This window comes from Gorilla gorilla, chromosome 3, assembly GCF_029281585.2.
Source record: "Gorilla gorilla gorilla isolate KB3781 chromosome 3, NHGRI_mGorGor1-v2.1_pri, whole genome shotgun sequence".
NCBI classification, from domain to species: domain Eukaryota; kingdom Metazoa; phylum Chordata; class Mammalia; order Primates; family Hominidae; genus Gorilla; species Gorilla gorilla.
The window spans coordinates 204,655,647-204,799,825 of NC_073227.2; the positions used below are offsets into that span (position 1 = coordinate 204,655,647).

General features: G+C 41.7%; 2 protein-coding genes, 1 non-coding gene and 2 pseudogenes across 5 annotated transcripts; 2 read left to right on the top strand and 3 right to left on the bottom strand.

Annotated features, from left to right (window-relative positions):
* Window positions 1-8,257: 8,257 nt before the first annotated feature.
* On the bottom strand, window positions 8,258-27,601 carry RWDD4 (RWD domain containing 4). Of its 2 annotated transcripts, none has more exons than XM_055384867.2 (7): window positions 27,317-27,601; window positions 24,294-24,374; window positions 19,606-19,715; window positions 19,372-19,519; window positions 17,841-17,958; window positions 14,864-14,913; window positions 8,258-10,080 (listed from the first exon to the last, which is right to left on the bottom strand). In XM_055384867.2, exons 1-7 carry the CDS (start codon window positions 27,338-27,340, stop codon window positions 10,048-10,050), a joined length of 564 nt encoding a protein of 187 aa, XP_055240842.1. In that variant the 5' UTR covers window positions 27,341-27,601; the 3' UTR covers window positions 8,258-10,047. The 2 variants fall into 2 exon arrangements, with proteins under 2 accessions (XP_055240842.1, XP_063561732.1); XM_063705662.1 differs by having other exon boundaries at window positions 24,294-24,387; window positions 27,317-27,585.
* LOC115934428 (U6 spliceosomal RNA) lies at window positions 21,962-22,066 on the bottom strand. Its single transcript, XR_004070231.1, has one exon. It is a non-coding gene; the product is annotated as a U6 spliceosomal RNA (small nuclear RNA).
* Window positions 27,602-27,662: 61 nt separating the features above from the next.
* TRAPPC11 (trafficking protein particle complex subunit 11) lies at window positions 27,663-81,987 on the top strand. Of its 2 annotated transcripts, XM_031010346.3 has the most exons (30): window positions 27,663-27,835; window positions 32,223-32,447; window positions 34,602-34,771; window positions 35,409-35,479; window positions 36,350-36,464; window positions 43,042-43,141; window positions 43,492-43,565; window positions 45,799-45,895; window positions 47,694-47,827; window positions 48,461-48,608; window positions 51,068-51,161; window positions 52,313-52,392; window positions 52,483-52,561; window positions 52,643-52,697; window positions 53,034-53,179; window positions 53,423-53,484; window positions 53,604-53,736; window positions 54,953-55,083; window positions 59,672-59,827; window positions 61,339-61,526; window positions 61,970-62,118; window positions 62,298-62,419; window positions 62,985-63,104; window positions 65,895-65,960; window positions 66,071-66,227; window positions 70,099-70,210; window positions 73,362-73,453; window positions 75,199-75,332; window positions 76,806-76,973; window positions 80,999-81,987. In XM_031010346.3, exons 2-30 carry the CDS (start codon window positions 32,244-32,246, stop codon window positions 81,041-81,043), a joined length of 3,402 nt encoding a protein of 1,133 aa, XP_030866206.2. In that variant the 5' UTR covers window positions 27,663-27,835; window positions 32,223-32,243; the 3' UTR covers window positions 81,044-81,987. The 2 variants fall into 2 exon arrangements, with proteins under 2 accessions (XP_030866206.2, XP_055240840.2); XM_055384865.2 differs by lacking the exon at window positions 80,999-81,987 and having other exon boundaries at window positions 27,672-27,835; window positions 76,806-77,379.
* On the bottom strand, window positions 43,936-44,048 carry LOC115934384 (uncharacterized; annotated as a pseudogene).
* Window positions 74,313-74,411, top strand: LOC115934426 (uncharacterized; annotated as a pseudogene).
* Window positions 81,988-144,179: the final 62,192 nt, after the last annotated feature.

Here is a 144,179-nt window from a genome sequence, read left to right on the forward strand (position 1 = left end):
TGGTAGTGGGCACCTGTACTCCCAGCTATTCAGGAGGCTGAGGCACTAGAATTGCTTGAACCCCAGAGGCAGAGGTTGCAGTGAGCCGAGACTGTGCTACTGCTCTCCAGCCTGGGCGACAGAGCAAGACTCAGTCTAAAAAAAAAAAAAAAGAAAGAAAGAAACAGGAGGCTTACGTAAAATGCAGGATTTTGCTCTATATTATAGTTTGCTCCATTTTATAGGTAGAAAAAAATAAAAATTTAAAGCAGTTATTTGCTGACAGTGGAAAGTGGTCAGGTTTTTTTTGTGTGTTGTTTTGTTTTTTCAGTCTCAGACTGAACTCTCTAGGACACTTGCCCTGTTAAGTTAAGTGGGTTGGTGCCAGAGAGAAAACGCTCTGGACACTCCAACTAGTGGACTGCTAGAATTCACCAGACTGACTCCCTGCCACCTTTGGCCCAATCTAAGCACTGTTCTGGTTCCATTCAAGGTCATCTGATTTGATTCCACTGAAACCCTCACAACCATTGAAGTCGAGCAGCAACTTAAGATTTAGAAAAGTGGTTTTCAATTTTTTAAAATAGAACTCATAGTAGATTTTATGCCACAACCCAGTCCTTAAACACACACACGCCCATTCTAAAGCAAGCCAAAAATGTTTCACAAACAGTATCTACTCTCAGAACATGTATTGCATTCCGATCAATATATTCTATTCAACTCTGTTTTGTTCGTTAAAAAAGATGTTGCTAAAAATCTACTACATTGATTTTTTTTTCTTTTTTTGAGACGGAGTCTTACTCTGACGCCCAGGCTGGAGTGTAATAGCGCGATCTCAGCTCACTGCAACCTCCGTCTCCTGGGTTCAAGCGATTCTCCTGCCTCAGCCTCCCGAGTAGCTGTGATTACAGGCACCTGCCACCACGCCAGGCTAAGTTTTGTATTTTTAGTAGAGAAGGGGTTTCACCATGTTGGCCAGGCTGGTCTCGAACCTCTGACCTCAGGTGATCCACCTGCCTTGGCCTCCCAAAGTACTAGGATTACAGGTGTGAGCCACTGTGCCCAGCCCTAAATTGAATTTGTATCCACTACTGGGTTACAAACCAGCCTGCCTGAAAAACACAGGTTTAGAAAATGTATTTTTCTCTATTTTGATCATTTATGTATTAGAATAACAGCCAAGATTTTATAAACCGGAAAACATTTGATATTAATATTCAAGGACATCTGATTAGAACAAAGGTGACAAAGTATTTATTTTAAAAATAATCACCACCACTTATTGCCTACTCTTATAGTATTAGGCTCTTTACAAACATTTTCTCCAATCTCTTAAACAACCTTGTAATTTACGGTACTCTCATTCCCATCAAGGGATGAACCCCAACCTCACAGAGGATGGCCAGAAGTAACAAGACCCAAAGGAGACGACCGAGCAAGTAAGCCGATGGACTTGCCACAGTGCATGGTTGCTGGCAGTAGATAAGACTTGGTGGATCCGAGCAAGACAATTCATTACTCTCAGCACAGCACACGACAGCAGCTCAGCATGACAGAGCTTGGTCTCCTGACCCCAAGTCCCGTGGCACAGGCCAGGCTCTGCACCTTTGATAGCAAGTGGTAACAAGCCAGTCTCCTCCCTATGGGACAAACAATGGCCTGGCAGTCATGCTGTGGTTGCCTCTACGACTAGCTACACAAATGGCTACACCCTGGTCAGAGGGTGGTGGGCCTTGCAGGTTGGCATAGTCTGCAAAGACACGCAGGGTCCCGGGGCCCGTGGTGGACTGACTCTCTCAATAATTCTCCACTTTATAGTGGAAAGACATTATTTTCTTTTTTTTTGTTTTTGAGACTGAGGCTTGCTCTGTTCCCCAGCCTGGAGTGCAGTGGCGCGACCTCGACTCACTGCAACCTCCATCTCTCGGGTTCAAGCGATTCTCTTGCCTCAGCCTCCCAAGTAGCTGGGATTACAGGCATCTGCCACCACGCCCGGCTAGTTTTTGTATTTTTAGTAGATACGGGGTTTCACCATGTTGGCTAGGCTGGTCTCGAACTCCTGATCTCAGGTGATCTGCCCGCCTCGGCTTCCCAAAGTGCTGAGATTATACAGGTGTGACCCACCTTGCCCGGCCGAAAGACATCATTTTCTTACGTCTACACAAATAATGTGGCAGGGTATGCATTCTCGTACATCCCCCTTACTCTGATGCAAATGCTTTTCTTTGATCCCCTGTCTAATCCGGCTCCTTTGACCCAGGACATACCTGAAGATACTGATGAGTATGGGCAAGTAATGACACAAGACTTTATCCCTGTACATGGATCATTTCACACAGACAAGCATAGACGTGGACACAATTTCTAGAAGTGGAATTTCTGGACCAAAGGCCTTTGTGATTTTGATGGATATTGCTGAATTGTCCTTTGTCAAGGTTGCATTAGCTTACACTCAAAACAACTTGTGAGAGAGAACCGGTTTCCTCACACCTTTGATATGTCACCAGGCTATTCAGTCTTCGCCAGTGTCACAGGAGAAAAACAGAATCTCCCTGCAGTTTTAGTTTCTCTTGTGATGAGGGTGTGTCCTTTTGTTTAACATAAATTTACATTTCCTTTTCTGAAACTCTCACATCTATGAGTTCTTTATGTATAAGTATACTAAAAGTACTTTTTCTTAGTTTTATTTATGCAATTTTTTTCCACGCACAATTTTTTACATTTATGTCATCAAATGTAACATTTTCTTTATGGCTTCAGAGTCTTGTGTCATACTTTGGGAAGGTTGTCTCATCCTGAAACTATTTTTAAAATCTACATTTCTTTTCTTTTCTTTTTTTTTTTTTGAGACAGGGTGTTGCTCTGTTGTCCAGGCTGGAACGCACAGGCATGATCACAGATTCACTACAGCCTTGACCTTCCCAGCTCAGGCGATCCTCTCCCTCAGTAGCTGGGACTACAGGTGCATGCAACCACACCAGGCTAATTTTTAAAATTTTTCGTAGAGATGGGGGTCTCACTATGTTTCCCAGGCTGGTCTTAAACTACTAGGCTGAAGCGATCCTCCCATCCTGGCCTCTCGAAATGCTGGGATTACAAATCCATTTTATTTTAAAAGTTTTTTTCATCTCTCTGAATTTACTGCGATGTTAAGAGTGAGATAGGAGTACCTTTCCTTTTTCCCCCAGTGGCTCTTTGGTTCTCCAATACCATACATTGAAGAAACTGCATATTAAATTTTCTCATATATATATATTTAGGTCTATTTCTGGGCTCTTATTTTCTTTCATTGATCTGAGCAGGTATCAGCACAGTATCACTTTAATTCTTGCTGCTGGAAATGTTTGACTGAATTTTATTTTTATTTTTTTTTGAGATGGAGTCTTGCTCTGTCGCCAGGCTGGAGTGCAGTGGTGTGACCTCGGCTCACTGCAATCTCCACCTCCCAGGTTTAAGCAATTCCCCTACCTCAGTCTCCCAAGTAGCTAGGACTACAGGTGTGTACCACCACACTCAGCTAATTTTTGTATTTTAGTAGAGACGGGGTTTCATTATTGTTGGCCAGGCTGGTCTTGATTTCCAGACCTAGTGATCTGCCCGCCTCGGCCTCCCAGAGTGCCGGGATTACAGGCTGAGCCACTGCGCTGGGCCATGTTTGACTAATTGAAAGAACTAAACTCACATCATCACTGTTTTTGAAAAAAAATTTTTTTTTTTTTTGTCTATTCTGGTATGCTTAGTTTTCCTTAAGAACTCTGGAATCAGCTTTTCTTTCTTTTAAAAATCCAGTTGCAGTTTCACTGGGATTACCTTACTTATTTATAGGATTGCCTTATTTATAGGATCAGTTAAACAAAACTAGTATCATTATCAATTGATTTTTTTTCAATTGCTTAGGCTAAAATCCAATTTGGAGTTAGCTTCGATGCCTCTAGCTCTCCCACATCCTTCATCTGATTCACCAGCAAGCCCGTCAGCAGTTCCTTCACTATATATCCAGAAACTGACCGCTTCTCACCCACTCCCACCTCCCACCCTTGTCAAGGAATCGTCATTCTTCACCCACTTCCTCAACAGCTTCCTAACTGGCCTTCCTGCCTTCCCTCTTGCTTGCCTATTCTCAACACACAAGTCAGATCCCCTCACTCCTCCGCTCAATACATACGCTCTGAAGGCTTTCCGCCTCACTCAGTAAAAAGCAGACTTGGAGCAGAGGAAACAGCCAGAACAAAGGCCACAGGCAGGATCATGTTGGGGAAGATGAGGGGAGGGCCAGAGCTAGCAGGAGTCTATGGCCTTAGAGACTAGTTCACGCTAAAAGTGGCCGAAACTAGTTACCCCCGCGGGGTGGAGATTGTGAGAGAAGGGAAAAAGATCTTTTTTTTACAAAATTAAAAGCCTTGCAGAACTACTTGCCTTCTAAAACTATCTACATGTATGACTTTGATAAAAATAAAAAATAAGAAATTTTAAAACACTGACATACAAAAAGAAAAATATAGAAACCAACGGAAAAATGTAACAGATGGTATTTGTCAGCATGCAGTGGGAGTTCAGCTTTCCTTTAGCAGATGGACGGACATTCTTATAACCAAAAGTGCATGATTCCTCAGTTATCATGAGAATTTCAAACAAAAAAACTAACATCTATCAATTTAAAATTTGTGAGATGCCCCTGGGAGGTAAAGAATATTTTGTTAGTGTAATTTATCAAGTGAAATGGCAAAGTGACAATGGTAGGTTTAGCGATCTTCAGAAAAACAGAAGGGGGAGGAAAAGGTTTGATAGTTTTTTTGTTTTTGTTTTTTGAGACGGAGTCTGTCTCTGTCACCCAGGCTGGAGTGCAGAGGCACAAACTCGGCTCACTGCAACCTCTGCCTCCTGGGTTCAAGCGATTCTCCTGCCTCAGCATCCCGAGTAGCTGGGACTGCAGGCTACCCAGCTAATTTTTTATTTTTAGTAGCGATGGGGTTTCACCATGTTGGCCAGGCTGGTCTCGAACTCCTGACCTCAGCTGATCCTCCTGCCTTGGCCTTCCAAAGTGCTGGGATTACAGGCATGAGCCACCACGCCCAGCCAACAGTTTTGTGTTTTAAAAATAATCATACTGTTGGGTAGATATTTGAAAAAAGTGTGATTTTAGGAATACAAAGGATAGCGAAGAGAATATGAAAGCTCAAGTGTTGGCTTTCTGCGAAGAAGCCTCAGAGATGAAAATCTCCCGTAGGCTCCAGGGTCCAAATCTTCATATGTTCCTTCACAGATGAGACTGACTGTAAGCAATGCAGAACACCTACTGCCCTCTGTAAAAACAAACATATGGCATGCAGCGTCTTCTTGCCGTAGGAGCAGAATGAAGAGCCGGAGCAGTTAGGAGGAAAAGCTTCCTCCTTAGTCAATTCCACAGCCATGTTCAACACAAAGATTTTCCCCAATTGCTTTGTGTACTCTAAAAACTGCCCCAGTGTTAAACTTTTAAGGTTGATTTCTAATCACCCCATTATGAAGCAAAATATTTTAAATCTGCATCCCCCCTCCACTCCCCAACAGTTTCCTCCTTTTCTAAGCTGGATTCTCTTTCACTAACAACACAGCATAGACGTGGTTTGTTATTTAAAATATCAAGAATAGTTTCCCAACAGGCCAGACTTCGTGGCAGGCAGAGAAAAGGACCTATTATAGATCCAGAAGGCTGCAGCCAAACAGGCAAGATCACTTAAAACTTCCCAGGTGCCAGCAATAACAAACAGAAAACGGGCAGGGGTGGGGACGCTTCCTGCCTTACTGTATCACCACCATCAACCTATTACGACAATTTATTATGGAAACTAGATTTATACAGGAAGCTCAGCAAGCAAAAATGGTATTCCTCTAGAAATGGGAAAGTTAAAATAATTTTCTTATTTTTGGTTCTCATTAGTGAGAAATTAAGGCTATTAAAATTACTTATCTATTTATTCAGGCATTGCCTCTTAAAATGTTCTCAGCTCTTCATATAAGCAAAAATTATCATGCAAGAATTTTCATTATTACAAATTTACAAAGTCATTAAAGATCTCATTCTCAATGAAACACTTGCTCCTCTCCTCATACTGTGCAATGTAGCTTTACTTAATTGATCTTCAGGAATAATGCAAAAATCAATGATAAAAGTCCTTAGCCCTTTGAAAGGCACATTTTGTGCCTCTGAAAATTACCAATCTTCATATAAAAGTCGTTTCATCTTTTGCGTGCTCTGATCAGTGGCTTTCACACTTTTTTCATGACTCATTTTAATAAACTTTACATAGCGACTCAGTACCCATACATGCACACCCCAAACTAAAGTTTTCACAGGGAAAAAAAAACCTCTTACAACAGTGCATGCTGGTATTTTCTGTTCAATTCTATTGTCTCCTATTCCATTAAAAAATGTTAGTAAAGACCCCTAATTAATTTCCTCACTAAAGGAACACAAATTTGAAAATCACTCTGGGTTACATATTACTTATTTTTTTGTCACATTAACTGAAAATACTGAAATTTTGAATCTTAGATGGCCAGACAATCCCTCTCGTTCTGTTTTCACTCCGGAATATTCAAAGGTAAAAACACGCAAACACAAATCTCTATTGTTACTACATAGCATGACTTTTATATTTATTATTTATTTTTGAGACAGGGTCTTGCTCTGTTGCCCAGGCTGGAGTGCAATGGTGTGATCTCTGCTCACCACAACCTCCATCTCCCGGGTTCAAGCGATTCTCATGCCTCAACCTCCTGAGTAGCTGGGATTACAGGTGCCTGTCACCACGCACAGCTAGTTTTTTTGTATTTTTAGTAGAGATGGGGTTTTGCTATGTTGGCCAGGCTGGTCTTGAACTCCTGGCCTCAAGTGATCTGCCTGCCTTGGCCTCCCAAAATGCTGTGATTACAGGAGTGAGGCACCACACCCTGCCAAATTTATGATTAAAGCAATCACAGCCAGCCCTCTGGAAACACTGGCCGAATCCTCAAAACTGCTCTCTTCTGGGAATCTGGAGTCCTGGTTACTCGGGAGCCTAGGTCCTGGGGAGGCTGCAGTGAGTTATGATCGTGCCACTGCACTCCAGCCTGGGTGACAGAGCAAGACCCTATCTCTCTACAAAAAAAAAAAAAAAAAGAAAAGAAAAAAAAAGAAAAACCCTCCAAAAAAATTCCAAGATCCAGGGTTAGGCACATCTACAGTACCAAGCAGGGCTTGGTGAAAGCTTGAATCAAGCAACAAATAAAAAAAAGCTGCGGCCTGTGACGAAATGGTGTGGAATGATTCTAATGCTGCAATGAAAAAGAGAAAATCCAAAGTGCCGGCCAGTACCAGTTTCATTCCATAGGATATTTAAACATATCAGATTTGTCAAGGTTCACTGCAAGCGTATTTGTCATCTTTAAATTCAATTTCAATTTTTTCATTTCAAGAAGTTCTCTTTGGTTTTCAAATCTTCTGATAATTGTCTTGTTCCCTATTCAGTTTATTTATTTAAAACACACTTTGAGTCTGTATAGTATCACTATACCCTTGCGGCTCCTGTTCCCCTAGGATTTTTGGGCAGGCTCTCATGCCTTGCTTTTACGTACTGTGATTTTTGACTGTGAGGACACATTCCATAAACTCTTTATGGGGCACCTCACTGGTGGTCTGGGTTCAAGTTGAATTCTGAAAGAACAGAGATGTGTGTTCATTTCTAACAGTTACCTAGAGCCCCTACTGATTTGGTTCAACTAAAATATTGGCTTGAGGTTTTGTCTGTTTTAAAATCATACATGGGGGAGGAATTTGGGCTGAAATCCAAGTGTGAGGTAACTTGGGGGCACAAACTGTCAGGAGTGTGTGTGTATCCACACTTATATATGTGTATATATATGTATATACTTATATTTTACTCTTCCATCCAGAACCACGTTCCGAGACAGAAATTTCCTCAGGGCTCGCACTGGAGGATGCGCCTCAGTCTTACAGATGTGTCGGGGGTATGACTCCCTAACCTAGGCTGATCCTGGCCTTCATCTCTTGTCTTCTGGGCCCTTGAAGCTTAAAACTAAAGCTGTCCTTAACCTCTAGGTTCCAACTTTCACTGAATTTTTTAGCCTCTAGGCATTCCTTTTCTCCTGTGAGCTCATTTGAAAAACATTTTTTAATCCAACATTTTGAATAGTTTCTAGTAGGAGGGTACATCTTGCACCATAAGACCATGCAGATTTATAAAATCAACAATTCTCTCTGAAGTGATCTGAAATAAAATGTGTAGAAAAATCATTGTGTATAATTCAGACTTTATTGCTTATTAATTATGTCACTCCACAAAATTTTAAGTAAACAGACATTGAGAAAATATACTGGGAGTGTTAAACAGATGACGGCAATATTGACGAGGCTGTTCAAGTGTTTTACATAAGGTAATAAGAGGCACCACCATCACCAGAACCCCTAGAAATTTGTACATTTCATATAAAAAGAGTAAAAATAGTTCATTGGCATGTAACTAGCATCATTCTCTGTAATCTATGAGCCATAATAAGCCTGAACAATTTCAGTCTCTTCAGAGCAAAACAAAGTATTTTATTCCACTAGCAGATGTTTCTCCAAAAACAAAAAACAAACCAATACAACCACAAATACTACCCACACACAACCCTGAAACATAAGTTGCCATATTCCAGTGGTCCTGAATTTTAACATGTTTTGTTCTACATTAATTCAAGAAATAAAATGAGAAACAGCTTTGAAAATGAGATTAACTCCTTTGCTGTAATTATACTTACTCTATAATTCAAACTATTTAGCTGAAGTCAGTTAACGAGTAAAAACCGCGGATACAGCTCAAACTGCTCTTAACTTCTTTAAATGTTTACTGTTCTATCAAAACTCAGACCCAAGCTGCACAGGTGTAACTTGAGGCACTAACAATCTCCCTACCAGATGTAACAGTTTTATGTGTTCTTAAAGCTGGGCGCATATACAAAATCACTGTACATCACACATAAACATCAGAAACTTTCCTTGGCACAACTAGACCAATAGTTTCCTCTACTATTATTACTTTTAAATCAGGCATGTGTAACAGTTCAGCGTTTAAAAGACTCCCATGTATATGATTAAAAAGATGCTCAGGTTGAGAAATACATTTGAATACTTGAAAAGACACTCCAAAAAGAAACAAGACTTGAAATGTGGTTTTATGTTGAACCATTTAGGAGACCTCAGTTATCCAACAACTAAAAGCACACAACAGCAGATAAATAGGATTTTACTAAAATCAATGTCTCCAACAATACAAAAACTAAGTATTAAGGCATCTTTTACTCCCATCCTGGTATATGCAAGAGAAATGTTTTAAGGAAGGGCCAGCATTTCTTACTAAAATGCTTTCTAGTGTATTTGGCAGATTTGTTTTTATATTCTCCTATTCCACATATCACTCAAAGCACTCATGATCAAACATCTTGACCCAAATCAAGAGAAAAGTATAAATAGATATTAATTTATTAAAGGGAAGCAGTTCACCTTTCAAAAATTAAAAGAAACTACAAAAAGTATCATGTATAAAGTTCAAATACCAGCATTTAAATTTCTCTGAAGCAATTTACGGTTCAGTAATTAAGCAAAAGAAGAGATGAAGACTTAAGAAGCCTATTAAATATGGATTGCACTATGGAGTAACTGTTCACTACTCGGCTCCACTGGGATGATAGTTTGAAAAGGGCTTCATACTCCTTTAAGAAAATAGCACATCCACCAGGATAAGATCATTTAAATTAACACTGATTCTTATTCCCCATGCCTGTCCATTTATAAAGCTCAAGGGGCTTCATAAAGTATACTAAACAGTAACATTTTCACCTTTTATTAAGGCAAGTTTGTGAAAATAATTTAATACAACCAGATCTCTTCATGAACTTTCAACTTACAACCTTTTTAATGTAAGAAACATACAAAAAATTGTGTTTTATAAAAAGTCGCCTCAATACCAGAAAATAGTAATGAAAGATTTTGAACCCAGTTTTACTCTTTAAAGAATGCTCTTTCCTTGTCTCAAATTCCAAGTGCTACTCATCATCCTTAGAGCCAGTTTTGCTTAACTATAAAAAAAAGAGAAAAAATAGTCAACAAGTGGTATTTTCTGAGTTCACTATTTCCATGGAGTATCAAAATTAAACTAGAGGCAACAAGGCTTAAGTAACTTAAATCACCTACAGTTTTTACCACATGTAGCTTCAACTTCAAGCTCAGCTACTTCAAACGGGTTTCAAAATGTAACCTCGACAAAAATCTAAACTCAACAGAACAAGGTGGTGTGTGGGTGGGTGAGCGGGACACTCTTGATGCTTTCTAGGAAGTAAACTGGAACCAAGAATATACAAATAGAAGGTACCATCTATAAAATGAATGACACTCTTCAAAAGTTCTTGTTTTCCATCACACATTCTTTTTAAAATTTTTAAAAAATAATTTTAAATGTGGTCAAATAAAAAAATACGTAACCTAAGATTTACCATCTTAACCAGACAATAAATTCTTATAGTTTTGAAAATATGATAAAAGTCTTATTTTTGCATTGCAATTTTTTTCTAAGAAAAATCTTTGGCAGGGGTTGGCAAATTTGGGGTAAGGGGAGACAGATAAAATACAAAGATGATTCTGATCAGACTACTGCTCCAACTACCGAGAAAGGCCACCGCACCTGACAACTCCAAGAACACTAGAGAGTGTGGGAAGCCGTGAAAAGCAGAAACTACTAAAGGTGTTGGTTCTCAAATATTTCGGCCCGAGGACCTCTTCCCATTCTTAAAATTTTTAAGCTTTTTGTAGAGAAGGAGTCTTACCAGTTTCCCAGATGGTCTTGAACTCCTGGGCTCAAGCAATCCTCCTGCTTAGGACTCCCAAAGTGCTGGGATTACAGGCGTGAGCCACCACGCCCCACCCCAAATCTCTTTATTATCCACCTCAGTGGAAGACAGCTGGCTTCTCACAAATATGCTTCAACAGTAAATCAGGTATAATGGAAGACAGCTAACAACAGCACAGTATAAGTACTAAGAACAACCTGGGTTAATATGCACATCCTCAACCTACTGATTGAGAAAATTCTGGTAAACACAAGAAAATACAAGCACACATTCTCGTAGTGCTTTAAGAGTATTAGTGATGGCATCATCAAATGTCATGCAGCCTCTGGAAAACGCCAGAGAAGTTTCATAAGAAAATGGGTTGGCCGGGCGCAGTGGCTCATGCCTGTAATCCCAGTACTTTGGGAGGCTGAGGCAGGTGGATCACGAGGTCAGGATATTGAGACCATCCTGGCTAACACGGTGAAACCCCGTCTCTACTAAAAAATACAAAAAATTACCAGGGCGTGGTGGTGGGTGCCTGTAGTCCCAACTACTCGGGAGGCTGAGGCAGGAGAATGGCGTGAACCCGGGAGGCGGAGATTGCAGTGAGCCGAGGTCGTGTAACTGCACTCCAGCCTGGGCGACAGAGCGAGACTCCGTTCAAAAATAAATAAATAAATAAATAAAATAAAATAAAAATTAAAAAAAAAAAAAAGAAAAAAGAAAATGGGTTAAGGCCGGGCATGGTGGCTCACACCTGTAATCCCAGCACTTTGGGAGGCTGAGGTGGGTGGCTCACTTGAGGTCAGGAGTTTGAGACCAGCCTGGCCAATATGGTGAAACCCCATCTCTACTAAAAATAAAAAAATTAGCCAGGGGTGGTGGCGCATGCCCATAGTCCCAGGCTGAGGTAGAAGAATCGCTTGAACCTGGGAGGCAGAGGTTGCACTGAGCTGAAATTGTGCCACTGAACTCCAGCCTGGGTGACAGAGCAAGACTCTATCTCAAAAAAAAAAAAAAAAAAAAAAAAGCATTTAAGGGCACACATCATCTTACTATTATGATGCAAATAGTTTTGACCTTGTGTACCCCTTGAGAGAGTCTCAGGGACATCCCAGGGGTCCAAAGCCCACAGCTGGAAACTACTGGCTTAGCATAATAGATTCAGAGACCAAATTATGTCTAGGTGGTAACCTCCTTAAAAATATCTTCTTTCGGACTGGGCATGGTGGCTCAAGCCTGTAATTCCAGCACTTTGGGAGGCCAAGGCGGGTAGATCACCTGAGGTCAGGAGTTGGAGACCAGCCTGGCCAACATGGTGAAACCCCATCTCTACTAAAAAACACCAAAATTAGCCGGGTGTGGTGGCAAGTGCCTGTAATTCCAACTACTTGGGAGTCTGAGGCAGGAGAATCACTTGAACCCAGAAGGTGGAGGTTGCAGTGAGCCGAGATCGCACCACTGCACTCCAGCCTGGGCAACAAGTGCGAAACTCCGTCTCAAAAACAAACGAACAAACAAAAACCACAAAAAAAACTTCTTTCATCTCCCAAGATTACTGGATAATTTGAATTTTACTCTTTGTTACAAATTGGAATTTTATTTCTATTGTCAGGGACTCTTAACTTCTGGAGCTAGGGAAGGAGGAGCACTATCAACACCTTTAGATCAGATTCTTTTTCTTCTCACTTTTGGCTTAGAGCTGCACTAAGAGAGGCAACATTTTGACGAAGAAAATTGCTCATTCTGGAGCACAGCATATTTGGAGGAAAGAATGAATTTAGCTGGTTAGGCTATATGTTGGTATACGTAGGACAACATGAAGTATCCATCAAGCATCAGTGGAGAAAGTCCTGGGAAATGAGAGAATGCTGGAGAGGCCTCACTCATACAGTATCTTACACAGGGGAGGAAGAAATACTGTGTCTCTTCCAATTGTAAGTTAGGGCCCAACTCCCAGGAAATATTTTTGTACTAGTTACTAGGAGCACTAAGATTATTTCAAAGTTTCAATAGAAAATGCATTCAATGGAACAAACAGCTGGCTTTAAAATAAAGTTTAAGAAAATGGCCAGGGCTGGGCACTGTGGCTCACACCTGTAATACCAACACTTTGGGAGGCAGAGGTGAGGGGGATTGCTTGAGGCCAGGAGTTTGAGACCACCCTGGTCTACATGGCGAAAGCCCATCTCTATTAAAAATACAAAAATTAGCCAGGTGTGGCGGTGCATGCCTGTAGGGAGGCTGTGGCACAAGAATTGCTTGAACCCAGGAGCAGAGGGTGCAGGAAGCTGAGATCACGCCACTGCACTCCAGCCTGGGTGATGGAGCGAGACTCGGCTTCAAGAAAAAAAGAAAAGAAAAGAAAAGAAAATAGCCCTGAGCAGTGGCTCATGCCTGTAATCCCAGCACTTTGGGAGGCCAAGGTGGGAGGATCACTTGAGCCCAGGAGTTCGGGACCAGCAGCCTGGGCAACAAAGTGAGACCCTGTCTCTAGTAAAAATAAAAAAATTGGTTGGGTGTGGTGGTGCATGCCTGTGGCCCCTGCTACCTGGGATGCTGAGGTGAGAGGATCGCTTAATCCGGGGAGGTCAAGGCTGCAGTGAGCCATGTTCACGCCACTGCACTCCAGCTTGGGCAACAGAAACAGACCTTGTCTTCAAAAACAAAACAACAACAAAAAACCCAAAACAACAACCAAAAAGGTTTAAGAATACACTGCTTGTAAATTACCTGTATTTGTGGGTCCTCACTAAAATCCTAATCTTTAACTACCCTTACATCACATTAAACACTTCTCACAGGAGTTGTGGCACTAAATGGAATGCAAAATTTATTTCGTGAAGTCCTACAAAGAGAATTAATTTACTATGTTAAATATTAGTGTAACGTATTTGAAACTACAGCTAATACAAGAAAAATCTGAGACATGTAGGCAGAAAAATTCAAAATGAAAGCAAACAATTTTAAACAAAAACAGAACATTGTTCCTGGTATGATGAACAACCACGTTTAAGGTCTGTCCTTAAAAAAACCCACAAAAGCCGAGGCCAGGTGTGGTGGCTGCCGCCTGCAATCCCAGCCCTTTGTGAGGCCGAGGTAGGAGGATCACCTAAGCCCAGGAGGTCGAGAACAGCCTGGGCAACATATCTGTCTCTGCAAAAAAAAAAATAAATTAGCCAGGCATGGTGGCACATGCCTTTGATCCCAGCTAGTCAGGAGGCTGAGGATCACTTAAGCCTGGGAGGTCCAAGGCTGCAGTGGGCTGTGATTATGCCACCAGCTAGCCTGGGTGACAGGGCAACATCCTGTCTCAAAAACAAACAACAAAAACTTAAAAGTAATTTCTACTAAGAAAGTAAAACATTCTTTTCCATATCTGGTTTTCTTCAGTTTCCATATATTGTTGATAACTTGGAGTCATATTTAGGAATCTGCGTTATTTTTTCTTTTCTTTTCTTTTTTTGAGATGGAGTCTCACTCTGTCACCCAGGCTGGAGTACAGTGGCACGATCTCAGCTTACTGCAACCTCTGCCTCCTGTGTTCAAGTGAATTCTCGTGCCTCAGCCTCCTGAGTGGTTGGGACTACAGGCGTGCGCCACCATGCCCAGCTTATTTTTGTATATTTAGTAGAGACAGGGTTTCACCATGTTGGCCAAGCTAGTCTCGAACTCCTGACCTCAGGTGATCCAACCACCTTGACCTCCCAAAGTGCTGGGATTACAGGTGTGAGCCACTGTCCCCTAAGCATCTGCATTCTTAAGATGTGCTTACATAGTCATACTATATTGTAGTTTTAACTTCTGCAAATTTTCCATTACTTAAAAAAAAAAAAGATCTAAAATTGAGAGTGTAGGGAAGAGAAGAATGTACAAGGTATTTCAAAAATACTTACATGCTGAATGTAAAAAAGGAAACAGACATCGCAGTGAATTCCAAAGGTTTTGAAGGGGAAAACAAAAAATAAGAATTTCATTATTTGCTGGTAATAATTGTAACAAGTTTAAAGACTAGAATATAAATGTTATATACCTTCACAACATCAACCCAGTTCCAGCCTCGAGGAAGTTCTCCTTTGTGATCTAGAAGATAAAAAATAGTAACTTTATTTCTAAGACCAACCAGCTAGTTTTATAATAATTAAGATTTTACATACTATTGTACACAACAAATAGGTTAAAAATTGAAATGACATATGACTAAGTTGGAAAAAGAGTTTCTCATTATGAATCGATACTGTTCTTCTAGGAATACTTGCAAAATATTTTAGGTATACTCCTTTTTTACATTTATGATATTGCTATCCAAGACAAAACCTGATAACAAGGAAAAAATATACAGATGGGTTGGTAATGCCAGGAAAAGCAGTTAATCCATTTATTAGTTTCATGCATTTGCATGAAGCTACTGCTTTATATAAGAGGTCATTGCTTATTTAAGTAAGAACAATAAGTTTTATTGTTCTGTTTAATAAATTAGCATTTCGCACCCAGAAGCTAGGCTCAAGACAGGAGGACTCACAAATACATGTCTGGCCTGGCTTCAAGACTAAAAGAAGGGCTGGCTAACTTATGTATTAGTTGCTATGATCTGATAACATATTCATTATTTAATCTAACATTCTTTAAAAAGGGCTTTAATCTGTTGGGATTGCTTGGAAACTAGCTTATAATTCATAGTCTGCAAAGTGCTTTTATTATTTTAACAGAATATTCAAATTTAAAGAATAGCTTAACAAATATTATCTAAAAATTCTTCAATTTAAAATGGCTTGATTTCCTTTATGCTTGAAGTATGCCATGCATGTCTCCACTTTATGAAACCTTAAAAATTTAAACTCATAACAAGTACATTATATGAATTTTCCAGCTAGGGAAAAACAAATTAACCCATGATACTTACAGGAGAGAAGCAATATTACTGGAGCTCGATTTTAGATGCTATCGGTTCTTTTCTCTTTCATGCCAAGAAGAATCGTATCCCCCTGGTTACTGGTTACGGGGGGCACATCACCAATTTTGGTTAACTAAAAGCCACAGTGCCGTGGCTCTCCCATTAAAATTTTATTTAGAATGAAAGCTCCAAGTCACAAACTCCTATACTGTCATTATGAGAAGGTAATGGCTTTAGGTGGGCATCATCAAAGAGATGAAGGTAGGGAGATATTAATGAAATAGAGTGATCACAGGTCATTATGTATGAAAGCAATAGTACCTAACTGACATAGTGCTGCAATATTCAAAGAGAGATAAACCAAATTCTAGACAACAAACTGTAATGGCTAACAACTTACTGCTTCAGTTGTTTTTATAGTTTAATGCTGCTCTGACATTAGGTAGAATGAATTCTTAGATTTTTTTATTTCACAAACCATTACCATTTCAAAAATGTATTTTGGAAGCAAACACAGAGTTGCTATTTGCCACAGACAGACATTAAACAAAACATAAACCACAAAAAAACTGCCATTCCATTACAGAAGAAAGGACATTTAAAAGGCCCTCACCAGGCCGGACGCGGTGGCTCAAGCCTGTAATCCCAGCACTTTGGGAGGCCGAGGCTGGCAGATCACGAGGTCAAGAGATCGAGACCAGCCTGCCCAATATGGTGAAACCCTGTCTCTACAAAAAATAACAAAAATTAGCCAGGCGTGGTGACACGCGCCGGTAGTCTCAGCTACTCGGGAGGCTGAGGCAGGAGAATTGCCTGAACCCAGGAGGCGGAGGTTGCAGTGAGCCGAGATCGCGCCACTGCACTCCAGCCTGGGCAACAGAGCGAGACTCTGTCTCAAAAGAAAAAGAAAAAAGAAAAAAAAAAAAAAAGGCCCTCACCAAAATAAAAGGGTCGGTTCTTCTCAATAAAGAGAAACTTTTTAACCTCACATAGTAGCGCACGCATAGATACATACATAAGTGTAAATGCGCAAGTACACAAATAACGTCCTCATTTTCCCTAACTGTGAAAAAGTTTACAGACTGTTATCAATTAGCAAGTTTTCAGGTTAAATAAAGAAAAGCAATCAAATATTACTGTTGATATGAGCTGGAGTTTATTATCTTCTTCTAAAGAACTCTTGTTTAGAACATATAAGAATTCTATTCTTAAATATTATTGTTGTATAATTAACTACAGGCAAAAATGTTAAATTACTTATCACACTAAGACCTAATGGTATACCAGTATCCATTTCAAATGAAAACTGTATTTCAAAAAATTTTTAATAACACACAGCTACTAAAGAGGTAAACAAATCCCAAACATGTTAGAGCTCCAGGTAGAACATGTTTTTGTAGACTATTTAAATGCTCCTCAATCTCTAGACTCATTTATAGTTACTTTGCCACTCAGTTACCTTTTTTTTTCAAATGGTGACCTCTTGTGATGAAGTAGCAGTAAATATTTTCTTTTTTTTTTCTTTTTTTGAGACAGAGTTTTGCTGTTGTTGCCCAGGCTAAAGTGCAGTGGCACAGTCTCGGCTTGCTGCAACGGCTGCCTCCTGGGTTCAAGCAATTCTCCTGCCTCAGCCTCCCGAAATATTTTCAATATACATATGTGACCCAAAAGGTCAGTGACCCAAAAGTTCACTGGCCCAAATGTTCCAAGAAGAAAGAGTAGAGAATTAATCTAAATATATCCACCATATCGCACTAAGAAGCAATCCATTTATCTGGGTTATAAAAGAAAAAAAACGGCTGGGCGTGGTGGCTCACACCTGTAATCCCAGCACTTTGGGAGGCAGAGGCAGGTGGATCACCTGAGGTCAGGAGTTCGAGACCAGCCTGGCCAACATGGTGAAACCCCGTCTCTACTAAAAATACAAAAATTAGCCAGGTGTGGTGGCATGCGCCTATAATCCCAACTACTCGGGAGGCTGAGGCAGGAGAATCACATGAGCCTGGGAGGTGGAGGCTGCAGTGAGCTGAGATCATGCCACTGCACTCCAGCCTGGGCAACAAGAGTGAGACTCTGTCAAAAAAAAGAAAAGAAAAGAAAAGAAACACACACAAACCTGTTTTGTCTGCCAGCTTACGCTTCTGGGCTTTTGAAAGTTGTTCTTTTTTGTCTTTTTTCTTACTTGATGGGGCTGTATTAGGAGTTTCAATTGAGATGATATTGCTTATCGATGTCTAAAAACAAAGAAATAATTCTCAGCCTCATACCTTACAACTTGTGTTACACTAAATACAGCTATATCCTGAAGTGGGTTGATAATTTTTACACTTATGAAATAAAAGAATCCTATATTATTATGATTCATTTTTAAAATCAAGTGCCCTTAACACATTATTGGCTTCACTCTTTTAAAAGTTCAGATCAAAGGATGTAATATTAGTTCAATTGTTATAACCAAAATCCTGGGAAGGAAGATCTGATTATCAGCCTTATGTTGAAGATCTGAGGTTCCAAGGTAGGTTTACAATTCAGTTAACTTGCTATTATTTGAAAATTTAATTAAAACCTTTTTTTTTCTTTACAGAGCTTTTCTCAGTGTGAACACTTGACAATTTAAACACGTCTTTAGAAAAATCACGAGTGCCTACCTAGAACATCCTGGTTCCCGGAAGAAAAATTTTAAGACATTTGGGTTAATGCAGTCAGGGTATATGATAGCTACAATGTAAAATGCTTACTAGGTCTAAGCATTGCTGCAAATGTTTTCCATATACCACACATTTGATCCTCATCACAATCTTAGAAGGTAGATACTATATAACCCCCATTCTACAGATGAGGAACTGGGCACAGAAAGATTAAGAAACCTGCCGAAAGTCACAGAGTTGGTAAGTGGTGCAGTGATGTGAACCCAGGCAGTCTGGCCCAGAGTCCATGATCTTAGCTACCACCCTCCACTGCTCCTCCAGTTGCCTCTTGGGGTTCTGTGTCCTGTTGGGAATGTGAAAGCCAAAACCACTCGCACAGAAGACAGGCCTTGCTGCCAACAGCTTAGCACCTGGTTCACAAGACAACACTAAATTATACTGAACCCCTCAAAGTCTTTTAGTGCATGACATGGTGCAAAGGGGCCTCATACACAGATGCTTAACGTCATGAAAGAAATATTTCCTAAAACTATTCTAGAAATAATAATAAAACAATTTTTTCTATTCAATAAAGTTTCCACATGCTGCAACATCTACAAATTGAACTGTGGCAAGACTATTTACAATGAAACAAGCCTCATGGAGAAAGCAATTTCATACTTATTTTAGCACTGCATAAGAGATCCCTTAGCTGTCTAAGCTTTATGGGGAGATTAAACAAATATTAAAAATACTAGGTTCTACGATATCTCAGTTTTGGTGGGCATGAGATGTATTCTAGTCTTTGATAAAGGATAAAAATCTAGAGAATATATTATCATTTTCTAGGTTAAATAGAAGAAATCTGAAATCCATTGTTCTCATTTAACTCAGGTGTAACTCTCACTTTAACAAACATCTTCTTCCGATTCTGAATATATATTAACTAGTACAAATTTATTGCTAACAGCAAAACCAAAACAACAAAAGAATCCGGCAAAAAAATAATCACATACTCACTGCGGAATTAATGGGATTGTGATTCTCCATGAACTGCTCTTTATTGTCTTTGGCATATTCAAACAATGTATAGGTCATAGCGGTTCCAAGATTAGCTTCTACTGCTTCCTGTAGCTTGGCTAATATACTCTGCTTTACAGCTGATGATCTACAATGCACAACAAAAATACCTTGCTGAGAGAAAAGTATAACAGAGAGTGAAATGAAAAGCAGTAAAAACAAGACACTACTCACATGGTGTTGTTAAAAAAAGCGTTCATAGATAGAATTGGAGGTGTTTGGGGATATGTTTCTGTCCAGGAAATCTCTATTAAGAAGGCTTTGGGATCACCATTTTCACCTATCTGAAGAGAAGGGGAAATCTTAGGCTTGTAAAAGGTGATAAAAAGACAGAAAACTAAATTATAATCTTCAAAAGGGTGAATTCTTTCCAATACTCATGCTCAGATCAGAAATGTAATATTTTGAAAAGTCCAGTGACACAGGCTAGGACTGAGCAGGGGTGAAGGGAGTCTCAGGACAGTCTGACTTTAATTTAGTCCTAGTATGCCTTCATAGGTTCAGTTTATGCCCATGTCCTGTCCCTAACCAGCCTACCAGCTTTTCTAGTATCACGCCTACATCTTAGGTATTTTTTAGTGTTTTCTGAGGGTGAAAATAAGACATCAACTTATCCGTGGGATACAGAAAGAGAATGGACAAAAATAATTCACAAACTCGACACACCTCATCTTTAAGTTATCCAACTGCTAAATCCTAGGAGGCACAACCCCAAGAGTCAAGAAAATGAAATTTAAAACTGAGAGAAAGAAGGAAAAGGCAAAGGATAAAGGACAGGAATGCCTTCAGCTGCTAACAATTTCTGAATAAAGACGCCCTTGTTTCTTCCGCTCTGCTAACTTTTTATTTAAACATTTTTAATCTTAAAGAAAAACTGAAATAGTATAATGAACACTCTGACATTCATCTTATTCACCAAATACTTTCTGCCTCATTTACTTTATCTTTCCCCCTTTCCACCATAGAATCAACCCCTACTCTCCCAATGTGATTTTTCCCCCTTTGGTTTTTGCTTAAACATCTAACAGTAATGAAATTTCCTCAATACTTGAGTAAAGTATCTTAAGAAAAGGACAATCTTCTTCATAACCACAAGATCATTATTACACCCAAGAAATTCAACATTGGTACAAAAATGCTATCTAATACATAAACCATATTAAAAACTACCCAATCATATCTAAAGTGTCCTTTAATAGACATCACCTCAACCCACAAATCCATAATCCATTGAGGGATCATGGATTGCACGAGTTGTTATGCCTCTTTATTCTGCTTTAATTTAGAACAGTCCCCAGCCCTCTCCCCTGGCTTTTTTTTTTTTTTTTTTTTTTTTGAGACAGGGTCTCACTCCATTGCCCAGGCTGGGGTCCAGCAGATCACGGGGCGGTCACAGTGAGCTGAGATCATGCCATTGCACTCCAGCCTGGGCGACAGAGCAAGAGTCTGTGGCAAAAGTAAAAAAAATAAAATAAAAAAAGAAATCAGCTGGACACAGTGGCTCATGTCTGTACTCTCAGCATTTTGGGAGGCCAAAGCGGGTAGATTATGAGGTCAAGAAATCGAGACCATCCTGGCCAACATGGTGAAACCCCATCTCTGCTAAAAATACAAAAATTAGCTGGGCATGGTGGCATGCGCCTGTAGTCCCAGCTGCTCAGGAGGCTGAGGCAGGAGAATCACTTGAATCCGGTAGGCAGAGGTTGCAGTGAGCCGAGATAGCGCCACTACACTACAGCCTGGCAACAGAGCAAGACTCCATCTCAAAAAAAAAAAAAAAAAAAAAAGAAATCCTCCCACCTCAGCCACTCAAGTAGCTGGAGCTACAGGCGTGTGCCCCATGCCAGACTAATTTTAAAAAACTTTCTGTAGAGACAAGGTCTCCCTATGTTGCCCAGGCTGGTCTCGAACTCCTGAGCTCAAGTGATCTTCCTGCCTCAGCCTCCCAAAGTGCTGGGATTATAGATAGGCATGAGCCACTGTGCCTGGCTTCCCCTGCCTTTTAAGCCAAAAAGAATACAGGCTAGTTTTCTTGTATAATGTCCCCAGATCTGAACTGATTCAAATTAAACATTTTTGGTAAGAAAACTACAGAGGTGATGTGGCATCTTCCCATAGCATCATATAAGGAGGCACACAAGATCTTCCAGAATCATCACTGGTGACACTAAGATTGATCACATGGTTTAGGTGATCTTCTCCAGCTCTCTTCAACACAAATCTTTTCATTTTGTAATTAAGGAATAATCTCGCTGGGTGAGGTGGCTCATGTCTGTAATCCCAGCTCTTTGAGAAGCTGAGGTGGGAGGATGACTTGAGGCCAGGAGTTAGAGACCAGCCTGGGCAACGTAGCAAGACCCCATCTCTATTAAAAAAAAAAATCATCGTCTGTGGGGCAACACTACAAAACTGTATGAATACCTTGTTTCTCAACAACCTTTTACCCAAAGGTTTTAGCCTTCATTAACAGTCCTTAACTGTAACTGAATCAATTATCATACTGGTGGTTGCAAAATGGTGATCTTCTAGTAAAACTGTGGAATGATACATGAATCAACATCTCATCCTTGCACAGGGCTATGCTAATCTCCTCTGTATTGTTATTAAAATAAATGTAGGGATCTACTGATAGACCTGGATAAGGATTATCTGCATGATAGATGTCATTGGTTTATGTTTAAATATAGATGATAAAAAGTGATAAAAGTGATAAAAGTTACCTGCTTGATACAATCACTACGTCCTTACTCATGGCGCATTTAGGAATAAATTATCACATGCCTCACACTGTGCTGGGTACCGAAGATACAAAGATAGAGACAAGGCTATTCCTGTCTTCAAGACAGATATTTATATAACTTACAAAACTGCAATATGAATAATAGTTCAAAAGTAACAAAACAAAGTATGAAGAAATGGGGAATGGCTAATTCTGATTCAAAGTCAGAGCAGAGACAGGAGACATGGCCCAAATATTAATGTGCCACAGAGAAGGCCTGAGTTAGTAGGCCTTAAAGGAGAGGCAGGGGGATAATGGACCTGAGGTGAGGGAAAGATCAAACAATGTGCACAAAAGCATAGTACTAGAAAAAAATACACGGGGGAAAATGTCACAACCCATTATGTCTAAGGCATGTGAGTGGAGGGGAAAGTTTGGAGAGACAGAAACAAACAGAAGGATTTGGAGTGTCAAGTGAAAAAATTTTGTCCTCATTTTATAGGCAAGAGGAACCCAGGGAAAAACATTTTTAAAGAAGAGAATGGGATGACAACTTAAATGCTTCAGAGCGCCAACTAGTACTGTTGCAGGACTCATGGTGGAGTATAAGGGGGAAGCTAAAGAAAGTACTAAACCAGGGAAGTCAACTAGGAGGCTACCAGACTATTCTATGCAAGAACTGAGGGGTGTGACTTAGGACACAGGAAGAACTTTACCCCTGGCCCTTTGACTATCAACACACTGTCTCCTAATCTCATGTATCATTCCTCTTAAATCCATCCTATGGGTCACGTCAGTGTCCGTCTTATAGTACATATAAATGTCCTAGGGCATTCTGCACAACGTGCTCTAAATCACTGCCATTGTGAATGAGACATTTAGGAGAGTATAGGGAAATTCTTGACCTCCCATTTGCTAAGGAGAGTAGCAACTGGATTCAAACCGAAGGGCCTAGGGCTTAGCTCCACTGTTAACTTTGGATATTTCAGGTCCATGGTTATTACATACTTGGAGACGGTGTAAGGACTGTTAAGCTTGAAAGGGAATTGAGAACAGAAACTTATTTTCTGTGATGGTCATCCATCGATCATCCATAAGAATCATTTCTAATAGTTTAAACTGTGACAATGTTAATAATAACTGTAAATCTTTTACAAAAAAAATTCCCCATTCCGCTACTTATAATCGTTTGTGTGTTTTTTTTGTTTTTTTTTTTTTGAGTCCCACTCTGTCCCCCAGACTGGAGTGCAGTGGCACAATCTCTGCTCACTGGAACCTCCGCCTCCCGGGTTCAGGCAATTCTCCTGCCTCAGCCTCCCAGGTAGCTGGGATTACAGGCATGCACCATCATGCCTGGCTAATTTTTGCATTTTTAGTAGAGACATGGTTTCACCTTGTTGGCCAGGCTGGTCTAGAACTCCAGACCTCAGGTGATCCGCCTGCCTCGGCCTCTCAAAGTTCTGGGATTAAAGGTGTGGGCCACTGTGCCCCGCCTACTTATAATCATTTGAATAAAAGGTTTATATGACTTATTTACAAAATAAAATACTGTTACTATTTTTTTTTCTTTTTTTGAGACAGAGTCTCGCTCTGTCGCAGTGGCTTGATCTCGGCTCACTGCAAGCTCCGCCTCCCGGGTTCACGCCATTCTCCTGCCTAAGCCTCCTGAGTAGCTGGGACTACAGGCACCCGCCACCATGCCCGGCTAATTTTTTGTATTTTTAGTAGAGACGGTGGGGTTTCACCATGTTGGCCAGGATGGTCTTGATCTCCTGACCTCGTGATCCGCCCACCTTGGCCTCCCAAAGTGCTGGGATTACAGGTGTGAGCCACCGAGCCCAGCCCTACTGTTACTATTTTATGTTAAAGATAAGATTAAATAATTTTTAAGGTTTTTTCCATTTCTAGTATCTTATGATTCTGGTACAATAAAAACAAGTTTATCTTGGTTTTTTAAAAGTTTTTGAATTAAGTTTTCAAACGTTAAAAATGACTGATGTTAGGGTGATGTTTCCATTTAAATGCTACAGAAAATACAGACATAATAAATTTAAACAAGTTTAAAAAACAAAATAAGCATTTTTAGCCACTTTCAGTCTTTTCTAGCAAAGTTCTAAGTGCTCTTATTCATGCCATGTCTTACCCTATATTGAAAAGAAACTGGACTTAATTCCCGGAAACTTTCATCTCCTTCATAAATAGAGCGTAATGCTTCTAGTTCCATCTGAAATAAAGAACTGAATGAGTTTTGTTTAGTGGTATAAATGAATTAGAAATAGAGGGTCTTTACTTTCTCATTCAAGCCCACTCAACTATGTAAAAGCTTGACTAACTTATATAACCTTAGATACTTACCACATAGGTGCATGCAGCAACACATGACAATATTACTACCAATGATACTTACTTTCAAACTCTGTGTCAGGGACTGCTAAGCATTGTACAATGCATGATCGCACTGACTTCTCAAATCAACCCTGTCAAGAGGCTCCTATTATTTTCTCCTTCCTTTAAAGCCACTCCAGAGCAAGTGCTCTTAGAACTCTGCTAAAGAGGAACCTGGGTGCAAAGAGCATTAAACCTGAAGATAAGAACTATGAAAAACAATACTTTCCCATTATTTACATACATTTCTTTTATATGTAATCCTTCCCACAGTGATACAAAGCTCTAAAAAACACCTAAGGGCAAGAAAAAGAACTTAAGAAAAAGGCTGACAAGTATCTACCCAAGATGAGACAGGACTGTCAGAGAAAATGTAACTAGTAATCCTTGCTTGGACATAGTTCTTAGAACATTTTGGTATTACAACTGAGAAGTTCATCACTGTGATCACCGATGAATACCTGAGAAAAGAAGTAAAGCAAGACTACACTTGGGTACACGTTTTAAGTTTTTCAAAAAGATGCATGTCATGAATTCTACAAACTAAAGATGGTGAAAGTGGGCTTGATCTACAGTCAAAATTTTAGAATAGAAATTATTGGCTGGGCGCGGTGGCTCACATCTGTAATCCCAGCACTTTGGGAGGCCGAGGCGGGCGGATCACCTGAGGTCAGGAGTTCGAGGTCAGCCTGGCCAACACGGTGAAACCCCATCTCTACTAAAGACACAAAAATTAGCGGGGTGTGGTGATGGGCGCCTGTAGTCCCAGCTACTTAGGAGGCTGAGGCAAGAGAATCGCTTGAACCCAGGAGGCGGAGGTTGCAGTGAGCCGAGATCGGGCCACTGCAATCCAGCCTGTGCTACAGAGCAAGGCTCCGTCTCAAAAACAGCAACAACAACAGCAAAAAGACATTGTTGAAGAAATAGTGTGTGAACTGGGACATTAAGGAGTAGACCCTAAGACCTAGTAAGCATATGAAAAACAAGATATACCCTTCTTAGATAGGGAAACTTGATTGGCACAATGAAGAAAGGCATAAAACACTGACTATATAGATTTCAGCCAGGCTCCACAGGTTTCTCTTGCTACCTTTACAGAAAAAACAAAACAAAACAAAATACAGAAATTCAAGCTGGATTCAAGAATAACTAAGATTAGATTGGAACAAAAACCTTACTCAAGATATAGTACTACTCCTTCTGTCCCTAATCCTTTCCCATATTTTAATTAATGATTTGGACAGGTACAAAAATAGGAGGCAAGTTTATTAAATTTGTGGATGACAATTTGTTGGGACAGTGAATAATGCTGATGGCTGAATAAGAATCCAAAAAGTCTTTGAAAAGCAAGCTAATGATGAAATTTAGCAGGGTAAGTAGAACGTGTATTAATACTCAGACACCTAAATGTAGAAGTTGAAGATGAAAGACAAATTGCTTTGCATAAAGCACTTAAAAGATTTCAGTTGACAGTAAATTTAACTAGATAAAACAGCAAGATGCCACAATTTTGAAACAGGACATTTAAAAAATTAAATTAAATCACAAACACGTGATTCCAGGATAGTGAAGAGATTAACAAAGAATGGATATATGAAGACAAGCTAAAAGGAACCACTTCCTCAGAGAAGGTCTGAGAAACTGGGCAGGAAACTATCTTCAAAGATCAGAACATCGGTCATCTGAAAGAAGAATGAAATTTTCTTGTTAAACTGGAGATTCCTGGGCCCACCACAGAAATTCTGATTCAGTAGGTCTGGGGTGGAGTGCACGCATCTGTTTCCTAGCAACCATCTAAATGGTTCTAAGGTAGGGGACTATGGTCCAACTCTGAGAAACATTACACTGTATGTTCTTTGCTTTGCAGGGAGACGAAGCTATTAACGCACTCACTTAGAAATTCACCTGGCAAGAATATTTTAGAAGAGATTCAGATATCAACTAGCTAGCTTGTTGGACTTTGGGTCCTTTAAAGGTTAACTTCCAATCCAGAGATTCTATTACATTTATCATGTAAAAGTAGTAAGTTTCAAGCATTATACTTTAAATTAACAGTGAACTTATTTACCACCCAATAAGACCTGGTTTCTAGTCCCGATTCTACCACGTACTTACTGTGCAGCCCTGCGGCTATCATCGACCCACCTATAAAAGTTAGAAGGTTCCCCTACAGATGGCCCGTAGCACCCACCCCCCAACTCTAATATTATATGATTCAATGTCAAAATGGCATCTCACAAGGAAATATTTGAGCATAAACCATAAATTCAGGTGGTACATGAATGCTCAAAACAGACAGATGGGTAAAAGATTTCCCCAAACAATATGGACAGAAACTCAGATGCACCACCAGTGTCATTTTCTTCCATGAGAAATGTAACTAACTCAATCAGTCCTCTACTAGCCAAGAGATTTAAAGATGACCAGACTAAAATTTAAAGGTGATCAGCCTAACTCAGTAAACAGGCACTGAACACATGGGATTCAAGGAGAGCCAAGAGCACTGGATCGTGCACCAAGGACGCTCATCCCTGTTATTAAGTAACCAGGGGAGACTCCCGGGTTTGCAAAAATGAAAAATGAGGGGGGAAGAGAGGCAGAGGCGGACTCCTGCCCATTCACGCGCGCTTGGGTGGGACGCCGGTGAACTCGGGGCACCCCGGCCGGCTCCGAGGGCACAGGGCACGTGCCGGGCAGCCCGTCCGGGCACCAGGTCTCACGGGGGCCCGGGGCTGCGCGCCGCGCCCGCGCTGGGAGAGGGCCCTGAGTCGGGGGGCTCACCTCCTGGTCCTCGTTGGCACTCATCGCGCCGGTCGCGGGGCGCCTCCTGAGCGGACGGCGTTCGCAACAACGAAGAGAAAGCGAAGGCAGCGGCCCAGAGGCCGGGCGTCCCCCTTTCGCGCCTCGGCTGTGGGGGCGGCACAGTCTTGGCACTGGCAGACGCCAACTGCGCGCGCCCCGAGCCTCGGCAGCGCCCAGCCGCCGGCGGTGGGCTGTGGGCTACGAGCCGGAGCCGCGGCTGGTGGGGCCTGGGAAGTGCAGCGTCTTCCTGACGCTTGGCGGGGCGGCGTAAAGTTCCGGGACAGCGATTGGTGTAGAGCGCTGTCACTCAGGCCCAGATAGTGCTTCCTGTGCCGGGGGAGGTGGGTACAGGGAAGTCTCGCCTGTTGGAACTGGCTGTGGGGCTGCTGCGGTGGGGACGGGCCCCGGCGTTCTGTGACATCCCCCCGCCTCCCCTCGTCTTGTCCCGGCTGGCGGCGACCGGCCTCAGCTGCAGCGGGCCCGGGGCGTGGGGCCTGGGTGAGTCCGGGCCCGGAGACCCGCGGGGCCAGGCGGGACCGCCGAGGAAGAGAGCTAGCTCTTAACAATGCTGGTTTGGGGGCCTGCGTTTTGCAATCCCATCGACGGGTGCAATCCTGGCACTTCTCTTTTAGACCCGAGGAAAGACGCACCCGTTTCTAGGGCCTCCCAGGTTTAAGACGGGGGAATAAGAGGAGGAAGATATCTGCCTTTAGGGACTGCAAGGTTATTTCTCTGCCTTTCCTCACTGGAGCTACCAGAACAGATACTGGGACCATGGGGACGGTGTTTCTCCTAGGGTTGGATTGTTGCTTCTCATCTTTAACATCGAAACATCATTTTGTCCCCACACTGTCGTTCCTCTTTTGTTCGTTTTGTAGTTGAACATCTCTGAATCCCATTCTTAGCAGCCTTGTGTCCTACACCCTGAACTTCCAGTTAGTTAAAAGAAAAAAAAAGTAACCACATTAGGTTTTGGGGTTTTTTTAGTTGCCAATTTGATTGGGTCACCTTTCTTATCTTTCACGCTAGTTTCCAGTTTACTTCCCTTGCATTACTTGATCTCCCATCCATTATTCACCTTCTATAGCTGCGCCTCCTTTCGTGTATAGTTTCGTTGGTTGCTCCATTGGATATCTGAAAATTTCTCCTTCCAGCCTGTCATTGAAATCCATTCGATCTGCGCCTGTGCGTTATCGGTGTTCTCATTCAAATTCCTTTGCTGCAGAATAAGCACGACCATTTCAGGTGACATAGGAGAACGTGGCAAGACTTTCTGATACAGGTTTCATGCAGCAATTTTGGGACACATTTCCCATAATTTAGATCTCTGCTGTCCAGTTCTGTAGCCAGTAGCTACATCAGGCATTTGAAATAGGCTAGTCTGAATTGAGATGTGCTGTGAGTGTGAAATACACACCAGATTTTGAAGACTCAGTACAAAAAAAGGTAAAATATGTCAATAACTTTTATGTTAGTGTCAGTATGATAATATTTTGGACATACTGTACTGCGTTAAATTGAATATTAAAATGAATTCCATCCACGTTTTACTTTTTAATATGACTGCTAGAAATTTTTAATTTATTTATGTGATTCGTATTTCTATTGGATGACAGTCATTTTTAGTTCCTCTTATTTCAACTCCATATTTGAAGACCACAGCTATGTCTTTTGGGCCTCTGGAGTTGTAACAGGAAATGGCCTCTAGTCTAGACTCGTTCATATTAAGCAAAGGGGCCCGTATTGTATTTTGGTCACTTGTTTTTTGTTGTTGTTGTTGAGACGGAGTCTTGCTCTGTTGCCCAGGCTGGAGTGCAGTGGTGCGATCTCGGCTCACTGAAATCTCCGCCTCCCGGGTTCAAGCAATTCTCCTGCCTCAGCCTCCCGAGTAGCTGGGACTATAGGCATGCATCACCATGCCCGGCTAATTTTTGTATTTTTAGTAGAGACGGGGTTTTACCCTGTTGTACAGGCTGGTTTTGAACTGCTGACCTCGTGAATCGCCCGCCTTGGCCTCTCAAAGTGCTGGGATTACAGGCGTGAGCCGCCGTACCCAGCCTGGTCACCCCTTTTTAATTTTCATTCCTACATTACCCAGAACTAGACTGTTTCTCTGAACATGCAATCCTTTGCCCTCATAACTTAATCCTGTCATAAAAATATTTAAACAATTCTAAAACAATCTGTTGTAGACATTTCTGGCAAGCTTTGCAAATCATTTTTTGAATACCTGTTGTTCTTTCAGTATGTAAACATGAGAAGACTAATAGTCTTTCCTAAATTAACCTTTCAGTTGAAAATATTCCATGTTTTGGGGATTAGGTATTAGCCTAAGTGTGCCTCACTTTTCACAAAGATTGTGTTAGACTTCTCCATAATATACTGGTATACTAGTGTAGATTACCTTTTTTTTTTTTTTTTTTTGAGACGGAGTCTCGCTCTGTCGCCCAGGCTGGAGTGCAGTGGCGCGATCTCGGCTCACTGCAAGCTCCACCTCCCGGGTTCACGCCATTCTCCTGCCTCAGCCTCCCGAGTAGCTGGGACTACAGGCGCCCACCACCACACCCGGCTAATTTTTTGTGTTTTTAGTAGAGACGGGGTTTCACCATGTTAGCCAGGATGGTCTCGATCTCCTGACCTTGTGATCCGCCCTCCTCGGCCTCCCAAAGTGCTGGGATTACAGGAGTGAGCCACCGCGCCCGGCCAGATTACCTTTTAAAAGAGCCTCATGACACATTCTTTTTCAAATAAGATTATATTTAAAATGTAGTGATAATTTTGTTTGGAATAACTTTTTTTTTGTGGCACAATCTTGCTCTGTCACCCAGGCTGGAGTGCAGTGGCACAATCATAGCTCACTGTAACTTTAAACACCTAGACTCAAGTGATCCTCCCATCTCAGCCTCCCAAGTGGCTGGGACTACAAGTGAGCACCACCATGCCCGGCTATTTTCTTTTTTATTTCTTTTAGAGACAGGATCTCATTATGTTTCCCAGGCCAGTCTTGAACTCCTGGCCTCAACAATCCTCTGGCCTTGTCCTCCAAAAGTGCTGGGATTATAGGCATGAGCCACTTGTGCCTTACCTGAATTCTCTGTAATATGCTCGTATAGATTATCTTTTAAAAGAACCTCATTTGGGAGGCCAAGGCTGGCAATCGCCTGAGGTCACGAGATCAAGACCATCCTGGCCAACATGGTGAAACCCTGTCTACTAAAATACAAAAAATTAGCTGGGCATGGTGGTGCATGCCTGTAGTCCCAGCTACTAGGGAGGCTGAGGCAGGGGAATCACTTGAACCCGGGAGGTGGAGGTTGTAGTGAGCTGAGATTGGGCCAGTGCACTCCAGCCTGGTGACGGAGTGATACTCCGTCTCAAAAAAAAAAAAAAAAAAAAAAAAGAACCTCATGTTGTTACATCCTTTTGCAAGTAAGATTATATTAAAAATATAATGACAGTCTTGTCCGGGATAAACATAGTTTTATATACTTATAAAGTCAGGGCATACTTTAGATTTATTATGGACTGATTCTTAGCTAAAGAACGCAGTGGAAACATACTCCGAGAGGTTTCCATTCATTGTTAGTTTTTCCCTTACAGATTTTTCTTTAAAGAGTAAATTTTATATTGCAGGAAATGAGACAACATAGCTACTATTTAGATAATTACATAAATTAAAGGCTATTTTAATAATATCCTAGGTATTCAGAAATTCAATATTAGCAATTACAGAGAAATTAGAGGAAGTTTATTATATGTAAGTCAACTGTTTTTCTTTTATATTTTTCTTTCAATATATTTTTCTTTTATAGTTGAAATAGATCATGTAGATCTATTTTAATTTTATCACCTTCTTGCTTTCTTGGTCTACTAATTTCAAAGTTCTGTGTGCATTTTGAGACATTACTGAAAATGCTGATTTGTCTTAAAGTTGACTTCAACATTTTTAACATGAAAGATTTTTTCTTAAATGTCATACAGTTATTACATTTTAATAGCTCTAATTCAGGAATTACAGTTTTCCCTTTTTCTCTCTTCTGTTTGCTTGACAGTTTGCAGATACTCAAAGCCTTTGGCCTTTTTGTAATGATTATTTTATTTATTTTATTTTTTTTGAGACAGAGTCTCACTCTGTCACCCAGATTGGAGTGCAGTGCCGTGATCTTGGCTCACTGGAGCCTCTGCCTCCTGGGTTCAAGCGATTCTCCTGCCTCAGCCTCCAAGTAGTTGGGGTTACAGGCGTGTGCCACCATGTCCAGCTAATTTTTTGTTTTTTGTTTTTTGTTTTTTGTTTTTGAGACAGAGTCTCCCTCTGTCGTCCAGGCTAGAGTGCAGTGGCGCCATCTTGCCTCACTGCAACCTCCACCTCCCGGATTCACGCCATTCTCCTGCCTCAGCCTCCTGAGTAGCTGGGACTACAGGTGCCCACCACCACGCCCGGCTAATTTTTTGTATTTTTAGTAGAGACAGGGTTTCACCGTGTTAGCCAGGATGATCTCGATCTCCTGACCTCGTGATCCGCCTGCCTCGGCCTCCCAAAGTGCTGGGATTACAGGCGTGAGTCACCACGCCCAACCAATTTTTTGTATTTTTAGTAGAGACAAGGTTTCACTGTGTTGGCTAGGCTGGTCTTGAACTCCTGGCCTCCAGTGATCCACCTGCTTCAGCCTCCCAAAGTGTTGGGATTTTATGCATGAGCCACCATGCCTGGCCTTGTAATGATTATTTTTTTGTAATGATTTTTAAATAGAGATTCATATATTGGAAATGAATATGAGTTGGTTTTTTTTTTTTGAGACAGAGTTTTGCTGTTGTTGCCCAGGCTGGAGAAATGAATATGAGTTTTTAAAAATTAATTATGAATGTATTAACATTTGTATTTCAGGTTTTTTGTGACATCATAAACATGAGCCCCACACAGTGGGACTTCCCTGTGGAATTATGTTGCCGGCCTATGGCCTTTGTTACTCTAACGGGCCTGGATGTAGTTTATAATGCAGTCCATCGAGCTGTCTGGGACGCCTTCTGTGCCAATCGGAGAGCTGATCGAGTACCAATTTCTTTCAAGGTGCTCCCAGGTGACCATGAGTATCCCAAATGTAGACCCAAGGTAATGGCATTGTGATGGCATGTGTTCTTTCCCTCTCTCTCTCTATGTGTGTGTGTGTGTGTGTGGAGTTTATCAAGACAGTGGTCACAGTGGTGCATAAAGAAAGCCTTAGGCATTTTCATGTAATACACTGCATGTATATTTAATAATAGTTCTTTTTTTTTAAACTCCAGAGGAATAATTACTTTATAAAGCTTTCTATCCTATGAGCCCAGGTTTTCCCTTGTTTTTAGGAAAAAACCCAACATAGTCCCCTCTAAAAGGAAGGTCTTGCATTCCCCACCATCATTACTAATGTCGTTTTTGAATCCCATGGTCTGTGCAATGTGGCTCAATTTCACAGATTTTTTGAGCACTTGCTTTGTGATGGGTACCTGGAACCATGCAACAAGCTAGTGATACGAATTTAAGTGAGACAGGTTCCCTATTCTTGAGGAGTTATGCATAAACTAACACAGTTTATTCATTGCGGAATGAAGAAAGGTATTAAGTTCAAAACTGACTTTTAAGGTGAACAACATAGTAAAGATGACTTTACCTTAGATAATTATTATCATGATGATAGTATCACTAATAGCTAACATAGTTGTAAAAAAACAGTAAAACAGTTTACTGTTTTAAGCAGTTTATGTGTATTGATTTGTTATTTATCATAATCTTATGAGGTTGGTTTGAAAGTTAGGTGATAAAACCCTTTTAGTTCTGACCCCTATCCTTTTTTTTTCTTTTGCCCTAGAGCAGTGTCTCTGACATAGTAGTCTCTGGACCAAGTATGTCATCATAACCTGGGGTATTTATTAAAAATGTAGATTGCAGGCCTCCTCTTTGGTTTCTGGGAATATAGGACTTGGTCACCGGCTGATTATTTTTGTGTGTGTTTGAGAACCACACGGACAACATTTCATATACCCAGCCCTGGAAACTGAGCTCTCTGAAATTGTGCAAGTAATAGCATCCCAGCTCTGGCCCTCACACGATTATTTTTCTTTTCTTTTTTTTTTTTTGAGACGGAGTCTCGCTCTGTCCCCCAGGCTGGAGTGCAGTGGCGCGATATCGGCTCACTGCAAGCTCTGCCTCCTGGGTTCGTGCCATTCTCCTGCTTCAGCCTCCCGAGTAGCTGGGACTACAGGCGCCCGCCACCAGGTCCGGCTAATTTTCTGTATTTTTAGTAGAGACAGGGTTTCACCATGTTAGCCAGGATGGTCTCGATCTCCTGACCTCGTGATCTGCCCGCGTTGGCCTCCCAAAGTGCTGGGTTTACAGGTGTGAGCCACCGTGCCAGGCCTACATGATTATTTTTCTTTAGTGTCATTTTGTGTCAAGAAGGCAGGGAGCCCAGCACAAGCCCTCTTTTCTCCTCTTAATGCTCGAATTCAAGCTGCTTTTCATGTCTCTATTCCCAGCTTTTGGCTGAGTCCCCATGTTATTTTGTGTCAGACTTCCTTATTGACCTCATCTTTCCTTACTGGAGGTAGACATTGGATCAACATGAAGTGGAGTAGTCTGAGCCAGCACAGGTGATTTGGAAGGAGTGTGAGGTTTCAACTGCATCCTTCAGGGCTAACACTCAAATCTACAGCATCCTCTTCCCACTCTGTGGCACTCAGTGCTCAGACTCAAGTGGCTGCTGTGAAGCTTCTGTTTAAGAATTGTTCTCTGCTTTGTACTTCATCTACAAGTGAGGTGAAATGCCATCACAGCAATATGTCTTTGAAATAAACAAAGCCGTATTGGATTTTAGATAATATTTTATTTGAGCAGTTTTATAAGAACAGAAGCTGGAATGGTGAAGAATATAAGTAGAATTTGCCTGGAAATGGGCTACTTTTTTTTTTTTTTTTTTTTTTTTAGCAAAGTATTTGAGACCCTTGACATCATTAGACACGCATCATCGTTTTATGCATTCAGCTATGGGGCTGATAGAAACTCTTTGGCTTCAGTCATTCTTTAAATGGGAAGTATAGCTTCTCCAGGGTTGAGATTCCACCTTCAACACTTACTAGTTCTTACTGAATCTGTAAGCCTGAGTTTCCTAATCAAAAATGGGAGGTGTGTATATTGAATGAGATCAATGCACATAAAGTGCTTGGCACTCAGTAACAGGTGGTTTCTGCTCCTGTCAGGTAACTTTTCAATTTCTGCCAATGTTTGCAGAGAACTTCATATGAGTGGTACATTCCTAAAGGGATCTTAAAGACTGGCTGGATGAATAAGCATCTGAATCTGGTGCCAGCCCTGGTGGTTGTGTTCTATGAACTGGACTGGGATGAGCCTCAGTGGAAAGAAAAGCAGTCTGAGTGCGCCACCAGAGTGGAAATAGTCAGGTATGATCTTCTGTGTCAGGGCAGCTATGTCAGTTTGCACATGTGTGTTATTCACTAACATTCCTGGAAGGCAGTGGAGTACAGTTCAGACTGCAGTGGTCACTTCGCAGATTGACCTCCAATGAATCTTGTTCACTTCCGCACAGGTAGCATAATTATTGACTGTATATAATGCTGGGTACGTGAAGAAATTTAGAAGACTAATTGGTCTGAATTTCCAAATGTTTTTCTTGTATTTATTATCTTTTTTGGAGACATAGTAATTTACTGTTTAGTCTCTTAAAACGCTTTGCTTTATCACTGTTTAAGTTTCAAATAATTAATTCTTTTGGATGACTACTCTGCAGTGTATCACCATAAAGAAGTAAGTTGCATTATAACTTTTACATAAAAGTATACATTAATCTTTTGCTTTTAAGGAAGATTTTTAAGATTAGAAGATGTGAGATCATACTTTTAGAATTTAAATCATTGTGACATATAGGTGCTTTGTGTGCAGGAAAAGATTTCTTCTGATCTTGGTTTTTTTAGTTGAAATTTATCTTCGGTTGAATTACCAAGGTTGTATTTTATGTGAAGTCATGAATACATTTTTTAAGTTAAAATAATTAGTTTCATTCTTGCTTTTTCATTGCAGGCAAAGTTTACAAGGAAGAAACACAAAAGTTGCAGTGGTTCTGATTCAGAAGAAAACCCCTTTGCCCCCAGGTATCAAAAGTCTAATTAATGAATTAACTGTTTTATACCTCCAATTCTTATTGAAGGGAGATGGGGGTTTTTGGATGTTTAAATCTTTCATGCATTCCGTTATGGGGCTGACAGTATGTCAACTTTAAAAAGCACCAATGATACATGAACAAATGCTTATTGTAAAAAATTAAAGATAGTGAAGAATGCAAATCTCAAGTTCCCCTGTTCCCCTAGTTCCACTTGACTTCTTATGTAGGGGATATAGGAAGGCATGTTCAATTCACAAAACAATTCGCTTGAATTTTTTTACAAGAGTATAATTTTTTTTGACTTCCAAAGCTTTCCAAAAAAGAATGTAATTTACTTATCTAAGATCTATTTGAAATTGTATTCCTTATATGAAATTTTTTCATTAATTTTCTGTAGGGCAAAGAAAAAGGCTATAGGCTTTGTAGTTTTCTCTTGGAAAATGTCTTAGTTTCAGATTCTTATTTCCACTTTCCCAGACTTTTGTAGACCAAAATATATTTTTGTTTCTGTGTTGAAACTTACAGCATCCAAAATGGTTTTGGAGACTTCTTTGATGAATTATTGCTTCCAGTTTTAGTTATGTTTTTTGAAATAGTTATGTGGTATATCTGTTGGCATTACTTGGCCACCTATCCTGGCTCAGTAGAAAATTCCACAGTGTTTTCCTAAAAGGCATATACTGTGTAACCTCTGAGAACCACACAGAGCTCTCAAGGAGCCCATGAGTCCTGTTGGTGTGATGAAAAGCCGTTTGGGTTTTTATTCCTAATTCTATTTTTCAGACTTGGGGAAATATTTATTTGGGAAGCTACACTAGTTATTTTATTTCTCATTCATCTTGATGGGGATTATCAACAGGAGAAGATGTCATTGCTTCAGAAAGGGCTGCAGCTTTATGCAACGCATGTGAACTCTCAGGAAAGTCTTTGTTTGTACTGCCACACACTGACCACCTTGTGGGTTATATTATAAGGTAAGTAGAGGTCTTTTAAAGTTTTGTTTTTTTAGATTATTAAGAATTGAGAAATTGGTAGCTTAGACCCATTTTTTTTTTTAAAAATCATGTTCATGAAAAACATTCATATGATACAGAGGCTATGGGGTAAAAATAAGTCTTTTTTGTTAAATTCTTAACCCTCTCCAATTCCCTGAGGTAACCAGTATCAACAGTTGCTCAAGTTTCCTTCCAAAAAAATGTCTTTTTGTATAAGAACAAATATATGTATTTCTTTATAGTATCCATACCACACCCACAAACACAAAAACATAAATGTGCTCATATGATACACAGTGATCTTCCACTTAACATTACCTCATTAACATGCTTCCATATGTGCATCTAGGTCAACTTTATTTAAAGAAACAAAGTTTATATGTTTCTCCATTATAATTTCCAGTAATTACCCATGTCCTTGAGTGACATGTCTGTCCTTTTTTGTGAGAGTGTCTCCATTCCACTCTGGCCTGTTTTTGCTTCATTCTTGAGCTGTCGATGTATCTATGTCACTAATTTCTTAGGAAGGTGTGAGCCCTATCATATCTTAAATATCTTTATAAAGCCTTTGTGTATAAAGGGCAGATTACCTGGAGACACAACATTACCTCAAAAATCATGTGGTCATTATTCATTGTTTTGTAGCATTTATTGTCACACAGAAGTTTTGTAGTAGTACATTTTATGCTAGGATGTATTTAGATATGAATATTTTCATTGATTTTGACTGTAAAATGGTTTTCCTTTTCATTCAGCATAAGTGTCCTTTGTTAACTCATGAACAGTTTTATTTATTTTTGAGTATTGCTTGTCTTGCATTTGTTTCTTTCTCAGAAGCAAACCTCTGAAAATGATCCGCTGCAGGAGGTTACCTGGCCTTCTCACTGGTATATAAATGACCAGGCTTCTAAGAAAGAGAAGCATATATTTAGCAGAGAACATGCAGAGGAATAGGATCAAATGAAAAGATGAATTGCAAAGAAACTTAAATGCAATTAGCAAAATAAATCTTTACACTGGAAGCAGCAAACAGTAGAATTCACACCACAGAAAATCAAGTCAGTGGTGCCCAGGATAACATTGAGATAATTGCTTAGAATTCAGAGGAAAAGAATAAATGAGTTTTGTTCCTTAAATGCAGACATATGAGCAATAGGGAACAGAGAAGAGAGGGGCAGCTGGTAGCACACTCAGGCAGCTTTTCTTTCTACTGAGGCTCATCCCAGCATCACACCTGGCCTCAGCTCTCCAGGCCTGGACAGCTCCCCATTGACTCTGCACTTCAGTGCTTTCCTGTTCACAGTGCTGTTCCTTGTCAGATGCTTTCATAGTCATGCCCACCTGCCAGCTCTCCTTTTCTGGGCTCTCTCTTACTCAACATTTAAGGCTTCAACGAAGCCTTCGTTAGAAAGCCGTTGTCCTCTGTGCTATACCCTGCTGTAATGACTCTTCACCGAGCAGCATTACCTTCCAGAGACTATTTGGCAATGCCTGGAGACTTTTATGATTGCCACAACTGAGGGGGTTGCTGTATTGGCTTCCAGTGGGTAGAGGCCAGGGATGTTGCCACACACTCTACAGCGTACAGGACAGCCCTGCACAACAAGGAATTACCTGGCCGCAATGTCAGCAGTGCTGAGCTTGAGAACCCTACCTTAACCATCAATGATCCTGCCCACCACAGCTTTCAAATTTAGGCGGTCATGGATTCAAGAGAAACAGAGGATGGGCCTCTGCCCTTAACCACTTGTAGTTTTGTTGTGGATGATGAAACGTTTCAATAAGGAGTACACTGTCAAAATAACTGATGTAAAAACAAGTGCCCTGGGTCCATAGCCTCCAGCATGTGGATACAAGATGGGGAATGCATAAGACAGTCCACTGGAGATGAGGAGACTCATAGACCCTTTCTTCAGATTTGTATTTTATCTTCAGAGAGAGAGAGAGTAAAGCTGAATATCAGGACATCTTCATCTCATTGATCTGGGAGGGAAGTAGCGGAGCTACTGATGGCACACTTACTCCTGTGCTTTCAGAGCCTTTCGAGGTATTACCTATACATGCTACAATGATTTCATTAGTGTTTTTTTAAGTGTCAAAATGTTAGAATCTTGATAAAACTTCTGTAATGCATTGGGAGTGATTGTGAAAATCTTTTGTATTGGAGAAGTTTGCTGATCATTTCAAGGCAAAATACAGGAGTTGTCCAAGTTAATGATTCGAGTAAGCATTTTTCTTTTATTAAAAAGTAAGTGTTCCCAATGTTCAGACCTTTCCTCTTAGGACAATAGGCTGTCTGTGTCATGCTTACTAGCAGCTGTTTAAAAACCACGCACATACTTTGCCTTTCAAAACAAAGGTGACAGTTTAATAATGAGTAAGAAAGCAAATGCTTCTCAAAGGAAAGTTGTGCTATAGAGAGAATATGCCAAAAATGGCTCTGGAAAATATTGGAAGCAGTTTTCTTTTCTTTTCTTTTTTAAGATGGAATCTCATTCTGTCACCCAGACTGGAGTGCAGTGGCACAATCTCGGCTCACTGCAACCTCTGCCTCCCAAGTTCAATCGATTCTCCTGCCTCACCCTCCTGAATAGCTGGGACTACAGGCATGCACCACCACACCCGGCTAATTTGTTTGTTTTTTGGTTTTTGGTTTTTTTTGAGACAAAGTCTCACTCTGTCACCCAGGCTGGAGTGCAGTGGCGTGGTCTTGGCTCACTGCAAACTCTGCCCCCCAGATTCAAGTGATTCTCCGGCCTCAGCCTCCCAAGTAGCTGAGATTACAGGCGATCTTGGCCAGGCTGGTCTTGAACTCCTGACCTCATGATCCACCCGTCTCAGCCTCCCAAAGTGCTGGGATTATAGGCGTGAGCCACCATGCCCGGCCTAATATTTGTATTTTTAGTAGAGTCGGGGTTTTACCACATTGGACAGGCTGGTCTCGAACTCCTGACCTTAGGTGATCCACCCACCTTGGCCTCCCATAGTCCTGGGATTACAGGCATGAGCCACTGTTCCCAGCCCTGGAAGTGGTTTTCTAATTAGTTTAAAATTATTTGAAGCAAAGAATTTCAATGGGCCTGAACTCCGTTGTTAAAAATACAAAGCGATGTATGCAGATGTACAGATTCGTGCAGTTAGATTTTTGTCTCTGATCTTCGTCTTTCCATACATTAAAAATTGGAACTGCTGTAAGCATTTGGCTGGGCGGGACAGTATTGAAGCAGTGTTTCACTCTCCCTTTTGTCCCCTTTTCCTGAAAAGGCTGGAGGAGAAAGGAAGAAAGGATGTAAGGACCCCACCCCTCATCCCCCGCAGCCCCAGCTGCTGCTCCTGCTTCTGCTCTTGTGCCTTTTATTTGCAGCCTTTAGCACAGGATCTACCTTCAATATAACTTCCTTTTAAGTGTACAGTAGTCCTCCTTTTATCCTCCAAAGTTGTGTGAATATTTTTGCCTCTTAGGTACTTTACGAAATTCAGGAACACCTCTTTTAGACATAAATCTGCATCTGTAACTTAGAAGCTGGAATGTCCTTCACCTGAAAACCGGTAGCTCTCTTTCCTGGAATCAGTGCTAGTTTTTCAAAGTTCAGTTGCAGTGGCTAAAATATATGTTTGTATGCTCTGAAAAATGTGCTTACTTGATATGCTAGTGCAGTGGTGGCAGAAAATGGACTCCAGGTGATCTTTATTTGAATATTGCTAAGAGTAAATATACATGTTTTCTAAGAAAAAGTTAGAATAGGGAGCAGCTTGTAATTAAAAATTTAACCTAAATTATCTGGTAGGATAAATTCTATTTCGAGACAGGTCAAACAATAAAATACAGATAATTGTGTGTGTATTTGTATATGTGTATGTACGTGTGCATCTTGTCTAGTTCAAAACAAGTTGATCAGGTTCCTACCTTCATAAAGAAGCTGATTTAATTGTGGAGACCAAAAGCATCCATGTTAAATTCCACAGAGCACTGCAAGTGTAAATTCTGTAATATAGTTTGTAAGTCTTACAGGATTTCAGAGAAGAAATAAATAGATGTGACCTGGGAAGGTTTAAGGAAGAGGAAGGCCTGCAACTGTGCTTGAAGGTGTGGATTAGTGGGAGGAAGTGGTGGTTATTTTGGACAGAGGAATGTCATAAAAAAGCATGGACATCTGAAGTTCAGCTAGTTTAAATCACTAAATGGGAAGACTGAATCAGTTGGATTTTTTTATTGTAGACCAAGAAAACTCCAGGTCTCTTTCCTTAAAAGAGCATTCTTAATGTTTGCTGTTGCCTTAAAAGTGTAATGTTTGAGTGTCTGGTAAGAGAATTGGTCTTTTCACTAACCGCCTTACGTCTTGACTAGATTTGTCGTTTATTTATTTATGTTTGTGAAACTGGTTATAAGGTTTTCTCCAAGTAAGCCTCAAATAATAAAGAAGTGTATGAATTAAAAAGTGGAAGCCTTACAACACTTATGCTCTATCCCGTGATGTCTCTGTAGCCTGTTAACGGTTAAAGCGAGGGAAAGATTTGACTCTGTATCCCTCGGTTTAGAGGAAATAATAGCACTTACCAAGCCTGCTTACTCTCAGTCTTCTGTATTGACTGTTTAACAGGTGTTTTATCTCTAAGTACACATTCAGCTTGAAAACTAAAACCACACTTATCTTTGATATTTACTGAGACAATCTAGATTAATAATACTGATTCTCTATTGAGAAGGATTTTTTGTTTTTGTTTTTTGAATCATTCAGAATAGCCTGTAGACATGTTTCTGGCTACCATAACATTAGACATTCTAGTCAGTGCCTTGTTGCTACCCGTTTGCAATTTTTTTTTTTTTTTTTTTTTTTGAGATGGAGTCTTGCTCTGTTGCCCAGGCTGGAGTACAGTGGCATCATCTCCGTTCATTGCAAGCTCCGCCTCCTGGGTTCATGCCGTACTCCTGCCTCAGCCTCCTGAGTAGCTGGGACTACAGGCGCCCACCACCACACCTGGCCAATTTTTTGTATTTTTAGTAGAGACAGGGTTTCACCGTGTTAGCCAGGCTGGTCTTGATCTCCTGACCTCGTGATCCGCCTCTGCCTCCGAAAGTGCTGGGATTACAAGCGTGAGCACTGCGCCCAGCCCCCATTTGCAAAATTTAAAGGATAGCTTAGGTTAATACATTCCTTCACACATTATTTGGTTCAAGGTTAGATTCTAATTTTGTCGTATTTTAACATTTTTAAAACTACAGTTTTGAAAATAGAAAAATCTTAAAAGGCCGGACATGAGGGTTTATGCCTGTAATCCCAATACTTTGGGAGATCGAGGCATTTGGATCGTTTTAAGTCCAGGAATTTGAGACCAGCCTGGGCAACATGGTGAAACCCCGTCTCTACAAAAAATATAAAAATTAGCTGGGCGTGGTCATGTATGCGTGTAGTTCCAGCCACTCTGGAGGCTGAGGTGGGTAGATCACTTGATACCAGGAGGCTGAGGCTGCAGTGAGACTTGATTGCACCACTGCACTCCAGCCTGGGCAACAGAGCGAGACCCTGTCTCAAAAATAAAATGAAATGAAATGAAATAATGAAATGAAATGAAATATCTTAACCTAGAAAATCAAATATAAAATATAATAGCTGATATTTAAGTTCGTCTTTTATCTGGCTATGAGTTCTGCTTTCTTTCACGCCCTAGGCAGATAACTCCTGGTAACTTCTTTTCACCAAAGAAAGCTTGAGTTGTGTATCCATCTCTGGTCAGATTTTCTTGTTCCTATGTAAGTTATAGAATGATGGAGGATTTAAATCACACAAATGTTTTCACCTTATTTGCCAGTTCTCATTTTTGGTTCTTTCCCCATTAGTTTTCTTATTCTTTTAAATCCTAAATACTAAAATCACCAAAAAAGTGAAATCTAATTGATTAATAATTTTTTTCAGACTTTTTATAAAAATATAAAATAGTAGGGGCGAATGTGCTTTTAGAGATTCCAATCAAATTTTAGGCCGGGAGCGGTGGCTCACACCTGTGATCCTAATCCCAGCACTTTGGGAGGCCAAGGTGGGCGGATCACTTGAGGTCAGGAGATCAACACCAGCCCTGCTGGCCAACATGGTAAAACCTCACCTAAACTAAATATACAAAAATTAGCTAGGCATGGTGGCACATGCCTATAGTCCCAGCTACCCGAGAGGCTGAGACACAGGAATCGCTTGAACCAGAGAAGTGGAAGTTGCAGTGAACCAAGATTGCGTCACTGCACTCCAGCCTGGGTAGTGACAGAGCCAGACCCTGTCTCAAAAAAAAAAAAAAAGATTACCAAATTTTTATGAATCAGAGAAAGGTATTTTTATTTGTTGTATCCTGTATTATAAATAATTTTAAATGGCTTTTGGATGGTCTTGTTTTTAGACTTTTTGATCTGAAAATTCAGGTTATCTTTTGCTTCACTTTGTCTTATTCATAATGTAAAACAGATATTTCTGTCACCATTTTACTTTCAGGTCTCACAAATATTCCTGAAAAGTTTGGTTTAAAATAATTTAATATGTAAATGCTTGTTTGTTTTTGTTTTTTACAGATTGGAAAATGCCTTTTATGAACATGCACAGACTTATTACTACACTGAGATCAGAAGAGTGAAATCTCATAAAGAATTTTTGAATAAAACAACACACCAGGTACGTGATTTTTTGCAATAATAGAAGCATTCTGGAGCGGATTATTATTATTTTTGAGGTGATTATTACATGTTCTTAATACTTTAATGTTTTAAATGGTTTCAGCATTTCTAAAGTTTTTTTCAACGCTTTTAAAAATTAATTTGTTTTTAAATTAAACTCTTTGCTTTTAAAGTTCTTAAAGGTAGATTTTTATAGCCTTCTTAATTGTGCCTTTACTTGTGGGAATAATTCTTGGATTTCAGTTTTGAATATTTTTCTTCATTCTTTTATGTCTCCTCATAATAAACATTATAATTTTCACATTTTAAATAGAATATGTATAATAGAATTTTTTTGTCTCTTTTTAGCTTTTATTTGTTAGGCATCAGTTCAAAATAGCTTTCTTCAGTGAGTTGAAACAAGATACACAAAATGCGCTGAAGTAAGTTGTTAAGCTTTCAAACTAAATGTTTCCTATTTTTATGTTAACAATAACATGTAATGGAAATTTCTGAATCTCAGCCAAAGTATAATTAAGTTTAAAGTGTTCATATTGCTTAGATTTAGGAATTAGTGTAGAGATGAATGGAATATAATATTTTAGGATTTTTAAAAATTTTCATTTTATTATTGGAAGTAAATTTCATTGTGTCATAAAGCTTTCTGGTTTGATTAATTAAATTTTATGAGCCACAGAAATGTAATATTAAAATTTTCCCCATCTTCTTGACTTTTTTTTATGTGTATACTCTGTAAAATTCTTGCAAGAGACTGATTTAAACATTATCTAAATCGGACTTTGTTTTTCCAAAATAAATTTTTAAATGTGCCTCTTCACAAATTTGCATGTCATCCTTGTGCAGGAGCCACGCTAATCTTCTCTGTATTGCTCCAATTTTAGCATATGTGCTGCTGAAGTGAGCACCAGACTATTGATTTTTATAGGTTTATACACTAGTACATTTATTAAATTCAATTTTTTAAATTCAGTTTTAATGATATCAGTCAGTTGCATCACTTTCCATTTGAAGTCTCTGCTTGGAGCCTTGAAGATTAGTTGCAGATGTGTTGGCAGTGGTTAAATATTTTAGTCCTTTGCTTTTACCAAGCAGAATTTAATGAAACTTGACCTCTTTGTAGCTTTAACTCAGTTTTTGAAGACAAAGGTATTAAAAACAGCTATTTATCCCAAAATTGAGGAGGGCAAAGAAAAATAGAAATAAATAAAAATAATTTTATTATTCACAGGAATATTGCAGAAACATCTTATTTTTGTTGTTGTTTTGAGATGTTTAAGTACCAAAGCACCAAGTTGTGTTTCCTGAATCTCAACAACTTCATATAACTGGCTTTAATGTAGTTCTTTTTTTTTTTTTTTTTTTTTTTGAGACAGAGTTTTGCTCTTGTTGCCCAGGCTGGAGTGCAGTGGCTCGATCTCGGCTCACTGCAACCTCTGCCTACTGGATTCAAGTGATTCTGCTGTCTCAGCCTCCCGAGTAGCTGGGACTACAGGTGCCTGCCACCACGCCCAGCTAATTTTTATATTTTTAGTAGAGACAGGGTTTCACCATGTTGGCCATGCTGGTCTCGAACTCCTAACCTCAGGTGATCTGCCCACCTTGGCCTCCCAAAATGGTGGGATTACAGGTGTGAGCCACTGCGCCTGGCCTGTAGTTCATTTTTATCGATGGTATTAGTTTAAATCCTTCAATTTCAGTTCTGTTCAAAAATAATTCTGGAAAGAAATACATTTACCTGGAGAAGTTATGAACAACCTTTTTCTATGAAAAGCCTGTTTTGAGATTTCCTCATTACCTTCCATGTGCAAGGTAGGCCCTGTTCCCAGCAGGCCCTCCTTTCTCACCATGCTTCTCCTTCAGCGTGAGCTGCCCGAAGGACATTTTTCCCTGCTCTGTAGACTTTACCTGAGGCCAGTAATATTCACTTAACCTGTAGAGGTACTTGGGGTTAAAAAGCTGTTGACCTGTGCTGCTTTTTTTTTGAGATGGCATCTCCCTCTGTTACCTGGGCTGGACTGTGGTGGCACGATCTCAGCTCACTGCAGTCTCTGCCTTCTGGGTTCAAGGGATTCTCCTGCCTCAACTTCCTGAGTAGCTGGGATTACAGGATTGTGCTACCACACCCGGCTAACTTTTGTATTTTTAGTAGAGACGGGGTTTCACCCTGTTGGCCAGGCTGATCTGAAACTCCTGACCTCAAGTGATCCGCCCACCTCAGCCTCTCAAAGTGCTGGGATTACAGGTGTGAGCCACCGTGCATGGCTGACCTGTGCTGTCTTGATACCACCTTTGCTAATAAAATTTCTATTTGAGAGCTTGTAATGGTACTTTAAAATACTTATGTTTTTTAACAGAATGCTGATTTTTCTGAACAGTTGTCCAGTTTCGTTTTTTAAGTTATTTGTTTGTTACTGACAGATGTTAATGACAGAAAGAACAACGCACATGTCATGGTTCTGTTCTTTATGAAATCATTGATTCACATATATTTAATAACTAATGGCTCATTTATCAGGAAATCAGAGATTGACATTATTGAGCTGTTGAGCACTAAGAAATGTTGAGTAAATATTCTTTGTTATTTCTAGTGATTTGGTACTTAGAAATCGTTTATTAAACTAATTTATATCATTATTAACCACCCTCCTCATTTAGGAATTATAGGACCGCCTATAATCTTGTACACGAATTGAGAGCCCATGAAACTAATATTCTGGAAATTAAGACTATGGCAGGATTTATAAACTACAAGGTAATAATTCTGCTTCCAAATACAGGGAATTTGTGTTTCAATATTAAATTATCTTTTTAAAATTTGAACATCAAAATTAATTTCTTGCTCTGAAAAGTTAGTATTTGATTAATTATGATCTCCCCTTTTATATCCTTTTTCTCAGAAGGGCATCGATTCTTAGCAGGCTATTTATAGTAGTTGTATTTTGAATTGATAAGTTCTAGAGGTTTTAAAAGTTTGGAGGGTTTTTTGGTTTTTGTTTCGTTTTTCAGTGGGAGCAAGGAGGAGTTGAGAAGAAAGCTGCCTGTATTACTGAGTTTTAAAGGATAAAATTGTTAGAACTATGTGACTTCTTCTTGGTTTAATGGCATAGAAAAGAAGTGTCTATTTACCTTAGAGGAAACTTTTTTTTTTTTTTTGAGACGGCGTTTCACTCTGTTGCCAGGCTGGAGTGCAGTGGCGGGATCTCGGCTCACTGGAACCTCTGCCTCCCGGGTTCAAGTGATTCTTCTGCCTCAAGCCTTCTGAGTAGCTGGGACTACAGGCATGCGCCACCACACCCAGCTAATTTTTGTGTTTTTAGTAGAGACAGGGCTTCACCATGTTGGCCAGGATGGTTTCGATCTCTTGACCTCGTGATCCAGCTGTCTTGGGCTCCCAAAGTGCTGGAATTACAGGTGTGAGCCACCGCGCCCAGCCAGAGGAAACTTTTATACCTACTGTTTGAGCATTTTATTTTGAAATTGTCTATCACAGGAATAGGGGCCCTCAGAAGTCAAGCAACGGCTGTTTGGTTTGCTTTTAGTTTTTTCACATTCATCTTAAAGATGCCTGACACTGTGTTGGTGATGTATGGCCAAATAGATACTTTAATTCGCTGTTTTTTTCTAATAGGAAAAGATTAGAAACAACCCAATTATAAGTGATTGGTGATATAAATTATAACTGTAAACAAAGGAATATTAAAAGCTGTTGAGAATGAGGCCGCTCTATGTAGTGATATGGAATGATACCCAAAATATATTGCAAGATGAATAAAGTCACAGATTAACATGTTTAGTGTGATGTTGTTATTTGTATAAAAACAATAGTTTTCTAGAAAGGCACACACATACTTATCTGTGTGTAGAATATGTCAGGAAGCATATGGCAGAAACTGATTGCCTCTAGAAAGGGAAATTCGATGGCTGAGGGACAGGAATGGATGAGAGACTGACTTTTCATGTGTTCCTTTGTACTTAAAAAATAAAAGTGAAAATTGTAACAAGCATATGGAAATAAATTTAGGCTTTGTTTCTTCCTTTTTTCCTTTTGCCCCAAATACATACATATTAGTACTATTTTGAAATAGCATGCCAGCCACAAAATTTTCAAGAATTTCTGTAATACTTGTTTGATATGGAGGTTACTTTGCTTTAATTATGCTACAGAAAATCTTTAGCTTTATGGCAAGTCTAAAACTGAAAATTGGTCTATCTTATCTCAATTACCTGTTGGACATAGTTTATTTTAGTCCGTGTTCTTCATTGGGGATAATTTTTAAATTCTGTTCCATATTTTTTAAAAGCTTTTCTAAAGTGTAGAATAAATTATATACAAATACTGAGTTATTTTATTTCATTTCTAAAAGGGATATATAACCTTTGGTTTTAGCATAACCATTCTGATGAGGAAAATTAATTGTATTGCAAAGAGCTTCAGAGAAGGAAATTTCATTGTCTTTTTCTAATGTTATTCTCAAAATAGCTTTTAAATGAATATGTCTTTTGACTTTCTTTTTTTTCCTTTATTTTGGAATCAATTTTACATTTTGCAGATCTGTAGGCTGTGTTTTCAACACAACACCCCACTGGATGCAATTGCTCAGTTCCGAAAACACATCGACTTGTGTAAGAAAAAGATTGGAAGTGCAGAGCTGTCTTTTGAGCATGATGCATGGATGTCTAAACAGTATGTTTTACATTGTCCTTTTAGAATTTTTTAAAAATAATACATAGTATTTGGAGAAACAGCATGGACTTTGGTTCTAAAACTGAACCAGGTTTTTTGTCACTAAGTAGGTTTTTGATGATGTAGCATAAGTATGTTTCTGGTAATATTGTACATTGATATTGTATACAGTTCCTTAATGGGAATTATTTAATTCATGGTACCATCTTTTTCATTCAGCATATATTTATTGAGTCTCTACCATATGTCTAGGTCCTGGGGATATAGCAGTAAACAAAATTCCTGCTGTCATGGAGCTCACTGTTTGAGAATGAAGTTTAAAAATTGCTAAAATGAAATTGTTCCCAGAAACTTGGGTGTATTTATTTGAGTGGTAGGAACTATGTTGAGATCTAGTTTGATGGTATATTTATAAATACTTGTTAGAAGAGATGACTTAAATATAGAACCTATCTGTAACCTACAGTTAGTGTGTATTAATATTTACAAAGAAATTACAACAAATATTAACTGTTCATCAATAGCACCATTTTAATACAGTCTGCTGAGGTTAAGGTTCCCAGGATGAATTACCAGAAATAAGCTTCTTTTTCTTTTCATTCCTCTTTATTTCTTGATTTTCTTTTCTTTAAGATTCCAGGCCTTTGGAGATTTATTTGATGAAGCTATTAAGTTAGGGTTAACAGCTATTCAAACTCAGAATCCCGGTTTCTATTACCAGCAGGCAGCATACTATGCCCAGGAGCGGAAACAGCTTGCAAAAACCCTCTGTAACCACGAAGTAAGTTACTCACTCCGTATTATCTAGCACATAGAAAAGTTATTCTTCTTTTGAAAGAAGCTAGAACTGATTGGTGTTGATAATTTTTTCCAAGTCTTTGAATTTAATTAGTTTTTATTTTTTATAGCTTTAGGAATTACATTGATCTTTGGTTTTAGCCTGAGTACTCTGTTTTCACCTGTGAATTGAGCAGAAGTTTTTCTTTGAAGAACTAATTTTTGGCAGTAAGTTAGTGACTATTTAGACAAGAGAAAATTACTTTATAGTAAAAGCCACATTTTCATCCTCGTCACACTATAAATCCATTGTTTTGTTTCTATGATCACTGCTGTAAGAGTTTGGAAATCTGTTTTGACCCACTGGAGAGGATGCCTTTTGACTTCTTTCTCTTTCTGGGGTTTTCCTGTATGGAGACTCTTTTTTTTTTTGGAGATGGAGTCTGTCTCTTGTTGCCCAGGCTAGAGTGCAGTGGTGCAGTCTCGGCTCACTGCATCCTCCATCTCTTCATCTCTTGGGTTCAAGTGATGCTCCTGCCACAGTCTCCTGAGTAGCTGGGATTACAGGCGCCCGCCACCACGCCTGGCTAATTTTTGTACTTTTAGTAGAGATGGGGTTTCGCCATGTTGGCCAGGCTGGTCTCAAACTCCTGATCTCAGGTGATCTGCCCGCCTTGGCCCTTCCAAAGTGCTGGAATTACAGGCGTGAGCCACCGCGCCTGGCCTCCTGTGTAGAGACTCTTAAGAGTCTGTTTGAGGAGTAGTGTTCATTGCATAGTTTCTTGATGTTTCAGTTTGCCTTTTTCTTGGAAGATTACATTTAGATATCAGTTTTCTTATAAACACCTTTAAAATAAGAACGTGGTATATATATATAAATATATTTATATTGTTACATCAGTTTATTTTCACTTAAAACCTGCAGTTCTCTTCTCTGAAGATGAGTGAATATTATCAGTAGTACTATTTTTAAAACTGTTCCAAAAACAAATAGGTTGTATATTAGTACTTAACACGAATGGATTTTTTTCTCTAAAATGATGATTTAGCTGTTTTTGCCATGCTATTTGTATGATTTGTAATTTTATTGTGTGTATTGTATTTCTAAAGTTTGGCATATTGTAATTTTGAACACAGTATTTTAAAAAGTGACTAAAACTAGGTTTTATAAGAATGTAAGGAACTGGGCATTAATAAATATCATTGGTTAAAATGTAAAATAATGGGCTGGGTGCGGTGGCTCACGCCTGTAATCCCAGCACTTTGGGAGGCTGAGGTGGGCAGATCACAAGGTCAGGAGATCGAGACCAGCCTGGCTAACAACGATGAAACCCCGTCTCTACTAAAAATACAAAAAATTAGCCGGGTGTGGTGGCGGGGGCCTATAGTCCCAGCTACTGGGGAGGCTGAGGCAGGAGAATGGCGTGAACCTGGGAGGCGGGGCTTGCAGCGAGCCGCGATCGCGCCAGTGCACTCCAGCCTGGGCGACAACTCTGTCTCAAAAAAAAAAAAAAAAAGCAAAATAAAATTTCCATCAAATAATAATTTGAGAAGCTTTAAAACTGTGCATATATTTTGACCTAGAATTTAATTTTTGGAGATACTAAGGCAGCTAATAAATTCTGAAATAAGTACCAAAATTTATTTATAAAGTTGTTCTCCCAGATTTATTAATTAATTGTAAAATAGAAATAATATGAATAGCTATAGGGAATTTGTTAAAATATGCACTAGTAAGCAGCCATGAAAAATAATGTTTTAGAAGAACATTTAATGCTGGATTAAATATACAGAATATATTTAAATGAAAGAAGCAGGTTGAAAATTAATCGTTAACAAATTTGTGCATGTGAAATCTGGAAGAATGATAACATACATTCTTAACAGTGGGAGTTGGTAGTAGGTTTATAAGTAATTTAGATTTTCATCCTTTTGGATGTTTTCTGCATTTTTCATGTATTACGTTTTGGTTTCAGAGGGAAAAGTTAAAAAGAAGAAAAAGCACTGTAAATCTGTCAGTTCTGGTGCCAAAAATATTCCCCCACAATAGCAAGATTTAATACAGAAGTGATAAAGAAGGAAAATAGTGTCTTCTTTGTAGAACTCCTTGTAACATTGTTTTCATTTACACAAAGAGCATGTATGCATGCGGAATAAATATAGAGCATAATTTGTAATATATTTTTACTGGTTTATTAGAGCAAAGATTAAAAAAGTGAAGAAATTACTGTGAAATCATTCATCAGAATCAGATTGATTTTTATGAGACTACCTAAATATTATGAAACATTTTTAGCTTAATTTTTGTTAAAATTTATGTTAAAATATTCACAAATTTAATAATTGAATATATGTTTGGTGGTTGTATTTATGAAAACTTTTTTGTTCAGTCAAAGATTGGGCAAGAGTTGATTTGTGATGAGTTCCATAAACTATTATTTAGGTTTGTGTTTTAATTTACAGGCTTCTGTAATGTATCCCAATCCTGATCCCTTAGAAACACAAACAGGCGTTCTTGACTTTTATGGACAAAGATCATGGCGACAAGGAATACTAAGTAAATAATTTTTCCCTCTGTCCTTTCCCCTCAACCTCAAAAGGCAACAATAGCTATAATAGATTTTCCATTGGCTGCACATGCGTAAGAAATTATGTTGAAGTAAAAATGTGTGCTTTTTAAACATTGTTTTTGTTTTTAGAATGCTTTGTATGTATCACTGCATCTTAGAGTGACTCATAATTAAAGTTGCTGATGTGATTAAAACATGTATCTGGGTGTGGTGGCACATGCCTGTAGTCCCAGCTACTTGGGAGACTGAGGTGGAAGGATCACACCTGTGAACAGCCACTGCACTCCAGCCTGGGCAGCATAGTGAGACCTCATCTCAAAAAAAAAAAAAAATACAACATTTGGACATCTGTTGTTTTAAATGACACATGCCACTGTTGTCTTATTTAAATATTTTAATTCTGGTTAACTTTTAACAATTGATTTGACATTTTAAAACAGCATTAACTCATATTACCTTAAAAACAATTTCTCTGCATATTTTTTAATACTTTATACGTAATTTGATTCAAGCAATTGAACTATAACTGTTAAATTACTGGCTAGGCGAGGTGGCTCATGCCTGTAATCCCAGCGCTTTGGGAGGCCAAGGTGGGAGGATTGCTTGAGGCCAGGAATTTGAGACCAGCCTGGGCAACATAGTGAGAACCCATCTCTACAAAAAAATACAAAAATTAGCCACACATAGTGGCATGTGCCTGTAGTCCCAGCTACTTGGGAGGCTGAGATGGGAGGATTGCTTGAGCCTAGGAGGTTGATGCTGCAGTGAGCTGTGATTGTACCGCTGCACTCCAGCCTGGGCAACACAGTGAGATCCCGTCTCAAAAAAAGAAAAAAAGGAAATGATTTAATCTCCAGCGAGTGTATCCTCTATAGAGGAAGATATTGACATTGCTTTTCAGATCGTTGACTCCAGTAGGTAGAAGAACATTGAGCTCAATAATGTTCCCATCAGAACAGAACACGGAAGTTTCCATGTTAATAAAGCTGCCTCTTAGCACCTTTACGATTCTAGAATGTTGAAGAGTCTGAAATGATTATATTAAATAAAGGTTTCAAGGAGCGTACACATACAACATTCGTGTGAAGATTTATATTAAATGAGCTGTCTAAAATGAGTTGTGTCTCATCTTACGCAGGTTTTGATCTTTCTGATCCTGAAAAAGAAAAGGTGGGAATTCTTGCCATTCAGCTGAAGGAGAGAAATGTTGTTCACTCTGTAAGTTTTGTGTCCAATATAAACTATTTTTTACACTATTTAAGAAAAATATTTGTATTGAAATGTTTCACACTCTACTTTTTCTAATAGGAGATAATCATAACTCTTCTAAGCAATGCTGTTGCACAGTTCAAGAAGTATAAGTGCCCGCGAATGAAAAGTCACCTAAGTATGTATCCACAAACGTCACCATTGCATGCAACTTTGAATGACTTTAAGTTACATACATAAATCTTTTTTTCCTTTATAGTGGTTCAGATGGGAGAGGAATATTATTACGCAAAGGATTATACCAAAGCTTTGAAGTGAGTCCTGTTCACTATTTACTTTTACAAGTATTTGGATTATCTGAAGTGAAACTGAAATAGAAATCAGTGTTGAAGGAGTTCATATTTTCATATTTATTTCTATTGTTGTTAAACTCCATTTCTGTAATGTTTTTTTCAAGTGCTATTGATGGCACAATCTTTTTCAGCGTTTTAAGAAATCTCACGTTTAGCTAAATATGAGAATACCTGTTCAACCATCTCAGTAAGATTTTTCTATACTTACATAAAATGTGGAAAGTATTTTTTTCTCCATGAACTCTTCGAACCCTTTCTTGTGAAGCCGGTTCAGTATTACATTTTGTCTTCTTTGAGGTTGCTGGATTATGTGATGTGTGATTATCGGAGTGAAGGCTGGTGGACTCTGCTCACTTCTATATTAACTACAGCTCTGAAGTGCTCCTACCTCATGGCCCAATTAAAGGATTACATTACTTACTCCCTAGAACTCCTTGGCAGAGGTAACCTGATGTTTTTTGAGTAAAATTCTTGATACATAAAATTATTTAGCATCTTTAAGCTTTTTAAAATTTAAAGAATAATTTAGTCCCAGATAATTAGTATACTTTTACTATGTGCAAATCACTGTGCTTAGTCATCTTAAAGAGGTATTTATTATTATATCAAGTTTTTAAAACAATAAATGGGGGTAGTAGACTTAATTATAAGTACTTAAAATGTTTTTCCTTCTTTCTTCATACTAGCTTCAACTCTGAAAGATGACCAGAAGTCTCGGATAGAAAAGAACCTCATAAATGTTTTAATGGTAGGTTGGAATTGTTTATATAGAGTGTGTTATTAGGAATATGTGTACTTATATCAACTAATCCAAGTAGTGGTTTTTATTCAACTAGTTGAATGGATGTTAACTCTGTGTTGATGCAGAATGAAAGTCCTGATCCAGAACCCGACTGTGATATCTTAGCTGTGAAAACTGCTCAGAAGCTGTGGGCAGACCGAATTTCTCTGGCTGGCAGCAATATTTTCACAATAGGAGTACAGGACTTTGTGCCATTTGGTAGGTAGCTAACATCTACAGTACTATTTCAGAGAAATTGTCTTATTTCTACAAAATGAATAGGTGCAGAATAATAAATATAAAAGTCAAGAAAGAATTTTCAAAGTATAATCATGTTATAGATAAACTGATTTTTTTTTGTGTCCCCTCAGTGACTTATAAAGGTAGTTAGGATCTTAAATACTTGACTTATGTTTTAAAATACACTTTGCTCATTTGTAGTTCAGGTGTTATTAGAAACACTTGACAGTTACTTAAAAGGTTGTGCTTTACTGTCTAGGTAGGTATTTTGAAATAATAATAAAATGGTTCATTTTCATTTAAAATCTTGTCATCTACATTTCAGGAGCAGCTGTGTTTTTAAAATTAAAGATGGTTTTGAAGCTGTAATTTATTTAAATTTTATTTTATATTATTTATTTGTTCATTTATTTTATTTTTCTTTTTCGAGACAGGGTCTCACTCTGCCACCCAGGCTGGAGTGCAGTGGCATGATCTCAGCTCACTGCAACCTCTTCCTCCCAGGTTCAAGCGATTCTCCTCCCTCAGCCTCCTGACTAGCTGAGATTACTTACAGGCGTGCACTACCATGCCCAGCTAATTTTTGTATTTTTAGCAGAGGTGGGGTGTCACCATGTTGGCCAGGCTGGTCTTGAACTTCTGACCTTAGGTGATGCACCCGCCTGAGCCTCCCAAAGTGCTGGGATTACAGGCACGAGCTACCATGCCTGGCCTATTTATTATTCTTTTTGAGATAGAGCCTTGCTCTGTCACCTAGGCTGGAGGGCAATGGTGCGACCTCCGTTTACCACAACCTCCACCTCCTCCTGGGTTCAAGTGATTCTTGTGCCTCAGCCTCCCTAGTAGCTGGGATTATAGGTGCACACCACCATGCCCGCTAATTTTTGTATTTTTAGTATAGATAAGGTTTCACCGTGTTGGCCAGGCTGGTCTCAAACTCCTGACCTCAAGTGATCCGCCTGTCTTGGCCTCCCCAAGTGTTGGGATTACAGGCATGAGCCACTGTGCTCAGCCTAAATTTTATTTTTATAATAAAAAGTTAGCTCATTTGTCTCTTGAAGTGCCTTAAGTGCAGAAGTCAGTAAGAATGGTCAGTGCAGATGTGCCTTTCTGAAGGATCAATTTGGTTAACAGGATGTGTGTGGGTCATGGGTATCTGGTTGTGCATAACACAGCCCTTTTGTTTTATTTCTAGTGCAGTGCAAAGCCAAGTTTCATGCCCCAAGTTTTCATGTTGATGTTCCTGTTCAGTTTGATATTTATCTGAAGGCTGATTGTCCACATCCCATTAGGTTTTCCAAGCTCTGTGTCAGCTTTAATAATCAGGTAATGATGCCATTTCATGTGTTTTTACCACGTTTATCTTATTGTAGCTTATGTTAAACTAGATAAAACAAGCTTAGTGAATTTTATGTCGTAATGGTTTCATAGTAACAAATGAACTTTGGTAAGGTCTATTCAAAAATATATCTCTAGGGCCGGGCACGGTGGCTCACGCCTGTAATCTCAGCACTTTGGGAGGCCAAGGCAGGCAGATCACAAGGTCAAGAGATCGAGACCAGCCTGGCCAACATGGTGAAACCCCGTCTCTACTAAAAATACAAAAAAAATTTGCTGGGTGTGGTGGCACGTGCCTGTAGTCCCAGCTACTTGGGAGGCTGAGGCAGGAGAATCACTTGAACTCGGGAGGTGGAGGTTGCAGTGAGCTGAGATCATGCCACTGCACTCCAGCCTGGTGACAGAGCAAGATCTGTGTCAAAATATATATATATATATGTATTTCTAAACTTCTAGCAATTCAAGTTTACACTTTGCTTACTCGAATTTTTGTTTTCACTCCATGTTTATAAAGTCTTAAGAATTCTCTGTGTGTGTGTATATATATATGTACACATACAGTACATATATACTTTTTTTTTTTGTCTTTTTTGAGACAGGGTCTCGCTCTGTTGCCCAGGCTAGAGTGCGTTGGTGCAATCATAGCTCACTGTAGCCTCAACCTTTTGGACTCCCACCTCAGCCCCCTAAGTAGCTGGAACTACAGGCACCTGCCACCATGTCTGGCTAATTTTTGTATTTTTTGTAGAGACAGGGTTTTGCCATGTTGCCCAAGCTGGTCTTGAACTCCTGGGCTCCAGTGATCCACCAACCTCAGCCTCCCAAAGTGCTAGGATTACAGGTGTGAGGCATCACATCTGGCCTTAAATTTTTTTTATAATGTATACTTGAATTCCAAATAAGGTATATTCAGAATGAATAGAATTAAAAAAATCATTTGGTTTATATTCTGCTTCAACATTATTAGTTAATGTTATTAGTTTATGATTATGGAACTAATTTATGTTTGACATTTAAAAAATTGAAATGGAATAGATGGATATAATGTGAAAAGTAAATGTGTGTCTTCTTTCTTCTCCATTCTCCCACACACCCTCTACGTTAACTTCTTGAATAACCTAGACATTTTCTGCACATGAATATATAAGCAACTTTTTTTCTTGCAGAATTGGGATCATATCATATTTCCTGCGTTTGAATATATTTGAAGCATGATATAGTATATAGTCAAGTACTTCATTACAACTCTATTATAAACTCACTTAGTAGATAATCATCTTTTGATTACCCAGAAAGTATAGTGAGTCTTTCACCAACAAGCATTTATTGAGAGTTACGATATTCTTAACATGCTGAATCTGAGTATAGCATATGTCGACCTCATTAAAATGTAGGCATTCTGGGGACAAGGGCCAGGACAGAATCAAAGATTGCCCAAGTAGGTAATGAAGACTAAATTACGTAGTGTAGGCTAGAAAGAAGGACAGCTGTAGTAGGCATGCCAGAGAAAAGGGAGGGAGTTCCAAGAATGAAGATGAAATTACAATAGGTCGAAAAGATGGAGGGGGAGAACATGTTTGGCAATGAGAAAACACTGCATGGAAACAGAAGCGCACAATCTGTGTTTCTGGGAAAGTCACACCTCACTAGAACAGAGGGTTTATAGTGCTGGGTGGTGGGAAATAAGGCCAGGTGGCTTAAAGGAACCTTGAAGAGTTAAGCGGGGATAGGCTAGTAAACAGATGTCTTTGAAGATTTATTTGTTCTTTTATCTGTGTTCTATTTATTGGATGGTGATAAAGAAACGTTATCTGTTTTATTAGGATTTGATTCATAAGAAATGAGAAATATCTCTGTAATAGAAATGATTAGATGAAGCTAGGTCACCTGAAGATCAGTATGTTTTATTCAACTTCAGACCCTTGCCCAGGGATTTCCTCTAATCCGTTTGAGAATTTTATTTTAGTGTGTGTGTGCGTGTGTGTGTGTGTGTGTTTGTGTGTGTTTTGAGACAAGGCTGCACTCTATCTCCCAGGCTGGAGTGCAGTGGCACCATCTTGACTTACTGCAGCCTTAGTCTCCCAGGCTCAAGTGATCCTCCCACCTCAGCCTCCTCTGAGTAGCTGGGAGTATAGGCACATGCCACCATGCCCAGCTAATTTTTGTATTTTTTTATAGAGATGGGGTGTTGCTGTTTTGCTTAGGCTGGTCTTGAACTGCTGGGCTTAAGGAGCCCACCCACCTCAGCCTCCCAAAGTGCTGGGATTACAGGTGTGAGCCATCATGCCTGGCCCAGTTTGAGAATTTTAAAGCAAGAGCATGCAATTTATTCTTCAAGTTTTAAGAAACTTTATTCTAGTAGCAAAATAGAAATAATATCATGGAAGCCAATTAGAGGCTCTTTATATTAATCCATGTACAAAAGTACAAGTATCGGAATTGAATTGCTGGTGTTGGGAATGGAGATTCAGGGATACAAGAGGCATTTAAAAATAGATAAATCTGGATTGCCAAGTGCATATAGCGGCTGAAAAGTGGGGATAGAATGATGAAGGACAGGAGGTTTTGTACATGCCCTTTCCTCTGCTTGAATTGGTTTGCCCTCCTCTCCGACTACTTCATTCCTTCTTGCCTTTTCTCACTTAAAAGCATCACTTCTTCAGGGAAGCCTCCCCTGACTTACATGACTGAATCACTTAGCCAGGCTCTCATAGCCTTGGTAGTACTAATCACACTGTGGTTTCACCGTTGTCTGTGTGTGATTATTTGGTAAATTACCTGTTTTTCCTTACTGGAATCTAAGCTCCACAAGGGCAGAAGGGCAGGGGTTTTTTTGGTTTGTTTGTTTTGTTCATTATGAAATTAGAGGGTCAACACAAGGACTCTTTTTTTTTTTTTTTTAAAGAGATACTTTGTTGCCCAGGCTGGAGTGCAGTGATGTGATCATAGCTCATCTCAGCCTCAAACTCCTGGGCTCAAGTGAAGTATGGGGACTCTTATTTTACTTTTCCCTTAATAGCCTACTATTTCATTTCTTTTCTTTCGTTTTTTTTAAACAAAAAATATAAGCTACTATAATTAAAAACTAATAAAAATGCTAAAATGGAATATAAAGCAATTAGTTTTAAAATTTAGATTATATTCTGAATATATCTTATTTGAAATTTAAGATACAGGCGGGGCGCAGTGGCTCACGCCTGTAATCCCAGCACTTTGGGAGGCCAAGGTGGGCGGATCACTGGAGGTCAGGAGTTCAAGACCAGCCTGGCCAACATGGTGAAACCCCATCTCTACTAAAAACCCAAAAATTAGCTGAGCGTGGTGGCGGGTGCCTGTAGTCTCAGCTACTTGGGAGGCTGAGGCATGAGAATTGCTTGAACCTGAGAGGCGGAGGTTGTAGTGAGCTGAAATCGTGCCATTGCATTTCTAGTGGGCGATGGAGTGAGACTCCGTCTTAAAAGAAAAGAAATTCACAATATAAACCATAAGAAAAAAAAAGTAGAGTAGTTTTTATAAGCATGGAATAGAAATGAAAATTGGTGGGAAAGTATAATACTTGAACTGTGTAAGAATTTCTATGAAGGTAATTTATATGCTGGAATAGAAGATGGCTCTTGGAAAGGTCTTGATATTTATTGAACAGATGAGAATAGTGATTCCATAGATAGAAACATGAAAGCTGTCTTCCTTTACTCATCTATGAGGATTGTTCTCTTCTGGGAAGGCAGATGCACATTCACTTTGGGACGTGCTGAGTTTCAGTGGTAGTGGACTTGTCCTCTAGGCAGTTGTGGATATAAGCTTGTAATTAAGGAAATAAGACAGAATAGGACAACTGTATGTGAGAGATACTAGCAACAATGGTGTGATGAACGTGGAAACAAATACATTTCCAATGAGGTGAACATAGAGAGAAATGAAGACTTGAAAGAAAGCAAAGGAATGGGGCTGGGCTTGGTGGCTCACACCTGTAATCCCAACACTTTTGAAGGCTGAGGCAGGAGGATCACTTGAGCCCAGGAAGTTTGAAACCAGCCTGGGCAACGTAGTGAGACCCCATCTCTACAAAAAATAGAAAAATTAGTCTAGTGTGATGGTACATGCCTATGGTCCCAGCTACTATGGAGGCTGAGGTGGGACTATCCCTTGGGTCCAAAAGGTTGAGGCTGCAGTGAGCCGAGATCATGCCACTGCACTCCAGGTAGGAAAAACAGGAAGTAACCAAGCAGGATGAGAAACAGGAAAGATTATAGCATCACAGAAACCAAGTAAAAAAAGGCTCTTCAAGAAAAGGAGGTGATAAACAGTAGTGTCCAGTGCAACAAAGAACAAACTGTTTCTCTGGGAGAGGGATAGCTAAATATTTTCAGAAAACAGTTTGTGTGTAGTGAACTGTTGTATTATGGCAGCAGTAAGTGGATAAGTGCCTCTATTTGGCGTAAAAATACTTCCTTTTATTAGTAACCCTTCATAATGCTTCAGTGTTTGTGGAGTTATACTAAAGGAGCTCCAAAGCACTTGGCATTTAGGGTTAGCAGACATCTGACATTTGATGACCCCTGTTCACCTTTTTCAGGAATACAACCAGTTCTGTGTAATAGAAGAAGCATCCAAAGCAAATGAAGTTTTAGAAAATCTGACTCAAGGAAAGATGTGCCTAGTTCCTGGTAAAACAAGAAAACTGTTATTTAAGTTTGTTGCAAAAACTGAAGATGTGGGAAAGAAAATTGAGGTTAGTTATGAAATTTGTTTTAAAATATTTTTAATAATAAAAGTAGTATGTTTATATCAATATTTTAAATAATACAAAAGTTGATTAAGTAAAAAATGAAAATCTGCTACTTGGACTTCCTAAAGGAAACCATTCATAATAGTTTGGGAAGTTTCCTTCAGACATTTTTCTGTGAACATACTTGTAGTTTAAAATTTTTTGCTATTAAAAAATTGAGAATATACTGTACATAATAAACTGTAGCTGGCTTTTGTCATTTAATAGTGTATATTAGATATTATTTCTTGTTAGTATATAAACCAATCTTGTTTTTTAATGACCACATAATCAGTTAAGGAGTTTTAAATAATGTATATTATGTAATATAGCAAATATATTTTTTATGTTATTCAGACTGAATATCTTTTGATGTTTAAGCATTACTGAGTACATATTTTTAAAGAAAAATGAACATATATATTTGTAAAGATTGATATAGTATAGATAATTTAAATGCCTTTTAAAAATATAGGAGCTAAGTAATATCTTTATTGAGCATAAACTCTGGAGCCAAACTGTATGGGTTTAAATTACAGCTCTCTAGCTTATTAGCTTGTGGCCCTGGGCAGTTACTTAGCTTCTTTGTGTCTTCTCAGTGTATTCATCTGTAAAATGGGGATCATAAGAGTACTAATCTCTTAGGATTTCATGAGGATTAAATCAGCTAGTTAATGTAACTTGCTTGGAATAGTGATTAGCACACAGTAAGCACTCATTAAGTGCTTGTTTTTCATGACTTGAATGGGAATGGTTAGCTAATCTAAACTTGGGACCATTGCTAAGATAAATGGCATATAAAGTTATACAACCAGTGTTCCCATAACAGTTTCTGTGAACATGTTGATTTTATTATTCACCAGTATCCAGAATTGTTTGCTTATTCATTAAAAAAAAAAAAACTTTCATGATTTTGACTAAATGCCCTAATTGCATATTTTATTTTTTCATGGTACCTAAGGGAACCTACCAGACATAAATTATAATTAGTAATTCTATTTTGAGTCCTTTTGTTAATGGTTTTAGTTGAATAGAACATGTATTCAATTAATAAAGCATTTTATTGCTAATACTATAAATATTTTTGAGAAAAATATTTGTAGAATCGGAAATGAGGTTATAATGTATCCATAGCCATCACAATACTTATTTCATTCAGCAACCACTAATTGAACCTTCGTTACATCAGGGACTATGCCAGATGTTAAAATCATAACACTGCTGTGCAATCAGCCTGTCAACAGAAAGTCAGGTTATTGTCTCTGTTTTAAAGGTGAAGAAGTTGGAACCCAGAGCGCAGTTAGTCTCTGTCCCAGCCTGAGTAAGACCTCTAATAGCAGGTGTTCTCACTTCTGTCACACTGGGGGTCTCTAGATGAACTCCATGGTCTAGCAGTCAACGATGTAATTTTGGTGAGAGGAGATGGTGACAAGCACATATGAGATGACATTTCCAACATCCTTTTTTTTTTTTAGATTACTTCAGTAGATCTTGCTCTGGGCAATGAGACGGGAAGATGTGTGGTTTTAAATTGGCAGGGAGGAGGAGGAGATGCTGCTTCCTCCCAAGAAGCCTTACAGGCAGCTCGGTCTTTCAAAAGGCGACCTAAGCTACCTGACAATGAAGTTCACTGGGACAGCATTATAATTCAGGCAAGCACAATGTAAGTCTGCTTTGCTAAGCTGATATTAAAGGTCATCCTCTTATTTCTTTTGCTATTTTTTTTGGAGACAGAGTCTCTCTCTTGCCCAGGCTGGAATGCAGTGGTGTGATCACGACTCACTGTAGCCTTGACCACCTGAACTCAAACGATCCTCCCACCTCAGGCGCTACCCTTGCCTTCCCCAGTAGTTGGGACTACAGCCAGGTGCCACCATACCTGACTAATTTTTGTATTTTTTCTAGAGATCAGGGTCTTACTATGCTGCCCAGCATTGTTTCAAACTCCTGGGCTCAAGCGATCCTCCTGCCTCAGTCTCCCAAAATGCTGGGATTACAAGCCTGAGCCTCTGCACCCAGCCTCTTATTTCTTTTAAATACTTTATTTAAATAATTTATTTACTTTTTTTTTTTGATCAGTTACTTAGCTAAGGTTTCTTTTCAAAGGATCATATCCAGAGTTCCAAACATTTCTGTACATCTGCTACACGAACCCCCTGCACTGACTAATGAAATGTATTGTTTGGTCGTGACTGTTCAGTCCCATGAAAAGACCCAAATCAGAGATGTGAAGCTCACCGCTGGCTTAAAACCAGGTAAGCATTCCTTTTTGTAAGTTTGATCAGTATTAATCCAACATTAAATAAGCATCAGTGATGTCAGCTCTAGGACTTTTGTTTACAAGAAGGTATGGCATAGTGCTCTTCACACAGTATTGATTATTGGGATAATGTTTGAATTCTTTGTTTTGAAGAACCAATATTAACTCTTTTAGGACAGGATGCCAATTTAACTCAGAAGACTCACGTGACTCTTCATGGAACAGAACTGTGTGATGAATCCTACCCGGCTTTACTCACTGACATTCCTATTGGAGACTTACATCCAGGGGAACAGGTAAACTTGGTCAACTGGGATTGAAGAGGAAATCAATTAGTTTGTAGTTTTAAATATATAGTGAGTTTTTAACAGTTCAGAGCGTTTTAACGCATATTCTAGGACTGAAAAAGTGATTTAACTAATGAACATTTCATACACATTTTACATACTTAAATGTGTAAAATGTCTTAAGCAGTTTTTCTACAGGGGAATTTAGAAAACATGCTTAACATGAATTAGTGGGCTAATAAAATACCTGTTGTTTGTAACTTAGTGCAGTTAACTTCTCAGTCAACTTCTGCTTCCAAACTAGATAGAAAAATATTTTGGAAGTTAAAGAACAATAATTTCTAAAAGATGCAGTAGTAATGATCCCACCCTCATACTGTGGCCATAGTGTAATCAGAGTACTCTTCTACAGTGGGAGCGTTGATGAGTTACATTGTAACATTCTGTAAAAGTGATAAAGAATTTAGCCAGTTGGTATAAATAAACTCTAGAAGGTGGGAACATTATCCTAGAATATATATCAAGAAGAAATGTCTGTAATACTAATTAAATTACAACATTTATTTTGTTACAGCTGGAAAAAATGTTGTATGTTCGCTGTGGAACAGTGGGTTCCAGAATGTTTCTTGTATATGTTTCTTACCTGATAAATACAACCGTTGAAGAAAAAGAAATTGTTTGCAAGTGTCACAAGGTATTTTTTTTATAGCTACTTTATAAAGCATCATATGTGGAGTATTCCCATTTTGTGTTATTTTAGTTTACCTATAAAATAAGCATAAAATAAGCAGTTTAGGTGCTTATAGTCTGTTATAAATTTTAATTAAACTTTTTAAAAAATCACTTATATTGAGATTTGTTTAGGCTGGCATTCACTGCTCAAACATTAAACAGAACATTAGCTTATATGGCTTTTCTTTTTTTTTTCTTTTTTTTTTTTTTTGAGGCGGAGTTTTGCCCTTGTTGCCCAGGCTGGAGTGCAGTGGCACGATCTTGGCTCACTGCGACCTCCACCTCCCGGGTTCAAGCGATTCTCCTGCCTCAGCCTCCTGAGTAGCTGGGATTACAGGCATGCACCACCATACCCAGCTAATTTTTTGTATTTTTAGTAGATACGGGGTTTCTCCATGTTGGTCAGGCTGGTCTTGAACTCCCAACCTCAGGTGATCTGCCCACCTTGGCCTCCCAAAGTGCTGGGATTACAGGCGTGATCCACTGGACCCAGCCTATATGGCTTTTCGTATAGAGGATCAATAGGTTTGAGATCTCAAGCAAATCACACATGAGATAAAATCTGTAAGTTGACTTATATATAGAAGGTTCTGGAGAAAAGGAGGTCGCCCTTTGAAAGGCATTTTTCTGTTATTAAAAAATATTGGTAAAAATTGTTTTCGGTAAGTGCACCTAAAAGTGAAAATAGGAACAATCACAGTTACAGTTCACAACTCGAAGGCAACTGCTAACTCTTTGTGTTTCTTATTGGTCTCTTTTCTATTTCTACAGATTTTTAACAGGCCATGTTTCTAAATAGATTCAACTGTGCTGTATATAATGTTTATGTTCTCTTTTGTTAGTAGAACATTATGATATTTGGTATCTTCTTGGTCCTGACAGTAATGTTGTCTTAGTTTTCTCTTAGGAATTGGGTCCTCAGCCCAGCAGAGGAGAAGGCCTATAGCAATTTGGGGATTTGTAGTTTTGTTACTGCACAGAGTCTGGGCTGTGGGCTATTTACTAGTCATTGGGAAAGAAAACCATCTCAAAATTGTTAGTATTTCCCAAGCGGGAGAGAAAAAGGCATGTAATGTATTGTCGAAAATTTCTCATAGCCTGGTATAATATATAGAGTCCTATATGGTAGCTTAGGAGATAAGGGTGCCAATCTCAGCACATTATATGTATTATCTCATTTGATTTTTCTAACAAGCCTGTGAGGATTATGAAGCTGGGACTTAAAGAGACTGCATGAGTTGAGCATCCCAAATCTGAAAATTCAAAATCCAAAACGTTCCAAAATCTTTTGGAAACTTTTTGAGTGCCAGCATGACACTCAAAGGAAATGCTCCCAGGAGCATTTTGGACTTGGAATGCTCAACAAGTAAGTATAATCCAAATACTCCAAAATCCAAAAAATCTGAGACACTTCTGGCCCCAAGCATTTCAGATAACCTGTATAACTTTCCCAGGGTCACGTCATTAGGTTCAGGGTCACAGAGCTAGTAAGTATGTATTGAGCCGGGATTAGAACTCAGCTCTGTCTGGCATTACAGCCTGAGCTTCTAACCAGTATGATCTTTTTTAAAGGTTTCTTACCAAGAGGTTGTGTTATTTGTTTTGAAAGATGAAATAACCCCATGGTTTTTTTTTTTCTTCTTTCTTTTATTTTTTTATTTTGACATGGGGTCTCACTGTGTTGCCCAGCTTGGAGTGTAGTGGCACGATCTTGGTTCACTGCAGCCTCCACCTCCTGGGTTCAAGCAATCCACCCATCTCAGCCTCCCAGGTAACTGGGACTACAGGTGTGCACCACCACACTCAGCAGATTTTTTATATTTTTGGTAGAGACAGGGTTGTGCCATGTTGCTCAGGCTGGTCTTGAACTCCTGAGCTCAAGCAATTTGTCCACCTCAGCCTCCCAAAGCTGGGATTACAGGTGTGAGCCACCATGCCCACCCCCCCATTGTTTTTCTAACAGACTCTTTTAGAAAGGAGATGTAGCATGTTGGTTAATAGTGTAGGCTCCATGACCTCATCTTAAAGTGGCAATCATAATAGCACTTGTTTCCTTGTGTGATTATGAACATTACATAATACATGTATATGGATGATAGCAGTGTCTGTCACATTACATTATTATTATCTTTCTTATTAGTCATTTTGAGTTGAGGTGTAGTAAGAACTTAGACAAAAGGAAGACCCTAGCTTTGTGGAATGTCTGATTCCTCCTCTGCAAAATGGTGATGATGCCTGCCCTGCCCACTTCATTAGATCCAGAGATAAATAATGTATAAGAAAACACTTTAGCCAGGTGCTGTGGTTCACTCCTGTAGTACCAGCACTTTGGGGTTCTGAGGCAAGAGGATCACTTGAGGCTAGGAGTTCAAGACTAGCCTGAGCAACATAGCAAGACCCCATCTCTAAAACAGTAAAATACGGTAGCCGGGCATGGTAGTGTGCGCCTGTAGTCCCAGCTGCTCAGGAGGATCACTTGAGCCCAGGTGTTCCAGGCTGCAGTGATCTGTGATGGTGCCACTATCCTCCATCCTGGTTGCTAGAGTGAGACCCTGTCTCCCAAAGAAAAAAAAAAAAAATTAGTACTCAGTTCTCTCGACACAGATTTTTACAAATGTTATCTAAAAGGCCTTTACTTCTTAGTATGTATAATTTGGGATTATTTATTGATCAGTGATAGATTGTGTTTTTTAAAACTTTTTATAAAAAGATTTAGAAAATCCATGAATGTGCCCTTTACATTTTCTTGCAGGATGAAACTGTAACAATTGAAACAGTCTTTCCATTTGATGTTGCGGTTAAATTTGTTTCTACCAAGGTATGTTTCTTTGAGGCATACTAGAAATCATTTAGGTTATAAAAATGGACTGAAATGATAAAATGGATTAAGGTAATTCCCAACAGACCTTTTATCTTCATTTGTGACAGTTTGAGCACCTGGATAGGGTTTATGCTGACATCCCCTTTCTGTTGATGACGGACCTCTTAAGTGCCTCACCCTGGGCCCTCACTATTGTTTCCAGTGAGCTCCAGCTTGCTCCATCCATGACCACAGTGGACCAGCTCGAGTCTCAAGTGGACAATGGTGAGTCTGGTTCATTCCCACTTAAAGAGCAGGAGAATTGTGCGCGTGCATGTGTGTGTGTATAAGCTGGCAATGGAAGAGTTAATTAGTTAATTAGCTTTTTGCTAAGTGAGGGAACTTGAGACCTGCACTCGTGAAAGCAAATGCATATGGAATTAAGGTGGAATTAGTGTCATTTATAATACCATTTGCTTGAGTATACCTGATTTTAAAAGGTTAGACTTTTTTCCTACTCTAAGGAAGTTATACTTTGAAAATGTACTTCACAAAAAGAATTCTTTTTTCATTTTTGAACTTTTTAAAGATTTTTTTCTCATTAACTCTTAATGTTTACTGTTTTTCATAACTTGAAATGAGAAAAGGTATTTATTAAAGAAACTTTGGAAAATATAGAAAAATAGAAGTTACATTTTCTGAGTCACCCTACTAAAACAATTTGTAAGACTGATTCAAATCCAGGACAACACCTTTCTGGTTTTAAAAAGTACTAATATCTTTTGCTTTCAGAATGTCTTCATGAGTTTTTTTTCATCTCTCCTTGAAACTCGGTTTTCTCTTGTGTGTTTGGAAATCATTGTCTCTGTCCTACTTTCTTTTTCTGTCTCCTTCCCTTTTTCCTTATTGTCCTTATTGTGCTAATTGGGAATAATGAGCTTTAGGGTCAGACTGAACTAGATTCAGTTCTCAGCCCTACAACTTGTTCTTTCGTGAACCTGGATGGTTCCTTTCATCACTTCTTAGAGTCAAAGAGGATGATGTATGTGAAATAATTAATATATATGAGAACATATGAAATAGCTCAGTGCTCATTTTCTAACAGCTCAATAAAAGCTTGTTATTTGTCCATTCTTGCTGATTCCTTTTCTTTCAGTGTTGGTCATTTCCAGTATCCTGACGTTGGTTCTCTTGTTCTTTCTCTACAAGTCTTCAGCTGCCACACGACCTTAGGCTGCCTGCATTCCTTCGTCCAGTTGGAGGGGTTGTCTGGTTGGAAGGGTTGTTGTACGTACACTTGATCCAAGCTGGAAACTGCAGAGAAAAACTACACTCCTTCACACGCACATCCATCCTTCACACCCACATCCAAACATTTTTTTAATCCAGCTTTTCATCTCCATCCTCAGTGCCATCCTTACCATTTCTCTCACCTGGTCTATAGAAGTAGGTCCTTAACTGTTTTCTTCCTTGGCAGTCATTCTCTTCCCTATCCTGCCTTTCATATTGCCACTAGACTTTGTGACACACTGGACCTCACCTGGTCAGGCTCTGGCTGACCTTCCCAGCTGCCTCTATCTACCTCAGGCTGTCTACTGCCCTTTGCTCTCTCCCAGGTTTCAACCAAGACAAACTTGGGGCATTCATCCAACATTGCCCCCAGCTACTTTTGAACATATCTTTGGAACTTTTGTGTAAAACCTTCATCTTTTTTAACCTGTTGAACTCTGGCTTGCTCTTCAGGGCTCTTATAAACTTGAACTTCTTGTTCCTCCCAAGCAGGACTAAGTACTCTTCCTTCTTTATTCCCATGGTGTTTTGTACACACCTACATTGTAACACTTACCATATTATATTGCAATTTCATATTTGTAAATATGGCTCCCTTACTAGACTGTGTGTTCCCTTAGAACCTGAGTTGTGTCTTATTCATCTTCATATCGCTAGCATCATAGTACTTAGCTAATAAGTGTTTACTAAATTAAGGAATAATCTGTGGCTTGAACTTCTAGTATATTAGTTTCTTACTGCTGCTGTAACAAACGACCACAAAGTTAGTGGCTTAAAATGACACAGATTCAGCTGTATTAAAGTTCTACAGGTTAGAAGTCTAAAAAACAAGGTGTCAGCCTGGTTGCGTTCCTTCTGGAGGCTCTCAGGGAAAATCTGTTTCTTTGCCTTCTCCAGCTTCTAGAGGTCACCTGCACTCCTCTGCATGTGGCTCCTTCCTCTGTCTTCAAAACCAGCAGGTAGCACTTCTTTGTCACAAATTGACCCTAATGTTAATTGTTTTTTTTTTTTTTTTTGAGACAGAGTCTATGTCACCCAGGCTGGAGTGCAGTGGCACGATCTCGGCTTACTGCAAGCTCTGCCTCCCGGGTTCATGCCATTCTCCTGCCTCAGCCTCTCCGAGTAGCTGGGACTACAGGCACCCACCACCACGCCCAGCTAATTTTTGTATTTTTAGTAGAGACAGGGTTTCACCGTGGTCTCGATCTCCTGACCTCGTGATCTGCTCATCTCAGCCTCCCAAAGTGCTGGGATTACAAGCGTGAGCCACCACGCCCGGCCAATGTTAATTATTAATAAACATTGTGACCATTTTATTTAACTTCTTACAATTAAGGAGAACTTTGGTAGAGTTTAATATGAATGGCCCAGGTTTTTTAAAAGACGATCTCTAGAGGCTCAAACTGATGTGTATTTTATTTACTGGGCTACAGTATCATTTCCAAGTCTTTAACATTACATAAAAATGCTTAATTAAAGCAAAGGTTGATCCAGCTTTTTTCCCTTTCACTGCTGTTATCTGTCCACAATCAGACCTCCATTAATCTGTCACAACCATCTTCATTAGAAAACCATAAAAATAGCCTAATGTTTAGAAACTTTGTTGTTATTCCTTCGGAGTTGCACTCACAGATTGCTAAAATTGCCGTTAAATATGTACTGTTGCCTGCTTGCATTTGAAGCTGAGGCATTGCAGGCTCTGGAGAGCTGAAAGGTGGAGAAGACTTGGTTTGAATGGGCGCTTATCTTGTCATCAGGGAATCTGCTATAAAATTGGCAGGAGGAAAGCATTCTTGCACAGAGGTGAATGGCCATGTGAGGCAATAGGGAGGCGGTATGAGTGCTATTAGTAATACAGGCTGAGTATCTCTTACCTGAAGTGTTTGGTACTAGAAGTGTTTCAGATTTCGGGTTTTTCAGATTTTGGAATATTTGCATTATACTTAGTGGGTGAGCATCCCTCATCTAAAAATCTGAAATCTGAAATGCTTTAAAGAACATTTCCTCTTTTAAAAAAAATTTTATTTTCATTTTGGAGCCAAGGTCTCACTCTGTCACCCAGGCTGGAGTGCAGTGGCAGGATCGTGGCTCACTATAGCCTCGGACTCCTGGGCTCAAGCTATTCTCCCACCTCAGCCTCCCAAGTAGCTAGGACCACAGGTGCATGCCACCACACCTGGCTAATTTTTAAATTATTTATAGGGATGAGATCTCCCTGTGTTGCCCAGGCTGGTCTCAAACTCCTGGAGCTCAAGCAGTCCTCCCACCTTGGCCTCCGTAAGTGAGATTACAGGTGTGAGCCACCACACCTGGATGCACTTCCTTTTAGAATAACCTTTGCATGTCATGTTGGCACTCAAAACATTTCAGATTTTGAAGCATTTTGGTTTCAGATTTTTAGATTAGGGATGGTCAACCTGTATATGTTTACTCAGAGAAAGCCACAATTTTCTGGAATGATATTTTGAGTACTTTAAGAGTAACTGAAATTTTCTATTTTCTTTTTCTCTACCCCAAAGTGTTTACTCTGGAGGCATGAAATAATTTGGAAAAAGAAAAACAATCACCATAAGATATTGATTCTGTCTCTAAGCTTTACGCATTCATTAGTTTCCATAGGACTTTCTTGCAGATATACAGATGCCTCATTGGATTTTACTGTGATGGAATATTGATACATTAGCAAAAACAGTGGACTTTGTGACCTTGAAAAAGTCATTTAACATCTCTGAACCCTACTTTCTAAGTCTCTACAAGTAATATATAGTGGGTGAAGTGTTCTTTCTTTGTTCTGTTACTTGGATGTGAAACTCTCCTTTCGTAGATGAAACCATTGCATAAGGAGTATAAAGACTTTTCCCTGTAGTTATCTTACAGACTGGAGAAAGTGCTAGTGAATGCTTTTGTCTTCAGTGCCCATCTCTTGGAAATGTTGAAGGTGGAGTAGCAACCGGGCATTATATTATCTCTTGGAAAAGGTAAGAATTATGTCAATCCTGTCTTTTCTTCAATGTCTCTGTTATTCTGATACCTTTATTATTCATCTTTGTCACTTAATATTTGACAGTTTCTGTCATTCTGAAGAGCAGAAGTCACGTGGATATGAACACAAACCTGAAAAAGATAATTAAAGCTGAATTTGTGCTTGTCGTAATTTGTGACTTATATGCTATTAAAATTTTAGCCAAACTAAATCTGTACACAAAGGGTGTATGTATAAGAATGTTCATGGCTGGGCGCAGTGGCTCCCACCTGTAATCCCAGCACTTTCGTAGACCTAGGTGGGAGGATCGCTGGAGCTCAGGAGTTTGAGACCAGCCTGGGCAACATGGCGAAACCCTGTCTCTAGAAAAAATACAAAAATTAGCTGGGCTTGTTGATGCACATTTGCAGTCCCAGCTACTCAGGAGGCTGAGGTGGGAGGATGACTTGAGCTCAAAAAGTGGAGGTTTCAGTGAGCTGAGATTGTGCCACTGCACTCTAGCCTGGGCAACAGAGCGAGACCCTGTTTAAAAAAAAAAAAAAAGTTCATAGCAGCATTAATTGCAATAGGAAAAAAATGGGGGAAAAAAACGTAAATGCCCATCAATAGAAAAGAGAATAAATTGTGGCACGTTCATACAGTGGAATACTATATTTCAGTGAAATGAATGAACCAGAGCTACACCATCAACATCTTAAGGTAAAGTGAACAAAGCAAGCTACTGATGAGAATATGAATAAATTGCATTTATATGCCATTGAAAAACATGCTATGTATTTCTTAGGACTACATACATAATTTGGAAAAGTATAAAATACATAGGAATGATCAATACCCAATTCAGGATAGTGGTTACCTTTGGGATGGGGGGATACAAGCAGGAAGGGCTCTGCAGGAAGATTCAATTGTATCGTTGTAATTTCTTTCTTAGACTGGGAAGTAGATACATGATATTCATGTGTTATCCTGTTGGTGAGGCTTAGTTATTTTCAGAAATTTTAAAACAGGGAATAAAATGTATTACTTAAAAATGAGAAAGGAATCAGAAGATACTAGTTTTAAGGGAATGTTTATACAACTCAGAGTAATGAGTAGGAAGATCTGAATGTTATGGCTGTCATGAAAAAGTTATAAATTATCAAAATTGACTAAAGGAAAAATTTTTTAACCTAAAAAAACCAGTAACTGGAGGAAATTCATGAAATTGCCTTCAAAGAATATGTGTTTAGTATATGTAATTACATGGTATGACTTATTGTTTTCATGTTATAAATTATATGCAAAGCATAGAACAAGAAGGAAAATTCCCTGGGTTTGTTCATGAAGAGCACCCATACCTAAACCTGACAAAGGCAGAAAATAAAAAAGACAACTGTAGGCCAGCAGTTCTCCAACTTTTTGGTCTCAAGACTCCTTTACACTTTGAAAAATCAGTGAGAACCCTAAACAGCTTATTTATGTGAGTTATATGCATAAATATTTACCATGTTGGAAACTAAACCAGAAACTTTTTAAGAATGGAGAAATATGTAATTTTACTAAGAAGTAAATAAACTTGTCTTTCTTTTCCCCATTCCTGAATTTACCATATTGATGTTTAGTTTTATTTTTTTGTTTGTAGGTGTCAAAATAGCATTTTAAAGGCACTGCTGAATTATTCCATCATACTACAGTATGAATTTGTGCTTGTCATAATTTGTGACTTATATGCTATTGAAATTTTAGCCAAACTAAATCTGTACACAAAGGGTGTATGTATAAGAATGTTCATAGGCTGGGCGCAGTGGCTCACACCTGTAATCCCAGCACTTTCGTAGACCTAGGTGGGAGGATCGCTGGAGCTCAGGAGGTATATTCATTTCTTATTGATGAGGCCTTAGATGCTTTGCCTGTTGCTTTTGCTCTGTGATAGTTTGCACATCATGTCAGCTGCTCCACCCTTAGGCTCAAAAGGGATTTCGCTGGCACCACCCCTATAGTTCCCACTTTAGCTGTACCACAGGGAAAATATTTAACAGTTTCATAATGTTACTTCAGCTCCATAAATATTGGGACACCACTATGTTTGTTGATAGTAAAATACTTTTAGTTCTTCAGTTTCTACTATATACGTGTAGTGAGTTACAATAGTGCTCTTCAAAGTGGTCTGGGGCCCACCTGTAAACCATCCTCAGTGAGTTAAGGAATTTATGTCATGATGTAAATCACTGCACTGTTCCTGAATTGAGAAAGTCTTGCTACCAAAACACTGTATTAAATCGTGTGCATCATGATTGACAGTCTGACACACCTCCTGACTTATCCCCCACTGGTAACACGCAGCAGCCCTGGGTTATAACAGTTTGTTAATTGGAAATATTCAGAAGTGTGATTTTAAAAGCTCTTAACTTCACAAAATATTTCCATTAATAATGTTTTGGGAGGCCTGGTGCGGTGGCTCACACCTGTAATCCCAGCACTTTGGGAGGCTGAGGCAGGTGGATCACCTGAGGTCAGGAGTTTGAGACCAGCTTGGCCAACATGGCAAAACCTCGTTTCTGCTAAAAATACAAAAATTAGCTGGGCGTGGCTTCACGCGCCTATAATCCCAGCTACTCAGGAGGCTGAGGCAGGAGAATCACTTGAACCCAGGAGGCAGAGGTTGCAGTGAGCCAAGATTGCACCATTGCAGTCCAGCCTGGGTGAGAGAGTGAGACTGTCTCAAAAAAAAAAAAAAATTGGCCAGGCGCATGCCTGTAATCCCAGCACTTTGAGAGGCCGAGGTGGGCGGATCACGAGGTCAGGAGATCAAGACCATCTTGGCTAACACGGTGAAACCCCGTCTCTACTAAAAATACAAAAAATTAGCCAGGCGTGGTGGCGGGCGCCTGTAGTTCCAGCTACTCGGGAGGCTGAGGCAGGAGAATGGTGTGAACCTGGGAGGCGGAGCTTGCAGCGAGCCGAGATGGCGCCACTGCACTACAGCCTGGGCAACAGAGCGAGACTCTGTCTCAAAAAAATAATAAAATAATAATAATAATATTTTGGGAAATGGATAAGTAACATATTTCCTTTGAAACTAGTTGGTGAATACATGTTTCCTGTTTTTGATGAACTTCTTTCATAGTTTAAAAAGATGTTTAAAAAGATGACCTCTTCTGCCACAGGACCTCAGCAATGGAGAATATCCCCGTCATCACAACTGTCATCACTCTGCCGCACGTGATTGTGGAGAATATTCCTCTCCATGTGAATGCAGGTAGTGGAATTCAAATTTTACTTGATAAGAAGGACCCAATAATAATAGTTATTTTAACCTCTAAGAGTTTAGTTATTTTAACATTCTATTTAGAAAGTTTTTCAGCATTTGTAAAAGTAGCTTATGGCCAGTCTTGCTTCCTCTCTACTTCTACACACTCCTACCCCTGTCATTTTGGAACAAATCCCTAAATATAAAGCCATAAATACTTTCATATGCCTGTTTTAAAAATAATGGCTATTTTAAAAAATGTAATTACAGTACCATTATCACCTCTTTAAAAATTAGCAGTAATGTCTTAATGTCATCAAATTCCAATGTTCAAATTTTCCTAGTTAACTCTGGATGTTTTTTCAGTTTATTTTGAGGACTATACACTGCAACTGATGGATAAGTCTTATACTATCCTGTAACCTATAGGTAGGCAGGTAGGCTGACTAATTCTCCCTCCCCCATACCATCTCTCCTCTCCCCACCCACCATTAACCCCTGCATCACCTCTTCCAATACCACTTTCTCTACCACTTTGTCCATCTCCTCCCTCCCCGCATCTCTTCCTTGCTGAAGAAACTAAGTCATTTGTCCTATAGAGTTTCCCACAACCTGGATTTTGGAGATTACATGGTGCTGTTTTTAAATGTTTCTCTGTCCCTATAAATTGGCAGCCTGTCTGTAGGCTTGATCAGATTCAGGGTCAAGTTTTTGGCAAGAATACTTCATAGTGTATGTGCTCCCACCAGGAGGCAGGTAACATCTGTGCATCATTCTTTCTTTACTGGAATACTTTATCAAGAGAAACTTCCCTTTATCAACTATTTGGTTATCCTAATGTCTATAATTTGAAAAAACTGTTTATAGTGCTCACTTCAACAGCATATATGTAAATGGGAACGGTGCAGAGATGAGCACGGCCCTATGCAAGGATGACACCCAAATTCATGAAGCCTTCCATGTTTTTGTATCCTAGAAAAAATAAAATGGCAGAACTGCCAGAACACACACACACACACACACACACACACACACACACACACACACACACCCCAAACAACAGTGTATCCACAAATGAATGAATGAAAGTTTTACTTATAACTTCACTGAAACACAGCTTTTGCTTGTTCTAGTTTAGGAACCATGAGTGATATTTTGGGAAACCTTTTATGGATTTAAGAAATGATCCCTGACCGGGCGCGGTGGCTCACGCCTGTAATCCCAGCACTTTGGGAGGCCAAGGTGGGTGGATCACGAGGTCAGGAGATCGAGACCATCCTGGCTAACACGGTGAAACCCTGTCTCTATTAAAAATGCAAAAAATTAACCAGACATGGTGGCGGGCACCTGTAGTCCCAGCTACTCAGGAGGCTGAGGCAGGAGAATGGCATGAACCCGGGAGGCGGAGCTTGCAGTGAGCCGAGATAGCACCACTGCACTCCAGCCTGGGTGAAAGAGCGAGACTCCGCCTCAAAAAAAAAAAAAGAAATGATCCTTAAAGTATAATTCAGTTCCTGATAGCCAAGACCCTGTCTAGGCCAGTCATTTTTAGAAGGACACTCATTTCCTTAGCCTGTTTTATCATAGTCTTATTGCTGTTGTCCAATCAAAGAATTTTCTTATCTGGCAAGAGTACAGTAATGTCATTAATTTAAATGATACTATGTCCATAGAATGAGATTCATTTACAAAACGAAGCCATAAGTGGGGAGCTATTTTTTAAACCAAGAGAAATGTGTCATCTTTCTCTGTAGATCTGCCATCATTTGGGCGTGTCAGAGAGTCGTTGCCTGTCAAGTATCACCTACAGAATAAGACTGACTTAGTTCAAGATGTAGAAATTTCTGTGGAGCCCAGTGATGCCTTCATGTTCTCAGGTCTCAAACAGGTACAGGCCATATCTTGTGATGCTTATGTTGACACAAAAGTGTGCCAGGAAACGGAGAACTGTACCTTTAGTTTTTATGAATGAACTGAGTAAAGCTGACTGTGGTCCCTGTTGTTTTGGTAATAGTGAATTTTTAAGCACCTTAAGTACAGCTGCCTATAAAGGTGGGTTACCCTTGTCACATCATTGAGACCAGACACGTGGGTTCTTCTTATAAAACAGAAGTCCACAAATCCTTGGACTATATTATAATATGTTATAATTCCCAAAAAACTTAAAAATGTCCCCTTATTATTGATGAGTGTGTGTGTTTATGTGTGTGTGTATGTGTGTGTGTGTGTGTGTGTGTGAGGCCTGGAGACTTCACTGTCCTAATATTAACAGCCCATTTTTCTATCAGTGAAGTTTCATAGAAATTTTGGTTTTGCGTAGAATATACTTAACCTTTCTTGTGTTTAGATACAATTTTGTTTCTATACTTTAAATTATCTAGATTTTTTTATTTGTTCAGTCAAATCAGGTTGGAAAAGTTCGTCAAGTTTTTAAATGAGCAAACAAAATACCCAGGCAAAACCATGCTTCAGTGAGAGTCCTGTCCTCCACTGTCAGAGGGATGACAGAGATGCCCCTCCAAAGTCAGGAAATACTTTTTAATTAACAAGGGCATAATTAGAGAACAAATGTGTCTTAACACCTGGAAGTGTCTATCCTGACTAATCAACTGCTCTGCATATTCTGAGTGCTGTGTTTGTTGTTAAATGCAAAATAGAATTTTATATGAAATATGCTGTATGTTCAGGTACTGTTTTATATTTATAATATACAGTATTAAATATACCAACTCTAATATTTACAAATGAGTGAGCTTTTTTCTTGAGTGTCTTGATTTTTTCCAGGTGTTGACTTATATAAATCGTAGGAAATATAAAGATGCTAAAATCTTACCAGTTAGTATACTTTTTAAAAGTATTGTCAAAGATTTTCAAAACATCTTTTTTTTCCTCCTGCAGTTACTTAACACAAAGGTAAAATCCTTAAAACAAAACAAACCACTAAATAAATTAGAAAGAACTAATTTGGTATTGACATAATGTCTACAAGTAGATACTCTTTTTACAAATTATCCCTTTACATATTGTGAACATAAAAGCTACCTGGGCTAAGACAGAGAAAATATTCACCTGGCTTGAGTTCTCATTCTTTAGGAGGTATAAGTTACCCATTGTAGGTCTTGGTAGAAACCGAGAAATCTTGCATATATTTTTTACACATTTCCTGTCTGCTGTGTCCTAAACTCATACTAATTCAGCCCTACACTTTGGAATCTGTTTGGAAGATGGACTAGGAGAGAGTGAATATTTCAGTAGAAGGATTTGGTTATCCAATCTTTTGTAAATAATTGAGGGTAACAACATATAGATATTGCACATATGTGTATTTGATTATCTTTCTCTGTGACTTTTTATGATGCAGATTCGATTACGTATCCTCCCCGGCACGGAGCAGGAAATGCTATATAATTTCTATCCTCTGATGGCTGGATACCAGCAGCTGCCATCTCTCAACATCAACTTGCTTAGATTTCCTAACTTCACAAATCAGCTGCTCAGGCGTTTTATACCTACCAGTATTTTTGTTAAGGTAAAGCTTAGCAATTTTCTGCTTTTTAAATTCAAAGTCTTAAAAACAAACAGACTTCTTTTTCATGTAAACTTCACTGAACAGTATTTTGAGACCAACAGTGATAGTTTTGCCTTTTATTATATGTATTTGGCAGTATTGCTGTTCATTTCTATAGTTACTTTTTATAGAATCTAATTTCAAAGATTGTATTTCCTTAGGTAAATAATGATTTATCTTTATAATATCCTTAAGCATATTTTCTCTTTGGTTTAGTAAAGTATGCTTTAAAATTGTAATTTGTTTGTAACTAGTATTTCATCAAAATGAATTAACTTTAAATATCCTTAAACTTTTCTGATTCCCTGTAACTGTGTAATATTAGATTTAGCTCTCTTCTGAAAATGATCATCTCATAGAAACTATACTCTGATTTAATGTTTTTTTTTTAATTACACAATTTCCAGGTCCCTACAATAAAAGAATACATACGATGGGCAGTGTGTAAGAGTGAATTGGAGGGATGAGTGGTTAATTTAGCTCAGCAGCCCACCTCTGATTGTCACTCCCTGATACCTAAATAAGAGCCATCTCTCCACATGCTTCTGGTGTCCCTCTAACATACATATACATTAACATAACATACATACACATTAATATATGTCACTGCTGTGCGCCCTCTTTTAAATTTCTACCCTCATTTGGAATGACAGTTTATATTGCTCACTACTTCCTTTTTTGTGTCTGTCTTATTCAAGTTTGGGGGAACAGTTCCTTGTTTATATAATCCAGGATTTGGTAAGTTATCTGTTAATAATATTCTCTGTACTCTGCCAGCTTTTATATTTCCAGACTTTTATACAGAGTTTTTTCTATCTGCATAAAAATAATTAACCCTCCCAAGCTCCTATTCTACACCATACTTTTAAATTGTAAAAGAGGCCTGGCGCAGTGGCTCACACCCGTAATCCCAGCACTTTGGGAGGCCGAGATGGGCAGATCATGAGGTCAGGAGATCGAGACCATCCTGGCTAACATGGTGAAACCCCATCTCTACTAAAAATACAGAAAATTAGCCGGGCGTGGTGGCAGGCACCTGTAGTTCCAGCTACTTGGGAGGCTGAGGCAGGAGAATTGCTTGAACCCAGGAGGCAGAGCTTGCAGTGAGTGGAGATTGTGCCACTGCACTCCAGCCTGGGCAACGGAGCGAGACACTGTCTCAAAATAAATAAATAAATTGTAAAAGAAAAATCTCATAATTTTGGATATCCTTGTGTTTAAACAGTGGCTTTTTAAACATTTTCGCCAGATCCCTTCAGTCTAAGGACACTTCCATTGGCCCCACACTCTCCTGGTGAAGTCACTCTGCAGGGGACGAGTCTCATGACTGTGTGGGGGAACAGAGGGGAACAGGTGGCCTCCATAATGTCCCTTTAGCTGTTAGACTTTTTGAAGTTTGCTATTTTTAAACTTAGAAGTACTGTTTGAATCATTTAGATGTATGTAGACTTGATCATATTCTAGCTGCACAGAAATAGCTTGTTTGAAATACTAGAGTAACTAATACTGAAAAGGAGAGATTTTTGGTTCCATCAATTATTCTCTTTCATTCCTTTCTCTGGTGCTCAGGAGACCCAAACCTAATCCCAGCTAATGCTAGTTCAGTCTTTTGATTTTCTCTCAAGGTAAACCTCTTCTGGGTAGTGTTTAAATTCACAAGGAAAGGTTCCAGAAAATACACATTTTTTTTTTTTTGGAGACAGAGTCTTGCTCTGTTGCCCAGGCTGGAGTGCAGTGGCGCGATGTCTGCTCACTGCAAGCTCTGCCTCCCAGGTTCACGCCATTCTCCTGCCTCAGCCTCCCGAGTAGCTGGGACTACAGGCGCCTGCCACCACGCCCGGCTAATTTTTTGTATTTTTAGTAGAGACAGGGTTTCACCATGTTAGCCAGGATGGTCTCGATCTCCTGACCTCGTGATCCTCCCGCCTCGGCCTCCCAAAGTGCTAGGATTACAGGTGTGAGCCACCGCGCCCGGCCTAACATTTTTAACATGACTAGCATGCCCTGTTTAACTGCAGGGATCCTTTTCTGAGTACAGGTACCACTTTCTAGCAACTTGACTGCTGCCAAAAGTGTTCACCGGACTCCGCAGAGCCAGCTTTTTAATCAGTAGGGAAAATTTATAATTAAAAAATTTTGGCCGGGCGAGGTGGCTCATGCCTGTAATCCCAGCACTTTGGGAGGCCAAGGCGGGTGGATCACCTGCGGTCAGGAGTTCGAGACCAGCCTAGTTAACATGGTGAAACCCCATCTCTAGTAAAAATACAAAAATTAGCCGGGTGTGGTGGTGGGCGCCTGCAATCCCAGCTACTTGGGAGGCCGAGGCAGGAGAATTGCTTGAACCTGGAAGACAGAGGTTGCAGTGAGGTGAGACCACGCCATTGCACTCCAGCCTGGGCAACAGAGTGAGATGCTGTCTCAAAAAAAAAAAATTGTCATTCCACAGTGTATGTATAGTGTACATATTTCAAAACATCATGTTGTATACCGTAAATGTCTACAATTTTTTTTTTTACTTGTCACACTAAGGACAGTGGCTGAGGATTACCCTTTCCCACTTATTGGACAATGACTGACTAAAATTTTAGGTCCTAGTGCACCTGTATTAAACTTTAGAGCTGTGCTGTCCGGTATAGCCACTAGCCACATGTGGCTATTGAGATTTCAGTTTAAATTAAATTTGCTTAGTTACACTGCCACACTTCAAGTGCTCAATCGCTAAATGTGACTAGCGACTGCCATACCAGACAGTGACGTCCTAGGCAAGGATGAATCCATACTTTTCTTCCTTTGAATAAAAGGCTTTGGTTTTCTAATTGTATGATGCACTCATTTTTTGCTCCTGCTTGTAAAAGCTACATTTGGCAGGGATTTCACTAGCTTGAGCCATGATTTGGTTTCTAAAATTGAGCAGCTCCCATCAGTACTAAAAAAACAGTCAAGAATCAAGGATCGGGAACCTATTTCACTCACTCCATTCCTGCCGTGACTGTCTGGAAGCTATACTTAGCTATGTTTCTGTATGTATGTACACACACACCGCTATATACATCTGAACAACCGCAGCAGCAGCAAACTGAAAGCAGTAGTGCTGTCTTCACTGCCTCGGGAATGCCTCAGAATCTTTCTGCTTAAAGCATAGCAAATCACTTTTGATTGTGAACACTCTTCTGTTTCATTTCCTGATCATCTTTCTCCTGCTTTCCCCACAAAGGTCTGCTATTGTATATCTGTATAATAAAATTGTTTGTAAGAATTGTATTCTTTTAGCTACTAGCTATCCCTCTGGGATGTTGTTAACCTGCCAGAAATTTTACAACTAAAAACAGTTATGATACCTTTTATTCATTCTTAGTCTTGACTTTTCTGACGTGATGTTTTAAATTCTTTCAATCAGTGATCTTAGAGATAGGGCAGTTTTTGTTTTTATCTGCCACTTTTATCCTTGCAGCATGCATTGGAGTTCACTGCAGACACTTTTTCTCAAACAGGAGATTGGGCAACCTTGAGTCCCCAAAAGGAACTTACCTGTCAGCTCAGGCTCTGGGCCTGCTTAAAGCTTGAGACACAGGAGGGCCCTGAGCAAGAGAGAGAGAATAAAACTATCAGTTAAGCAGGAATGATAAACAAGGTTCCGTTCCACATGTGGGAGATGGCCTGGCAGTAGCTGCTGGAACGCAGGGTTGAGAGAGAAGTACTGACAGAAGAGGATTCTTCGGGTGGAAGTGCAGAGTCAGCTGGTGATGGCTACAGGAGAGGGCGGCTCCCAGCCTGTGCCGTGGCCATCCCCCGGTGCAAGTGAAGAAAGAAAGAGGTGGGGTGAAAGGAGGAGAATCACCATATCACCATTTTTTATTTTGATGCTTACACTCATTTATTCTGTTTTTGTAAAACAGTTTCAAGAATTTAAAAATCCTTCCAGTTAATAGAGCTTTTGTTATTATATTATAATTTTGTAAACCCACTTTGTTTTTCCCACTTTAAAGCCACAGGGTCGACTCATGGATGATACCTCTATTGCTGCTGCATGATGTTCAAGACCGGCCCTTGGCTGTTGTTACAGAGACGTTGGGCAGAGCTATGCAGGTGTTTCATTGTGAACTCTAGCTTTGATCATGGTAAAAAGTTAATCTTTTCTATTTTTTAATGGATGTTATACCAACTATTCAGAGGAACTCATACTTCAAAAATATTAGGAAAATCTGTCTTATAGTTTCTCTAATAAATATCTGAAATCTCAGTACGACATGAAAGGATGTCAGACCATTGTTACTGTTGAAAGTCATTTGATGAATGGTAAATTCTGTGAAAAGTAAGTGATTTGCATGTATAATATCAGGAAAATTAAGCATCCCAAGTATGACCGGACAAAGAGAGCAGATGCACCAGTGCCTGTGCCATGAAGTTCCGAATCCCCATGTGTCTCTTTCAGAGCTGGCCAGACCGGAAATAAATCATTCTCATAAATTCAGTGTGTACTCAGAATACATACACAACAACATAGGGAGTTGTATGACTGATACGGAAAACTTCCAGAAAGTTTTAATCAAAGCAGTTTAATTAAGGTATCAAAAATATCTTTGCTTACTATCAAAAAGTGTCAAATAGGTTCAGCTTGCTGCCAAAATATGGATCATTTATGAAGCAGGTTCATATTTTAGAGGTGTTAATAAAATCCTCATCGGAAAAGATCCAAAGTGCAAGGATTTGATTATAAACATAATTTCCTAGACTGAAAGTTTTTGGAAAAGATGCAGGGTCTGAGTCAGGCCTTTTGGTTATATTGTGCAGTTTCAAAAGAACTATGTAAAACTCTTGAAAACTCATGTAAATAAAAATCATAGGGTGAAAATTGTATTTGTTAAAATACCTTAATAATTTAAAACGACCTGATTTCCTGGAAAATTTTATTATTCAAAAGGTGGAGGCATTGTAAAAAGGAAATAGTGATGTAAATAAACATGTTCTCTTTCAAGTATGCTTGTCTGTCTATATCTTTTATGTTGAGCTTGTTTGATTTCAGCTTCATGAAACAGCTTTTACTAAGAACACTGTTGCATGAGATGCAGTGGCAAGCACAGGATTGAAAATTGGGCTGTGTTCTAGAACTGGCTCTGGTAACATTAGGTGAGACTTGGACAGTGCTATCTTGGGAGGACATGAGCTCCCTGTTGTAACATGGCTTTTCAGGTAGAGGCCATGGAGCATGACTCTAGAGTCCAGCTGTCTAGGATCAAATCCCTCCTCTGCTGCCTTTGTCTGGGTGACGTTGTTCAAGTTCCTTACCCCCTGTGTATCTCAGCGTTCTTGTATATAAGATGTAAATAACACCCATCTTATAGGCTTGTTAATGAAGGATGATATAGATTCACACATGAGAAGAGCTTGGAACAGTGCCAGACCCAAAGTTACATACGAGGGTGCTCAGCCAGTGTCATCTATATTTTTATGGGAAGGCTGAAGAGGGTATTCACTTTTCTACTGGACAGGTCCATGTTATCAGAATTTGTTGATACATTTTACATAATTTACTACATATATGAGTATACACATGTATGTAAATACGTGAAACTATAAACAAGTTTCATAGAAGAATGCATTCTGTGTACTCTTACATATTTTGTATCCTACTCTGTTTTGTTAAAAAACATCCCTGGTTATAAACCTGATGAATTGATTTCATGACCCACTAATAGGATGTAAAGTGCGGTTTGAAAAATACTGGACCAAGATCTTGAAGGTGCTGTTGAATTCTAAGATGGTCTGATGCAGTGCTTACATAATAAAGATCCCATGTGTTAACACTGCCATTGTGAAACGAAGTACATATTTGAACAGTGGGCCACTGACATGCACTTTAAAATGATCAACATGGATGGCAGTGGGATTTGTGTACCTGTGCGCGCTTCTGTACGGATATCAAACAGGTCTTTTTCTTCTTGATCTTTCTTAGAGTTGGCAATAGAGTAAGCCTTTCTCAACCAGGAATTCTCCCATATCACAAATTCTACTGTGAGTATATTCTATCTACCTATTTTGAAACTGAAAATTTTGATTCAACAATATATGAAGTCATCATCTACCCTGGGTTAAACTCAGAACTGTTCCAGTGTTGCAGGAGCTCTTCATTCACTGAGGCTCCGAGTGTCGGGGAGGACCTCACCCTCTTTCTCCCTGCCCCTGCCAGCAGCCACGACCATCTGTCCCTCATGAGAACGTCTGCCTTCTGTCTTTGTACGTTTGGTTCTCAACATTGCTGTCTGCCAGTGTTCGCACCATCCAGGGATACAGTTTTTTAAATAAAGTGTTATAAATTGTGGGGGAGGTGTGTATGAAAGTTTAACTCGTATACATGATGCGATAAGCACCGGTGGATGATCCAAATATTACCAAAAGGAGCATGCAGATGGTAATGTCTTTGGGAAGGACAAAGTTATTAATTTGCTTAATTTTATATTTTTGTGATCCTTCAACTTGCAAATTTGATCCCTTCAACTCAGTTTTCCTCATAATGTCTTTAGTTCTTTATCTTTGAATTCTTATGAGAATGAAGAGGTTTTACAGAGCATGGCTCTTCACGTTTTTCAGAATGTCTTCACATTACTTGGAGATTCATTATTTTTGCTCGAATTCAGTCATTTCTTTCATGGACCATGTTATATTTCCACCCAGAATATACAAAAGCCCCCCAGTTGATACTCTGAAATAATAGCTGTGAAGAATTCCAAGCTGTAATTTCCATGTTGGTGTTTTAATGAGAAAGGGAGTGCTTTTAAGGAAAGGACAGCAAGCAGACAAGCGAAGTTCACCTTTTAATGGGGAGGGTCCATGCCGTCCCAGCAAATACCCTTCTGAAGCCTCCTCACCTGGCCTTAAAATTCAGAAAAGGCACCCAAAGTGTCCCAACTCAGTTTAAAAGTTAGACATGGGTTGCATTATTTAATGGTAGAGTGGATAAATAGCAGTGACAGTGACTTTCAAAGCAGTTACGTGCATGCAGCATTAGTAATTAGAGATGGCCCAACAAATGTGTGATAACCAAGTAGAAATGTATACATTATCTCATCTCCTCAGTTTTTCATGCCATATGGATTCACCCCACAGGACTACATCTTCTCTAGCTAAAGCATTATGAGTGAATGCTAACTCAAAGCATTCAGTTATATAAGGAAACAAATTTTTACGTTATTTTATTGTCCCAGTATTCTTACATACCCTGTTTTACACTTACAGATTTGTTCTGAAACATTTCTAATGAGTGACACTGCTGCTGTTCTTTTTTTTTTTTTTTTTTTTTTTTTGAGACAGAGTCTCACTCTGCTCATTCTGTTGCCCAGGCTGGAGCGCAGTGGCATGATCTCAGGTCACTGCAACATCCACCTCCCAGTTTCAAGCAATTCTCCTGCCTCGGCCTCCCTAGTAGCTGGGATTAGAGGTGTCCACCACCATACCCAGCTAATTTTTGTATTTTTAGTAGAGATGGCGTTTTGCCATGTTGGCCAGGCTGGTCTCAAACTCCCGACCTCAGGTGATCCACCCACCTCAGCCTCCCAAAGTGCTAGGATTATAGGCGTGAGCCACCGTGCCCGGCCATACTCATGCCATTCTTTGGTGACCATAACCATACCATTTATTTTAGCAAGCGATGCCATTCTCAGACACACCTACTGAAGAGCTCCATAAAATTCACTAAATGAGTATAAAATTCCATGTTTTTCATGAAAAAAATGCATAGTTCAATTATATTCAAGTTTTCCTTAAAGATCAAATTGGTGAAAAAACATTCCTTTCCACTCGATTTACTTATGTCTGCAAAAAGAGAAGATGATCACAAGGCCTTATTGTTTCTGCTTTCTGAAGCATGTTGTACTAGAGGGGGAAGTAGAACCAAGGTCGAAACTGCCACGCATGTCCACTCAGGGTGCACTGCCTGAGTTAGCCCTGCTCTGCAAGGAGCTGTGTCAAAAAGGAAAAAACTCAAACTGCCAAGTACCCTTGCATTTCAAGGTCTGTGTACCATCCAAGTTATACTCCAAGCAACTTTTTTTCTTTTTTTACTATGCTCACTCCAGTTTTTTTTTTATTATTTCTATTTTCTCTCCATTGAAAGAACACAAAACTCATAGTAACCTTGAAATTGGTTTTTGATTTACAGAATACACCCTTATCCAAAATGTATCAACATGAGGCAGAACGCGGTGGCTCACGCCTGTAATCCCAGCACTTTGGGAGGCTGAGGTGGGCGGGTCATTTGAGCCCAGGAGTTCAAGACAAGCCTGGACAACATGGCAAAACCCCGTCTCTACTAAAAATACAAAAAATTAGCCAGACGTGGTGGCTCGTGCCTGTAGTCCTGTAGTCTCAGCTACTTGGGGAGCTTAGGTGGGAGGATCGCTCGAACCTGGGAAGTCAAGGCTGTAGTGAGCCATGATCACACCACCACACTCCAGCCCGGGTGACACAGCGAGATCCTGTCTCAGGAAAAACAGATAGTATCATCATGCATGGTAAATGGAAACTTACAAATATTACCTTGTTAGGTTGGTCAGGATTTCTAAACTATCTTTCCCAAATGATCATTGCTAACATTTATTGAGTAATGTGATGTGCCACATGGGTATGTTTTTATCTCATATAATACTCATAAAAGCTCAATGTGGTTTTAGGTACTCTTATTATTCCCATTTTAAAGATGTGAAAGCTGAGGTGCAGAAAGGTTAAGTAACTTGCCCAGTGTTCTGGTTATCCATTGCTACAAAACAAATCTGCCCAATGTTTAATAGCTTAAAACAACCGTCATTATCTTTATGGTTTCAGTGGGGCAGGAATTTGGGAACAACTCAGATGGACAGTTCTGGCTTGGGGTCACTCATGCAGTTGTAGTCAAACAGTAGCTGGAGTTAGAATAGGACCAACTGTGAGAACCAGGGGAAGCGAGGCAGCTTGGAGCTAGCCAGGCACCTCTATTTAGTTAGGGTTGCTCCATGTGTTCACTGGGATTCCTCACAGCATGGCCAGCTCAAGGTGGCTGGACTGCTTACCTGGCAGCTCAAACCTCCAGTGAGAATGGAACCAGCAAGGGAAGCTGCATCACCTTTTTTGACCTTGCCTTCGATATCACATAATGTCACTGCTAGGGTCACAGTCCACCCAGATTCAAGGGGAGGGCACACAAACTATAAATGTCACCTCTTGAGGGGGAAATGGCCTCATCCAGAAGGTACAGGACAGGAGCTATTATTGCCTCCATCTTTGGAAAACAAAATCTGCTGTACCCAGTGACATGGCAAGTGGGAGTAGAGCTGGGACTGTCATCCAGGTACTGTCCTGCAGAGGCCGCAACACTACACAGCCACCATTCTAATGCTGCCAGGGCTTAGTCCTAAATAAATTTGTCTTGAGCTAAATTATGTATGCCTGAAGTACTAGGCATTTTTATGAATTAAGATCTTTCCATGCCTGGGTCTCCGTGGCTCAAGCCTGTAATCCCAAAATTTTGGGAGTCTGAGAGGTGAGGATCGCTTGAGGCTAGGAGTTTGAGACCAGCCTGGGCTAGCAAGCCCCCGTCTCCACACAAAACAGAAAAATTAGCCAGGAGTGGTGGTGCCCCCCTGCTACTCTGGAGGCTGAGGCAGGAGGATCACTTGAACCCAGGACGTGGGGCCGCAGTGAGTCATGATTGCACCATTGCACTCCAGCCTGGGCGACAGAGAGCCTGTCTCTAAAAAAAAAAAAAAAAAAAAATTCTTTCATTCTGTGACAGTAAATCGATTGCCCTCAATTACACAAATTTATTCCAAGTATTTACTGTGGGCCTACTGTGGGCCAGTTTGTGGGCTGGTTGCTGTGGCCATAAAGGAATCCCTATTCCTGAAGACCAGTGGTCCAGCAGGAGACACTGCCATGGCAGCAGGTTCTGACACAGTGTGGTCAGTGCCATGGAAATGGGTACAAGGCTAGTGAGTGATGGGATGTCTGGGATTTCCTTTAACATACCTGAAAAGAAACAAAATACCCAGATTGGAGAGAAATGGATGAAACAAGATTTGAACAATGTTGATAACATTAAAGATGGGTGGGCCTGGGGGCTTTGCCATTCACTCTCCTTTTGGGTATGTCTGGAAATTTCCATAATAAAAAAAAACAAAGGATACAAGGTAGACAGGAGCCCCAGGGAAGGATTAACTTTATTATAGAGTATGAGGAGGAAACTGCGGGGAGGTAGGGCTTCCTCAAGGAGGGACATTGACATTGGAGTTGTTTTTGTTTTTGTGTTCATAATAAAATGATTCTGTGCTTTTGTTGTGTGGGAATGCATTTCCATCATCCATGAACAGATAATGTTATGTGAACTGGATTTTGGAGGACATAGAAACGTTTGTAAAATAAACAGATCAAGGAAGAGCTTTCCAGGTGATGAAAGGGACTGTTGGCATGCACCCCTGCGGCGCCCTGGCATGCCAGTGCTTTGAACATAGACAGACTTGTCCACTGTTGAGTAAACCTAACCTTTATTTTTTTCTTCCTTAGATATTCAGTGATAAGAGAATGGTGAGCGGGGGATGAAACTCACTTAAAAATGCAAGCGCGCTTGCTGCTGTCTTCCTGCACCTCTGCAGAGCAGGGCTTCTCTCCCGGAGCTTTTGGAGGAAGCTGGTCTTCTTTTTGGTAATGCTCATCAGCTTGAAGAACTGTAGTCTGAAAAATATTCGATCTTGGAGAATAATTCAAAATCACTATCTCAACAAAGGACTGAATTCCAAATGCCAAATTTAACAGGAACAGTTCATAAACCCTTTATTCAAGATGAAATAGGCCAGGCGCAGTGGCTCAGGCCTGTAATCCCAGCACTTTGGGAGGCCGAGGTGGGCGGATCACGAGGTCAGGAAATCGAGACCATCCTGGCTAACACGGTGAAACCCCGTCTCTACTAAAAATACAACAAATTAGCCGCGTGTGGTGGCGGGTGCCTGTAGTCCCAGCTACTGGGGAGGCTGAAGCAGGAGCATGGCCTGAACCCGGGAGGCGGAGCTTGCAGTGAGCCAAGATCATGCCACTGCACTCCAGCCTGGGAGACAGAGTGAGACTCCATCTCAAAAAAAAAAAAAAAAAAAAAAAGATGAAATACGGAATTATTCAGTCATAGGATGGGAGGGGCTCCGTGATAGCTTTTTAAAATCAAACAGCTGATTTTTTTTTTAATCAAAGGTATTAGTGACACCTGTTGGTCAGACTACATTTACGATATTCTCTCCACTTCTGATTGCCATCCTTTATTTCATTTTACTTTTTTATTGTGACCATTTCCGAACAGACACAAAAGTAGAGACTGTTACACACTTCCATGCTTATATTCAGCTTCAGCCATTAATGCCTTGCCCTCTACCATCCATCCTCCCTACCTCATTTCACCAGAAAGAAAAGGACTTTTAAAATCACACAACCACAATGCATTATTACATCTAATCAATTATTCCTTTACATTGTCTAGTATAACATATTCAATTTTCCCTAAGTCTTTTTACAGTTGGCTTGTTTGAATATGGATCCAAACAAGGTCCATCATTATATTGTTTCATTTCATGTAGAACAGTCCCGTCCCCCTTTATATCCCCTATTGACTTGATGAAGAAATGGGTCAGTTGTTTTGTAAAATATCCCACATTCGGGGTTTAGTTAATTGCAACCCCAGGGTGTTTATGTAACTTGTTCCTCTATCTACTGTTTTTCCAATGGACTGGGAGTTAGAGTTACAAGCTAGCCTGAGCTCAAATTCTTTCTCCTTCTCATCCTCCCTCCAGTTCTTCTCTCCTCTACTTCCTTCCTTTCACCCTCCTTCTCTCTCCCTCACTCCTTCCTTCCATCTTTCCTTTTTTTTTTTTTCAGAATAAGGCTATTTCATAGGTGATATTTCCCATCACCACACTTCATGTCTCGTCTCGCTTTTCGTGGTAAGACTGATCAATGGGTTTAGAGGATGGCAGCCTAATTCCTTTATCATAAGGTTCAGCTAAACAGCCATCGATGCAATTGTCTGAATTGAATGACGCTCATTGCATTGACGCATTGATCGCTGTTTAGCTGAACTGTATATTTAACTTAAATGTTTTAAAATTAGAAGTTTTTCAATTGGAAGTTGCAAAATGTAATTAAAGAATGCTATTCTGCATTCATTGACTGGAATTCTTAGAGTTTTTTTTCCGTCATCCACTAGGTCTATTTAATTACCCTACAATATAGTTCCTACAGCAAAGAGAACTTTTTTTCTTAATTCAGCTCATCAGACAAGGAAGCAAAGATAATTTTTAATAACCTAATTCCTTCTCTTTATTTGTAATTTTCTTCCTTTTTTTTTTTTTTTTTTTTTGAGAGGAGCCTAACTCTGTCACCCGGATGGGAGTGCAGTGGCATGATTTTGGCTCGCTGCAATCCCCGCCTCCCGGGTTCAAGTGATTCTCCTGACTCAGCCTCCCAAGAGTAGCTGGGATTACAGGCGCGCACCACCAAGCCCCGCTAATCTTTCTATTTTTAGTAGAGACAGGGTTTCACCAGGTTGGCCAGGCTGGTCTCGAACTCCTGGGCTCTAGTGATCTGCCCGCCTCAGCCTCCGAAAGTGCTGAGATTCAGGAGTGAGCCCCAGCGGCCGGCCTCTGTATTTTTAATTTTCAGTGTAATGAGTTGGTGGCCCTCCTATCTCTAATGTTATCCCAGAGCTTCGGTGTTTGTGCTTCGTGCCCTCTCCGTTTCTCCCCTGTTCTTATGGAATAATGATGTAAATTAGGAGCCTGGGGTCAGGAGTCTAAGGTTAGGGTGAGGGCTTTCCCGTGGTGTTGGCAGCAGCTGGCGCCTGCGCCCTCCGTGCAGGAGAGCAGCTCCCTCCAGCGGCTTCCCTCGCGCTTTGTGCCTTGCCCACCGCTCAGACGCTCTGCTCTGAAAAGTAAAGTTCACAAGGTATCTTCAGCTGCAAGGATAAAATCAAGAAGGCAACTTCAAACACAACCTTTATCAACTTAAAATCAATATTAATGTACGGATGGTCCCAATGGTCACCTTGGGAAATCAGTGAAAGGGCCTGACATGGAGAAGAGATTAAATTATGTTTAATAAATGTTCATTTTATGTTCATTCTTTGAAAACAGGCACTTATTGAGTGACAGATTTTTTACCACACACAAACACTAACAGATACGCGTAACTGCGCCCTGCAACATTTTATTTTCCGGCTGCTTTCCCCTCCGCTGTCAGGTGGCAGTGTCCACGGTGCTTAGGGGAACAGGTGGGGTTCCGGTGCTGCTTCCCTTCCGTGCACAGAAAATCCACCCAGGCTGGCGCGGCGGCTCACGCCTGTAATCCCAGCACTTTGGGTGACTGAGGGGGGGCGGTTCACTTGAGGTCATGAGTTCGAGACCAGACTGGCCAACACGGTGAAACCGTCTCTACTAAAAATAAAAACCGTCTCTACTAAAAAAATTAGCCAGGCTAGGTGGCGCGCCTGTAATCCCAGCACTCTGAGAGGACAAGGCGGGTGGGTCACCTGAGGTCAGGAGTTCCAGACCAGCCTGGCCAACAAGGTGAAACCGCATCTCTACTAAAAATACAAAAATTAGGCCGGGCGCGGTGGCTCACGCCTGTAATCCGAGCACTTTGGGAGGCCGAGGTGGACGGATCACGAGGTCATAAGATCAAACCATCCTGGCTAACACGGTGAAACCCCGTCTCTACTAAAAATACAAAAAAATTAGCCGGGCGTGGTGCGGGCGCCTGTAGTCCCAGCTACTCGGGAGGCTGAGGCAGGAGAATGGCGTGAACCCGGGAGGCGGAGCTTGCAGTGAGCCGAGATCGCGCCACTGCACTCCAGCCTGGGGGACAGAGCCAGACTCCGTCTCTAAAAAAAAAAAAAAAATTAAATTAGCCTGGCGTGGTGGCAGACATCTGTAATCCCAGCTACTGGGGAGGCTGAGGTGCGAGAATCACTTGAACCCGGGAGGCGGAGGTTGCAGTGAGCCGAGATCGCGCCACTGCACTTCAACCTGGGCGACAGAGGGAGACCTCATCTCAAAAAAAAAAAAAACAAAAAAGGAAACAAACAAACAAAAAACCTACACCAGCCCAGCCTCTCTAGCGAGGCTCGCCCGCCCGCCCGGCCCCCGCACCCGGTCTCGGCTTCTCTGGCCAGGCCGCGGGGCCGTTCGGCGCGGGGCGGGGCGTCGGGGAGTTTCCGCAGCGGTTAGACCGGCCAGGGGACCTCGGGACAATGAGCCTTTCTGTTTTAAAGCCGGAACCCAGTCGGGCCGCGCCGCGAAGAGGCTCCCCTGAGGCTGGCAGGAGAGACCTGCAGAAACTCGTGCGCGGCGAGCGAGGCGGGCGCCCTGGGGCTGGGGCGCGCGGCCGGCGGGGGCCGCCAGGGAGCGGCCGTGGCGGGAGCAGGACTCCGGTGCGCCCCGCCGCCGCCAGCACCCGCCTTGGGAAGCCCGTCCGACGCGTACGCTGCAGGGGCCTTCTATAGGGGCTGTCGCCACCTGCACCCGCGCCGCTGCGGTTCGCAGGAAACTCCTGTGGCTTTTCGGAAGCACAATGCAGAACGTCCGGTGAGGGTTTGCAAAGCCGCCCTGGGAGATGCAGCAGTGTGAAACTTACGGTTGCACCTGGCCTCTGCTGCACCTGGCCTCTGCTGCACCTGGCCTCTGCCATGCCTGGCTTCTGCCGCATCTGGCCTCTGCCGCTCCTGGCCTCTCTGCTGCATCTGGCCTGTCTGCTGCACCTGGCCTCTCTGCTGTATCTGGCCTCTGCCGCACCTGGCCTCTCTGCCGCATCTGGCCTCTCTGCTGCATCTGGCCTCTCTGCTGCATCTGGCCTGTCTGCTGCATCTGGCACCTGTTGCACCTGGCCTCTTGGCTGCAACTGGCCTCTCAGCTGCACCGCTTTGTTGCCTCTGCAAACTCGGGTGCCCTGGAGCTTCCTACCCAGAAGTGAGTGCCGTGCACACTGCAGGTGTGAGATGCCCCTCCTTCTGTCTGTTCTGTTTGGTTTGGCAGATGACAGCACTCTCAGTGGGGCCTGAAACCTTGACAGTCATGGCTTTCTTTGTAAGGACTCTCTTCCTTCATTAAATCGCTTGTATTTGGATTACAGAGATCTGTCATAAAGAGATTCAGTACTTAATAATAACGTGGGGAAAGGATCACCAGGTACTGTTAAGAAAAAAGCAAGGACAGAACAGTGAATATGGTAATGATCTTGTTTTGTAATACAAAACAAAACAGACACTATGCAAATACAAACCCAAAGGAAAATGATCATACATAAAAATACTGTTTTTGGGCCAGGGGCTGTGGCCCATGCCTGTAATCCCAGCACTTTGGGAGGCCAAGGCAGGAGGATCACTTGAGTCCAGGAGTTCAAGATCAGCCTCGGCAACAAAGCGTGACTTCGTCTCTACAAAAATGAAAAAGAAATTAGCCAGGCGCTGGTGTGGGCCTGTAGTCTCGGCTACTTGAAAGGCTGAGGTATGAGGGGATTGCTGGAACCCAGGAGGTCAAGGCTGCACTGAGCTATAATTGTGCCACTGCACTCTAGGCTGGGCGACAGAGCTGGGCCCCATCTCTCTCTCTCTCTAGAAAGATAGTTTTTGGATTGTTGGATTGTACAGGTGATAATAATTTTCTTTATTTTACTTATCTGTTCCGAATGGTTTTCCACAGTAAACATGTTTTTTTTTTTTCTAAGAAGAAGGGATAATAAATGTTTATTTTTTGAAAGGAACATAGATCAGCTGGGCATAGTGGCTCACGCCTGTAATCCCAGCACTTTGGGAGGCCAAGATGGGCAGATCACGAGGTCAGAAGACCAGCCTGGCCAATGTGGTGAAACCCCGTCACTACTAAAAAGAAAAAAAATTAGCTAGGCACGGTGGCACACACCTGTTGTCCCAGTTACTCGGGAGGCTGAGGCAGGAGAATTTCTTGAACCGGGAGGCGGAGGTTGCAGTGAGCCGAGATGGTGCCACTGCACTCCAGCCTGGGCGACAGAATGAGACTCCATCTCAAAAAAATAAATCAATAAAAGGAACATAGATCACAACCCCAGAGGGAAGAGACCCAGCAGACGGGTCCTATGCAGAAACTTGCTCCCCAGTGACCCACAAGTCACCCAGGAGGTAAAGTATATGCAAGCCACATCAGTGTTCCAGGATGAGGGTTGCCATTAACAAGTTTGTTTCCAGCCCTGAAATCTGTTCCCATTTGAACAAATACTACTCTTAGGAATAGTACAGGGCTCCCCCACCAAGATGGTTTAAGCAAAGGTCATAGGCCCTGCCTGTGTAAAAATGTAACCCTGAAGTTCTTTTCGGGTGAAAGCATTGTTAGGTGTCTCAGACAAGGAGTGTTCTATTCAACACTGAAGCCCATGTTTGCTTGTGAGCTGTTACTGCAGACTTGCCTGAGATGCATCCAGCCCAGAAGGGCAGGCACAGTGGGCAGCTTGTGTATGGAGGGAGATCAACCAGGAGAAGACACAAAGATACATTTTTGAGACTTTATTATTTCCCATCTAAAAGTCCAACCCTATTCTAGTGGCCAGTATTGACTGCAGAGAAGGCAGGGTGCCCAGGAAGGGGACTGTATGGTAAACACAGCATTATCACTGCCACGGGAGCCTGGCAGGGCTCAGCTGAAACTCCACCTCCCTCCACAGCCTTCAGGGGTCCTTCTTGTCCTATGGACTCTTCTGGCATTTCCTGTGTGGATGCCCATCTCATACCTTTACATTTTAATAAATTTTATTTATTTGAGACGGAGTCTTACTCTGTCACCAGGCTGAAGTGCAGTGGCACTATCTCAGCTCACTGCAACTTCCACCTCCCAGGTTCAAACAATTTTCCTGCCTCAGCTTCCCAAGTAGCTAGGATTGCAGGCGTCCGCCACCCTGCCCAGCTAATTTTTGTTATTTTTAGTAGAGGTGGGGTTTCATCATGTTGGTCAGGCTGGTCTCGAACTCCTGACCACAGGTGATCCACCCTCCGTGGCCTCCCAAAGTGCTGGTGAGAGGTGAAGCCGGCTGGGCTTCTGGGATGGGTGGGGACTTGGAGAACTTATTTGTCTAGCTAAAGGATTGTAAAGGCACCAATCAGCACTCTGTGTCTAGCTAAAGGTTTGTAAACGCACCAATCAGCACTCTGTCAAAATGGACCAATCAGCACTCTGTAAAACGGACCAATCAGCACTCTGTAAAATGGACCAATCAGCTCACTGTAAAATGGACCAATCAGCAGGATGTGGGTGGGGCCAAATAAGGGGATAAAGAGCAGGCCATGCGAGCCACCTGTGACAACCCCGTTGGTTCCCCTGCAATGTAGTGGAAGGTTTGTTGTTTTGCTGTTTCCAGTAAATCTTGGTGCTGCTCACTTTTTGGGTCCACGCTGTGTTTATGAGCTGTAACACTCACTGCAAAGATCTGCAGCTTCATTCCTGAGGCCAGCGAGACGATGAACTGACCAACCCGCTGGGAGGGATGAACAACTCCGGACGCGCCACGTTTATGAACTGTAACACCATGAAGGTCTGCAGCTTCGCTCCTGAGGCCAGCACGACCATGAACCCATTAGAAGGAATGAACAACTCCAGACGCGTTGCCTTTAGGAGCCTTAACACTCACCGTGAAGGTAAGCAGTTTCCCTCCTTAAGTCGGGGAGACCACGAACCCACCAGAAGGAAGAAACTCCACACACACCGAAGGGGTGGCCTGTTCCTCCACACCTGTGGATATTTCTAGTTGGATGGGACGAGAGAGTGAGAAAAGAAATAAGACACTAAGTATAGAGAAACAGCAGTGGGCCCAGGGCACCAGCACCAGCACTGGTCTCTGAGTTCCCTCAGTTTCTATTGATTACTATCTTCATTATTTCAGTAAAAAGGAATGTAGTAGAAGGGCAGGGTGATAATGAGAAGGTCAGCAACAAGCATGTGAGCAATAGAATCTGTGTCATAATTAAGTTCGAGGGAAGGTACTATGACTGGACGTGCACGTAAGCCAGATTTATGTTTCTCTCCACCCAAACATCTCAGTGGAGTAAAGAATAACAAGGCAGCATTACTGCAAACATGTCTCGCCTCCCACCATAGGGTGCTTTTTCTCTGATCTCAGAATTGAACAAATGTACTATCGGGTTTTATACCGAGACATTCAGTTCCCAGGGGCAGGCAGGAGACCTGGGCAGTTCCCAGGGGCAGGCAGGATAGTGGCCTTCGTCTATCTCAACTGCAAGAGGCTTTCCTTTTACTAATCCACCTCACCACAGACCCTTTACAGGTGTCGGGCTGGGGGACGGTCAGGTCTTTCTCATTCCACGAGGACATATTTCAGACTATCACAAGGGGAGAAACCTTGGACAATACCCTGCTTTCAAGGGCAGCGGTCCCTGCGGCTTTCCACAGTGCATTGTGCCCCTGGTTTATTGAGACTAGAGAATGGTGATGACTTTTGCCAAGTACACTGCTTGTAAACATTTTGTTAACAAGACACGTCCTGCACAGCCCTAGATCCCTTAAACCTTGATTTCATACAACACATGTTTTTGTGAGCTCCAGGTTGGGTCAAAGTGGCTGGGGCAAAGCTACAAATTAACATCTCAGCAAAGCAATTGTTTAAAGTACAGGTCTTTTTCAAAATGGAGTCTCTTATGTCTTTCCTTTCTTTATAGACACAGTAACAGTTTTATCTTTCTTTTCCCTACAACACATCATCTTTAAGAACTATAACACTCACCACGAGGCTCCATGGCTTCATTCTTGAAGTCAGCGAGACCAAGAACCCACCAATTCCGGACACACTGGGATTACGGGCATGAGTCACTGCAGCCAGCTCATCTTGCACCTTTTTAAAGGCTGCATTCTGTCTCTCAACTAGCTCTTTGTCCTATGTCTCTTTTCTCTCTAGTGCCCAACGCAGGGCTCAGATGGGGTTGGACGCAGCCATCAATGGCCAGGGGATGACTTTGTTGCTCAAAAGTGCAATCTGGGCTGTCTTGTTACTAGAAACGGTTCTGTGAAATGCTACAGTTAACAACCACTTGTTGGTTTAACTCAGTGATTGAACTGGATACAGTGAGTAGAGAGAATCCAAATAGTATGGAGGCCCAGGGTCAGCTGCCTTGTTGAGTCAGTCAGCAGAGAGAAAGCTCTCCACCAGAGTACTCAGAAGTGTAGCGGGCTGTCTTCAGGGAACTATGTCCTGGATAGCTGCAGGATACGGTTCTAGGTGTTCTGTCAATGATCATATTTAGTGCAGTTAAATAAAGAGTTATTCACTGATCAAGCAGAATTTTTAAAAATTTGTACTTCCCGAATGCTAAAAATGGAATTAAAAGCAGCCAATTCTTGTAGAAGGTGCTGACTTCCCTTTCTGTATTTGTGAGAGAGGTATGGAGCGATCCCGACCTTAACAGAATTTTTTTTTCTTTGAGATGGAGTCTCACTCCATCACCCAGGCTGGAGGGCAGTGGCGCGATCTCGGCTCACTGCAACCTCTGCCTCCTGGGTTCAAGCGATTCTCCCACCTTGACCTCCCCAGTAGCTAGGATTACAGGTGCCCACCGCCACGCCTAGTTGTTTTGTATTTTCAGTAGAGAATGGGGTCTTGCCATGTTGGCCAGGTTGGTCTCAAACTTCTGACCTCAAGCGATCTGGTTGCATCAGCCTCCCAAAGTGCTGGGATTATAGGCGTGAGCCATTGTGCCTGGCTAATTTTTTTGTATCTTTAGTAGAGACGTTTTCACCATGTTGGCCAGGCTGGTGTGGAATTCCTGACCTCAAGTGATCCACCCGCCTCAGCCTCTCAAAAGTGCTGGGATTACGGGCACGAGCCACCGCGCCCGGCCTAGATCCTGGACCTTAACAGCAGCTGTTAAGGACACAGCCCCTGTGTGGCCAACGCTAAGAATAGCATTTTGCCAAATAGTAGCTTGTTCTGCCTTCTGTGCAACTCTCCGCTGGATTCTGTTCAGTCGAAGGGGATGGCAGGAGTGAAGGCCTCCGAACTGTGTGTGTAAGGAGAGGGAGGGGCTGGCAGACATCTTGTGATTGACAGCAACCCAGTGTCAGTCCATCCATCATTCATTGGTCTCTGACCCCAGCACAAATCCCACCGAGGCTGTTGGAACCTCGGTAGAGGAAGTTGGGGTCTCGCACCAGAAACAAACGTTCCTTACTTACAGAGGGGCAGCTTTCCCTGGAAGTTGACCGGGTCCGGCATCTGCTCACATACGCCTTTCCACTGCCTGGGAAGACAGAGTGGGAAACTGGCTGGGCATTTGTAACCATGTCATCTGGAATCCTGTTTGCATGTGGATGGAGACTTTTCTTACTGTACTCTGTTCATTCATTCTTTGACTTAACAGATATTTGTTTTTGAGACAGAGTCTCGCTCTGTTGCCAGGCTGGACTGCAGTGGCGCAATCTCTGCTCACTGTAACCTCTGCCTCCCAGGTTCAAGTAATTCTCCTGCCTCAGCCTCCTGATTAGCTGGGGCTGCAGGTGCACGCCGCCACACCTGGGTTTTTTTTTGTTTGTTTTTTTGTTTTTTTGTATTTTAGTAGTGACAGGGTTTCTTGAACTCCTAAGCTCAGGCAGTCCGCCCGCCGCGGCCTCCCAAAGTGCTTGGATTACAGGTGTGAGCCACTGCCCCAGCCACTTAACAGATGTTTATTGAACACTAAAAATGTGTCAGGTGCTCTCTTAAGCCAGTTCAAGTACATTGGTGAACAAAATACACCAAGACTCCCCTCCTCATGGGTATTTTAGGATGGATAATAAACCACAAATATAATAGATAAACATTAGGAAGTATTTTAGAAGGTGATGTATGCTATGAAAAAAGAAATACAGCAGGGTGCCAAGCGTGGTAGCTCACACCTGTAATCCTAGCACTTTGGAAGGCTGAGGTGGGTAGACTGTTTGAGCCTAGGCGTTCAAGACCAGCCTGGGCAACATAGCAAGACACCATCTGTACAAAAAAAAATACAAAAATTAGAGGTGGGTGTGGTGGCACATGCCTGTACTCCCAGCTACTCGGGAGACTCAGATGGGAGGATCACTGCTGCCTGGGTGGTTGAGGCTGTAACAAGCCATGATTGCGCCACTGGATTCCAGCCCGTGTGACAGAGTGAGACCCTGTTTTTCCCCACCCAACCCCCGGCAAAAAAGAAGGAGAGCAGGGTGAGTGGGAGTTACATTGTTAAATAGGAGGTCAGAGCAGGACTCGCCAAAAAAGTAGCATTTAAACAAAGACTTGAAGTAGAAGAGGACATTAGCTTTGAGGTGGTTGGAGAAAGCAGGCTTTAGGCACAGAGAAGAGTTAGTTCCAATGTCCCGAAGCAGGGGCATGCCCAACGGGAATTTCCAGAGCAGTGTGGGGAGCAGAGTGAGCAAGGCGATGAGATCACAGAGGTGTCGGATCTTGCCGGACCTTCCAGGCCATTCATTGCACAGACTTGGCTTTTTCTCTGAATAGGGAACCACTGGGAGGTTAGAGCAAAGGAGTGACGAGCTCTGACTTAGCTTTCACAGGATCACTCTGCCTGCTGTGTTGATCCTGGACTGTCAGAGTACAAAGGTAGAGGAGACATTGCGGTGATCCCAGGGCCCTGGAGAGAGGAGTGGCAGTGGAACTGATGAGAGGTGCTCAGATGCTGGAGAGAACTAGAGTGACTTGCCCAAGGTCACATAGCTAGTCAGCAGTAGAGACAGGTAAGAACCCAATTCTCCCAAATTACAATGTCATGCTTAATCCACTACCCCTCCTCTTCAGTCTTGCGGCACCTCGTGGCCATGCTGAGATGCAGGTTTCACATGTGATTTTTGGTTGTCTTGGAGGCATCAATGCATTTGAGTATATGTCTAGCTATCTCATTCCAGCACCATTCTTTTGAAAATGTTTTGGGGCTAGAAGGTAGTATATCAGACATCCACTCTTTGCTACACACACTGATACCTGGATATGATTTCTAGATATTTTTGCAAAAATTCTTGTATACACCCTTTTTCTCTGTCAAAGGCACATCTAGTGATACCAATATGACACTGAAGGCACCCGAGGTGGATTCCTGGCAAGCTTCTACTCTGCATAAGATGAAGATCTGCTCTTGTCTGATGGCTACTCCAGGAAGAAGCAGACGAGCTACGGCTGGAATTACAGCCATGATGCTTTTCTCTAATCTAGAAGGTTCCTGAGGATGTCAGTGACTGATCTGTGGCTTGGCATGTTCACTGAGTCGGTTCTCTCCACATTTCCAGTCTAATGTAGCCAGGAGGGGTTCTCATAGCAGACACTCTGAGGTGTCTCAGCCTTTAGATAGCAGGAGACAGATCTAGACTTAAGCCTCTGGCTTAGAGGATGCCGCCAAGTGACCTAAAGAGTTTCAGAGTCTTAACTAAACCGGAGGGGATAGCTTCAGTCTTGCTACAACTTCCTAAATGGGCCTTCCAGCAGAACCATTAGACTGCAAGTGCCAAACAGACATGTTGTATTCACCACCTCGTCTCCAGCTCCCCCAGAACCATCCATGGGGCATTAGAAGAGAAGAATATTTGTTGCACATATAGGTAAATTTGGGCCTACTCTTTAGAAATGATTTATTCCTCAGTTTCAGATTCCTCTTTTTTTTCTTTCCTATTTCTTGTCCTTTCTTTCTCATTACTTTTTATTTATTTATCAATTTATTTATTTCAGGGTGTTGCTATGTTCTCCAGGCTGGTCTCAAAACTCCTGGCTTCAGGCAGTTCCCTCGCTTCAGCCTCCCAAGGTGCTGGGATTACAGGCGTGAGCCACTGCACCTAGCCTTTCTTCTTCATTTTCCACATTTATATCTACATTTGAGAATTCCTCCTTCACCCCACCCCATGTCCATTTGTCATTTGCTCAGAATCAAACCACAGAGGCCCAGACCGGGCACGGTGGCTCAACGCCGGTAATCCCAGTGCTTTGGGAGGCCAAGGCAGGTGGACCACCTGAGGTCGGGAATTCGAGACCAGCCTGGCCAACGTAGTGAAACCCCATGCCTTCTAAAAATACAAAAATTAGCCAGGCGTCATGGCACATGCCTGTAATCCCAGCTACTGGGGAGGCTGAGGCAGGAGAATTGCTTGAACCCGGGGGGCGGATGTTGCAGTGAGCTGAGATCATGCATCTGCACTCTAGCCTGGGCGACAGAATGAGACCCTGTTTCAATAAATAATGGGCCCATATGAATGCCCGTAAAAGCACTGGCCATAATCATATCTAATGCCCTAATACCTGGAAGTTTCCAAGTCCCATCACAGCAAAGTCCTGGTGCTTTTGAAAGCAGAAATTGGCTCATGCCTTTAATCCCAGCACTTTGGGAGGCTGAGGTGGGCAGATGATGAGGTCAAGAGATCAAGACCATCCTGGCCAACATGGTGAAACCCCGTCTCTACTAAAAATACAAAAATTAGCTGGGCATGGCAGTGCACGCCTGTAGTTGCAGCTACTCGGGAAGCTGAGGCAGGAGAATCACTTGAAGCCGGGAGGCAGAGGTTGCAGTGAGCTGAGATCACACCACTGCACTCCAGCCTGGGCAACAGAGCGAGACTCCGTCTCAACAACAAAAAAAAAAAAAAAGAAAAAGAGCGGAAACCGAAGCACAGTGGTTCTGAGTGCACCCTTTATTCTCATGGCCAGTTCCAGGTAAGTTGGAGATGTACCATGGCCTACATAACGTGCCTAAGGATTTCTGAGAATTTCTGTCAAAGTGTAAGAATGAGAGTTCTGTCAGACACTGCAGGCTGATGGCCCATGTCGTTCATTCACCGTGGGCGCTCTAGCCCTAAATTCCTTTGCAGAAGTTTTTTTGTTTTTTCCCAAGCCACGTTTCTTTGTCCTCCCACCAGGGAAAACCCCAGCTGACATCTTTTCTTCTGGAGACAGTAGAAGATGACGTCTTTGGAGGGCTCTTCAAATAAAGTATGATGCAAATAAAAGATTTTGCCTTTTGGAAACTTCTTCCGAAATCCCTTATGGTATTTCATCAATCACAAAAATGGGAATTGAGTCACCTGCCTGAGCCCTGTAACCAGGACAGTTGTAGCAGATGCTGGACGATGGCCCTGACAGATGTGACTGAGTCTCCCTCGCCTTCTGTTTTGTGTGTCCAGAACTCCTATTTGTGAGAAAATTGTATTTCCTGTGCTTGAGTCCTGGTCTTCTGAGCTGAAATAAGGAATTGTAAGCAGCGGGGCCTGCCATGCAGCAGGGCTCTATCTGCCCCAAGTCTCTGTGACTGCCGCTCACTGGGCAGAGGCCCTGGGTGATCAGAGGCTGCACCGGTGAACCTGGGCAGCCCCGCGCATCCTGACAGGCCACGTGTAATTTCTGCCTCTCAGTGAAATCTACCTGCAAGATTTGCTCTAATTTTCTCTGCAGCAAACAACAGGATGAACTTTATTTTCTCATTGAAAACAAGGTGCCAGGAAGTGATTGCGCACCCATCACAGATGCACAGAGCCTTGGGCTTCAGATTCCCCTGAAGCCCCAAAAAGCCACCCTCACCACATGTACTGAGTGCCCATCCGAGCAGGACTGCAGGAGCGGCTGGACTGTCCATGACTCCTAACAACCCACATGTCCAGAGATGGCGTTTCTGCCTTCTTGGGAGGGAGGCCTGTTGAGCTGCATCCGCACCTCATGATGCCCACAGTGGCACGTGGAGCTGCACCTGCACACTTGGCTTCTGGCTGCCGGGGTGCCCAGGGAGTTCACCATCGGATAGCAGCCCGCTGCCTGCCTCTCCTCTGCCCTCCTGTGGGACACTCCTCGGCTCCCATGACCTCTCGGAGCCCACATTTGCCCTCCTGCTCACCTCGCCAGGCCCTGGAAGTTGCAGGCTGCAGGTGGGCGAGGGAGGCTGCCACCACTGCTTGGGATCTGGTCTCCTGGTGGCTGCCTGCAGAGACTGCCCAGATAAGGGGATGAGGAGTTGGTGTCCTGTGAGACAAACTTCAGTCAATGGCAGACAGGAGTCAGTGGATAAAGTCTGCCTTCCTTCGTGGACTGTTTTATGATATTCTTTATAGTTTAGTCAGCCTCTCCGGAGACATCCTGTAAGGTAGAAAAATCACGGCTTTGTGAGGAGCTCAGCAATGCACTTGTGTTTGCTCTCCCTCCTTCCTTCCTTCTTCCTTCCTGCTTCCTCCTTCCCCTTTCTTCCTTTTCTCCTTCCTCTTTTCCCTCTTCCCCCTTTTTTCTTTCCTCTTTTCTCCTTCCTCCTTCCCTCCTTCCTTGACTGATACTTTTTGGGATCGCTCTCCCTAGTAAAGCATAAGCACAAATGCCTTGTCCTTGGTTCTGGTTTCCAGAGAACCTGGGCTAAGATAAGTTTATTCCAGAATATCTTGATCTTGAATGTCGTCCTCTCTCTCCTTCCTTCCTTCCTCCCTCCTTCCTTATTTCCTTCTCCTTTTCTTTTTTCCTTTCCTTTCCTTTTCCTTTTTTTTCCCTTTTCCTTTCTTTCTCTTTTCTTTTGACGGAGGCTCACTCTGTCGCCCAGGCTGGAGTACATGACACAATCTTGGCTCACTGCAACCTCTGCCTCCCGTGTTCAAGCGATTCTCCTGCCTCAGCCTCCCGAGTAGGTGGGATTATAGGCATGCACCACCACGCCCAGATAATTTTTGTATTTTTTGAAGAGATGAGGTTTCACCATGTTGGCCAGGCTGGTCTTGAACTCCTAAACTCAAGTGATTCGCCCACCAAGGCCTCCCAAAGTGCTGGGATTACAGGCATGAGCCACCACTCCAGGCCCTGAATTCTTTTTGCAATTTAAAACAGTGTTTGCAAAATTTTTGACCTAGGCCATTCATCTTGTTATTTTTACTATGTTATTTATAGAAGGAATATATATTTATAGTAGAAAATTTGGAAAATGCAGAAAAATATAAATAAGAAAATGAAAATAATTCACCAGCCATTACTGAATGATGACGACCTTGAACTTTTTGGAGAATTTTCTTCCAGTTTTTATTCTTTGCATCAAGAGTGTTCATTTTCTAAGTAGTTGTCCCCAAAACAGCCAGACCTATTATTAAACTATCTCTCATGCCTGACACTAGACTCATTTGCAAATTTTTAATTTGTATTTTTTAGAGACAGGATTTCATGCTGTTACCTAGGCTAAAGTGCAGTGGTGCAATCATAGCTCACTGCAGCCTCGAACTCCTGCACTCAAGTGATCTTCCTGCCTCAGCCTCCTGAGTAGCTGGGACTACAGGCAAGTGTCAATACACCTGGCTACTTTTCTTAGTTTTTATTCTTGTCTCACTCTGTTGCCCAGGCTGGTCTCAAATTCCTGGGCTCAGGCTATCCTCCCACCTTGGTCTCCCAAAGTGCTTGGATTACAGGCATGAGCCACCATGCCCGATCTTATTTGCAGTTTACATGGCCAACTTAAATTGGAGTAATTCAGACCCATAGGGTGAGATTCCTAAGTGTATTCTCAGAAATTAATGGACATTGCCAAAGTGGCTACCATGCTTTAAAAATGCTTTAGTCATTGGTAGCTTTTCTGCACACACGAAGCACTAATAATACTCTCTCACAATGACGCTCAGAGAACAATAGGGCGTGGGAGGAGGGCTGGTGATGCCGTTCTATAAATAAGAACTAAAGAACCATCCGGAGGTTCAGTTGAGAGATATTAGGCAGTTAAAGTGATTATTGCTAAAATAAAGAATATTCGTTTTGGTTTATTGGAAGCTATGGTAGCATTTTGGGAGACTGTGATTAGTTATTAATAGCACAGATGGTGATGAGTCAATCTTGGCTTCTCTGCTTGTAAGTTGTTTGACGCTGGGGTATTACTTAAACTGTTTTTTTTTTTTGAGACAGAGTCCCGTTCTGTTGCTCAGGCTGGAGTGCAGTGGCACGATCTTGGCTTACTGCAACCTCCGCCCCTCAGGTTCAAGCGATCCTCGTGCCTCAGCCTCCTGAGTAGCTGGGATGACAGGCATGCACCACCTTGCCAGGCTAATTTTTGTATTTTTAGTAGAGACAGGGTTTTACCATGTTGGCCAGACTGGTCTCTAACTCCTCACCTCAAGGTGATCCGCCCACCTGGGTCTCCCAAAGTGCAGGGATTACAAGCGTGAGCCACCGCGCCCAGCCTACTTAAACTTTTTGAGTTCCAGTTTTCTCATCCGAAACATGATAATAGGTAATAATAATAAAAAATAAAAATCTTGCAGAATTGTTCATTTATTTATTCAACAATTATTTGCTTAGTGCTGTCTAACAAACAACGGTTCAGGAGGCTGTGTAGTGTTTGGGTTATAGTAGTGAATGACACAGACAAGGTCTCAGCTATCTTGGAGCCCACAGCGACAGCTCAGCAAATGACAGCATCATCAGCACTGCCACCTCCACCATTGTCATCGTTGTCATTGGTGAAATTTCCCTTATGTTGCGTATTGATTTAAGAACATTGGTTAGCCCAGAGCACTGCATTTTTTAAAAACTAAATTAAACTTTTTATGTTGAGATAATTATAGATTCACATTCATTTGTAAGAAATACTACAAGGAGATCTTTTGTACCTTGCAAAACTAAAGTACAAGATCACAAGAGAATATTGACATTGATACAATCCACCAGTCTTAATCAGATTTCCCCACTTTCACTTGGGTGTGTGTGTGTGTGTGTGTGTGTGTGTGTGTGTGTGTATTTAATTCTAGGCAATTTTATCACCTATGTAGGTTGATATATCCACCACCATAGTGAAGATACAGAATAGGCCAGGCACGGTGGCTCATACCTATAATCCCAGCACTTTGGGAGACCAAGGTGGGAAGATTGCTTGTGGCCAGAAGTTTTTGAGAGCAGCCTGCAACGTAGTGAGACCTATTTTTTTCTAATAAAAAAACAAAAAAACAAAAAACAACAAGATACAGAAAAGATCCATCTCCATGAGGATTCTATGTGTTGTTAACCATTACTCCCCCCCGCCCCCGCCGCCTCACACAGTTCCTCATCTCTGGCAACAACTAATCTGCTCTCCATTTCTTTCATTTCATTTCAAGAATGTTATATAAATAGGATACTACAATATGTAACTTTGGGGATCAGCATTTTTCACTCAGCATAATTCCTCAGAGATTAACCTGATCCATTTTTTTTTTTGGTTTTTTTTTTTGGAGGTGGGTGGGAAGGAATATCCCTCTGTTGCCCGGGCTGGGGTGCAGTGGTGAGATCTTGGCTCATGAAACTTCTGCCTCAGGTTCAAGCGATTCTCCCGCCTCAGCCTCCACAGTAGCTAGGATTACAGGTGCGCGCCATGCTGCCTGGCTAATTTTTGTAATTTTTTTTTAGTAGGGTCGGGGTTTTGCCATGTTGGCCAGGCTGGTCTTGAACTCTGGACCTCAAGCGATCTGCCCACCTCAGTCTCCCAAAGTGCTGGGATTACAGGCATGAGCCACCGCGCCTGGCCTAACCTGTTCCTTTTTATTGTTGATTACTGTTGCATGATGGATGGACCACAACTTATCTATCCACTCACAAATTGAAGGACATGTAGGTTGTTTCTAGTTTTTAAATACTATGAACAGAACTGCAATAAATATTTGTTTACAGGTTTTTGTGAACATAGTTTTCATTTCTCTGAAATAAATTTCTAAGAGTGCAACTACTGGGTCTTATGGTAATAATACGCTTCAGTTTACAATAAACTGCTAAATTGTTTTCCAGAGTGGCTGTACCATTTTACATTTCCACCCATAATACATGAGCGATTCAGTGTCTCTGCATCCTTGCTACCATTTGGCATTGTGACTGTTTTTTATTTTAGCCATTTGGATAGGTGTGTAATGATACCTGTAGCTCACTATGGTTGTAATTTGCATTCCCTTGACAGCTAGTGGTGTTGAATGTCTTTTCTTATGCTTATTTGCCATCTGTATATCCTTTTCAGTGAAAACATAGTTGTTCCATTTTCTAACTGGGATTTCGACACTGTTGAATTTTGAGAGTTCTTTATATATTCTAGATACCAGTTCTTTGTCTGACATGTTTTTTGCATATTTTTTTTTCTTCTCAGTCTGTAGCCTGTCTTTTCATCCTCTTTGAGAAGAATAGAGCAAAAGATTTTAATTTTGATGTGGTCCAATTTATCGTTTTTTCCTTTTATGGATTTATTTTTAGGGTTGAGCCTAAGAACTCTTCGACTAGCTCTAGAGCCCAAAGATTTTCTGTTTTTTTTCTAAAAGTCTCATAGCTTTTAAGTCTGTTATATATTTTATGTGAAATTCCAAAGGAATTTTCAGAAATGCATTTTACTTTTGTAAAAGTTCATACTGATATTTCCAATTCAGATTTAAGATTACAGAGTTTTTACTTTTAAAAAATTAAATTTATTGGCCAGGCACGGTGGCTCACGCCTATAATCCCAGCACTTTGGGAGGCCAAGATGGGCAGATCACCTGAGGTCAGGAGTTCGAGACCATCCTGACCAACACAGTGAAACCCCGTCTCTACTAAAAATACAAAACTTAGCTGGGCATCATGTCACGTGCTTGTAATCCCAGCTACTCAGGAGGTTGAGGCAGGAGACTCACTTGAACCCTTGAGGCGAGGCTGCAGTGAGCTGAGATCACGCCACTGCACTCCAGCCTGGGAGACAGAGCTAGACTTCGTCTCAAAAAAAAAAAAAATTAAATTGAATAATTAATCTCTTTTCTTATATCATTGACAATTGTAGTTCCTAATGACAATAACACGATTACTTATTGGCTTTATTCTACAAATACCTAAAATAGTTTTAAAATAAAAATACTATTATTACTAAAATGCTATTAACTGCATTTCAGATTTCTATGGGGCTTTGTGTCCTGAGATTATACATCTCTAAGGATACACAGTAAAATTCTGTTTCACTTAATAATTTCACTTAATTTGTTAATTCACCTTATTAATTCACTTAATGGTTTCACTTAAATAATTCCGTTCTCTGTCTGCTTGTGCCACCTGCTTTATATGTATGGCAGCTATATTTCAGTTTGTTTTCCATTTTTGGTTTTGCTTTGTTTTTAATTGGTGATTTAATTTTATTTTTTTAACCATGCGAACCATGTAATGTTCCTGAAGTTTCTAAATGACACCACTTGGTAAGTTTCACTGAAGCGTTGCTTGCCTCCCAGCTGTCTGTAGTGTTCTAACCTCCACTCCCACAGGGAACCATTTTTATTGGTTTTTGGTTTTTGCATCCTTTGTTTTTATTTTTGTTTTGCAAATTTAGGCAAATGTCTAATTATATTTATTTCTCTTTTCTTATACAAAAGGTCTCCGTTCTATTATACTACTTTATGATAGCTATGTCATATATCTCTCTCAATATATATTTTTTTACAATGTAGATATAAAATTTTTGGTATGTCTTAATATTTAGGAAGGTTTGTATTTTTGTTCTAATTGTTATCTTGGTATTCACATCTTTGTATAAGAGCTTTGAGTCCCTTTTTTAATACACTGTCTATTTGCTCCCAACTCTGGGTAATAATGAAATTAACTAATTCCCACTCTTTCCTTTACTCTTTCTCATCCAGCTTCCAAAATTAAAGTGATAGCTTTTTACTCACAGTGAATATCTGCGAGTTACTTACTGAGCTTATTCTACTTTCCAAGTACTTCGTTCATCCCAAACTCAATTTTTTATTAGTTCTATTATATCCATATTTTCAGAGTATATAATATTGAAATACCTTCTTTTTTTTTTCTTTTTTTTTTTGAGACAGGGTCTTGCTTTGTCACCCAGGCTGGAGTGCAGTGGTGTGATCATGGTTCACTGCAATTTCTGCCTCCTGGGTTCAAGCTACCCTCCTACCTCAGCCTCCCGAGTAAATTGGATTACAGGCATGTGCCACCACACTTGGCTAATTTAAAAGAGAAAATTTTGGTAGAGACAAGATTTCACTATATTGCCCAGGGTGATCTTGAACTCCTGGACTCAAGTAATCCTCCTGCCTCAGCCTCCCAAAGTACCGGGATTACATGCATGAGCCACCATGCAGGGCCTACCCTTCTTCCATTTTTATTCTCATTATTTTTTCTTAGTTCTACGGATAAATAAGGCTCATCAAAGACTTTGTGCTGAAGCTTCTTATGATTATTTTGAATGGTTGTTTGGAGCTCATTTTCATAGATTTCTTGGAAAGGCATGTGGGAACAATATTATCTGAGGTCTTGCATGTTTCTTTGTTTGTTTATTCATTTATTTATTTTTATTTATTTTTTGGGACGGAGTCTCACTCTGTTGCCCAGGCTGGAATGCAGTGGCGCCATCTCAGCTCACTGCAACCTCTGCCCCCGGAGTTCAACCAATTGTCCTGCCTCAGCCTCCTGAGTAGCTGGGACTACAGGAGTCTGCCACCACCATGCCTGGCTAATTTTTGTATTTTTCATAGGGACAGTGTTTCACCATGTTGACCAGGCTGGTCTAGAACTCCTGACCTCAGGTAATCCGCCCGCTTCGGCCTCCCAAAGTGCTGGGATTACAGGCTTGAGCCACCGCGCCCGGCCAGTCTTGCATGTTTATAGTGGTGATCTTTATTGTTGATGAGTTTGACTGGATATAAAATCCTTGGCTCACATTTTCTTTCCTTGAGTATTGTAAATGTGTTGTTTCATTGTCTTCCATTATGAAGTGTTATTATTAATAAGTTGGATACAAATTTTATCTTTTTTCCATTGTAGTTCTCATTTGGTTGTTGTTTAGATACTCAGATAATTTTTTCTTTCTAATTCCCGGTAGTTTAACAAGAATATCTCAGTGTGAAATGTATCTCTGAATAGATCCCTGAGTGATTTTCCTAGGTACATAGTATATCCTCTTAATTGTAGATTCGAGTATTTTTCTTTTTTTTTTTTTTGAGACAGGATCTCACTCTGTCGCCCAGGCTGAAATGCAGTAGTTTGATCTCGGCTCACTGCAGCCTTGATCTCCTGGGCCGAAGCCGTCGTCCCACCTCAGCTTCCTGAGTAGCTGGGACTATGGACATGTGCCACTATGCTTGGCTACTTTTTAATTTTTTTTTTTTTTTTTGGTAGAGATGGGTTCTCATTATGCTGCCCAGGCTGGTCTAGAACTCCTGGGCCCAAGTGCTCCTCGCCTCAGAATCCCAAAGTGCTGGGGTTACAGGCATGAGCCACCATGCCCAGCTCAAGTATCTTTTTATTTGTCAAAAGATTACTTACATTATTATTTGTTCTGATCTATTTATTTGATTTCGTTTTTAAGAAACTCCTATGTCATATTATCATAGATTTCCTTTGCCAATCTTCTATATCTATCTTTTAAAAAATATTTTTTAAAATTTTCTGTTTGGACTGGGTGTGGTGGCTCATGCCTGTAATCCCAGCACTTTGGGAGGCCGAGGTGAGAGAATCGCTTGAGCTTAGGAGTTTGAGATCAGCCTGTGCAACATGGTGAGACCACATCTCTATAAAAAATAAAAAGATGAGCTGGGTGTGGTGGCGAGCACCTGTAGTCCCAGCTACTCAGAAGGCTGAGGCAGGGGGATTGCTTGAGGCTGGGAGATTGAGGCTGCAGTGAGCCATGATAGCGCTACTGCACACCAGCCTGAGCGACAGAGGGAGACCGTGTCTCAGAAACAAGCAAGAAACAACAACCAAAAAATGTCCCGTTTGATTTTTGTTTCCTGCTTTCTAATCTCAATGTCCTTGCTATACTTTCTGTAATGCCTATTACTCTCGTGTAACTTCTAGCTTAGTCTTAATTTATAAAATATTATTTTCTAATTTTTTTCTGAGCTCTTTTGACACGCTTCTATTGTTCAGCTATCTAATTTTTAATGTATTTATGATATGTTTCTGTAGTTTCTGAAGTTTTTAGAATTACTTTGGGTTCATTTTATATTAGGACACATTTTTCATTTGCTTTGTGGACATATTTTTCTTGCCTTTCCCGTGCATTTTTATCTGTTAGCACAATTAATATTTTTTTTTAGTTTTTCTTTTTCTTTTTCTTTTTTTTTTTGAGACAGAGCCTTACTCTGTTGCCCAGGCTGGAGTGCAGTGGCGCGATCTTGGCTCACTGCAACCTCTGCCTCCTGGGTTCAAGCGATTCTCCTGCCTCAGCCTCTGTAGTAGCTGGGATTACAGGCGTGCACCACCACGCCTGGCTAATTTTTGTGGTTTTTTAAGTAGAGATGAGATTTTGCCCTTTTGGCCAGGGTGGTCTCAAACTCCTGACTTCAGGTGATCCACCTACCTCGGCCTCCCAAAGTGCTGGGATTACAGGCTTGAGCCACCACGCCTGGGCATAATGTTTATACGTATATGGGACAGTTTTTTTCCTGTAATTTGAGGACAGTATTGTCACATAGAGAGTAGGAGATAGGCCCAGGTAGCTTTCTGGCTTGAAACCTCCCTTCTCTATTGTTATTTCAAAGTTTTCCCAAAAGTGGCCATTCTCTGCTTCACCTCCACAGCTATGAGATCTTTCTCCTTTGTATCGTCTTTCTCTTTATACCCGGTGCCCTGATCTGATCAATTTAGATTCTACTACCAGAAGCCTTCTTTTTTTTTCAATTTAGGGTAGGTTCTTTCCCTCCTTGCAGAAGGGTTTTGTTGAGTACATCTGAGGTCCTCCAGGACCTAGGTCATCCTAGTGTGTCCGGAATTGGTGGGTTCTTGGTCTCACTGACTTCAAGAATGAAGCCACGGACCCTCGTGGTGAGTGTTACAGTTCTTAAAGACGGCGTGTCCGGAATTTGTTCCTTCTGATGTTCGGACGTGTTTGGAGTTTCTTCCTTCTGGTGGGTTTGTGGTCTCGCTGGCTTCAGGAGTGAAGCCTCAGACCTTCGCAGTGAGTGTTACAGCTCTTAAGGTGGCGCGTCTGGAGTTGTTCGTTCCTCCCGGTGGGTCCCTGGTCTCACTGGCTTAGGAGTGAAGCTGCAGACCTTTGCGATGAGTGTTACAGCTCATAAAGGCAATGCGGACCCAAAGAGTGAGCAGCAAAAAAATTTATTGCAAAGAGTGAAAGAACAAACCTTCCACAGTGTGGAAAGGGACCCAAGCAGGTTGCCACTGCTGCCTCAGACAGCCTGCTTTTATTCCCTTATCTGACCCCACCCACATCCTGCTGATTGGCCCATTTTACAGAGAGCTGATTGGTCCCGTTTTGGCAGGGTGCTGATTGGTGCGTTTACAATCCCTGAGCTAGACACAGAGTGCTATTGGTGTATTTACAATTATCTAGCTAGACGTAAAAGTTCTCCAAGTCCCCCACTAGATTAACTAGACACAGAGCACTGATTGGTGCGTTTACAAACCTTGAGCTAGACACAGGGTGCTGATTGGTGTGTTTACAAACCTTGACCTAGACACAGAGTGCTGACTGGTGTATTTACAATCCTTTAGCTAGACATAAAGGTTCTCCAAGTCCCCACTAGATTAGCTAGACACAGAGCACTGATTGGTGCATTCACAAACCTTGAGCTAGACACAGGGTGCTGATTGGTGCATTTACAATCCTCCAGCTAGACATAAAAGTTCTCCAAGTCCCCACCCACTCAGGAGCCCAGCTGGCTTTGCGTAGGGGATCCCGTGCCAGGGCCGCAGGCGGAGCTGCCCGCCAGTCCCGTGCCACGTGCCTGCACTCCTCAGCCCTTGGGCGGTCGATGGGACCGGGCAGGGGGCCACGCCCGTTGGGGAGGCTTGAGTTGTGTGGGAGCCCACCGCAGGGCGGGGGCGAGCTCGGGCATGGTGGGCTGCAGGTCCTGAGCCCTTCCCTGCATGGAGGCTGCTGAGGCCGGGTGAGAGTTCGAGCGTGGCACGGGCCCGCCGGCAGTGCTGGGGGACCTAGCACCCCCTCCGCAGCTGCTGGCCCGGGTGCTAAGCCCCTCACTGCCCGGGGCCGGCGTCTGGCCGGTCGCGCCTAGTGCAGGGCCCACCAAGCCCACGCCAACCTGGAACTCGCACTGGCCAGCGAGCGCCGCGCGCAGCCCCGGTTTCCGCAGGCACCTCTCCCTCCACACCTCCCCGCAAGCAGAGGAAGCTGGCTCCAGCCTCGGCCAGCCCAGAGAGGGGCTCCCACAGTGCAAGGGGTGGGCTGAAGGGCTCCTCAAGCTCGGCCAGAGTGGGCGCCGAGGCTGAGGAGGCGCCGAGAGGGAGCCAGGGCTGCCAGCACGCTGTCACCTCTTACTAGTTTCCTCTGAGCGGAGCCTGCTCATATAGGGTGAGTTGCTGTTGGCAAGGGCTGCGTTAGGAGACTCTCAGGCTGACTAAATTCTCAGCTTACTCTGGCCTGAAAGACGTGATCATGTGCTGCTGGCTTCAGATCTGCAGCCAGTGACATGAGCTGTATTGGGAGTATTTAGACCACAAACCCCAGCCAACGCTAAAAGTCAAGGCTGGTTGTGTTGCGTTTGTTTGTCTTGGAGAGCTGATTTCACTGGCTTTTAGTCCCGTGAGAATTCCCCTTCCTTTCTTCCCTTAGGTTCTTCACACAGGTGTTAACACTGCAAGGGTTCCAAGTGGATTTTGTTGATAGTGGTGGTTTGATCCTCCTCGTAGTTATTCTGGAGTTCCTGGGGAAACTTTTGTCATCTAATTTTATTAAACATACTGTCTGAGAGTTGTTTAAGTGTTGTCATCCTATTGCTGTGGGTATTTGGAAAAACTGGTAATGGTCTTACCTGGAGTGGAAGCCCCCAGAAATCCTTTGGAATGTGATTGGTAACAGTGCTCATGTCTTTATGATACAGTAATAAGTAACATTGTCATGTTTTTATAGTAGCACTTCACAGTTTACTTAATCCCTTTGTGAGACAGAGCAGGCATAATTTCATTTTGTGGACCAGGAAACTGAGGTCTGTAAGAGTTAAATAATTTGTCCATTTATAGCTAATAAATGGCAGAGCTGGAGTTTAAACTCAAGTTTCTAACTCAAATCTAGTGATGTACATTAAAGTATAAATACATTTGCAAAGAATGCTTAATTTGAGCTAGTATTTTATCAAAATCTAGGGCAATATTCAGAGTTTTGACCTCTAATGGACTAAATGTCCCAATATTTGAATTCCTTAGTCACCCTTGCACTGAAGCATCTTCTCTCTCCAGTCTCTGCCTTTTTGTAAATAGTACCCCACTCTCCTGGGTACTCAAGCTGGAAACCAGGAAGCAGGGCAAAGAGGTGTTCCCTCCACACTGTAATTCAGGAATGCCAGAAAATTGTCTTCTCTTTTCCTCATGCCCCTCATACAAATCCCTCCTGGCTCACTGATGCCTGAAATTCCATCATTTATTGCTTTGGCTCACAGCCAGGAGAAGGGATGCCAGGAAGCCATGCACATGCTTTCCTTCCTAGTGTTGACTGGGTGCCAGGCATCTGTTATTGACTCTCCATCATTCTTCTGCATTACACCTTTTTCTAAGTGAGGGAACCAAAGCTCAAAGAAATTAAGTAATTTTGTTAGGGTCACAAGGCAGGTTGACAGAAGATATAATAACTGAACCCAAGTTGGGTTGACTCCCAAATCTGTGATTTAGCTTCCATTCTAGGCTAATATTTATGTGGGCCTAGCACTGCATTAAGTATTTGTCTTACTGGATACTTGTTCTCAGGGCAAATCAGAGTAGCCCCTGATGAAAGTTCCCTACCCATGTCAACTTACGGCTCACTGCAGTGCACTCGCAAGGCTTCTGACTGCCTGAGGTCATTCTCTGGCTCCTGCTCTCTCCAGCAACGCTAACATGACAGACTAAAAGAGTTACAGAAACACTGGGGGCTCAGTCTAGTTCCTGCTGCTCGCCGCACAGAAAGTCTATCACTGAGACAACAGTATTACCAAGGAAGAGGGCTTTAATCGGGTGCTACAGCTGAGGAGGTGGGAGCTCAGGCTCAAATCCATCTCCTTGATCGACTAAAACTAGAGGTTTATATAGCAGGGAAGGAATATAACAATGTGTGAGAAAACAGTAACTGGGGAGGGGCAAGGAAGCAATCCCATGAGGAGTGAGGGGCCTGGCATCTCGTTGTCTGGATGTGGGTAACTGGTGAGTTTCAATCCTTTGATACTTTTTTTTTTTGAGTGGTCTGAAGGTCATTTCCTGAGGAAGGAACTCACAGAAGACAAATATAAGTTTCAAGCTTTTTAAGACCAGAAGGGTCAATTTCTATGTTTATCTTAAAAACTATCCGTGGGACTACTGGGTCAGTTTCAAAAGTATGGGAAAATTAACTCTCCCACCCCAACTTCAGCAGCCATCAACCAGTGACTGACGGGAATGGGTGCATAAAAGCCGCAGCTCCCTTGCCTGTCGTGAGGGAAAACCCTGCACTGACTCTCGGAATTCTACACTGGGATTAGGCTCCAGTTGTCCACTTACTGACACTTTTGATAATACCTCCTTTATCAGCTGCCCCTCTTACCCTGTTTCAGTTCCCAGCTTACCAATAGATATTTTCTGGGATCCTTCCCAAACTAATCTAATCTACTCGCACTTGAATCTTGGTGTTGGGGTTCTCAAGGTCTGCTTCTTTGGAACCCAAACTAAGGCAATCGGCATCATCCGAAATACAGATTTTCAGGAGGAGAAGGATTGGTGGACTTTGAGATCATCAGGCCTTGAAGTGAACAGAAGAAGAGCTGGGCCACTCTCATTTGTTCCCAAATCATTACTACATCCACGTGTTCCTTAGCCCATCAGTCACAGCCAGGGAGATGGAGTCACATGTTCATCTGTGAACAGATATTATGCCAGTTCTAGGGAACAGGGATAATGCAATGAACAAAATGGATAAAAAGCTCTGCCCTTATGGAGGTTATAGTCTAATGGCTGCCAAGAGATTCTTCAAAAGAACCAAATGGATCTTCTAGGATGGAATAATACATATCTGAAATAATTTTAAAAATTGTTTAGGCTTAACTTCAGGAGAAAGGACATGAATTTGAAGACAGATGAAATCATTCAAGCTGAAGCACATTGAGCAAAAATATATATTTTTTAATGAGCAGAGCCTCAATAATTGTGGGACAATATCTAACATAATTAGAATCTTAGAAGAAGCAGAGAGAGAGAATGTGGCAGAATATTTATTTGAGGAAAATGATGGCAGAATTTCCAAGATTGAGAAAAAGTAATTCAACTTGTAGACCCACGAAGCTCAGCACATCCCAAACAGGATAAATTTAAAGAAAATTACCATTAGGCAAATCATCAGCAAACTGCTAACAAACAGAGATAAAGCAGCCAAAGTAAAAAGACACATTACATAGAGGAGAACAAAGATCAGAAACAAGGCAGAAGATAATGGAAAACCATCTTTAAAGTGCTTATAGGGGGAGGAAAAACCTGTCAACCTGAATTTCATAACTAGTAAAAGTGTCCTGAAATGTCCTGAATGAAGCCAAGTGAATTACCTGGATCATCTGATCTGTGGAAGCACTGGTTTGGATAAGTTAGGCTCCAACATGTGTCAGAGGGACAGCAGAGTGTGATCAGGACCCAGCCTGCCTGAGTCCAATTTCTGACTCCATCTCTCACTAGCCGAGTGAACTTGGGCAAGTTCCTCAGTTTCTCTCTGCCTCACCTTTTCATCTCTAACATGAAGATAACAATAATATCCACCTCACATGGGTATTTTATGGATTAAGTGAATTATTTGCTTTCCAACAGTCTGAGGATTTTCTCGGTATCTTTTTTATTGATTTCTAGTTTAATTCCATTATGGTCCAAGAACATAAGAACATATTTTGTATGACTTCTTTTATCTTCATTTTTTAATTTTTTTTTTTTTTGAGATGGAGTCTAGCTGTGTCACCCAGGCTGGAGTTCAATGGTGCAATCTCGGCTCACTGCAACCTCCGCCTCCCGGGTTCAAGCGATTCCCCTGCCTCAGGCTCCCGAGTAGCTGGGATTACAGTCGCCTGCCACCATGCTCGGCTGGTTTTTGTATTTTTTAGTAGAGACAGGGTTTCACCATGTTGGTCAGGCTGGTCTCGAACTCCTGACCTCAGGTGATCCACCCGCCTCGGCCTCCCAAAGTGTTGGGATTACAGGGTCTCACTGTCACCCAGGCTGGAATGCAGTGGTGTGATCATAGCTCACTGTAACCTCAAACTCCTGGGCTCAAGCAATCCTCCCACCTCACCCTCCTAAGTAGCTGGGACTGCAAGCACACACCACCACTCCCAACTAATTTTTAAAAATTTTATAGAGATGAGGTCTCACTTTGTTGCCCAGGTTGATCTCGAACTCCTGGTCTCAAGTGATCCTCTCACCTTGACCTCCCAAAGCTCTAAGATTACAGGTATAAGCCACTGCACCCAGCCACAGATTATTTTATTTTATTTTTTCTTATTTTTCTTCCCTTTGATCTATACAATTAATGCTCAAATTCTTTTAAATTGTAAATGTTTGTTTAATGACTCAGGATATAGTCTATCTTGGTAAATATTTCGTATGCAGTTGAAAATAATGTGTATTTTGTTGTTGGGTGGAGTGTTCTATAAACGTCAACTAGATCCAGTTGATTGATAGTATTACTCAATTCTTCTAAATCCTTGCTGATTTTCTGTCGGCTGGTTGTATTACTAAGAGAGGCATGTTAACATCTCCAACTATAATTGTGGATTTGCTCAAGTTTCCTTTAAGCTGTGTTAGTTTTGCTTTATGTGTTTTGAAGCTCTGTTGTTACATGCATATGCCTTTAACCACACCATTGCATGTGAGCTGTGACCTGAAAGATAAGATGCAATTTTAAAATGCCAAAGCCAGGAATAACATTCCAGGAAATAGGCATAACTATTTTAAAGGCACCAGTGAATGAGAGGGCCTGGCATGGTCAGGGAATGAATGACAAGCACCATATGAAGATAGCAGGAGAGAATCACCAATGAGCCATAAAATCCACTATATTTTGTTGTGCTAACCTTTGACCTGAATTATCCACAAGGATGCGAAGGGAATTATCTGGATCATTTGCTCTTTGAAAACAACAAATCCAGATGACTTAGGCTGCAAAGTGTGTCACATGGGCAGTGGAGCGTCATCTGCAGTCAGCCTGCCTGAGTCAATTTCTTTTTCCAAAATGCACTAGCTGAGTGGACTTGAGCAAGTTCCTCGACTCCCTTCTGCCTTGGGTTCTCATCTGTCACAACAGAGTTTCAAAAATAGATGAAAATATTCTCATCTGATAATAGTAATATCAGCTCAGAGGGTTATTGTAAGGATTGAGTTGACCCATGAAAAGAGCTTAGAATGGTAACCACTCAACAAACAAAATCTACTTTTTTCAAAAGCAACTGTCAGAATTAATTGAATGAACTAGGCAGAATAGCGCCTTGCTGTCTTAGTCTCCCAGGGGCTGCCAAACCTAAGTACCACAAACTGGGTGACTTTCAACACATACATTTATTCTCTTACAGTTCTGGCGGCCAGAAGTCTGAAGTCAGGGTGTCCACAGGCTAAGCTCTCTCTGAAGGTTCTTGTGGGCAATCCTTCCTGGACTCTTCCTAGCTTCTGATAGTTGCTGGCCATTCTTGGTGTTCCTTGGCTTTTGGCAGCGTAACTACAATCTCAGCTCTCTTCTCTCTACGTGATGTTTCCAAATTTCCCTCTTCTTATGGGGACATCAGTAGTTAGATGAGGGCCCATCCTAATCCAGTATGGCTTCATCGTAACTGGAATACATCTGCAATGACCCTATTTCCAAATAAGGTCATATCTACAGGCTCCAGGTAGACATGAATTTGGTGGGAGGGGACAGTCTTCAGCCCAGTACACATCTCAATTGCCCACATTCCTTGACGACTTGCTCTAGATAGCCAATTTTCTAGAAGGCACAAATTATTTTTCTTTGACCCTTTGGCCAAAAATATTTCCAAATTTCTTTGTTCACTTTTCAATTTTTTGAAATCAAAGATAATAATTCCAATTGCACTTCCTTTATAGACCTAGGCTGTCAGTCATCTGTCACAGAGGTCTGTGACAAGGTTTTAAGTCCCCATGCTCTCTGGTTCTTGGGTTGGCACACTAGAGTTTGTCTGTTTTCTTTCCATTTATGGCTGTAACTTGTCCTTTCTTGTTGCTGTGGGCATTTGGGTTAGCGTAGAGCTTCTCTCTCATTTCTAAATTTCTGTGAGTTAGGAACCAGAACTCCATGTTTGCTATAGTTGTAGAATTTAGCTTTAGTTTTTTTTTTTTTCTTTTTTTTTTTTTGAGAGGGAGTCTCGCTCTGTTGCCCAGGCTGGAGTGCAGTGGCGCGATCTCGGCTCACTGTAAGCTCCGCCTCCCGGGTTCACGCCATTCTCCTGCCTCAGCCTCCCGAGTAGCTGGGACTACAGGTGCCTGCCACCACGCCCGGCTAATTTTTTGTATTTTTTAGTAGAGATGGGGTTTCACTGTGTTAGCCAGGATGGTCTCAGTCTCCTGACCTCGTGATCCACCCGCCTTGGCCTCCCAAAGTGCTGGGATTACAGGTATGAGCCACCGTGCCAGGCAGCTTTAGTCTTTATAATAGACCACGTGGCTTCTCTTGAATGGAGTAAATTATATTTTATGCAAAGATTGTATGTAGCACACACAGAAGTAAACCAGAATCCTAAAGGTTTACCACTTTGGAATTTGCTGAGAAAACCTGAACTCAACGAGACAATATTATAACTCATTTAGAGAGGGACGTTAACAATTCTGTATTTTGATATTGGTTTCCTATTCCTTGTAATAAAGGATCAGCTGATTGCATTTCAGCGTTGCAGCTTAGGGCACAGCCTCTGTCTCGGTGGTCTGCGTGCTACTGGCTCTTGTTTTCTGCGTCGAATCCTTCCCTTTCCTTTAAGGTTATTCTCAGTAATCACAGCTCCATGCACTTGTTCAAAGCACAGTCCTGAAGCACACAAGCTTCGCTAATGAATCTCTTTAGAAGATCTTGCCTCCCTCCCATATACTCTACAAAATAGGGAGTGTCTGCTTTGCAAGTTAACTGGAATAGATGCCCAATGCCGATGCTGCAGCTCTGGCCGTCTGTCTGTTTGTCTGTCTGTCTGTCCCTCCCTCTCTAACTCAGGCACCGTTTTTCTAATACCTGTGAATTCTGCCCCATCAGGAGGCCCCTTTTCCACTTACCTGGTTCCCATGTAGGCATTTGCTATAGAGTTGAACTGTAGATGGGTGTAGCGTTACTCTCATGATCTAATCTGATAATGTGCAGAAGAGCAAGTGATAATGGATGCACAGTTCCTATAAGACTGAGCCTTGGATTCCCATGTTCGTTCGCCTCTCGCCCCTTTTTTGTCGGGATTCAATAAATGGGAAGTCGAAAATTCAACACTCAAATAGGAGAGTCAACTATGTAAAGGCAGACTCCTCTAAGCATTAAAATGAAGGCTGAAATACTAACGTCCTTGTGACCTGCAATCATTTCTTCCAAGAGGAGGGTCAGTAGACTGTGTTTGTTGAGCATATTTTTAGAACTTTGCCATTGAATCCAGTCGTGCAGGTCTGGGCCTTGCTCTGTGGAAACGGTGGTCACGGCCAAGCCTGACTTCGCTACCTTGGCAGCTCCCACCTGACTCCTCCTCCTGCTTGACCACGCCTTTTCTGCCCACCCCCACTGGAGCTCACTTCCTCTGGCAGTGTGGATCCAGAACGTCCCGCTTCTGTTTTTTTTTTTTGAGATGGAGTCTCTCTCTGTCGCCCAGGCTGGAGTGCAGTGGCGAGATCTCGGCTCACTGCAAGCTCCGCCTCCCGGGTTCACTCCATTCTCCTGCCTCAGCCTCCCAAGTAGCTGGGACTACAGGCGCCCGCCACCACGCCCGGCTACATTTTTTGTATTTTTTAGTAGAGACTAGGTTTCACTGTGTTAGCGAGGATGGTCTTGATCTCCTGACCTTGTGATCCGCCCGCCTCGGCCTCCCAAAGTGCTGGGATTACAGGCGTGAGCCACCGCGCCCGGCCGGCAGAGCGTCCAGTTTCTAAAGGATCTGTCCTGTCCTGCGTTCTGTTTCCTCAAGGCGGAGCGGGACACCGACTAGCCCGACAGCTTCCTGGCATTTTTTTAAATTTTTATTTATTTATTTTGAGACAGAGTCTTGCTCTGTCGCCCAGGCTGGAGTGCAGTGCTGCAATCTCGGCTCACTGCAATCTCCGCCTCTGGGATTCAAGCATTTCTCCTGCCTCAGCCCCCTCCCAAGTAGCTGGGATTACAGGCGCCCGACACCAGGCCAGGCCGATTTTTGTATTTTTACTAGAGACAGGGTTTCATGATGTTGGCCTGGCTGGTCTCGAACTCCTGACCTCAGGTGATCTGCTCATCTTGGCCTCCCAAAGTGCTGGGATTATAGGCATGAGCCATTGCACCCGGCCCTTCCTGGGATTTTCAAGCTGAAAGAGCTCTACAGATAAATGAGAGGAGTTAATTTTAGTAAAAAGCGGGAGAAGGGGTCTGTGTGTGCACATGTGTTGGCATTGGTGTGGGAGTATACGTGTATATGTGCTTGTGAACACACATGTACAGTCATGCACCGCATAACCACATTTTGATTAACCACAGACTGCGTATCCAATAACGGTCCCGTGAGATGATAATACTGTATGTTTACCTTTTCTAGGTTTAGACACACAAATACATACCACTGTGTTACGATTGCCTGTGGTATTCAGTACAGTCACATGCTGTACAGATTTGTAGCCTAGGAGCAATAGGCTCCACCGTATCGCCAGGAGTGTAGTGGGCTGTACCAGCTAGGGGTATAAGTGCACACTGATGTTCATACAACAACGGCATTGCCTAAAGACACATTTCTCAGAACATAGCCTGTCATTACGCAGCACATGATGCAGTAATATTGAACACAGGTGCTTTGGGGGAGTCCCCCCAATCACTCCGTATCCAAGATTTACTCTCTCATACAATCTGTCCAGTAAATGATACACAGCTGAAATGATCTTCTCTTTTTGATTCAGTGAGCGGATCCCAAGTTAGAACATTCTAGCAAATAGGAGGGATTAGTGAGCCATTATCTTCCTCAGGAATTTTTGCTATGAGAATTCACTGTTTATTTATGAGGCCACTGGTTTCTTTAAAACGTTGGAATTCGGTATTTTTTAGTTAAAAACTTTTTTTGAGACAGAGTCTCTCTGTGTCACTGAGTGAAGGGCTGAAGTGAAGTGGTACAATCATAGTTTACTGCGGCCTCAACCTCCTGGGCTCAAGCGATCCCCTGGCCTCAGCCTCCTGAATAGCTGGGACTGCAGGCTCGCACACTACGCTCAGCTAATTTTTGCATTTTTTGTAGAGGTGAGGTTTCACCGTGTTGCCCAGGCTGGTCTCAAAGTCCTGGGCTCAAGTGATCCACCCACCTTGGCCTCCCAAAGCGCTGGGACTTACAGGCATGAGACACTGCACTGGCCTTAATTAAAATTTTTATTTTGAGATAGTTTAGAATTACATGTACTTGCAAGAAATGCATTTAGTACTTTTAATTCAGGTGCTAGTTTCACAGTGCCTTATGAACTGTAGGCATGTTCAGTATACAACGATTGATGGGTAGATTGGTAAAATAACTATAATTTGTGCCTTACAAGTGGGCTTTTGAGGGAAATATGTTCAGGAATTACTGAGATAACTACATAAGGGTTCATTATAATATGTTTGGAAATTACTGAGATACAGATATACATATATGTATATATACATATATACGTGTGTGTGTATATATATGTGTGTATATATATATATATATGTATATATATATATATATTTACATATGGGTCCATGGATAGAGAGTAAATCGGCCGGGCACGGTGGCTCACGCCTGTAATCCCAGCACTTTGGGAGGCCGAGGCGGGCGGATCACGTGAGGTCAGGAGTTGAACACCAGCCTGGCCAACACGGCAAAACCCCGTCTCTACTAAAAGTACAAAAAAAAAAAAAGAAAATTAGCCAGGTGTGGTGGCGGGCGCCTGTAATCTCAGATACTCAGGAGGGTGAGGCAGGAGAATTGCTTGAACCGGGGAGGCGGAAGTTGCAGTGAGCCGAGATTGAGCCAGTGCACTCCAGCCTGGGTGACAAGATCAAGACTCCCTCTCAAAAACAAAAAACAAAACCAAAGTAAATCTGGATCATTCAGTGCCTTTGTGTCTTGTTTTTTATGCATTTCTCACTTTTAAGTTTTTGGGTTTTTTCGTTTTTACCCCATACAGTATGCATGTAGTCCCGATATATCTTGTGGTTGTTAATTTGTGAACCTGATGAGCTCTTTTGAAATGCTAGCGTTTTCTTCACTTAATCGGGCAGGACTCTGAGGAGTAAGCTGAGGGTGGAGTCCTGTGGCTGGGAAGAGATGAGCGCGGGACGGCAGCCCCTCTCTGCAGAGCCTCGAGGCTTCTGTGGCCCCGTGGGGTCACATGCGTGGCATGGCTTGCTGGTCTTGTTCCCATGGCACAGAAGAAACTACACTTCCTTTTGCCCAAACTCAGCCACCACGGATCCTACTCCTCAGTCTTTCATTTACTTCTAGAATGCTGACAGGTGAGAATGCTGCCTCCAGGCTGCCAAGCCACAAAGCATGACAGCCCGCTCCCTGGGAACCACAAATATTTGGAATCTGAAGTGGATTGGGAACTAAAAATACAACACCTTAAGAAACTACAGTTTGGGGCTGGGCACAGTGCCTTGCGCTTGTAATCCCAGCACTTTGGGAGGCTGAGACGGGCGGATCGCTTGAGGCCAGGAGTTCGAGACTAGCCTGGCCAACATGGTGAAACCCTGTCTCTGTAAAAAAAATTGGCCAGGCATGGTGGCAGGCACCTGGAATTCCAGCTACCCAGGAGGCTGAGGCAGGAGAATCGCTTGAACCCGGGAGGCAAAGACCGCAATGAACCAAGATTGCGCCACTGCACTCCAGCCTGGACAACAGAGTAAGACCCTGTCTCAAAAAAGCAAGCAAACAAACAAACTGAAGTTTGGGAACAAGTTAGCCAAGCCGGGACTCCCCTGAAATGCATTCGATAAGCATTGCATGACAGCTGACCTCAGATTGTGCCACTGCACTCCAGCCTGGGTGACAGAGCAAGACTCCGTCTTGGGGGAAAAAAAAAGTTTATAAGACCGATAGTTATTGGTTTCTTCTTCTTTTTTTTCTTTTAGTTTGATAGAAATGCACTCCGCCAGCTGAGCATGTAGTTTGGGGTGACAGCAGGTTACTTTCTCTGTGGGAGACAAATGTTAAGAGTGAGGGTCCCGGGGGAGCTGGGGATGCTGGCTATGGCTTTGCGGAAGGCTTAAACGGAAAGCGACATGGAATTTGAAATACGTGTTTTACGAGTGGAGGGTGTGGGGCGGTGTCCTGGATTCTGCCGAGCCCGCACCAAGTGTCCTGTCACACAAGGCAGAAGGGGAGGCTGGCCTCGCGCCTCAAATCCCTGCCAGGCACGGCCTCTCGCCTGCCTCCTCAGGAGCAAAGCCACCTAACTTCTGCCCAGGCGAAGGCAGTAAACGTCTCTAACTCTGCGGAACGCAAAAAGTCAAGTCACACAAAGAAAAAAAAAACAAGCAAACAAACAAAAAACAAAGAAATCATTTGGGTGAGCTGTTTGCTGAGGTTTTTAAAGCTGTCCTCCTGAACCTGAAAGGCACGTCCTGGCGCGGTGACAGCAGTGGCTGGTTGTGCGTGGGCTGCAGTTCCCAAGGCCGTGAGCAGGAGGCGCTATCAGGATCAAAGGCGGGACCGTGGGTCTTCAGGGCCACATCCGTGAGAGTCGCTGACGTCCGCAGGGAGGGAGCTTCGGTGGGGAGTCTGGGCTGGGGCGTGGGGAAGGCTGGGGACGGGGCAGGGAAAGAGCAGCGGTGGCAGATGCGAAATCAAGCCCGGATGGTGAGGCAGTCCCACCGTGTTACTTACCCTTCCTCCCTAACATTCCATAGAGGAAAAATCTGGCGACAGCTGACATCAAGGGGAGATCTAAAAGAGAAGGGCAGAAGCCACCCCCCAAACCCCAGGGAAGTATGGAAGGCGGACCGCTGTTTCAGGCCACTTCAGGTCCTGAACTGGGGCGCCCGCCTTTCTCCACCCTTTACCTCGGCCTCCCAGCGACTTCTCCACTAACCGCCCCAGTGCTGTTTGCTTCGGGCTTTCCTTGAGCCCAGGTCTCCAAATCCAGAATGAGAAACTCCGAGAGTGCAAAGGAGAGGGAAGAGATTTGGAAGCAGCTCCCGGGATGTTTGGCTCTGAGTCTGGTGGTAAAGATCAGTCCTTGGCCTTCTTGCAGGCAAAAGGGTTCTGTTCTGTATGCCTATGATTAGGGGTGCCAGGCTTCGCAAATAAAAGTGCAGCGTACGCCGACACATGCTACAACATGGGTGAGCCGTGGAAGCCTGCTGAGTGAAAGAGGCCAGTCACAAAAAAGACCACATACCGCATGAGTCCATGTATGTGAAATGTCCAGACTGGGAAAGTCTATAAAGACAGAAAATAAACTATTGGCCATTCAGGGCTGCAGAATGACGCAGCAGGGATGGGGAGTGACTTGATAACAGCCACAGGGTGTCTTTTTGGGTGATAACAATGGTTTAAAATTAGATTGTGGTAATGGTCGAGTAACTGGGAATATACTAAACCCCAGTGAACTGCACACTAAACGTGGTGGAATTTTATAATCCATGAGTATCTTAAAGCTGTTTTATGAAACACAGGATACCCAGTTAAATTTGAATTTTATGAATAGATAAATCATGAAAAGAAATTTAGTATAAGTATATCCCAAGCAATATTTGGGACATATTTATATTAAAAATATTTTCATTGTTTATCTGAAATTCAAATTATTGTTTATCTGAAATTCAAATTTAACTGGATGTCTGGTATTTTGTTTGGCAACTCTATTTATGCTTCTAAATGTCTCAGAAAGCATCAATCTACAGCAAGAGTAAGAAGAAATAGTTCATGTGATGTCATTTAAATAGATTTAAAGAGACTTCTATATACTTTGGGCATCAAAAAAGCTTAATTAACTGAGAGTAAGAACTTCTTGATTTAATGTTAATTTTAAAAATTCTACTTGTAGCCACCAAGGTGGAAAAAATAGCTTTTAAGCTTTATTATTAAACATTTCCAAAAATCAGTCTGGGTGCAGTGGCTCACACCAGTAATCCCAGCGCTTTGGGAGGCTGAGGTGGGTGGATCACCTGAGGTCAGGAGTTCGAAACCAGGCTGGCCAACATGGTGAAACCCCGTTTCTACTAAAAATACAAAAATTAGCTGGGCTTGGTGGTGGGTGCCTGTAATCCCAGCTACTTGGTAGGCTGAGGCAGGAGAATCTCTTGAACCTGGGAGGCAGAGGTTGCAGTGAGCCAAGATTGAGCCATAGCACTCCAGCCTGGGTGACAAGAGCAAAACTCCGCCTTAAAAAAAAAAAAATTAAAGAAAATCATAGAAAATGCTGAGAGGTGAGAAGGACTGGATACTTTATAAGATCCTCCTAATCTTTACAGCTTATAATTTTGCCATTAAATCAGAAACATTATGGGGGAAGTTCAAGAGTGTGGAACTTTAAAAAATGTTTGGCTTGTTTGAGTACATGAGAAATTAGTATAAATATTTACTGTATAGTGATTGTCAAACAATGGGATTTACTATTGTTACACTTTATGGGAGAAAATGAAAATCTCTTCAAGTAAAGTTTATATATATACAAAATCCTCCCCTGGATGTTTGCTTTGGTTTTAATGGACTGTTTCAGTTTGCAAATACTGGTAAGCAGAGTTGTTTAAAGTTGGAACTTGCATAAAGGTCATTTTAACAGAGCAGCCACACCTCTGCTCTGATACTGGAAAAACCAGCATAAAATTGCTACAGTGGCATAAATCAATGCAAGATTATTAAGCAATTAACTAGCAGGTTGTGTCGTAAAACTCTGTTCACACTTTTAGTATGGGGGTAAAAGAGGTCAATATTGTTTTTCTTATTTTATAAATTGAAAAACATAAAACTGCAATACATCGCTCTGATTTTAATAATTTGACCAGTTGGAATTAGAATGTGTTGGAGTTACATGCTGCAACATTTAACCAAGCCTTAGATTTCTGATTAAATATTTTAAATATATAATAGATACAGAATTAACCTTCACACACTCTGATAGCTCAAATCTCTTACTATGATATTGGTGTGATAATGAATTAAAATAAAAATTATAGGTTAAAATAAATTTAAATTAAATCGACAAGTTCTATGTAGGTTCAGAGAAAGAGACCAAATCCTTCCCCTTGAGTAATTTCAGTGCTTATATGGAACATAAGGGATGCCAACATTAGGCAACGATTTTCAGGATACTTTCCTCTTTCAACTTACACCTAGAGTTGTAAAAAATCCTTCATGTAGGTGACACATTGAGATTCAGATCCTAAGAGGATATGGCATAATTGTTCTCCTTTTAAAAATGTCATTTTGAGGGCTAACATGCTGTTTTCTCTTATTTTTAGTTGACACATGATCATTGTACATACTCATAGGATATAGAGTGATATTTCATTACATGCGTACAATGTATAATGATCATATCAGGCTAATTTGAATATCCATTGCCTCAAACAATTATCATTTCTCTGTGTTATGAACATTCAAAATCCTCTCTTCTAGCTTTTTGAGAGTATACAATAAATGATAGTTAACCATATTTATCCTACAGTGCTACAAAACACTGGAACTCATTTCTTCTATCTAGCTGTAATTCTGTATCTATTAACCACCTTCTCATCATCCTTGGTTCCCCTTTGCCCTTTCCAGGCCCTAATACTAAGGGCCAAATCTTCATATAAAAAATAGTTGTGAAGAAAAGAAAGTTGGCCAAACCAGGATCACGGCCGTAATCCCAGCACTTTGGGAGACTGAGGCGGGAGGATCATTTGAGGCCAGGAGTTGGTGACCAGCCTGGGTAACATAGTGAGACCCCCAACTCTACAACAACAACAACAACAACAAAAAAAAAAAAAAAAAAAAAAGAAAAAAAAAAAAATAGCCATGTGCCACGCACCTAAAGTCTCAGCTACTTAGAAGGCTGAAGCTAGAGAATCTCTTGAGCCCAGGTGTTGGAAGCTGCAGTGAGCTGTGATTGCACTATTGCACTCAGCCTGGGTGACAGAGTGAGACTCTGTCTCAAAAAAAAAGAAAAAAAAAAAAGAGTTTGTAATTTTTTAAAGTTAAGAAGTAGAATTGAAGAGGCTGAGCAGTATCTGGAAACAAAAATCCACTTAAAAACACTCATGTGGCTAATGCCATTCCCTAGATTCATGAGGACTTTTTTCTGCTGAAACTCTCGAGGAATGAAGCGTTTCTGGGACATGAGCAGGGAGAATGCATATAACCCTCAGAGCTGAGATCATGCACCTCCGACTCTTCCTCCTTGTCCAGTGTTGACTAATGTGGTCTACTGGATTCTGGTCCAGCCATGTTAATTAAGACGACAATACAAATGAAGAAGTTCAAACTTCCCTAACACACGAAGCTAAGAAATCACAAAATGGAAAAGTCTGAAAAGTCTCAAAACTGGAGCCAGTCTGTAGAGCTGGGGAAGATGATGTGCTTATTGGACTCAACCCAAGAGACTAGTTCCAAAGGAGGGAGACCTGGAAAGAGAAAGAGGTTATTGTGTTGGCATGGCTAAATGATTTAATTAGAATCTCTCATTAAAATTAACCACATTTCACAGACTTCAGTCGGCAAGAATATTGGAAAATGATGCACCAGGCTGGGAAAAAAATGATCTGTGGTGCTGGATCCATGATCTACTTGGAATTAGTGTAAAAAGTGAGATGAACTTCACTAGGGCTAAATCTCCTGCTTGTGGGTAAGAAAATAACCAATTTCTTTTCATTCATTCTTAAAGACCAAACATGTTTAAAACAAATATTGCCTTCCCCCCTCTAATGTTCATTCTGTACCAGAAGTATTCTCTATGTTATTTCTTTAAAGTTTTAGTGTAGCCCCTTGGGTCCAGTTTCAGTCAATCAAATAAGAAAAATATTGGTACCACTCCCAGCCACTTGAGCTAATACATTGAATCAATAATCTGTTTCAATTCATATTATGTAACATTATTATATATTTATATTAAAAAATTTAGTCCAGTCCAACATAGTGTTCCTTCCTTTCTGATCCAGCATCCTTAGTGGGCTTCCACACATGTCCTTCTGGTTTCTGTTGATATAAATTGGTGTATTATAATCTTACGGCGTATATTTCGTACCTGTTGGGGCCTGCTGGGATTTGTGTCTGTTCTAGAATCAATGAGAAACGGGTGGGGGCGGGGCTCACCCTGACCTACTGCTCCTCCTAAGGAGGGTCAGAAGTCCTTTGTAAGGCAACCACGTCAGAAGAGACCATTGCAGGACCTTCAGCCATGAGGACAATAATCTCCTTAACCAGGCTAAAAAAGGGCTGCTTCTACCAGCAAAGAAGACTTGGCAGATCTGGGGACTTCAGGCCCCCTGCCACATCGAATATGCCTACATACTCCCCAATTTTTATGAGTCCCTCTCCTTTCCAATCATTGCCTTAACTTTAGCAAAGGAGATCCTGTAAGGTTAAATTCAATTGAATTGAACTTTGGGTTTGGTTTTCAGAAATCTTGACTCTAGCTACAAGAAAAGATGCTTTTTTTGGCGAGGGGGAGGGCAGTCATAGAAGATTTCTAGTCCTTTAGCCAGACCTTGAGTTGGGAATTTAAAGCCCTAAGCTCATCATTTTCTTTCTCCAAGTGCTGCAGAACACTTCAAAATCAGCAAGCAACCCCATTATGTGTAAAGTGTTCTATGATTATGTGTAAAGTGTTCTATGGCAAGAGCTACACATAGTCACCTGAAGCCTTGCTTGCCTTTTTTTTTTTTTGAGAGGGAATCTCACTCTGTCACCCAGGCTGGAGTGCAGTGGCGAGATCTTGGCTCACTGCAACCTCCGCCTCCTGGGTTCAAGCTATTCTCCTGCTTCAGCCTCCGGAGTAGCTGGGAGTACAGGCACCCACCATCATGTCCAGCTACTTTTTGTATTTTTGTAGAGACGGGTTTCACCATGTTGGCCAGGCTGGTCTTGAACTCCTGACCTCAGATGATCCGCCCGCCCTGGCCTCCCAAAGTGCTGGGATTCCAGGCGTGAGCCGCTACACCAGGCCTGAAGCCGCTGTCAATAGGCACTTGACGACAGGTCTCTACAGGTAAATCATTCAAATCACTTTTGCCATCTTGTTTCATACATGACCGTTACCCTCTTTACCAATGGAAACAGAATCACTAACACTTTAAAATTGAATCAGATCAGAGAACCAATTTCAGGTAGCCTAGAACTGGTTCCAAGGGCACATCCTCTGAAACGATTTCTGGCACGGGTTTCCATAGAAGGCAGGGTTCAGTCAGAGATGCTGAATCACTGTCAGTGGTACGGAATAATGGATTCATTTTGGGGATTAGACGTTGCACAGTTGTGGGAGTTGCTGGAGGAGTCAGTGCAAGGCTGTTGCCTCTTCGTCTGGTGATGAAATCTTTGTAGGTTACTAGACCCACTTGGGGAAGAAAAGCCAGGTATGAAATGGCATCAGCAAGGACAGACTGTGACCCACTAGAACACACTGGAACCCACAAGGATAACTGGGACCCACAAGAACAAACTGGAACCTGTGTCTGCCTCACTGGCTCCAACATGGTGACACTGACCAGGAGGAGCTGTGGAGCCTCCTTCATCGAGGAGCTGCACACACACCTGGCCTGGGATGCAGAGGAGCTGCAGGGATGTTCTGGTGGGAACTGGAGAAGGAGGAGCCTGGCTGGTGGCCACGGGACAGGATGTGCTTGCACATCAATGATAGCGTGTGTGGCTCCCACACTGCCCGGAGCCTGCACTGACCTTCAGAACCTAAAGATATGGCAGAGCCCTTGCTTTTGTCTCCCAAATATTGGGCAAAATTCTCTTGTGGTCTGCCCTAACCCAGCAACATGCAGGGAAGAGAATGCTGGAAATGCAGTCCCAGCTTGGCTAAGTTGACCAAAGCAGCAAACAATCAGTATTTCCTATTGTCATGGGGTTTATATTCTAGTGAGGAAAGGGACTATCAATAAGTGAGTAAATATGTACGTGTGTATGTGTATTTCTTATAAGAACCTTCTGAGATAGGAATGTGTCTTATCCCCATTTGGCAGATGAGAAAACTAAGGCCAAAATCGATTAAGTATTTTGCCCTAGGTCCTGTAGCTCATAAGCATCAGAGCAAAGCTCTGGACAAGGCAGTTTGCAATCAAATTCCAGTGTATACTAATTGCTATTCTGTTTTGTTCATTCTGCAGTAGCCTTCCCCAAACACTCAACCCAAATGGGATACTTTCAGGTGATATTGCAGATGTTATTAGTTTATTGCATTCATACTATTTTATCCTTCAATTGTGTTGTACTTATTAATAATGACTTACCTAATTGGATATAAAACTCTTTGATCGACAATATGAACATTGTGTGTGTGTGTTCACTTCGGCTGTTAATAGTGTTGCGCACTCAGCCAGCGCCTTGTAAATTCTTGTGTTGACTTAAGGGCTTGAACAATCACACAGCGAGGCATGTGTACCTGTGGCCTAAGCAGCATTAAGTTTGAAAGAAACCTTTTTCTAAAGTGCTTTGCCATTCTTTGAAATGTGCTGAAGAAAAGAGAAAGCAGTCACCACTCCCTCCAGGACCTACCTCTGTACTGGCCTCAGATCATCACGTAATTCAGACAAGCTGGGGCACGGGAGCAGTCGGGAGGACAGGGGTCCCGCTAAGGCTGGCCCAGTGGCGGTCACGGTGGGGTTTGCCACGAAGGATCCTTCCAAAGCCCTATTAAGTGAATTCCTGTAGCTCATTCAGCCAATGGAAGGTAGAAGGGACTCAGAACTTCAGGCCTAATTCTGCGTTTTTGTATGCCCCAAGAATGAAAGGGCTCTTTGTGAATTTGCATGTAGATTTATTTAACATTCAACCGGCAGAAAACGGAAGGTAGTGCATGACATTGGGGGGAACCAGGCCCCCGCCCACCTCACATCGTCATGGCATTAGCTGTTTACTGGCTCCCGTGGAAACATTGGAAGGGGATTTGTTTTGTGGTTGGGTTTCCCTTTTTTTTTTTTTTTTTTTTAGCATGATTGCAGTTAGATCTGCAGTATTTCCTCAAATATGTGAGGGGAAGGGAGCGGTGACTTCCTAAAGGAAAGTATTTATATTTTTAGACTGAACTAGGCTGTTACAAAGCTTTTCTCCAAAAACACATTTCAAAAAGGAGTGTTCTAAACAATAGAAAATGTATCTTAACGCATAGTTAAGGTAGTTTATCTTATAAAATATGTTTTAATGCAGTGACAAAGGGCTAAGACACTTTGGTTTGTTTTTATTTATTTATTTTTATTGATACATGGCAATTTTGTCTTATTTTAAAGGAGCACCAAGAAAGTGCTTCTGGATGTTGGAATGTCAGCCTCGACTCCGCTTCTTTCTGAACTCGCTTGTTCTGCTTCGGGCTCCCATGTCAGCAGTGTCGTGGAGAGCTCGTCTGTGTGAGGGGACAGCATCCCGGCCAGGCCGTGGATGGTGGCCCGGGAGGAGGAAGTGTGAGCGGGTCAAGAGAGAGAGAAGGCATGAGAGAGGCACTCTGCTCGGATGACACAGCCCACACTGTTTTGCCACAGATTTGTGGTGTATCACAGCTCCAGGGAGTCCTGGAGGTCACCCAGGCCAGGGTTTCTCATGTTGTTGACCATGTGCACCAGGAGGTGAGGCCTGGGAATCCACCTACTTAGTGGCTCAGGAGAGCTGGCCCAATAACCAGCTGGTACAGAGGCCTCATTTCATCGAGGAGCAGTCTGGACTGGAGAGGCCACAGGACTCGGAACAGCACCAGTTTGAAAGCAGAGCCCATTTGAGACGTGGCTTAAAGAGGGACACCATGCTGTCCAAACGTGGGTGTAGACAGAGCAGACACAGCCTCTTTTATCTGCTTATTGTGGCTCTGGGAAGACAGCTCCCCAACCCCTCCATTCCTCATTTGTTCATCTTGAAACCCATTAAGAGGGCACAAAACCTTTATGTCACAGTGGCAGATAAGATGTGAATGATTCTTAGAAAGGTAAGAGGTATAGGCTGGGCACGGTGGCTCACGCCTGTAATCCCAGCACTTTGGGAGGCCGAGGTGGGCGGATCACGAGGTCAGGAGATCGAGACCATCCTGGCTAACACGGTGAAACCCTGTCTCTATTAAAAATACAAAAAAATTAGCCGGGCGTGGTGGCGGGCGCCTGTAGTCCCAGCTACTCGGGAGGCTGAGGCAGGAGAGTGGAGTGAACCCGGGAGGCGGAGCTTGCAGTGAGCCGAGATTGCGCCACTGCACTCCAGCCTGGGCGACAGAGCGAGACTCCGTCTCAAATAAAAAAAAAAAAAAAAAAAAAAGAGGTATAAAATATCCCCCAAGCTAAGGAGGCGCTGTAATAGGCAGCTCTCCACTTTTGAGAAGATTAGCTATTGGAGGAAGAGGTGGCATGAAACGGCACAGAACCCAAAAGGTGCCCTGCTGGGAGGGAACATCCCAGATCACAGATCAAAGACTGGATGGAGGGTGGGAATCCTGTTTTCTAATTTTTTATTATAAAAATTTCCAAACACACAAGAATTAAAAGAATGATGTACTGATCACCCAGATATCTACCACTTACATTCAAAAACTTAAAACATTCCCATAGATGTGCATGATCTATCTATAAGTCCATCTGTGTGTGTGTGTGTGTGTGTGTGTGTGGTCGAGGACCAGCATTTCAATAAAGGATAGGGAGTGCTCAACAGGAAACAAGGACAAGACACAGAGGCTGAGGTGGGCAGATCACTTGAGGCCAATAGTTCGAGACCAGGCTGACCAACATGGTGAAACCCCATCTCTACTAAAATTACAAAAAAATTAGCCAGGCATGGTAGCGCATGCCTGTAATCCCAGCTACTTGGGAGGCTGAGGCAGGAGGATCGCTTGAACATGGGAGGCAGAGGTTGCAGTGAGTTGAGATCGCGCCACTTCACTCTTGCAACAGAGCGAGACTCCATCTCAAAAGAAAGAAAGAAAGAAACTTAGTTACAAAGATTTGAACTTTCACTTGATGTAGTTAAGTTTAAATGTATGTGGAATAAACCGTGGCAGGGTTTGATTTAATTTTAATTGTTTTTTGCTTTTGTCTTATTTAGAGAGGTAAATGAGATGCTTTGGCAACTGTTGAGGAAGTTGAAACAGACTTCAATGCGGTTAAGATGGGCATAAGCAGGTTGGAAGGCAGCCAGAGGGAATTTTTGCAGAAGGAATGACGCAGTCTTGGGGACAGAGAATATGGATTTGTTTTCCCCAAAGAATTTATTGAGCTCTGTGTGTAGTGAGCATGGCTGGATGGTGTGAAGAGCAGGTGGAGGAGGATATCAGGGACAAGAAACGAATATGGATGGCGTGGCCGCAGCACTGCACAGGGCCAGCCAATGAGCTAGGGCTCCATGCATAGCCTGGGCAGGACTCTTCCAGTATCTAAAGGAAGAGGTTTACATTTCCAGAAGTGTTAACCTGTGTCCTCTCAGTGTCTGCCCAGGGTAACCCATCTTGATAAGATATAGTCATTTCTCCTTTTGGCCCAAGGAACAAGTCCAGGCTCATCGGTGTGGCAAAACCTGACCATGTGCATACCATGCACCCGGCAGTCACACTAGCTGCTCAGAGATGCCTAAATGCACCAGGGCCTTTTTTTAAATTTTATTTTTTTTTATTTTTGAGACAGGTGTCTTGCTCTGTCACCCAGGCTGGAGTGTTAACGCGATCTTGGCTCACTGCAACCTTTGCCTCCCGGGTTTAAGTCGATTCTCCTGCCTCAGCCTCCCGAGTAGCTGGGATTATAGGCGCACACCACTACACCTGGGTGATTTTTGTATTTTTAGTAGAGACTAGGTTTCACCATGTTGGCCAGGCTGGTCTCGAACTCCTGACCTCAGGTGATCCACCCACCTCGGCCTCCCAAAATGCTGGGATTACAGGCGTGAGCCGCGCCCGGCCTGCACCAGGGCTGTTTATTCTTTGGACACTCCGAAGGTCAGCTCTCTTGACCTCTTCCCAATCATGTCTATCCTGCAGTGTCTGACTCAGTTTTCAAGAACCATCTCAAATGCAAGTCTTCCTTAACTTCCATTCTAATTAATCATTTCCTTTGGTTTCCAGCGTAGTTGGTCTTCACACTTTTTGGTCAAATAACCTTTAAAATTATTTTGGAAAACTGTTTCGCCTCTTGCAGATAATTAAGTTGACACTCCCAATATTCTTAAAGTTTAAATAGTTGTATAGGATTTGATTTCCAGAGTATTGTAAAAGTATTCCAGATAGTTTACAAATACAGCAATTGTATTTCTCTTTTAAACGTATCACTGAAATAGAAATAGCATTGCAATGTGATGTCTACTTCAGTTATTTTTTAAAAAGTACAAGATCAAGTTTATCCTTAACGGGAGTAGAATGAAGATGAGAGGGAGTGGGGAGAGCATCGTGGTTGGTGGGTTTCAGAAAGAAGAGCCCTGGTCTGCTTCTCTGATCAGGGTTTGGGGCAGCAGCAAGCCCAGACCCAAGTCCATGTATCAGAGGGCAGGGAGGATTTTTGCTCCCAAGGGGATCACCAGATTCCCAAGAAGAAATGGCTGTCAGATGGGTCTTAGTAGCAAAGAGCTTCCTGCACCTCAGCGTGTCATGGAAACAGCAGAATAATTCTTGTGTACCCATGAGGGCCCCAGGAGTCATAGGAGAAGAGCCTCAAAACCTGGAGGAGCCAGTGGATTGAAAGGGACACTGTCTCTGTGATGACCTGTGTAGACCAGAGACCAAGGGCCTGGCAGGGAAACACATGTCTAAGCTGATGTCTGTGTGGACAGGTGACAGTGAGGGCCTGGTGGATTCTCCTTTGCTTCAGGATACCTTGGCATGACCCCTCTACCCCACCGAAAACCTAAGTACAACCCCAGACAAAGGGCAGAATGGCCTAGCGTGGTGGCTCATGCCTGCAATCCCAGCACTTTGGGAGGCCGAGGCGGGTGGATCACCTGAAGTCAGGAGTTCGAGACCAGCCTTACCAACATGGTGAAACCCTGTCTCTACCAAAAATACAAAATTAGCTAGGCATGGTAGTGTGCGCTTGTAATCCCAGCTACTCTGGAGGCTGAGGCAAGACAGTTGCTTCAACCCAGGAGGCAGAGGTTGCAGTGAGCTGAGATCATGCCATTGCACTCCAGCCTGGGTGACAAGAGCGAAACTCCTTCTTGAGGGGGAAAAAAAAAGACAGAATGAGATGTCATTTCTATCACTCTGATGTAATGGTGATGGTGTAATGGTGGCTTGAAAGATAAAACAATTGAGTTAAAGAAAAATAAAGCTGTATTTTGTACATATCCCAGTGTGCAAGATAAAAGCATACTGAGATGTAGTCCTGCTACAAATGTGTAGAACACTTTATTTTTGCTCCTCTAATTAGACCATATACTCCTATGATGGGGATTGTATCTGCTTTACATTAAGTGTATTGCACACCAGTGTTTGTGAACAGAGGTGTGTATGTGTGCGTGTGTGTGTGTGATGTTACTGTGACTGTAGTATATGAAGAACTGTCTTGATTCGGGACAACTCAGCCAATATTTCTGACGTTAGATTTGATCAATTTGTGCCTTTTTGGGGTCTAACTTTGGAATCACACTTAAAACTGCCTCATGAATGTTGGGAAGAAGTATTTTTGCTGAGGAAAAACTGAACTCACAAAGCAAAACATAAAGAAAAAGTGGAAATAGAGAAGGTAGTAAAATACTAATGAAATGAAGCAAATTGTGGAAAGAGTTGCTGTCAGCTGGGGACTCAGAAGGAAGGAACAGGTCGGTTCAAGGTCATAGGGTCATCAGAGAGGAGTGCAGACTGGCCTCCAACCAAGCACAGGGCAGGAGCCTAAGGTCCTCAGAATTAAATTTATTTCATAAATGGTGTTCAAATCCAATTAAGTAGGTCCAGACTTACAGTGATTTCAAGTGAAGCTTTTAACTGAAACCTGAGGCCTGAAAGTGGGTTTACTCCTCTGCTTTTGGTTAAAGCATGAATCGTTAGTTAGACAAAGCAAAGCAACAGTAAAGCAATTTTATGTTTTTGAAATCCTCGGGCAGGTGAGCTTGTTCTGCCTAAGGGTAAACCAGCCTCTACCACTTGTTCTCTCAAGTTACGGGCTTTGAGGGAGCACTGTGCAAAATTGCCATGTAATGGATCTGTACTGAGGTCGTTGACTGATAAGGTGCTTTGTGTTAGAAAGGTGCCTGGGCAACGTAAACATAACAACAAGGAGCTCTCATAGGCTTCATGTTCAAATCTCGTGGGGGAAAGAGATGCTGGAAGAGCTTCCTCCATCGGGAGAGGTGAGGTTGCCACCTGGTTCCCAAGTCATAGGAATCTGGTGCTATCTTAGACTCACTCACAGGAGCTAATGGTAGTTTTGCAAATGTGTCGATTGGGAAATGCTACAAAAAGCGGTTTCTAGGGGGAACATTTTCTCTGTATTGTAAATGATACAAAAATTGGATAGTGTGGGGCACAGTAGCTCACACCTGTAATCCCAGGGACTCAGGAGACTGAGGTGGGAGGATCACTTGAGCCCAGGAGTCTGAGTCTTCAGTGAGCTCTGATTGCACCATCGCACTCCAGCCTCTGCAAGGGAGCCAGACGCTGTCTCTAAAAAAAAATTAGATGGCAAGGTCAGAAAACATTAAATAAATTTATTTAAGTTCTATATAAGGTTGTTATTATAATGATCACATTAAGGGCAGGTGAATTGGTGTACAACTATATTGAAGTCAATAATCTGAGCACCAAAATGATCAGAAAATGTAGAGTATTTCTATAATAAATGAGGATTTATATGTTCTAAATAATCAGTTCTTTCCTCCAAGGGAAGATCCATATTAGTTGAACATTTCAGTAATTCTCCGAACATGGACAGCAGTTTGTTTCTGCCCATTCCAGTAGGAGAAACACTGGCTTGAGGATTTTACAATGAATGTGTACAGCAATTTTTGTGTTTGGTATTGTGGCCACTGTATAGGGTGGATTTATTGCCGCCTTCCACTTGCATATAATCCATAGGAAGTCTCTTCAGAGCCAGTTCCTTTTTTTTTTGAGACGGAGTCTGGCTCTGTCACCCAGGCTGGAGTACAGTGGCGCGATCTCGACTCACTGCGAGCTCCGCCTCCTGGGTTCACGCCATTCTCCTGAATCAGCCTCCGGAGTAGCTGGGACTACAAGTAGAGGGGACTACAGGCGCCTGCCAACATGCCCGGCTAATTTTTTGTATTTTTAGTAGAGACGGGTTTTCACCGTGTTAGCCAGGATGGTCTCAATCTCCTGACCTCATGATCCGCCCGCCTCGGCCTCCCAAAGTGCTGGGATTACAGGCATGAGCCACAGAGCCCGGCCCAGAGCCAGTTCCTTTTATAATGACACGTGCCTGAGACTCTCCTGTCCCTGGTCTGTCTGGTGGACTGAGTCACCCCTAAAGACCACTTTGTAGTCATAGAACATCATCTGTCCCCAGTCAACACATTTATTTATCTATTTTCTGAATAATCAGGTCCAAATTCCTCTACCTGGCTTCCAAGACCTTCTGTAGTTTAGCGCCAATGGAATTCCTGGGTTTGAGTCACATTTCGGAACATATTAGCTAAGGCCTATACCTTGCCAGGTGCTTGTGTGTGGGTGGGTCTATGTACAGGTCATAAAGATACCATGCAGGGAGACTGAGCTCCAACACTACAAGCTCATCTCCTCATCAACCCAGCTGCAAACTGTGTTACTACTTCCTGTATTTCCTTCAAGCAAAATATCTTGCCATTTCCATACTGCTATTCATATCCCTCAGGATCCAATGTCTCTGTTCATTTAGGCTGCCATAACAGAATCCCAGACATGAACAACAGACAATTACTTCTCACGGTTCTGGAGGCTGGGAAGTCCAAGAGCAAGGTGCTGGCAGATTCAGTGTCTGATGAGGCCCCTCTCCCTGGTTTATAGTCCAGAAAGCCTTCTCACTCTGTCCTCACGTGGTGGAAGGAGTGAGGGATTTTTCTAGAGTCTCTTTTATAAGGGCACTAATCCCATTTATAAGGGGCTCTGCCCCCATGACCTAATCACCTCCCAAAAGCCCCACCTCCCAATACTATTGCATTGGAAGCTAGGAATTCAACATGTGAATTCTGGGGGGACACAAACATTCAGACCACAGGACCCAGCAAATGTTTCTTGTTCTGGGTACTTTAGTCCTCACTGTTCTTTTGCGCTGAAATTTCACGGTAATGATACTGGGCTGGGTGCAGTGGCTCACACCTGTAATCCCAGCACTTTGGGAGTCTAAGGTAGGAGGATCACTTGAGCCCAGAGGTTCGAAACCAGCCTGGGCAACACAGTGAGACACTGTCCCTACAAAAAAAATTTAAAAATTAACCGGGGGTGGTTGCGGACTCCTGTGGTCCTAGCTACTCGGGAGGCTGAGGTGGGAGGATCACTTGAGCCCAGGAGATTGAGGCTGCAGTGAGCTGAGATTGTACCACTGCACTCCAGCCTGGTGACAGAGTGAGACCCTATCTCAAAAACAAAACAAAACAAACAAAAAACTCCAAAGTAACAATACTGTCTTCCACACAGTTAAGGCCATATCATTATTTTAAATTTTGGCTTTTATTTCAGGTATGTAGGTCTCATGTCTCCCACCTACACTGTAAATTCCTTTTTTCAACCTAGCTGGACACTCATTAAACATTTGTTTGGTGAGTGATAATGGAAGACTCCTGTTTAAACAAATAACAACAACAAAAAAACTCGCTCCCCTGACTGATAAAGGAGCATATCATCCTCTTCTCTACTGAAGTTTGGGGAAGACGTAGTCAGCCAAACATCTTTATCTCTGACTCTACTGACTTTCCCACTTTTAAGTGCTGGAACCAGGACCCAAACTTAGCTTTTCTGACTCCACGTTCAGTGTTCTTTCTGGGACAGGATGTGTAAGAGAACAAAAGCCTGGGTCCTCACAGCCTTCCAAAGTTACTAACCATATGAATGGAAACCTACAATGGATGACATTATTTCTTCCAGGATGTAAGAGGTTGCCAACTGTCCCGCTGCTCTTTTCAGAAGGAAGAAGACATTAACTATTTACTCCTAGAACACCTGGGACTGGGTAAGGGAAGAGAGTGATGAATGGCTTATGAGTAGATGCCCCAGATATGGGGAAGTAGAGTGTGGCTAATTCCAGCAGCATTTTGCTCAGGCATTTCCTAAATCCCACAGCCAACGTCCATCTTTCCCAGCCTCACAAGAGGCAGTAGTCAGGAGCACAGACTATAGAGTCTGCCCACCTTGGTTTGGATCCAAGTGCCTCCTTCTAGAAGCTCTGTGGCCTTGGGCAAGTAACTTCCCCTTTCTGAGCCTCAGTTTCCCATCTCTAGGAAATCTACAGCATTATAGGCTTCCTGGCAGGGCTGCTCTGAAAATTATGAGTTAATATCTGTCAAGTGCTGAGAGAGTGCCTGGCTCATAACGAATACTATATCATGTTTCTTAAGAAACAAAAGGCAAAGAACTTATTATTTGTGGAGTTTGTTTCTCACAAAGGCACATTATGCTATCATGGAATTTGCTGCTTTCATTCAACATGTGTTTTGAGATATATTCACTATACTACACACAGACCTAGTTCTTTCCTTGTGACTGCTCTATAGCATTACATTGTGGAAATGTATTTTATTTGGCCATTTGAATACAAATGGGCATTTAGATTGTTTCTATCTTTTGTTAGAGAATCAGTATTTAATAATACTCTCATATATTAGGTCAAATATTTTTTATTGTAAGTATGCATTACTAGGGCTTATTTTAAAAATGCTTAGCTATGTAAAGTCACAGATCTAATATTATATTTAGTCATGAATAAATGTTTTAAAATTATGTATGAGAACATTAATTAGGAAAATGTTGCTACATTACTTTCAAAATAAGCATATGTTTTAAACAAACGTGGTTTTGGGGAGAATATATCATATAGATGCATCTGAATGCTGAAGCATCACTAAATCCCTAGCAAATGCATTTTTTGGGAATAATCTTTTTAGATTAAGTAGTATTTTATATATATATTTTGAGACAGAGTCTCACTCTGTCACCCAGACTGGAGTGCAGTGGTGCGATGTTGGCTCACTGCAGCCTCCGTCTCCTGGGTTCAAGCGATTCTCCTGCCTCTGCCTCCCAAGCAGCTGGGATTACAGGGGCCTGCCGCTGCACTCTGATAATTTTCGTATTTTTTGTAGAGAAAGGATTTCACCATGTTGGCCAGGCTTGTGTCAAACTCCTGGCCTCAAATGATCTGCCCGCCTCGGCCTCCCAAAGTCCTGGGATTATAGATGTGAGCCACCACGCCTGGCTAATTTTTGTATTTTTGGTAGAGATGAAGTTTCACCTTGTTGGCCAGACTGGTCTCGAACTCCTGGCCTCAAGTGATCTGCCAGCCTCGACCTCCCAAAGTGTTGGGATTATGGGTGTGAGCCACCATGCCTGGCCTAATGTTATATAATTTTAATGCAACCTTAAATTCTTTGTTTTCTAATGTCTACTTTAAAGTTTTCTTTTTGTTCTTCAGTCCATACTTGGTGATGAATTCCATTTTTAGAGACTTAAGAGAAGGTTTTCATCAATATGACACAAGCACATACTCTTACAGTCAAATCTTTATGTCATGTAGGACACACCTACTATATCTTTGTCTGAACTCCTCATAGTGAAAGAAATAGGTACGTATCCTACATGCATTCTATTATGTGTAATATTATTTATTAACTTTTAGGTTAGTTTTGATTTTTTTTGAGTGTTTGTATACATTTGTGGGCTGTTTTTCATCCCCAAAGTAACACTTGCTCATTTTTAAATATTAAAAAAAATTTGAGAGCAGGATAAAATAAAATAAAATATTAAATCCCTTTCCAGTGCTTCCCAATTTTACTCACCAATGGTTGCTCCAAGTAACTGCTTGGAGCTTGGCAGGAAACAGACGGCACTCACAAAAGGGGTGATGGAAGCAGGTTTCATGAAGGGACTACTTACAAAGGAGGGGCAGGGCTAAGAGAAACTAACAAGGGGCAGTGAAGCACCCTGGGGTGGCCATAGCAGCAAGTTCTGTACCCTCTCCTAGGCCTGAAGGAACAAGGGAAGGGAATGGATACTCACCCAGCAAGACCAACCAGTGTAGAAAAGGTCCCTGGAAAGCAGCCCAGCCCTGGGGAGAGGAACCCCGCTACTGCCCACCCTGAGGCCTGACTAGGAAGAGTGAGGAAAAGTACCCCATTTCCTCTCCTCCTGGCCTCCCAGCTCCTGCCAATTTCTCCCACCAGCTAGGTCCAGCCGGAAGTCAGAGGGCAAGAGGGCCTGTTGGTGCATCCCATGGCAGCCTGCCTCCTGATGGAGCGCAGGAAAGAAAGGGGTGGGGCAGGGATCTGGAGGGGAACTAAAGAAAATTCAGGCAGGTGGCTTACCCACAGTCAGTGACACCAGCCTCTGATAGCTTCTTCCCACACCACATGCATTGGCAGATTTCTCTTTCTTTTTAGGGCAGTGGCACCCTCCCATGCATTGGATGATCCTTAAAGAAAAGGACTGGCAGACGGGATCTGAGCCTGGGATCCGAGCTTCCCAAATCGTTTGAGCCTCTAGCCAGGGTGCCACAAAAGGGGAGATCTGAGCAACAGACATGGCTGGTGCTAACGTTGTAATATTTAGAGTCTGACTCATCAAATCCAGGTGGTAATCCCTCAGATCCTTGGGCCGCCAAGCAGATTCATGAAAGAGCACTTACCTCTTCATTAGGGCTTGACAACACATTTCCTTTCTGAGAATACAATGCTTGGGCTGGTCTGATCATATTCAGAACCACAAAATTGCTTTTGTTTAGCTGTAATCCCTTCCCCAACTTGTACCATCTTGTAACATTAGTAGAGATACTAGGAAACTGTACATCAAGTTTTTGGTCTGTTCCAAAGTTTTTGGCCATAAGATGCTGAATTATATCACAATTGTGACCAACTAAGTTTGGATTTACTTTCAATATATTGTTATTTAATGTTACCCATGGAGTTGATTAGGAAAGACATCAAAAGGTCAGTGATTTACAAAACACTATGGTTGAGCCCTAGGAGTTAGGAGGAGAGCACTGCACCAACACCGAGATTCAACTCTAGGAGAAAGCATCAGTCCCAGCTGTGGCTAGGGTGACACTGTTGTCTGCATCTTCGCTGAAAAGGTAAGTGGAAGCCTGGATGTCCTTGTCTGTTTAGTGCTGCTGTAACAAAATATCAGAAACTGGGTAATTTACTTCTTAAATCACCACGTAAAGACCCCGCCTCTTAATACCATCACATTGGCCACCAAGTTTCAACACCTGAATTTTGGAGGGAACATGTTAAAATCACAGCACTGGGCTTAGGAGAGGATTCAGGAAAGTGATTGGAGCAACGTGGAAGTAAATTGTCATATGTTCTTAGCTTAAAGTCTATACTTTCTTTTTTTTCTTTCTTTCTTTTTTTTTTTTTTTTTTGGGAGATGGAGTCTTGCTCTATTGCCCAGGCTGGAGTGCAGTGGTGTGATCTTGGCTCACTGCAACCTCTGCCTCCTGGGTTCAAGCAATTCTCCTGCCTCAGCCTCCCGAGTAGCTGGGATTACAGGCATCCACCACCACACCGGGCTAATTTTTGTATTTTTAGTAGAGAAGGGTTTCACCACGTTGTCCGGGCTTGTCTTGAACTCCTGACCTCAGGTGATCCACCCGCCTCAGCCTCCCAAACTGCCGAGATTACAGGCATGAGCCACTGTACCTGGCCTAGAGTCTATACTTTCAGCTGCGTAGTGACTAGCAGATTTGAATAAAAGACAATCCTAAACATCTTGCAATTGTTGCAACCTAAAGCAATATAACTAGAACTTTTCTAAACTTCTGTGCATTTTCCCCACTCTCCTTGGCATGGCCCTCAAGCCAGCCGGCCCCTTCTCGGGGCTTAGTTCCTCAGTTCTCTCTCTGTGGTCCTATTAGTGACAACAGCAGACAGGCTGTCTCCAGCACAAATGGAGAACTACCTGCCACATGTCCAGACACTCAACAGTTTTAGTGCAAACCAACCGTTACAATATGTTCTGCAAACATACTTTATCTTAATTTTGTTTTTTATCAGTTTTATTGAGGTATAATCTACATAGCATAACATACATCTCTTTTAAGTACACAATCCAAAGAATTTTAGCATATTTACAGAGTTGTACAATTATTACCATGATCTAATTTCAGAACATTTCCATGACCCTACAAAGAAACCTCTCGCTCATTAGCAGTCATTCCCAATTTTCACCCCCAGCTGTAGGCAACCACTCACCTGTTCTCTGTTTCTACAGATTTGCCTTTTCTGGACATTTCATAGAAATAGGATGATAAAATCTGTGGTCACTTGTGTCTGGCTTGCTTCACTGAGCATTAGGTTCTTCCAGCTTTTAGTGTGTTTTAGCCTTTCATTCTTCTTGATTGTCAAATAGTATTCCATTGTGTGCATACACATCTTGTTTTCCATTTATCAGTTCATGGACACATAGATTGTTTCCACTTTTTGGCTACTGTGAATAGAGCTTTTTTTTTTTTTTTCTTTGAAACAGAGTCTCACTCTGTCCCCCAGGCTGGAGTACAGTGGCCCAATCTCCGCTCACTGCAACCTCCGCCTCCTGGGTTCAAATGATTCTCCTACCTCAGCCTCCCAAGTAGATGGGATTACAGGCATGTGCCACTAGACTTGGCTAATTTTTTTTATTTTTTTAGTAGAGACAGGGTTTCACCATGTTGGCCATGCTGGTCTCGAACTCAGATGATCTGCCCGCCTCAGCCTCCCAAAATGCTGGGATTACAGGAGTGAGCCACCACACCCTGCCAAACATTGTTTACGAGTCTGCATGGACATATGTTTTCATTTCATTTCCTTTCTTTTGGGTAGATAGCTATTGATACAAGTGGAATTGCTGGATCACATATGA

Coding starts and splice junctions, on each gene's coding strand:
- TRAPPC11 (XM_055384865.2), top strand. CDS start 32,244: ATGAGCCCCACACAGTGGGACTTCCCTGTGGAATTATGTTGCCGGCCT. Junction 45,896..47,693: donor CAGGATTTATAAACTACAAG/GTAATAATTCTG, acceptor TACATTTTGCAG/ATCTGTAGGCTGTGTTTTCA. Junction 51,162..52,312: donor ATGGCGACAAGGAATACTAA/GTAAATAATTTT, acceptor CATCTTACGCAG/GTTTTGATCTTTCTGATCCT.
- RWDD4 (XM_055384867.2), bottom strand. CDS start 27,340: ATGAGTGCCAACGAGGACCAGGAG. Junction 24,375..27,316: donor GTGCCAACGAGGACCAGGAG/GTGAGCCCCCCG, acceptor TCTTTATTTCAG/ATGGAACTAGAAGCATTACG. Junction 14,914..17,840: donor TAAGCTGGCAGACAAAACAG/GTTTGTGTGTGT, acceptor TTTATCTTCTAG/ATCACAAAGGAGAACTTCCT.